We start from the raw sequence: 144,179 nt of genomic DNA, 5'->3' as shown, positions 1-144,179 counted from the left end.
CTTCCTTTGCTCAAGAACACAATCAAGAGACTTCCTAACTAAACAAAATTACACAGAAAATTGTTTAAGGTTGAACACTTGATATACAATCAGAGGTGCTCACAATACAAATCAGATACAGACTCAATGGACTTAAGAATTTCTAAGATATGACTATAAGACACAGAAATTCTAAGTGAATGCAGAACAATTTCAGCAGAGGTTTGGCACTTGTAAAAAATGTTGTGAGTCTTTCGTTCAACGTTCTTGCATTACCAAAACTCTAAGTCTTCACTCCTTTATATAGAGGTGTGAAAGAGACGTTGTGAAATTGCCAGCACACCAAAGAGTCGTTGTTGAAGCTTGATCTTTCACCAATGATATATTGCCTGATTTGGTTGTTGTCCTATGAAGAACAAATTTGAAATCCATTCCTTATCCAAAGGAACATATATGCAGGCAAAACCGTATTCTGGAGCTGTTTTCTTGTCTTGTAGCGTGGACACAAAACAGAGTAGTGGAGAACGTGGTTGTACAATTCGTACAAAGTACAATGTCAACGCTTTCGTCCAAATTGCAAGCACAAGCCTTCAAACACCTTTGAAATGACCGTTGCAAAATTCCACTAATCCTTTGTTTGTGTTTTCGATTCCAATAGACAGCTTTTGCATTGATAATTCTTCAATTCTTGAATCTTTTGCAAATCCAGTTGATATTCAGCTTCTGGTGAAATAGCTTCTGATGAGGCAGCTTCTGATGATGCAGCTTCTGATGATATGACTTCTGCAGCTTCTGATGATGCAGCTTCTGATGATATGACTTCTGGACTTCTTGTCTTCAGGAGCACTATTCTTACTTCAGAAGCGTCTTAACTTCAGGAGCACTATTCTTACTTCAGAAGCGACTTAACTTCAGGAGCGCTTTTTCTCTTCAGTAACAAGTTGCCTTCAGGAGCGTCCAAGCTTCAAATTTTTTGTTGTTTCCTTTGCTCTTTATTTGCTCATTCAGAACCAATGATGATGTAACTTTATAATTATGGTCCTGTACACTTGAACAAATATTAGCTAGTCCAATTTACAATTTTTAATACCTTGTTATCATCAAAACTCTTTAAGGTTCATTGTTAAACACATTTTGTTCCAACAATCTCCCCCTTTTTGATGATGACAAACAAAAGTATTTAAAATTGTTCAATTGTTGTTAATCTAATTAACAAGTTGACTTTGGGGTTCTGAGGTTTGTAAGCTCAGAGTCTGAGGTTTGTAAGCTCAAACTCCCCCTGAGTCTGATAGTCTTTAAGGTGAGGTTTGTAAGCTCCCCCTAAGTTCTATCCAGGTTAATTAAATTCATTTTTCGCACAATAAAAATATCAGAGCTTTAAAAAAAATTGAATCATTGAAAGAATTAACTTATAGATAAGAAGAATGGTTCAATTAATTTTACTTGAAATTTGATACTTCTTCGTTCGTTCATAGCTTATACCAATAAGGTAAAAAAAATGATAGAAGTTTTTCAAAAATTTCAAATGCCATTAATGTTAATGGGGCTCAGAGCCTTTAAATACTTGTCACATATACTCCCCCTTTTGTCATTATCAAAAAAATGAGATAAAAATAAGCATAAAAGACAAAAAGATTTGAGGAAAAAAAAAAACTCAAACATGAGAGAGTATACTAAGAAATTAACTAAATAAATCAGACCAAAGTATATGAACATGAATATCCAATTATCAGAAGCAGCTAAGCATTCAGAAGCATAGAAAAATTAAACAAGATGGTTTCAGAAGCAAGGACTAAAAATTTAAAACACACAACAAACAAAAGATAACACTAAGGTGTGCAACTAATGGTTGGTTTGTTGTTGTTTCTTCATCTTCTCCATTTCTTCAGTTTTTGTCTTCAACAGTTCTTCAAGGTATTGTTGCCTCTGGAGAAGAGCCTGTTCCCTTTCCTTAGCCTCTTGCTGCTGCTGTGCCATCTGTTTCTTCAGAAGCTTACACAACCTTGCTTCTCTGGTCAAGTAGTCCTTTTCTGAGAAGAAAGGCTGGTTTGCCAGGAGCAGTGTAGAACTTCTTACTCTGAGATTCTGCTTCAGATGCTCCATTAAATTCCTGACAGAAGCTTCATTGCTTCTGATGCACTTAGCCTTTACATTTTCAATAAGCTCAGCTGCCCGGTTCTGAAGAGATGCCCAGGAGTCTTCATATGCGTTGGTGAGATCAATTGACCTTCTTTGATCCACCAGATTATGCATTTGACTAAGGATTGTGAGAAGCTCAGCATTAATATATCCAGATTCCAGGATGTTTGTGGGTGGTTGTTCAAGGGTTTCAAGATCAGAATCACTGATTTCCAGGTCTTGAACAGGGTTAGGAACTGGAATGGTAAAGTGTGTTTGTGTGTTTGAAGATGAAGGCTGGTCAGAAGCAATGTGTGTGGTAGAGGTTGAGGCTTGAACATTGACTTGAGAGTTGTCAACATCCATGGGAGTTGGTTCTGGGGAGTGTTCAATTTCAGTTGGTGGTTGTTGTGGTGAAGTTGATGTTTGAGTGTTGAGTTGGGGGTCAATGGTAGCTATTGGTGATTGTGGGGGTGTTGTGGGTTTATGTGGTTCAGGTGTGTGTTGATGGGGGTTTTCTGAAACAACATTTTCAGAAGCAGCTGCTTCTGGAGTTGTTTCAGAGGCCTTTTCTGAGGTAAACTCAACATTTTCTGGAGGAATCATGTTGAGAGGTTGAATGTTAAGGGGTTGAGGGTTAAGGCGAAAGATAGTATCAATGACTCTTTCTCTCTGCTCAGCCAGTTCAGCCAACTTCTCATTAATTATGTGACCAACTGGTTCATAAGTAGTTGACTGAGAGGGCTTTTTGTTGATTTTGGTTGATGTTGACTGGCTTTTTAATGGTTTTTGAAAAAGTTGAGCTAAGGGTATATCATCATCAGAATCATCAGAATCTGATAATGATGTGGATGCGGAATCTGATGATATATTAATTACCTTCTCTGGTTCAGGATCAGAATCCTCTTTAGCAGACTCACTGGTCATCAGCAACAGTTGCTTGGCTTCTGAAACTACAGACTCTTGTAGCTCAGCAGCAATTTCCAAGACTTTTTCAGCTGCTGCCTTCTTCCCTTGTAACTCCTTTAACTCCAAATCAGAAGCAGCTTGAGCTGTCAAAGTGATATGAGGAAAATCCTTTGTCCTCCTCAAAGCTGGCTTCCTCTTCCTCTTTGGTATAGCTGGTTGTATAGGGGCAATACCAGAAGTTAGGACTGCACAGGAGTTGTTGTCTTCAGCTACCTCTTCAATTGATGGTATTGCAGAACCACCAATCTTAAGCTTGACAGAAGCAGGTCTTGCCTTCTTAGCAGATTCTTCAACCTTCAGATACTCTTCTTTAGTCATTTTCCTCTTAACACTTCTGCTTTTTGCCAGAGGCACAGTACCACCATACATTTCCTCAGGTACCTCATCCAACCTGATGACCTCTTTGGTTGCCACATAGTGTTCCTTGATGTACCTCATCTGTACTTCAATAGGATCCTGTTTGCAGATGGGTGGAAAATCCCTCATAAGATCAGACATGACATGGGATTCACTTAGATCAGTCTTAAGTTTGGTGACCTTGCTGATCAGCTTCATATTCTTGAGAGTTTGAGCATTTATGAATGCTCCAGTTTTTGTATCCAGCATCTGATCTGTGTAGCCTTGAGCTCTGCTTAAACTGTCCAAGACACCTCCTTGATAGAATATCTCTGATAAGAGTCTTCCATAAGGAACCCAGGGCCTTGGTTTATCCTGCAGCTGACTCTGTTTCAGACACTCTACCAAGTACTTGAACATGTATTTGGGCACATTCACCTTTTCCTTCTTGATGAGGTGCTGTAGAAAGACCTTCTGAGCCAAATTTGGTTTCTCATTATCACCACACGGAAACAAATCTTCATTCTGAATCTTCAGAAGCATCTTGGTTTCCATGTTTAATTCAGCATATTTCTTCTCCTTTTCAGAATTGTATATAACCAAGTTAGCTCTTTCCTTCCAAATGCGTTGTTCAGCAGCACTTGAAAGATCAATTCCAGAGTAATATCCAGACGCTTCAACCTTAAGAACAGCTTCTATCTGCCATTGAGTAATTCTTACTGGAATACCGCAAATACTTGATCTGATTTCATCCTCACAAACGGCGCAAGACCCATTTCTTCTCTTGTTTTCCCTTCTAATTCAGGATACATTAACACCATCTGACTTTCCTCAGCTAGGGATGCTGCTCTGTTGTAAAATTTTGCTCTTACCCAGAAGTTTCTAACCAGAGCTTCGTATGTTGGTCCATTCAACATTTTGAAGTAATGCATGAGTCCTTGCTCTTTAAAGTAGCTTCTGATCCAACACTTATGAAAACCCAGAGAATCAAAATCCACTGGATTCTCTATCTGAACTTGTAAATCCCATTCTTCCAATTTCATGCTTCTTCCTCTGTAATCATATCCAGGGACCATTCGTGAAGTAGATACTGAATCTTCTCGTTGCGAACTTGATGATGCCATTTGATGATTGACGAAGATTTGAAGAAGATGAAGATTTTAGGGTTCTAAGGTTGAGAGAATGCGCTTACTTCGCAAGAGGTTTGAGAGCAAATGTGTTTGTTGTGAGTGAGTAGTGTGTGAATTGTCAAAGTGTTAAAAGTAAAACGATTGCAATTCAAAAGAGACAAACAAACATAACATTAATGACAAAATTAGGGGCGCGTGAAAAGTACTTTCAAAGCTATTAAATCATCATTGCCCTTTTAGTTATACACCAACACATACAGGCCACGTAGGAAGTTCACAGAGTAACTACCAAGTTAGTGGGCCAGAAGTTACTTTTTAAAAGGTAACTTCCAACGTTTCCACTAATTCAACTATTCAGAAGCAACAAATCCAGCTTCTGGACTTCAGATGCTGACGTCATCATCAGAAGCGAGTTTTCCTCAGAACCTCAATAAAGAGCTTCTGATGGACTACCGCTTCTGAACTAACTTCAGAACCTAAAACCCTATTCAGGAGCAAGCAAGCATTTAATCAGATACAAAGTGCATGTTCAAATTTTTCTTTATAAAATCAAATCTTTCAACAGTTAAAGGCTTAGTAAATATATCAGCCCATTGATTTTCAGTATCAATGAATTGTATATCTAACATTCCTTTTTGAACATAATCTTTGATAAAATGGTGTTTGATTTCAATGTGCTTAGCTCTTGAATGCAAAATTGGATTTTTAGACAAACAAATAGCAGCAGTATTATCACAATAAATGGGAATACTGTTAGCAGTTATCTGATAATCTTCCAACTGATGTTTCATCCAAAGTAGTTGTGTACAACAACTTGCAGCTGAAATGTATTCTGCTTCTGCTGTAGACATAGCAATAGTTGTTTGTCTTTTGCTAGCCCAGGATATAAGATTATCACCCAGAAATTGACAATTGCCACTGGTTGATTTTCTTTCAATCCTATCACCAGCATAATCAGCGTCACAGAATCCAATTAGCTTATAATCTAAGGATTTCCTATAAAGGAGTCCAAGATTAGTTGTTCCTTTCAAATACCTGAAGATTCTCTTGACAGCAGTCATATGAGATTCTCTAGGATCTGATTGGAATCTTGCACACAAGCATACACTGAATAAAATATCTGGCCTAGATGCAGTGAGGTATAACAAAGAACCAATCATACCTCTATACAGCTTCTGATCTACTTTAGCTCCTTCAACTTCTTTGCTTAAGTTGCACGTAGGGTGCATTGGAGTGTTCATCACTTTACAATCTTCAAGTTTGAACTTCTTCAGAAGCTCCTTTGTGTACTTTGATTGATGAACATAGACTCCATCTTTGCATTGATTGATTTGAATGCCAAGGAAGAACTTCAGCTCTCCCATCATGCTCATTTCAAATTCATCCTGCATTAACTCAGAAAATTCCTTGCAAAGAGATGCATTAGTAGAACCAAATATTATATCATCAACATATATTTGCACAACAAGAATATCTTTCCCAAGGGTCCTTCTGAAGAGTGTAGTATCAACCTGTCCTCTTTTAAAATCATTTTTGATTAAGAAATTACTTAGTCTATCATACCAAGCTCTGGGAGCTTGTTTCAAGCCATATAGTGATTTCTTCAGTTTAAAAACATGGTCAGGATATTTAATATCCTCAAATCCAGGAGGTTGCTTGACATACATTTCTTCTTCTATGACACCATTTAGAAATGCACTCTTGACATCCATTTGATATAATATTATGCCATGATTAACTGCATAGGAAAGAAGTAACCTGATTGCTTCCAATCTTGCAACTGGAGCAAACGTTTCAGTGTAATCAATGCCTTCTTGTTGACTATACCCTTGTGCAACAAGCCTGGCTTTGTTTCTTGTTACTTCACCTTGCTCATTCAGCTTGTTTCTGAATACCCATTTTGTTCCAATAATGTTCTTGTGCTGGGGTTTGGGTACCAGATCCCACACATCATTTCTTTGAAATTGATTCAACTCTTCTTGCATAGCTAGGATCCATCCATCATCTGAAAGTGCTTCATCAACTGTTGTAGGTTCAATCATTGAGATTAATCCAATCATTGACTCTTCTTGTCTGAAATGTGATCTTGTTCTTCTTGGACTATCTTTGTTTCCAATGATTAGCTCCTCAGGATGTGAAGACTTGTGTTTGAATGTGTTTCTGGGAGGATCTTCTTGATGTGAGCCATCTTGTGCTTCATCAGAAGCAGTTTCATCTTGCGCTTCTGATGTGGGTTCAGCTTCTGGACTATCTTCAGACTCAGCTATCTGCTCAGGTTCTGGAGTAGCTTCAGGAACCTGTATCTCTGCAAAACTTTCACCTTGCTTTGAAGTTTTATCTTCAAGCTCCTTGTCATCAAATTTAACGTGCATAGATTCTTCAACACAGAGTGTTTCTGAATTATACACTCTGTATGCCTTTGACCTTTCAGAGTAACCTAAAAAGATTCCTCTTTGGGCCTTGGCATCAAATTTCTTTAGGTAGAGCTTGTTGTTCAGAATGTAACATGTACATCCAAATTGATGAAAGTAAGAGATATTGGGTTTTCTTCCTTTAAAGAGTTCATATGCTGTTTTCTCCAAAATAGGTCTAATATAGATCCTGTTTTGAACATAGCATGCTGTATTCACTGCTTCTGCCCAAAAATGTTTTGGTAAATTGTTTTCATGAATCATGGTTCTGGCCATTTCTTGTAAAGTTCTATTCTTTCTCTCTACAACCCCATTTTGTTGTGGTGTTCTAGGAGAAGAGAATTCATGGAAAATTCCATGTTTTTCACAAAAAGCTTCAAATGGCTCATTTTCAAATTCTCCACCATGATCACTTCTGATTTTCAAAATTTTTGATTCTTTTTCAGATTGAATTTGAGTGCAGAATCTACTGAATACATCACACGCAACATCTTTACTCTTTATGAATTTCACCCAAGTCCATCTGCTGTAATCATCAACAATGACTAATCCATATCTACTTCCATATAAGGATGCAGTACTCACTGGTCCAAATAAATCAATATGGAGTAATTCTAAAGGTCTTGAGGTTGAAACAATGTCTTTGGTTTTAAAAGATGATTTCACAATTTTCCCTCTCTGACATGCACCACAGAGTGCATCTGAATGATAGTCAATGTCTGGTAGCCCTTTCACAAGTTGTAACTTACTAAGCTTAGAGATTAACCTCCAGTTAGCATGTCCCAACCTTCTGTGCCACATCCATTTCTTATCATTCACTGATAGTAGGCAAATCACCTTCTGATCAGCCAGTTCAGAAAAATTGATTTTATAGACATTGTCAACTCTCTTTCCCTTGAACACAATGGATTTGTCTTCCTTGTTGATTACTGTACAGTTGGGTTTTTCAAAAAGCACATCATAACCATTATCACAAAATTGACTAATGCTCAAAAGGTTATGTTCAAGACCATCTACCAACCATACATTATTAATTGAGGTAGAGGAATTACCAATAGTTCCTGTACCTATGATCTTGCCTGACTGGTTGCCTCCAAATTTCACATTTCCTCCCTCTTTCATTGTTAGGCTGAGGAACATGGACTTGTCTCCTGTCATGTGTCTTGAGCAACCGCTGTCTAGGTACCATGATCTTTGCTTTGGCACTGCTCTTAGACATACCTGCATCATTGACATTTTTAGTTTTAGGTACCCATTGTTCTATGGGTCCTGGAAGGTTAGTACTTAAGGCTTTACTCTTCACTTCTTGTACCTTGTGCTGTGAGTTGGGTTGCTTCTGATTAACCATCACCTTAGGTTTTGGTACTTCAGAAGCAGTAACTGTCTTCTTCTGAAACTTAGACTTCAGAACCCCAGATTTTAGTTTCACCAGACTCTGAGGAATAGGTTCTGATCTTTTCAGGATCCTAACCTTTGAAGTCTTGGAGTCAGATTTGATCATAGCCTTTGACTTAGAGTTCTTTGGCTTTGAATTAATCTTAGCCTTAGAACTAGAAGCTTCAGGTTCTGATTGAACAACAGTTTCCAACTCAGCCCCTTCTGGTACAAAGAATGTTTTCAGACCTTCCTTGATGCATTCACAACAAGACTTTAGATTGGTTTTCTCAAGTTTCACCTCTGGAAAACCAATTCCTCTGCCATTGTTCTTGTAAATGCTATAAATCATAGAAGCTACTCTGCTTCTGTCAATGCCAGATATAATGAAATCTTCAAGAGCAATTTCATGATTACTTAAAGGTTTTTCATTACACTTTTCTTGTAGCTTCTGACATAAGAACCTGAGCTGATCTTCATATGTTTTACACATGAAGTCAAAGCCCCTAAGTCCTTGTTCAGAAGCTTTCAGATCCAATAGAGTTGATTTTTGCTGTTGTACCAAATCAGCATATTTTTCTTTTAAATCCTTCAACTCATTGGTTCTTACTTCAAAATGTGTAAGAAGTTCTTTAAGTGACTCAACAAGTTCATCTCTGGGAATTTTGGAATATACCTCGTTTTCATCTTCTGAGTCTGAATCTGATCCAGCTTCTGAAGTTGCTGTTGCTACCAACCCAACAGCTACCTTTGCATCTTCATCAGCTTCCTCTTTATCAGATCCAGATTCACTACCCAAATCATCCCAGGTTGCCATTAAACTCTGCTTAATCTGCTTCTTGAATTTGCTTGGTTTGAATGTAGACCTCTTTGACTTGTCCTTTGACTTTTCTCTTTGAAGATCAGGGCATTCAGCAATGAAGTGTCCCGGCTTCTTACAGTTGAAGCATCCCTTCTGATCTTCTTTCCTTGAGCTTCTGGAGTTACCCCTTTTGGCGAGAAACTTTCTGTTCTTCTTGGCCAGATATTGAAGTCTGTTTGAGAGCATGGCCATTTCAGCAGCATCTGGTTCAGAATCTGAACTTGACTGTTCTTCCTCTTCAGATTCAACCACTCTGAGAGCTTTTGATGACTTGCCTTTGGATGGAAGAGCTATTGATTTACTCTTCTTAGTAGACTCATGTTCATTAAGACTTAACTCATGAACTTTGAGAGAACTAACAAGATCTTCGACACTTAAAGTGTTTAAATCTTTAGCTTCCTCAATGGCAGTCACCTTCGGTCTCCATTTGGCAGGTAAGCTTCTGAGAATCTTGCTTACATGATCAGAAGCAACATAGCTCTTCTTTAGAATCTGTAGCCCAGAAACTAAGGTTTGAAACCTTGAGTACATCTCCTCAATAGTTTCATCATCCTTCATCTTGAATAACTCATACTGATGTACAAGCAGAAGAGCCTTTGCTTCTTTGACCTTCTTGCTCCCTTCATAATTTGAACAGAGAGAAGCAAACATAGCTTTAGCAGTGGATTTGTCACTCATTTTCATGTACTCTGCTTTGGGTATGGCAGTGACAAGAGCTCCTCTGATAATATGATGCTTCTTGTAGAGTTTCCTCAGTTCTGGAGTATGTTTCTTTCTATCCACAGCAGCTCCTTCTTCATCAAGGACTAAATCACCAACACCATCTTCCAGAATATCCCATAATTCTTCATCTAGGCTCATGATGTAACTGTAAAAATTGGTCTTCCACCAAGAGAACTCTTCAGCATCTCCATTGAACTTTGGAACTTTTCCAACACTGGTTTTCTTACTATCACTATAATCATGTGAGTCATTTTTATAGCTAGTATCACCAGAACCATTAGGAGGAGGAGTAGTCATGTTTTTCTCAGATCTTTGACTGTTGCACGGTTAAGTGTTACACAACAGACCAAGGCTCTAGATACCAATTGAAGGTGAGAAAAACACAAGAAGGGGGGTTGAATTGTGTTTTGAAAAATTCTTCGTTTCTCCTAAACAACTGAATACACTGATCAGAAGCTAAGTGAGACAGCTTCTGAAGTGATGATCAGAATCTAAATGCAGCGGAATAAAACAGAGAGAGAGAAGAAAAATGACACAAAGCAATTATACTGGTTCCTTCCACAATCCGGAAGTAGTCCAGTCCCCCTTGCACTTCCAAGGAGATTTCACTAAGAGTAATATCTGATTACAATTGCTCAAGCACACAAGCAAGAGACTTCCTTTGCTCAAGCACACAAGCAAGAGACTTCCTTTGCTCAAGAACACAATCAAGAGACTTCCTAACTAAACAAAATTACACAGAAAATTGTTTAAGGTTGAACACTTGATATACAATCAGAGGTGCTCACAATACAAATCAGATACAGACTCAATGGACTTAAGAATTTCTAAGATATGACTATAAGACACAGAAATTCTAAGTGAATGCAGAACATTTCAGCAGAGGTTTGGCACTTGTAAAAAATGTTGTGAGTCTTTCGTTCAGCGTTCTTGCATTACCAAAACTCTAAGTCTTCACTCCTTTATATAGAGGTGTGAAAGAGACGTTGTGAAATTGCCAGCACACCAAAGAGTCGTTGTTGAAGCTTGATCTTTCACCAATGATATATTGCCTGATTTGGTTGTTGTCCTATGAAGAACAAATTTTAAATCCATTCCTTATCCAAAGGAACATATATGCAGGCGAAACCGTATTCTGGAGCTGTTTTCTTGTCTTGTAGCGTGGACACAAAACAGAGTAGTGGAGAACGTGGTTGTACAATTCGTACAAAGTACAATGTCAACGCTTTCGTCCAAATTGCAAGCACAAGCCTTCAAACACCTTTGAAATGACCGTTGCAAAATTCCACTAATCCTTTGTCTGTGTTTTCGATTCCAATAGACAGCTTTTGCATTGATAATTCTTCAATTCTTGAATCTTTTGCAAATCCAGTTGATATTCAGCTTCTGGTGAAATAGCTTCTGATGAGGCAGCTTCTGATGATGCAGCTTCTGATGATATGACTTCTGCAGCTTCTGATGATGCAGCTTCTGATGATATGACTTCTGGACTTCTTGTCTTCAGGAGCACTATTCTTACTTCAGAAGCGTCTTAACTTCAGGAGCACTATTCTTACTTCAGAAGCGACTTAACTTCAGGATCGCTTTTTCTCTTCAGTAACAAGTTGCCTTCAGGAGCGTCCAAGCTTCAAATTTTTTGTTGTTTCCTTTGCTCTTTATTTGCTCATTCAGAACCAATGATGATGTAACTTTATAATTATGGTCCTGTACACTTGAACAAATATTAGCTAGTCCAATTTACAATTTTTAATACCTTGTTATCATCAAAACTCTTTAAGGTTCATTGTTAAACACATTTTGTTCCAACATAAGGGTCCTGAAATTATAATTTAAACGCAAAAGACCCAAAGCTCTGATACCAATTGAAGTAAAAATAGTGTTCACAACACATGCAACGGAATAAAGTTTGGATCTATTTTGCTCTTAAATTATAAAATTATAAATTAGATGCTAAAAAAGTACCTTTGTATCAATTCTTGAAGCATGAAAAATTCTTCAATGATATGAAGACTCTACGTGTATCCACACCGAGACCAATTCTTACTCTCAACCTTTGAGTAGTGGAACAAGAAAACTAGAGCATATTTTGTTTTGTATTTTGTTGTGTTGTGTGTTGTGATCAAATCACGTAAGGTCTATTTATAAGTCACACACATTCTCATCAAATAGGAGGTATTAACTAAACTTAATAACCTTTTAATTTCATATGGTCAATGATGATAAAAAGCAATTAACATATCTTAATGTTAATTTACTAGAAAAACCGTTTCTTCTCATGATGATGATTGACCAATATGATATCACATAATCATATAATTATATGTAATCTATATAATATAAATTTAGGACCTATTTCATGTCCCTTTATGGAAATAATTTTTCTTCTCTTATCTTCTTGACATATTTTGCTACAATTCAATCTTTTAGAATTTCCTAAACTCACGACACGTGGCACTCTAATGTTGTTTTATTCTTATACATTATTTTTGGAATTATTATAACTTTCACTATTAATTTTTGTAATTCATTTTTGGTATCATATGCATCAATTATATTATATTATATTATTGTGTTATATTATTTGTATTATAATGTAATGCAATATATAAATTCTCTAAAAAAGAAATTAATAATAATTTTTTAATGGAAAATATTGTTGTAACATTGACCGATTTATACACTATTTAAACTATTTTTTTTTTGGAGAGAAACCGATTAAATTTAAGACTGTCGTTGTATATTTTATAACTTATATCAAGTAGCCATGTTATTAACAAAAAACAAAAAAAAACATGCATTATTTTTTTTTATGTTTTTTAAATGTTTTATAACTTATATCAACGAGCCATATTATTAAATATATATATATATATATATATATATATATATATATATATATATATATATATATATATATATATATATGATTTTTTTGCTCACAATGAATTTGACATTTAATGCTGTTAATTTTATTTTTATTTGAGTTTTATAAAATTATTCTAATTTCATGTGTTGCTATTCATGGAATATTAAATATATAATATATCTGAACTATTATTTTAATTGAATTTTTTCTTTCCACACACATATACACACGAATCTATTTATATCTAAATTATTTTGTGTTTGAAATTAAAAGTAACAAAACCAAATGATACACTTCATTATATTTTGTATTTTCGTTCTTAAAAAATTGCATATGTCGTATTTTTGTTAAGAAAATAAAGGAGTTTATATATTTTGTAATATTATTATAAAAATGGGTCAAACTTAAATGTCACTATAATGTGAAAACAATAATGAAAACAAACTATTAATAAGAATTATTTTTTTAATGAAACATTTAGTGAGAAAATATTCACTATTATCACTGATCAAAATTTTAATTGTTTATGCTTGGAGCATTACATATATTACAATAATAAAAAAACACATAATCGGAAGAAAAAAATGGCCTCTATTTTTATGATATTTTTAAATGATTATGTTAAATATATATGTCAAAATCACCTGAAACTTAGCATAGGAGATTTCATAAAAAAAAAACTTAGAATAGGACACTTTTTTTATGATACGCTTTTAATGACTATTAAAATAATTTATGGACATTAAAATTGATTCATGACCAGTTAATTTTGTAAATGAATACCCTATATAGAACAATTGTTTTTTAAGAATGTTAAAAAAAATAATGGTTATTATACCAAATTACAGTGTGAAACAAGTCTATAAATTAGAAATTTGGATTGGCATAATTTCACATCACAATTCACAACTCTTATCCACCGTTTTTTTCCTATGTCACTCTTTCTTTTTCTTTCTATTTTGTTTAGTTTTTTATTCTTTGTTCTTCATTTTTTTTTACATTGATATCAATGCTACAAGATTTATATTTCTTTTATGTTGTGATATCAATGCTACAAGATTTATATTTTCTTTATGTTGTGATTTTGATGATTCAAATGTTCACACAAAGATTGTTTAGTTTTTTTATTCTTTTTTCTTCATATTTTTTTCATTGATGTCAATGTTTCAAGAGTAATATTTCCTTCATGCTGCGATTTTGATGAATCAAACGTTCACAACATAAAAATAGTTTCTTCGTCTCTCCTATAAAAAATAGTTCCTTCATGCTGCGATTTTGATGAATCAAACGTTCCTGTGACTTATTTTATTCTTCCTTATGTTTTTATGACATTGTTTATGCTTTTTTGTTTTCTTTATTATTCTGTTTAAATTTATGGATGGTTCATAAATGAATACTATATATTATTTTTTTTACTTTTGTGGTTCTGATGCATACAAGTGATTTGAATCAATAAATCACGAACAAGTACAAAAAATAAGAATATTGAGATATTATTTTATAGATGAAACCAATTATATGGTGGTTGAGTTCAAGACAACATATTCTTCACACGAGGGCATAGAGGAAAAAATTAGATGATATTATGACAAACTTTGAGATTCCAAAAAAAAAATAGTCGTTCTTAGAAAAGAATCTAGATAAATTTTCTACTATGATGAGTCACTTTTTATGTCTCTTATACAAAGAAGAATTGTATAATTTTTTGTTATAATTTATATGTAATCGGACTGAAAAATGGAACAAATGAGTATTATATTGATGAAATTAGTTAATAAATTAATTATCATTTTAATGCTTTTTACTACAATTAGTTTATAATGGAGTTTATCATTTTCTCCATTTTTTAAAGTCGGTTTAGTCAAAATAAAAAATAAACATCATGCACACACACACTATCAAATGGCAACACCCAAGTTTCAATTCCAAACCAGCAATCTCATATCCTCTTTTCTTCGGTAAATTGTATATTCGTTTATTGCTTACAAATTTTAGTATTTAATTTGTTATGATTTTATTTAAATAATTTCTTTAAAAAATTATTTTTCATTATGTAGTTGACAAAGAAAGCTATGTCCAGTTGTTTACTGGACGATAATCAATAGTAATAATTTTTTTTTGTTGAGGGAGGTAATAATCTTAATTGACATATTTAATTTATCCATCACAACACCATATATGTTGTAATGTAAATGGTAATTAATAAAAATAATAAAAAAAATATTAACTGATTTATATAGTTACAGCTCATTTAGTTATTTTCACAAAAGAGTAGAGAGAAAACTCTTTTTTCGAGAAAAATTTAAGAATGCAATGAAATAAACCTTTGACCAAATAATTAAGGAGTTTATATTTTAAGTTTATAAATTATGAAAATTCGAGACATTATTATTTTTTAATTAAGACAAATATCTCTAAGGATCAACAATATTTTGAATGTAATTAATTTGGTATAAACTTTCTAAATAAGTGATCGCATTGTAATATCTGAAATAAACATTGTAATATTTTGAATGAAATTAATTTGGTACAAACTTTCTAAATTGGCTATCTTTTTTTATCTTTGTTTCACGACATTTGACTCCAAAGACTTGGGAGAAATAAAATAGTTCAAGTGATTGTTATTAGTTGTTGTGTATGCATATAGCAAGGGATCATGACTTCCGCGTGAATACGATATAAAAAATTGTTAGGAAGTACCTCTAAATAACATTTAAATAAGCATAAAAAAATCCTATTTTGTTCTTTCAAAAATTAAACACACACTTTAATTGTATTAATTATAAATGATTTGTTGAAACTTTGACATGCTACAATCAGGGCTATCTTAAAAAAGAAATTCACTGAGTTCTTTAAATCATTTGAGAATATAAAACAAGTTTTCCGTTTTCCATAGTCAGTCACCTTTAAATGACTTTTAAACCATCATAAAAAAATCCTCTTTATTTTTTAAAAAATAAAACCCATGAATTAATTGCATTAAAGGTAAACAAATTGTAGAAATTTGAAATGCTTCAATCAAGTCAATCACAAAAAACAAATTCAAGGAATATTTTAAATCAAGCAATAATAAATAGGAATATTATAAAATTGGATATTTAAAGGTTTTGAGTTTTTTTTTTGGTACAAAAAGGTTTTGAGTTTTAATATGAAAAATAATACATAATAAAAGAGAGTACAAGACACACTAACTCATATTATACCAAGCAAACAATTCTTTTTCCTAAAAAATAAAATAAAAATATACCTGTTTTTCTCCTGAATTTTTTTTCTTTTAGTAAAAGTGGGATGGGCACTTTCAATATGTCATTGTTTTTTAATGAACTGAATAAAGTTCCATTGATGAGGGAATAAGATATATCAATGTAAATGACCACTAACATAGGAAATAGAATCATTCAATTCATTTGTCGTCTAATTAAAAAAAATCATTCAAAAAAAAATTAAATTTAAGCAAATATAATTTTATGATCGTTATGGGTATGAAAAAAAATAATTATCGATGAGGAGACCTATTTCAAAATAAGCAAACATGTTTTTGTATCCACGCCTACATGTGCTCACATGATGGGTCGGTTTTCATTGTAATCTATTACTTGATGCAACCAAGTTTCATTAGGGTGGATTAACAAATAATTGCACATAACTTTTTAACAAATATCTTGTGTGTGTGTGTGTGTGGGGTTAAAGGGTGCAATATTGCACATGTTAAAGTATCGAAAAGCAGCAACTATTTATTGAAAAACAACAATTATTTATTAAAAAATTACATATTAATAGAAAATACACAAGTTCCAAATCAACCATACTACTTTAAACTTCTTAACATGTGCAAATTTGCACATGATAGAAAAACTCTTTAATTAAATATTATAAAAATTTCAAGACTTGGACTATGGCATGGACCAAGTATATAATAGTGTGAACATTAGGTCAGTGCCTAGAAGAAACGTATGTGTTGTATAACTCAAGTACAATGTTAAATGAGCAAAGGTGGATACATCGATGCCTGAATGAAGTAAAAAATAAGGAAGGGTCCCACACCTTTGTGAACAAGTGTGGGTAAAGAAGTTAGTTCATGAGAGTATGATCTGTTTTTGAACATGGAATAAAGGCACCCTTACTTGAACATCTATGGAAATCAATGACGTTATGACTAGGAGGAAGATTAATTTTATGTGCCAACAAGAAATTAAGTGGGTGGGTGAAAAGGTGAAAGAATTAGATTGTAATATCCCGCTTATCAGTAACGGAATATTACCCATCAGACGCGTCAGAGGACAAATGTTCATGGAAAGTAAGGGTAATGGAAATGTCCATAAATGGCATAAGTCAGGTATGAGCTAGATATCAGAGATTAAGTGTTACAGAACGTCAAGTACGACGGAAGATGTTTTTATGAAATATCAGTCAAGCAGGGGTTTATGTATCAGTGTCAGGTTAAGCGCGACCAAGATGAAGGGCATTTAAGTAATCTCGCACAAGGGAGTATATAAGTGATTTTGGGGTGGAAACCTCATAATTTCTTCTTCTTTCTCTCTCTAGGTTTTGAGAAGAGAATTCTCTCCTCCTTCTCTCTAACCCACGCCCTCTCTCTCCACTCTAAATCATCCAAACTTCTTCCTAGTGTGATCAAGCATGGTTTTGGGTGGCTTAGCAAGCAAGGAACTAGTGGAGGAAAGATTAAAGCATGGTTTTTGGATGAAAGCTAAGGATCAAGATTGAAGCAAAAGCTAGGGTTTGAGCTTGGATCTTGAAGGAAAGCAAGAAAACATGATTAGGTGAGTTCCATAGATAGTTTACCTACCTTTGTTTGTGTAAATTCATGTTAGAAAGGATTGATTTATGTTTATGAGGGATTTAGAACCCTAATGTTCTTTTGAGCAATTCTTGTTGATTCCATGTTAGTTTGCCATGAAATATGTTATTTAAAGTCAATATATGTTGCTGGATGATTATGGAGCATTGCAGGATCAAACTGGACAAGTTTTGGGTCAAAACTGGAAATTTTGTACCTCAGACCCGAAGAGCCACGCTATTAGCGAAATCTACGCTAATAGCGAAATTTTCAGGATGAGCCACGCCCCAGCTGAGCTATTAGCGCAGCTCTCTGGACTTGGCCAACTTGCTTTGGCCTGTTGGCCCAGTTCAGGGTCCGTGGTGCATTCCGAAGCTTTTCTTTCAACGTTTTACAACTTTATAACCCCAAAACAACATCTAGGCAATGCACATAACATCAAACGATTCTTGAAATGAAAATCATGGCAATCTTAACATGAATGGCAAGAGTGATTCAAGAGAGATTAGCCGAATTACTTGAGTAGCAAATAACTAGGCATGGGATGAAAGTAGAGCCTTGACATAGCTTGTCAAGAACTAGAATAGTTAGTAAAGAATAGAATGCTAGGCATGAGTAGTATGCTTGATTAGATGCGAAGTGATATAGAGTATTCTCTTCGTATAGAAACTAGAGTGCCATACGAGTGTGGCCAGACGTGAATTGATTAGACATCTCTTCACATAGCAAGTTAAGCAAGCATATAGTTTACCTCTAGTCGGATCGTATAGGCATCCGAGGTAAAAGAGATAGCTAGCATAGATTTATTACTCATGCATTTATAGACCAAGACTTTAAAGTTAAGGTGCCATGTCTCTTGTGTCCACACTAGGTTGGCTCAAGGGGTTTCCATTAGGTGAAACAGGGTTAGCCGTAAGGAACCCGCATGTCACTTAGTAAGAAAGATGTAGTGGTCGTGTCTCTTGTATCCACACTAGGTTGGTGCAAGGGGTTTCCATTAGGTGAAACAGGGTTAGCCGTAAGGATCCCGCACGTCACTGTAGGAGTGCCGTTGGTTATACCTTAGATAGGTTTCCATCGGATAGATAGGGATTGCGCTCGGGGTTACTCCACTCGGGGCTTTCCGTAAAATGAACTCAGATAATGCTTGTTTGTTAAACGCTAACTTATGAATGAATCTTACTGTGCATATTATTAGATATATTATGTTATGTCATAGAGCCTTGACGTAGATCGTCAAGAAATAGTAGAGCCTTGACGTAGATCATCAAGAATAGTAGAACATAGACGTAGATCGTCAAAACTAGTATGATAGCAAGATAAGATACGTTGTTAGAAACATCGTATTTTGCATTAGAGCAAATAGAGAAAGATATGCCGATGACGATCTTAGGTTTCCCCTAATCGTCCGGTTTAGAACCGTGTCATGATTATCTTAGAATTAGGCCTCGATACGTAAAGCGTATTCTTGGCATTGCGGTTTTAGATTCCCCTTGACCGCCATGACACGTATAGGAAGTGAAGCCTATAACAGTGAGATAAGACTATGACGGCCCTAGTATGCACGACCGTCTAAGTATGCAAGTCCCCACACACGTATAATCAACCGGCAGGTTGTATTTTAGACACGTAGTGACCGTAGGTTTCCCCTGAGGTTGCCTATAGCCTAGGATTTAGGGGAACTCACTGAGACATTATGTCTCATCCCAATCCTTATTTGTTTCAGATAAACAGGTTGGATGGCAAGCTAGTAGCCGAATGGATATATCAGCAAGTGTTCGTTCGTACCCGCTGCAGGATGATATGGATATGCAAGGATACATTTATCATATTTTAGAAAAGTCGAGTTACTTTATTATTGTACGAACGCACATTGTTGTATTAGATATTCATTGTGAGTTTTTATGTTGTAAATTTTTAATGTATCCAGTACTAAATAAACGCACATGCTAGACTTTCTAGATACGTCTAGTATGGGTGTTACATTTGGTATCAGAGCAGGTCGATTCAGATCGTGCCTTGGGTCATTAAGTTACAACAAAGGTAGTGGGACCATTGGGTTCCGGGTAATTGTTCTAGTTGTTGTTGTTAGTTGAGCCTGATCAACTCAATTTAGCATTCGACGATTAGAATGGATGCCTGAGAGCTGGATAGGACCCTGGAGGAACGAAGTATGTGATGAAGATGCACCGGAAAGTGTGAACTCGGAAGTAAGAGCTCGGAATGAGTACTAGTAAGAGGTTGATCGTGCCAGTAGGTGGCCGGTGAACTAAGCAAGTAGAAGTATGAATCCTCCGGGAATGTAAGGCAATGTTGAGAAGGGTCGTTCCGATAGTATTGGGTAAGTTGTTAATGATACTTCATATACCCGTAAGTGAAGAATACAGAAATATCTTAGTAGGACCTGAAGCTTCAGTAAGGGTCGTGGTTAGAACGAAATTGTATTCCAGAAAGTAAGCACAAGGCTCCAAGATAGAGAGCAGTCGACGTAGGTTGACGGGATTAATAGACTCTCAGGATTAGCGTTATGTTATTGAGATTATGGACTTGAATGTTCAAAGTGAACAAGGTTCTAGTGTTCAGGAAGCTACGTTAAGCTGTAATGCAGAGAAGTAAGCTACTCGTAGTAGAAAAGGATTCAATGAAAGTTTTATGTTATCAGGAATGAAGCATCAGTTTCTAAAGTGCCGAGAATTGTATCCAATTAGGTTGATGCTTGCCATGCATATGTAGTAGAATATATTTTAGATGTCGGGAATGACTGATGTGCATTGAATTACTTGAGAAATAAAAATTTATGCAAAGTATGTTTTGAAAAATTGAGCTGAAGAAACTTATCAATAGCGAACCTGGAGCGAAATTTTTCAGTTCGTCTCTAGGGAATGCAGTGACTATTGGAGAGTTGTCTTCACCATAATTTATGCAATGAGAAATTGTTTTTTTTTTGATATTGAGTGACGAATGCATATCACCCCCTAAAGTTTTCAAAAGGGAAAAAGGCATGGGCAACCATCAACGAAAATCGATCCGATTTAACGTGACTTTGGAAGTTAATGTGTCAAGAAATAAGAATGAGTTTGGACCAAGAGTTTAGAGGCACCAGTATCTAGAATGGAAGTCACAGATATGAAATCATGAAGAAAGAAGTTAAATGGTGCAAAGTCATATGAAATCACGAGGATTTTGGATTTCGCAGAGTTAAGAGTACCCCTCGAATCGATGTTTTGCTTGATGAACTTGCGAAGGCTCGTTAGGATGCTAAGTTGTAAAGTTTACATGATTTTAGAAAGACATACGCATATGGGTGATTGAAGTTGACATTTTTGAAATTCAAAATGAAATTTTGTAGATACCGGTTTGTTACGACTCGCGTATTTTGGGCTAAACTCACTAGGACTAAGATTTGATGACACATACGTGTTGTCAACTCGTCCTGGGATTTTAGAGTAACGACTGGGACCTAGATTCAGTATATGTTTTATATATAGTTGTAAATCATCAACGTCAATGACCCGTGTGCTAATTTACAAAATTTTATTAGAAAGAAAAAGTAACGAGCAAGCATAGGAAGGATTGAGCAAAACATAGTATGCGAGATACGAAGCTACAATGTTAGATGCATAAGGAAGTATGTCCGAATGCAAGATTAGTCTACCATGGGAGGTTGTAAGAGCGTTTCATGGAATATTAGTTATGTAATTGCAAAGATGTGGTCCTTGAGTTAAGTTGCTCAGGAATAAGAATAAGTATGACATTGATATGTCCAGAGGTAAGTTTCCTTGAGATTCAATCTTACCAGCAAAGAGTAGAACGAGGTTGCAGAGTAGCGTGCAACATAGAAGTATCGAGCCGAGTTCAAGCAGATATTAATGTAATAATAGAAGAAGAATAAAGTCACTCGTCTCAACGGATCAGAGTATTGGTTGAAGCCAACCGGTGGGAATCAGAGTAGCGCAACGGAAGTTAATTACTTAAGTTGCGAACAGTAGCCATGGAACATGGAATTTTGTAGTAAGAATCTTTGTGAAAAATGTTCGAGATAGAAATACCATTTCAGTGAGAAGTATTATGTGGGAAGCGAGGAGTTCTCGTTATGTTAAGTAAGTATAGATGCTTATGCAGCCAATAATGATTAAAGTAAAAGTTTAAAGAAAGCATCTTCACTCAGGTAAGATGAGAAAGACTAGAGTTAACACAGATGAATTAATCGAGTTGCCTTTTTGGTGATGTCGAATTCGTAGAAGAGCTGTTGGTTAGTCAGAAAGAGTATGTGCTATGTTAATGGAGTACGATTTATGAGTTATGCCTGACGAAGTACATACCCTCTTATACCATACTTGTTAAATGATAACGATACTTTCTAGAATGGTGCCAAGCCATGATTTTATAACTTTTAAAGATAAGATTGGTATTGAGGAACTTGGGAACGATGTTTATTTTAAAAACATGAAATTTCACATTGTTAAAACTGATGAGATACGTCGTAAGCGAGTAAGCTCACTTAAGACGTACAGACTTCAGGACCAGCTTGTTAGAGACAAGTGTGAAGGAGAGTCATAAAACTTTTTTTTTTCAGATATAGAGACTCGTCCTGTGGTTCTGCAGTACTAGTATAGACTCAGTTTTAAAATGATATTTTTCTAGTCATGTATTTATTCGTTCCAAGAACCTATGTACCAAAGTTTAGAAACTCTTATAAGCAAAAGCTAGAATGAGTATCGTTATTAACTAACAAGCAATGGCGCTAGAAAGTATGCCAATACTAGAAGATAAAGTTTTATGAATGAATGACAATGCCCATGTGATACTCATGTCATACGGGATGCACGGATTTGTGCTTGGAGTGTCCAATGCAAGTGCAAATGGACTTAGTAGAAAATTTCAAGAGCATGTGAACCACCAGACAGGTTAATAGATTGTCAAATGAATCAGTGTAGTTGATTTCACTTCTTCATGCCAAGCTAGACAAGTTACCCATGAATTGCAGTACAGGGAGGTTATGAAAGATAGAAAGATTTCTTAAGACTCTGAAAAGAGATAATAAATCTGCCGAATCATCAAGATGAGTAACAAAGTAAGAGGCAAAAGTCGCAAGGTGCGGGAAGAAAGATTATGTATGCATGATAAGATGTGTTAGATACAAGTAAGCACTGCAGGGCAAACCTGGATATCAGTAGAACTCCAGTTTAAAGGCAAATCCTGAGTGATTCAGATATAGAAAAGTTACTTAGATGCAGAGTTCATGCTAAGCAGAGAAGGAATAGATCCGAGACAAGCAATCCTCATATAACAAAAGTTAGTTTTAATCACTATGTTCTCAGACAGTTCTGTGATTTTGATAAAGATAGTAAGATTGAAGAGACCATATTCAATCATATGCAGAATAAATAAGAGGAAGAGTTACATGTATTGATAAGGAAAGTATGCTTCGAAACTTTTCAGAATGAGTTTGATCAGATATTGTATGACTAAAGCCAAAGAAGGCAGGATTTAGATGCAATCATTGATAGATGATCTTTAAATTTCGAGGACGAAATTTCTTTAAGGGGGGTAGAGTGTAATATCCCGCTTATCAGTAACGGAATATTACCCATCAGACACGTCAGAGGACAAATGTTCATGGAAAGTAAGGGTAATGGAAATGTCTATAAATGGCATAAGTCAGGTATGAGCTAGATATCAGAGATTAAGTGTTACAGAACGTCAAGTACGACGGAAGATGTTTTTATGAAATATCAGTCAAGCAGGGGTTTATGTATCAGTGTCAGGTTAAGCGCGACCAAGATGAAGGGCATTTAAGTAATCTCGCACAAGGGAGTATATAAGTGATTTTGGGGTGGAAACCTCATAATTTCTTCTTCTTTCTCTCTCTAGGTTTTGAGAAGAGAATTCTCTCCTCCTTCTCTCTAACCCACGCCCTCTCTCTCCACTCTAAATCATCCAAACTTCTTCCTAGTGTGATCAAGCATGGTTTTGGGTGGCTTAGCAAGCAAGGAACTAGTGGAGGAAAGATTAAAGCATGGTTTTTGGATGAAAGCTAAGGATCAAGATTGAAGCAAAAGCTAGGGTTTGAGCTTGGATCTTGAAGGAAAGCTAGAAAACATGATTAGGTGAGTTCCATAGATAGTTTACCTACCTTTGGTTGTGTAAATTCATGTTAGAAAGGATTGATTTATGTTTATGAGGGATTTAGAACCCTAATGTTCTTTTGAGCAATTCTTGTTGATTCCATGTTAGTTTGCCATGAAATATGTTATTTAAAGTCAATGTATGTTGCTGGATGATTATGGTGCATTGCAGGATCAAACTGGACAAGTTTTGGGTCAAAACTGGAAATTTTGTACCTCAGACCCGAAGAGCCACGCTATTAGCGAAATCTACGCTAATAGCGAAATTTTCAGGATGAGCCACGCCCCAGCTGAGCTATTAGCGCAGCTCTCTGGACTTGGCCAACTTGCTTTGGCCTGTTGGCCTAGTTCAGGGTCCGTGGTGCATTCCGAAGCTTTTCTTTCAACGTCTTACAACTTTATAACCCCAAAACAACATCTAGGCAATGCACATAACATCAAACGATTCTTGAAATGAAAATCATAGCAATATTAACATGAATGGCAAGAGTGATTCAAGAGAGATTAGCCGAATTACTCGGGTAGCAAAGAACTAGGCATGGGATGAAAGTAGAGCCTTGACATAGCTTGTCAAGAACTAGAATAGTTAGTAAAGAATAGAATGCTAGGCATGAGTAGTATGCTTGATTAGATGCGAAGTGATATAGAGTATTCTCTTCGTATAGAAACTAGAGTGCCATACGAGTGTGGCCAGACGTGAATTGATTAGACATCTCTTCATATAGCAAGTTAAGCAAGCATATAGTTTACCTCTAGTCGGATCGTATAGGCATCCGAGGTAAAAGAGATAGCTAGCATAGATTTATTACTCATGCATTTATAGACCAAGACTTTAAAGTTAAGGTGCCATGTCTCTTGTGTCCACACTAGGTTGGCTCAAGGGGTTTCTATTAGGTGAAACAGGGTTAGCCGTAAGGAACCCGCATGTCACTTAGTAAGAAAGATGTAGTGGTCGTGTCTCTTGTATCCACACTAGGTTGGTGCAAGGGGTTTCCATTAGGTGAAACAGGGTTAGCCGTAAGGATCCCGCACGTCACTGCAGGAGTGTCGTTGGTTATACCTTAGATAGGTTTCCATCGGATAGATAGGGATTGCGCTCGGGGTTACTCCACTCGGGGCTTTCCGTAAAATGAACTCAGATAATGCTTGTTTGTTAAACGCTAACTTATGAATGAATCTGACTGTGCATATTATTAGATATATTATGTTATGTCATAGAGCCTTGACGTAGATCGTCAAGAATAGTAGAACATAGACGTAGATCGTCAAACTAGTATGATAGCAAGATAAGATACGTTGTTAGAAACATCGTATTTAGCATTAGAGCAAATAGAGAAAGATATGCCGATGACGATCTTAGGTTTCCCCTAATCGTCCGGTTTAGAACCGTGTCATGATTATGTTAGAATTAGGCCTCGATACATAGAGCGTATTCTTGGCATTGCGGTTTTAGATTCCCCTTGACCGCCATGACATGTATAGGAAGTGAAGCTTATAACAGTGAGATAAGACTATGACAGCCCTAGTATGCACGACCGTCTAAGTATGCAAGTTCCCCCCACACGTATAATCAACTGGCTGGTTGTATTTTAGACACGTGGTGACCGTAGGTTTCCCCTGAGGTTGCCTATAGCCAAGGATTTAGGGGAACTCACTGAGACATTATGTCTCATCCCAATCCTTATTTGTTTCAGATAAACAGGTTGGATGGCAAGCTAGTAGCCGAATGGATATATCAGCAAGTGTTCGTTCGTACCCGCTGCAGGATGATATGGATATGCAAGGATACATTTATCATATTTTAGAAAAGTCGAGTTACTTTATTATTGTACGAACGCACATTGTTGTATTAGATATTCATTGTGAGTTTTTATGTTGTAAATTTTTAATGTATCCAGTACTAAATAAACACACATGCTAGACTTTCTAGATACGTCTAGTATGGGTGTTACATAGATAGTTCAGTATTTAAGCATTGTTAAACTGGAATAGTTAGATCGAGAAATGGTGTAGGCATTATTGAGGATAAGAATGAAAAAAAGATATTGTGAATGTAAAGAGGATAGGAGATTGGATTGTAGCCCACAAATTTGTAGTTTAACAAGACATCTTTAATTTATTTTTTTGAAAGGAAATAAGACATCTTTAATGTTATTAGTGTTTACTCACCTTAGGTAGGTTTGGAAGAATATCCAAAAGTAAAATTTTGAAAGGATTTGAAAGGCTTAATTCAAGATATACCACAATAAGAATATTTTTTCTAGGAGGGGATCTAAATGAGCATGTAAGGAGTGTTTGATAATTTTGAAGGCGTGAATGAGGGTATAGCCTTGGGGAGAAAAATGCATTCGGTAAATCCATCCTAGATTTTGTGTTGTCGTTTAATCTTACTTTAGGAAAAGAAAAGGGAATATCATTACATACAAGAGTGAGATATCATGTTCTCAGATAGATTTATTTCTTATTGGGAATTCTGACATAAATATTTGTTTGGACTTAAAGTTTTACCTGGAGAGAGTTTGACTATCCAACATATAATATTGGTTATGGATGTAAGGGTTAAGAGAAGAGCGATGATAAGATGTCATGATTGGGATACAAGGATCAAGTGGTGGCATTTAAAGGATGAAAAACATAGTTTTTCCTACAAAAGATTTTAAAGGAAGGTTGTGCAAAACTACATAGAAGCGAAAATAATATGTGGAACAAGATGACATACGAGATTAGCAAAGCAGCAAAAGAGACATTAGGAGAATTAATAGATTTTGAACCTAGCTGGGAGCAAAGAATCTTGGTGGAACCAAAATGTTCAAATTAAAGTGAGAATCAAAAGAGAATGTTTTAAAGTGTGACATAGGTGCAAAAGTACATATTTAGGAAAATTATAAGAGAGCTAAGAAAGGGACCGATAAGGCATTGAACACAGTAAGATCACAAGCTTTTGATGAGTTATACCAATTCTTACATGCCAATGAGGGGGAAAATTTTATATATTCTTGCTAAGGGACAAAAAAGTAGGAAAAAGATATATGGATCAAGTGAAGTTTATTAAAACGGAAGAGAGTAAATTTATTGTTCAGGAAAGAGATATGAAGGGTAAATGGAAGTAGTATTTTCAAAACTTATTTAATGAAGGTTATGAGATATATATTACCATGAACATGATAGACATTAGAAAGGAGGATAGAAACTACTATCTTAATATATAATACTAAGGTTCACAATGCATGCTCATTGTGAAGCCCTAAACCTAAACCTAATCCTGCCATTTTTGAGTTAAAAAAAATTTCTGAAATTAATCTCTGCAGGGAGTTGAACTCACAACCCATAGCTTCCATCCAATCACTTTAACCACTTGACCAGTAGCTGTTTTGGTGTTATAATTTTGCTTCCACTACTACATATGTCATGTTGCCCTAACCCTAATTTAATTTCGGTTCCACTTTAATCCATTTAATTTAATTCTAATTTTTGAACTTCATTCTGCAGTTGCGGTTACAAAGGCTATGATTGAAATGTACACAGCCACAGTCCTTTGGTTTTCTCCATTCTGCAATGAATGCCTTGCGGTTACAATCATTTGAGGAGTTTTGCTCTCCTTTATAAACAGCATATCAGGATTTGTCTTTCCACCATTGCACAGGCATGACTTTCCACCATAACGACGTGGCGATGCTCTCTTACAACATGTTGATTGGTATGTATGCGCAAACTTTTCTTAAAAATATGATGCTTTCCCTATACAGTTTCCTTATTTTTGCGGTTTGAAGATGATGTTTGGTGTGTCGTTTTTTGCAGCACCGCTTGATCCCAACCCAGTGACCGAAATCGATATGATGATCAACGAGCTACGCCTTAAGTATAGGACATACATGGTTGAAGTTGACGTTGAATATGTGTGTGGTTTTGTTGTGGTCTGTTCTCCTTCCATCTGTTATTCTTTTTTAAAACACTGACAATGTTATTTGTTTCAACAGGGTGCTGTTCTGTTGCCGATGATGTTTTCCCGTGATTTTGGAGACCAGATCCAACAATATGCTACTCTGGTGGATCCAAAACACAATCAGTTTGAAGTGCTGGTTGAAAGGAATAACCAGGGGATTTATTTAACAAAGGGCTGGCACGCTATCCGTGATTTCTACAAAGTGCAGTTTGGTGCTTGGGTTACAATTGTGTTTATGGGAAATGGAAGGTTTGGTATTAGAATCAAGAACATGTTTGGTAAGAGAATTCGTTGCCCAACCTTTAACCCACCGATGAATTTTAGGGTTCATCGCAATGCTGTTCCGGTCACCCTTGATTGGTTTGTTCCAAGGCCATTCATGCATGACGAGGTGAACTTTCAACTCAAGTATGAGAAGAAGCTTGCTGTTGCTGATGTTGAAAGTGGATTTTTGGTACATGTTAGCTATCATCGTGTTAAAACAATTACAAGTATTTGTTGTGTGTTTTGTGAATAAGGCTGAGACATTTTTTTATGTTTTTTCAGGAACTTGCTGATATTGGTTTTGCTCAAATGGCTTTGGATAGAGAAACTTCGATAATAGATGTGGTGGACGAAAATGGCAACATATGAAACTGCACCCTTAGTTTTTCGATGGATCCTGCTCCAAACTTCAAGATTGGAGGTGGTTGGGAGCTTATGGTCAAGGCTAGAAGGTTCACAGAGGGTGCACGTGTGGTGATTGATGCTCCTGCAATTGGCCTGAATTTAACCCTCTACTTCTGTGTGATTCGTCGTTGAGTCTAAGACATTTTGTACTAAACTTTGATGTAATTTTCCATTGTGATGTTTCTGTTCTTTCCATTTTCTGTTTTCATGAATAAGATAATGCAATCCTTATATGGATGAGTTTTTTGCATTGCATCAAGAGTTTTTGTTATATTTTTTTTCTGTTTTCTTTGTGCCAATGAAGCTATGTATTAATATATCTATTATGACAATTGTGAGAACAATTTATTGACAGAGCTGCATTGCTGCATAACTCTATTTGATTTGTCAAATTGTTGCTCAACCAGTATGTATATACACATAAACAAAATATGCTCCTATAGTGTCCATTAGGTTAAACACGGTTGGTAATGGTCCATAACTCTATCATTTTATTGTATACATAACATAATTGTATTTGATCATCATTCCATTGTAAGCTTGAAAGTATTTGATCATCATATACCGATGCATGTTCTGCACGTAATGTAAGAGCTATTTGTAAAGATAAAGTACAAGAAATTGAAAGATATATAGTAAATCCTACTATCATTATACAAAAATCATGCCTTCTCCAAAAAAAAAAAAATTAAAGAAGGGTAACATTGCAATCTAACACTAATAATATAAATCCTGTTACGTGTGGTCTGTATAACCCTTAAATGAATTGGCTTTAACTTTTTTTTTCTTTTGGTTCAATAATTGGCTTAAACTTACCATGAAATACATGGTATGATGATTGTGACCGTTTCCTTTCTATTGCAGATGCTATATAAGATAATGCAATCCTTATATGGATGAGTTTTTTGCATTTCTCCAAGAGTTTTTGTTATATTCTTTTCTGTTTTCTTTGTGCCAATGAAGCTATGAATTAATATGCCTCTTATGAGAATTGTGAGAACAATTTAGTGATCTATTGTCTGCTTAATTTATTTGTTAACAGAGCTGCATTCTTGCATTACAGAATAAAGGTTGTGTTACTAAAATTAACCCATAGCATAGGCGCTTTTGTTTATAGTGGCATGCATATAATAAAAGCTGGTATTTTTAACCTTATGGATTCTTGAATTCATGGAACATAGACTATTACTACCAGGGCCTATGAATTTTAATTATAGTCGATATCTAGGAAATATTTGACACATTATTGCTATAGAGTGTACACCAAAAAAATTATTGCTACTTTAAAGCATATAGTTATTTAAGCACTAGACAGATTTTTCAGCATTGCATTGACACACAAATTTTAATAAAATCAAGCAGAAGAGTCTTCTTCCCCTTAAAAAATGATTGTTTTTAGTTAAAAAAATTATTTCTTCTATGTGATGTAAAAGTGGATTTTGAAAGTTTGATAAAAGTGGATTTTAGTTGATGAAAGTTTGTTTTTGGTGTTTAACAAAAAAATTAGTATAGACAAAATGATAGTGCATGGATGATGGATAGGGCTGGAAAAATTTGCCCTAGCATTATATATTGTCTTCCGTTAAAAAAATGTTGGTTTTTAATTAAAAAAATTATTTCTTCCATTTGATATAAAAGTGGATTTTGAAAGTTTAGTAAAAGTGGATTTTTGTTGATGAAAGTTTATTTTTGGTGTTTAACAAGTTTTTTTTTAATATTGTTTATAAAATTTGGGTGATCATTCATATATTGGTTTCAAGAAAGAAAAAAAACTCCTTATTGTATGTATTGATTGAAGACCGTTATTTTGTGTGAGTTGGAATATGATTGATTGAGACTTTGGCAGTTATTTTGATGGAATATCAATTGCTATAACTACTGTTAATTCTAATTATTGGGACTTTTCACTCTCAATTTTCATGGAATATCTAATTATGGAGACTTTTATGCTTGATTGAGGAAAACTGTTTTTCATTCATGCCAAAGCTGTGCCCAACAGTTAAAAAAAACTGATATTGCAAGTGACTCTTAGGTTGAGTAGTGAGATTTTAATGAGATACCACAAAGTCTGGTGTATATATAGATCATGGATCATCACTCTATTATTCACTAAACATTGAAATCAAAGTTCTAGGTGAAACTCTTCCTTCGTGTGCTTGCTACTACCATGGCTCCACTCATCACTCCTGTTGCCGCCATTGTTGCTGGAAAGATCAACATCAAACTTCGAGTTCGTGTTGTTCATGTTTGGACCGTGTCTGAGTTCAACAATCCAAATGAGGATAACTCTATTCATATGCTATTGCTTGATGACAAGGTTGGTTTTTTGAAATTATATAATGTGGTCTTATATTTTGAAAATTATATTTGGCTCAGGTTGTTTTATATTTCACCTTTGTTTAACTTATAAAAACAGCTTGGAAAGATACAAGTATCTGCTAAAAAACATTTGGTGCCAAAGATAAGGTCAAATGTGGAAGAGGGATCTGCATATGACATTGAGAATGTTTTGGTGACTAAAAACGATCCTAAGTATCAGGTTACCCAACATAGGTTCAAGCTAACCCTTATAGACAGGACAAAGTTCTTTAAAATTGATGCAAGTACCATTCCTTTAAATCATTTTGATTTTATGCCTTTCAATGAAATATTGGAACCAGAGAGGGAGGAAAAAACTGTCGGTGAGTGTCTAGATTTGGAGTAATATATTGAGCATAATGTTATTTTCGTTTGTGTTTGCGTATGTTTTTTATATCGTAAGCATTTTACTGTAAATCCATTATGCGTAGATGTGATTGGACAAGTCATTGAGAGAGATGAATTGAAAGAGAAGGATGTTAATGGCCGTAGGAGTAAGCTATTGGATCTTACCTTGCAGGATTCTGAGTATGTGGTTTAAAAAATTCTCCAAGTTTTATGTTTTCAAATTTTGTTCAGTTATATTAACCAAGTGATATGTGTGTTTCAGAAGTAGGAGAGTTCATTGCACTCTATGGGCTGACTATGCTGAGAGGATGAATTCATTCCTGGCAGCTCATGATCCATCATCGCCTGTTGTGGTTTTGATCCAACAAGGCAAGCTAAAAAAATACCAAGGGGTCATGGGCGTTTCCAATGCTTTTTTTGGAACTAAACTACTGCTGGATGGTGACTTGCATGAAGCTATTGAATTCAAATCTAAGTAATATAATTTTAATTTGTCGAATTTTGTTTTTTCAGTTTTTGAAGTTATTACTGGGCTTTTGACTTCTAACTGATTTCTGCCCTTGGTTGCTAATCAGAATTGATGGTGGAGATGTGCAAGTGTCCCAATGCATAAGTCAGAATACAGCTTCAACAGTTGTCTCTTTGGTTGATGATATGCTTCAGACTAAGCGAATGACAATTGAGGACTTAATAGAGGCAACTGAGGTGTGTTATGTAACATTGTATGAATTGAAGTTAGATTTGTTAAATGCACCATTTCATCTTTTTTATTGTTTCAGCAATGCCAAGGGATTGTTCTCGCTACAATTTGTGAGATCGAATCAGAATACAGTTGGTATTACCAGGCATGTACAAAGTGCGCAGGGAAGGTGAGGACTGTTGCAGGTCGTTTATATTGTGGAAAGTGTAACACTGGAAGGAATGCAGTGCCAAGGTAATTGAAATCACGAAAGAACCAATTGTCTATAAATATGATTATCAGTTCGTGCTCAATTGTTTGTGATGTGGTTTGTCAATTAATTTGTCAAATGTTACATATTCTGAAATAGGTTCAAATTGCATGTTCAAGTCATGGATAACACTGGATCAACAAGCTTTATACTGTTTGATTTTCATATTTTATCCATAACAACAGAGAGAGGTGTGATCACTAAGATGTACTTTCAAGGTTTGATACTTACTATTAAAATTTGCTTTTAGGATTGACACATATGCAATTTGTATGACCCGTGCGGCAGCACGGGTGCAAGGACTAGTTATCATCAGATTCAAGAGCACAAGGTAAAAGAAGTGTTGAAATGGGAAAACACCCAATACCACATTTGATATCAAACGAACCTCTCCATAAGGTAATCAGTCAATTTTAAACTAGGGTAATGATTATAGTGAATAAAAGTTCAAAAATATCTCAAAAGTAGGGATAATATTTAGAGACTTGCATGTTACATATCAATACATTTCTACATTTGATACGGGTTCGAAGTGAGTATCTATATCTCTATTATCCGCACCATATCCGTATTTTGAAATTGGGGAAAATCCAAAGCCAGTCAAAGGAGAAAACCCGTCAAATCGAGATGAGTTCAGTCGGGTATCCGCGTGTACAGGTTTTATTGCCATGCCTAAGTTTCACAAGCCAATCATAATAGGAACATGAGCTACCATGGATCCTATCAAAAACCATTTTAAAAAAGGTGAATTTGACAGCAGTAAATATAAGTTTTTTTTGTTTGAAATGTCAATGTAAAATATTCTTGGTGCAAATATCATTATGTTGGAGAGATTGAAACAATTGTCCTTTATTTTAATGATCGACAAATGTTAGTAATTAGTTGTTAGATTAATCTTTACTCTTTCGTTTCAGTTTGTCCACAGTATCTCAGACTTCTTATTCCTTAACTCAAACCATTTGAACTATTCAACCCCTTGAAACAATTTATTAGTTAGGATAAAGATACTAATTTAGAAGAAAATATAGTTGTAAACTACATATAATTTATATTTGTAAAAGCAAATATCTTAATAAAACTATATAATATTTTTTTACAAAAATTACACAAAATTACGAGTTATATTTTTTTGTAAAAAAAACTTTACAATTTATACCAAATTTACTTTAAATTTATACTGATTTATATATCAAATAACTTAAATATTCACTAACTTTGTGTAGATTAATATTCAATTATATATATATATATATATATATATATATATATATATATAGTTAAACTTAAATAAATAAGTAAATTGTTCGAGTAAAAGTAAATAAAATAAGTACGTTAATTTCTGTTGCATTGCATATATTCTCTTACTATCATTTTTAGTTTTTATGACAAAGGCAGAAATGAAAATAGGCATATTTCAAGACATAATGATTTTTTTTTTTAACGCTAGAACATGTTGTAATTGTCATTGATGAGAATTAGAACAAATGGCGTGTCATTATGCAACTTTAAAAGGAAAAGTTGCACTTAAAATGCATTAAGAGGTAACATTAAACTTCAAAGTAAAAACATGTCTCCACTGAGATACGCTTTTTTAGTGTTGTCTCCATTGCACTTCTCTTTGCGTACTCCTTTGTTGTTGTTTTTGAAGCAACACAGGTCAAAATTGCTTGGAATTCTGTGATGACGAGTTTAGCATCAGGGTGCAAATGACATGGACATGGCAATTATTTTTATAAAAGTTTCTTAGACAAATAATTTATTTCAAATGGTTCTGAGATCAGTTATCTTTCTTTTTCTCAAAATGAAAAGCTTATGCAAAGGAAGTGGAGAGAAACTACTCATGTTATTGTTGAAGATGTGAAGAAAAACAATACTTCACTAATAAAAAAATAGGGATAAGGGTGATACATTTAAAGACTATTACACATTAAGAAATTTAGCACATTCCAACCTTGATGACAATGTTGTTTTCGAGGGGTGTGTCTTTAAGGATATAGTAAAGGCTGATTAGAGTAGTTTAAGTAGTTAAGAGGTACTTTTTTAGGATATAGTAAAGAACAAACTAAGAGTTACTAACTCTACGATACCATTCAGCATTTTTCATATTTTTTCGGCTGATATGTTTAAATATAAAGGATTCTCATGTAAAGCTAATATTTTTTCTTTCTCTTCAACGTGCACACATATGCATGCAAGGGTGTTAATATTAATTTCGTGACTTTACATTTAATATGAAGATCTGCATATCGGTGACGATGACTTGAAGAACCTGTGTTTGATTGAAATTGAAATGCTGCTTCAGGAAAACAGACAGTCGCTTACTGATTTCAAATCTATGCCCAGGCCAAACGCAGCAGACATGCCAACTTTCACAAACAAGCTTATCGTTGTTGTGCTAAATTACAACAAAGATGAACTGGAAAAGACACACGTTGATATGTTACTGATGCAGACTGATGAACAAAGATGTGTGCATGACAAAATCATGTTGTCCGAAAAGGAACGAGGCAGGATATTGTTGATGCCTCAATCAGTTCATCAAAGATATGGGCTTATTGTAATGTGTTGACACTTACTGTTAATATGAGATTGGGTGCATCTTCGGTACCTGCAGAGCAGGAAGAAATTGTTAATTTTGGCAATTGGAGACGACAACGACGCTTCGGATGAGAATGGTGAAATGAAGGTAGAAATTCCTGAAGATTTTCTCATATCGGACACAACAAATCCGTTGATGTCACTTATAGACTTTGTGTATCCCGATTTGAATGATAACTTTGGTGACCCGCTATTTTTCCAAGAAAGGAGAATACTCGCACCACGCTTGATTTAGTTGAGCTTGTTAACGAATATATGATGTCACTGATTTCAGATGAAGAGAAAAAGTATTTAAGCTCTGATTCTGTTTGTCGATTGGGTGAAAATTCTGATGTCCAAAGCGAGTGGTTCACAACAGAATTTCTTAATGGTAATAAGAGCTCTTGAATTCCAAATCACCGGTTGAAACTAAGGGTGGGATGTCCAGTTATGCTGATGAGAAACATCGATCAAGCCAATGGACTGTGTAACTGTACGAGGCTGACAGTTGCACATCTAGGGAAGAGCACAATAGTTGCTACCGTAAATACAGGAAAAGGGCAGGTACCAGGGTATTCATTCCCAGGATGAATCTTATTCCGAGTGATCCAGGACTACCCTTCAAATTCAGGCGCAAACAATTTCCATTGATGCTTTGTTTTGCAATGACAATAAATAAAAGTCAGGGTCAATCTTTATCTCGAGTGAGTTTATCTTCCTAAGTCCGTGTTCACGCATGGACAACTGTATGTCGCTGTCTCTCGAGTTACTTTTAGAAAAGGTTTGAAGTTGCTCATCTTGGATGAATATAATAATGTTTGCAAGGAGACCACAAATGTTGTGTATCGTGAAGTTTTTCAAAAAGTATGATCATTGGTCATGTTTTAGAATTGTTGTTGCTATAATTTAAAAAACAAAAGTTGCGTATTGTTTGGAAGTCGTTTTTTTTAATTTCTTTATAAGGCGCACTGGTCATTACAAGACATGCAATTTCTATATAAGCAGATCCTTCTGCCATTGACTTTTAATTGATGCACTTTTCAAGTATAACAATACGCGGAACGTTTTTTTTTTACATCGTTGTTACCCTAAAATACAATATTTACATTAGACCATTGATTTTGTAAAAAATAAAAACAAATAACAATCGGCGTTTCTGTAGCCCAAACTATAATTATACACACCCATAAAAAATTTAACGTTTGCATTCACAGACTAGGTGTATACATCTGACACTGACTATTATATAAAAAAATACAAATTTTTTAGTTTTTATGATTAATAAAATACATTATGTCAACAAAGAATAATATACAGTACGTTGACGTATTTTTGCAAAAATATTACATATGCTAAGTTTAACAATTAGTACCTCTTATACTACAAATAATTAGTATAAGTATAAATCCAAATACTTTAATCGTTATGTGCAATGTTTAGATATTTCAAAATATATACAAAATTATGATATTTTTTTTTCCAAATCAAATTTAAATTATAACCACACTTATAACTTTAATATAACATAATATAAAATCTATACATTTGATCAAAAAAGTTTTTTATTTCCCGTGCTTGGCACGGGTCACTATACTAGTTATATATATATATATATATATATATATATATATATATATATATATATATATATATATATATATATATATATATATATATATATATATATATATATATATATATATATATATATATATATATATATATATATATATATATATATATATATATATATATATATATATATAAGGTCGTTCAGTTGTTTCCATATATATACATATATGATCAACCATTGACTCTTATCAATTTCTATATATAAATATACATAATCATTTGATAATATGTGACGTACACTAACATTTACTTATTTAATTTAATTTTTATTTATTTCAAAAATAAATAATTATAATATGCTCACTAACATTTACTTATTTAATTTAATTTTTATTTATTTCAAAAATAAATAATTATAATATGCTCAAATTATTTATATATATATATATATATATATATATATATATATATATATATATTATTTGTATTCTTTGTACTAGCAAAAATACAATAATATTCCACTTAGAAAATTTATATTTTTGATTAATTAAATTCTTCAATTTAATCATCAAATAATAAAATAATTCTTTAGCAAGAACTAGAACACTCGTTTGTGTGTGACCTTGTTGGTTCAATACTAAACTGGTAATAGATTAATCAAATTAATATATTAATCAAGGTAGGCGTCTAGTAACTCTCCTTAACGTCCAGATAGTATGAAGTATTATTTTACTTTCAAGAACCAGTTAGAATAATATAATATTTTTCTTCCGTCGTTACAACTCTTGTTAACTCTAGAGCATGGTACAATTGTCAAACTGTAATAAGTTAACATACATGACTTAAGAAACTCATATCTTCTTTCATTCAATTTCCCTGGCCAGGGTTTTAATTTTTTATCATAGAGTTCAAACTCATTACCAAGAGTTGACGAATTCCATCTTGATTAGTCATTAATTATACAAGTATTTAATCGTATCCAATATCCTTTCAACTAGCACCCTAAGGTATTAGGTGTTCAGAATCAAAATACAATAAATAACATGTTAATTACCATGACAATCTCAGGTCAAAGAAAATCATTATATTTTTTCTTGAGAATTTTTCTATTGACATTTTAAGGTAATATCGACCATTAGAAATTCTCAGTCGAGTCAGTTCAATGATCACATCACTATATGTATCATCTATATATGTAATTTAATAAATGAGACTTATTAATCTTTATCCAATAAAGACTATCACATGTATATTGATCTATCCGAATTATTGATGTCCTACTCACAATAATCATACGATCAAGAACAATTTAGATTAAAAATAATAAAAGACTTGTTTCTCATTATCATAATCTATCATGATAACAAGTCTATAGTTTTAATCAAGGACATTATCAAATTAACTATTTCACTAAACAGTAAACAAGATAATGAATATTTATTAAGTCTAAAATTGGTTACATAATTGATTGGATCTTGGGCATCTCCAACAAAAACTTGAGTCAAGAAACTAACTCTCAATCTCGAATAAAAAACAATGGGTTCACAAGACTCTAGAAACAAATCAACCTAATAGGACAAGAGAAACTCGGAGATATATTCATATAGAATCATGATACTTTGCTATTAAAACGTTCCTCTATAGAGTGCCCCCTTCCTCCAATGCCATTTGGCAAAAAGAGAAACATCCGTCTTGCCCCCCACCCCAACACACACACACACAAAAGAAATTCCGTTGAATTTGAACTAAATCCTTCCAAACATTCCATGACATCCTAAAAAAATAAGAAAGGTATAATTTTGGAATAGACGCCAACACTGAATTTATTAAAACCACTCATCCCCATACTGATAAATCTATTTGTCTAATAATTAAGCATGCTCCTAACCCCAAACAATTTACTTTTACTGAATTAAGATGCATCCTTTCATCTTTTAGTTTCTATATATTTTTAATTCTGTAGACATCGCTTTATACTTCAATCGGTTATTCTTATAAGATGAATAACCAAAAAATATCAAAACAAATGCAATCATCAAATATTATAACTTTTTGAATATTTTTTCAATTATACCCTTATAGAAAATTACGAAACATTAAATACATCTACTAATACTAAAAATACACACATTTAATGAGAGATAGAAAAATCTCTTAATCAATAACTAAACCTTAAAATTTGTACATTTTTCTTATGAATAGGAATAATTTTTTTTTTGTTGAGAATTTTTTGATATTAAGGGCCAGAGACAATAGTTATTTTTGTTTCTATAATTTGTGCAATATCTAAATTTTTATTGAACTATATTCGAATTTCACAAAGAAGTTGATTAGAGATAAAAATAATCATTCTCTCAGCCAAAATCGACAAATAGGTGATAAAATATTATTAGCGTTTTCTCCCGACCAAGGAAATGATAGGCGAAGCCGAACTGTGGATAGCCGTTTATTTTTTAAAAGTCTAGCGATTAATACATGAGTCTAAGAAAACAGCAAAATAAATTGTGCGGACAAACGAGTACTGAACTATCAGTTTTTACGCTAGTGGCTAATTATAATTGTATTGTATGAATAGAATGTGTTGGAGGGTGTGAACCTAGTAATTCTAAAGAAAAAAAAATATTATGTCATCATAGAAATTATTTATTTGGGCCAGTTTCGTGTCTTTTTTCAAGCCCGAACAATTAGGTTTAGGGTTTTGTGTTGCATGAAGCCCTATATATAATAAAGTAGATCAATGTCAGCAGTCAGAACATGTCTGTGTTGATTAAGAGTCGGCGGTCAGAAGTTTCTGACTTTCATCATCAGACCCCTTTTTATCGGTAACTCTCACCCCTCACCTGATTATTATGCGTGTTTCATGCTATAAATCTTGTTGAATTTTCCACGCACTGATTTTCCTTATAGTATCGTACTTGAATACTATACTATGGAGTTTTTATTGTTTTTCCCGTTATTTATTTGCAGTGAGAATGTAATACATGCTCTGGAAGAAGTTGTGCAATGATGGAATAGCAGATTTTGAAGGATCTAATCTTTTTGGTGCTTTCATTTCCAATCAAAAGAAACAGGCAAGTACTATACTATGCCTTTGTCTCAAAGAGAATCTGTTTTATAATTTTATTCATGTTTCAAGTTGATTCATGGTTTACACTTTTCTATTCAGTTTATGGTTCTTTTATTGACCTGCCCTCAGATGTAGTTTACTGGAAAAAAATGTGATGTTAACATGAGTTGAAATTAGGAGTGGCAATTTGTTCCACCAAATTCATGTCCATCTATTTAGACTAAATTCAGTATTGGGATTTGTTACATAAAATCTATTTAGACTAAATTTATGAAGAAAAAAAAATAAATAATAACCATGACATGATGTTCATAAAATTGATTTGTCCAGATTTAGAATAGACTTTAATTTAATTAATTTAATATTTGTGTATTGATTACAATTAATTGAAATTGTTAGTGTCATGTCACGTGCATTCTCATTATTAAAACAAGAGTCTATATTATGATCGTTCTCCATGTCCACTAAAGAACCTTAATTTCATTGTGTCATCATTTACCCAAAAGACCATGACCGTTTAGCCTAAGATTTTCTTTGTGTGGTAAGAATCGTCATAATTGATGTTCGACACTATAAGAATCCCCAATGGAATTTTCAGATGCACCAATACCAAATCATTGCAAATCTATCTCTTTGAACAACTACAACTTTCTTCAGCTTCCCATTTCAATGTCCAAAACTTTAATTTGAGCTCATGTTCGTGTCAACATTACATAAATGTTTCTTGCAAAAGGCAAAAGTAGAAGGAAATTATGTTACATCTACAACCAGCAATAGTTGTAGATGTAAGCATAATTTCCTTCTAGTTTTGCCTTCTACAAGAAACATTTGTGCAATGTTGACACGAACATGAGCTCAAACAAGAAGGAAATTATTGTTGGTTGTAGATGTAAGCATAATTTCCTTCTTGTTTGAGCTCATGTTTGTGTCACATTGCACAAATGTTTCTTGCAAAAGGCAAAACTAGAAGGAAATCATGTTACATCTATAACCAGCAATAGTTGTACCTCAACAAATTGTACACAATTTGTTGAGGTACAACTATTGCTGGTTGTAGATGTAAGCATAATTTCCTTCTTGTTTGAGCTCATGTTTGTGTCAACATTGCACAAATATTTCTTGCAAAAGGCAAAACTAGAAGGAAATCATGTTGCATCTATAACCAGCAATAGTTGTACCTCAACAAATTGCACACAATTTGTTGAGGTACAACTATTGCTGGTTGTAGATGTAAGCATAATTTCCTTCTTGTTTGAGCTCATGTTCGTGTCAACATTGCACAAATGTTTCTTGCAGAAGGCGAAACTAGAAGGAGTTTATGCTTACATCTACAACCAGCAATAGTTAGTAAGAACTTTAACATGGTTTTCTATTTTTCTTGAGAAATGTATATATTGTTACGAATTGCTAGGCTCATACACTGTCTTCCCTTGGATTAGATATACGCTTGACATTGTCGGTCCTCGTTTCCATTCTTAGTAGCAGGTTCTTCAAATATTGTTCCATTGCTGAAGAGTGTCTCATATGGAACAAATATCTCAAATGGAATAAAATATTTTATTGTTTTCATATCCATTGAACAACGGACAAGACCTTTGAATGAAGTGGATATTAAAATATATGTATAACCTGATTGATATTGAGGATCGACAACATCAAGTGTATATCAAGTTCAAGGGAAAGAAGCATATAAGACTAGCAATTGGTAATGATGTTTACTGTTGTGTGCATTTTCTAAGAAAAAAGGAAAATATGTTACTCCTCGAAATTTGTAGAGGTACAATTGTTGTTGGTTCTAGATGTAAACATCGCAATTCCATTACTAGATTCACATTTGCAAGAAACATCTGTGCAATGCTAACACAAACAAGTGCTCAAATTTTAAACTTTCATGCATCAAAATGGAAAGCTGGAGAAACTTGAAATGGTTCAAAGAGTTGGATTTGAAATGATTTGGTGTTGGAACATACTGAAACTAAATTGGATATCAATACAGTGTCATTTTGTGTTAATTGCAAAATTTAACATCAGTAGTAAAAACTTGAGACTAAAAAGACATGCAGTTGGCATATAGTCTATACAATGCAAATATATGATTTCCAACTAGGCTTTTTTTTTACCTAATCAAATAATATTTGTCTTAATTTATCTTTGTTATACAGTTTCTCAGTTTGGCCAATGCATTTGTTTTGTATCCTTATGATAAGATATAAAGTTTTTACACTGCATAAATCAGCTCATGATTTTATTGATTTAAAAGATGTTGTCTAGATAATTCAAATAATAGAATTTACTGATCTATGAAGAATTTACTGCTAAGTCTAAATTCATATCATATTATAATTTTTTTCTGTATGAAGAATTATTATATATAATCATTGAATGATGTTGTTGATGTTCAATTGTTTTAACTTTGTAGGTTGGCTTATGTCATGTATCTTCATTATTCGTAGCATTTAGACTTCCAAATCCTTGTATCTTAGTCGCAAATTTGGTTTAGAAAGTCTTTTTAGTGTGTTGCTTATCTCCTGGGTGGCTGATCTCTAGGGTGCTGGATCTTAAATTTTAACTAAAAATGTTCATACAATTAGTGTGATGAAAACGGGAATCCTTAGAGTACTTCAACTGGGTGTATGTCTTCTGATAATATTATCTCTCTTTGGTAAGTTTCAGAAGACATGCACCTAATTGAACTAGCTTTGAGGCTTCCTAATTTAGTCGCAAAAAGTATATGAACATTAATTAAAGTTGTAGATCCAGTTGCAAAACCCTAGAGACCAGCCAATACACTAGAAAGACCTTCTAGACCAATTCTGCGACTAAGAACTCAAGGAGTTGGAGGTACATATGATACATAATTGAAAGTGCATGATTATGAGTCAACCTACAATGTTCAATAAAATGAACATCAAAAACGACATTCATTGATTATATATATAATCTTGTATAAAGAAAAATCATCAATGATCATATGATTTCAATTTAGACTTAGTACACTTTAAACCTTTGATAGATTAGTAAATTCTATAATTTCATTTATCTAGATAATTATCTTTTCAATCAAATTATGATTCCAGAAAATTCTGATTTGTATATTGTTTTACTTGATTTTACTAGTAATTTTTCCTATTTACATGACTTTTCTTCAGGCCGATCCTTCTACTCAAGTTTTACGATCAAGAAAGTTGGATACATGTAGATACTATAGGAATGAAATAAAAATCTTTTTCACTCTTTGAAGTGAGTAAAATCCATATTACTGCTAAAAAATCGAAGCAAGAAGGTTTTGTTTCGTCGAATTCTAGATATTTTGAAACAGTAATATTTAAAACGAAACATTTGCCACAAGTACTAGAAACAAAAAACACAACATTTAATAAAAACAATTCTTAGCAGAACAATATATCTTATAATACCACATTAAAAAATTTCAATTGACATTACAAGTCAATGATCATGAAAATACATATTGTTCTGCCAAGAAAGTTTTTGTTACACGGTGTTTCTTTGTTTCTTGTACTTGCAGTAAATGTTGATCTTTCGCTTCAAAAATTACCTATTGAGAAACTCTAGAATCCGACAGGCCAAAACTTTGTTTTTTGAATTGCATGCACATGAAGTGAAGGTTTTCTTGTTGTGTTGCATGATAATATCATGAAGGATTCGCATACAATGACTTAATTTTCTTGCTTGATCCTCTATATCAGTAGTAATCTTACTTTTACTCGGTTCATAGAGTCAAAAATATTTTCTGTTTCACATGTATGATATCTACATGTCCAATTCTCTTGAGCTTAAAACTTGAGTAGAAAGATCAGCCTGATGAAATTTAATATAAATAGGAAAAGTTAGTTGTAAAATCAAGAAAGACAATATACAAACAAGAGTTTGCTAGAATCATAATTTGATTCCAAAATTTCACATACCTGAAGCACTCTACAAAACTTTTGTTAAAAAGCATGGACTGCAAAGTAATAGTTTATTTTTTTTCCTAAAAATGATGCTGCAATAAAAAATTAAAACATCATTATTGCTAATTAATGGAAAATGAATGAAAATAGCAACCCAAAAATAAAATTACTTGCAAGTTAGTGGTTAATTTCATCTCATTTACTTTTATATCTTGAATACACAAATGTTATGTTAGTTTTCATGGAAAGGAGGAGTTGATAAAATTTTGGGAACAAAATGTTTTTGAAGAAAACCTAATGTTTTTGAATTAAAACTAATGGAAAGGACCAAAATGTGTAATGGAGAGAAGTTAAGGGACCAAAATAAATCGAATTTTAATTAAGGGACCAAAGCGATACTACCTAAATATTTAAGGGACCAAAAACGCAATTTAGCCTAATAAGTAATACCTAAAATACTCTTAAATACTACTTAAACTAAAGCTTACTAAGCCTTAATTAAGTTTGTTTAGAAAAGTTTCCAGGACCATGGAAGCAATATAGAAAAACTACTTAAACCATTTCAATTTGTAAAGATTATTTTTGTCATTCTTTAACCGTATTCGGAGGTAGGTATTTTTATTTGCACAAGCTGAGATCAAAAGCTTCTAGAGAAGTTGGTCATTTTTTGCAATACGGGACTATTTAACGCACCCCATCGCGCCTTGTTCTAGACATCTGAAGCATGAATATAAATGATTGATGACCCAATGGATATTAAAGGAGGCTTTAATATCATATTAGAAATCGTGGTTGGTCCTATAGAATTCTACAAACCGGTTTGTGTTGTGATCATTAGTCTGATGTGGACTATGTAACAATTATACTTTTCTTTGAATTGTTTTAGGGCAGATCAGGATAGAATTGTGGACGGCATGTGTCAAAAGTTGCAATGTTTAGTGGAACATGTTATTTGGTATGTTAATTATCCTAGTGGTTGTTTCCCTGCTATCTCTAGCATTGTTTATTAATGGAGAAAAAAATACGGGTCTATTAACTTCAATATATATATATATAGTGCAAAAAAATGATTGTGATGAGTTTAAGAACGTTTAAGTTTTACAACATAAAAAAATTGATTGTAATGAGTTTAAGAACATTCATGTTTTAAAATACGTGTCTTAACAATTTGAGGATTAGAAAGACGTGCACCTTAAAAATGTTTTGTTATGTATATATAGGTTTATCTCCTAATAACTCAAGGATTAAAAAGATGTACACCCCTGTTAACTCAAATTCAATTTAGTTCAATTTTTTATTTTAACTTTTTAATTGGAATATTCAAATTAACTCAAAGATTAAAATAGAGAAAAAAGTGGTGGTCTGTCGTTTAGATCCGGACTAAACGGTCAAGATCTGTTGGTGAGGACCATTATTGTAAGATCCATATTTTTGAAAGTAAATACATATATTTAATAATATTATGTTTCCACATCTATTTTTAATAAAAATAAATAATACTTTCAATGATGAATTTTAATCGTCGCTCAAATATTTTAGCATTTTTGTTGCGTTAGTAACCCGTGGTGAAATTCTAGAAAATTTTCTGAAACACAATTTTCAAGCTCTTCAATAGACAACAATTTGATCGCGCGTAAATTTATAAACGAACCTCGTTTACTATGAAATTATTTATGATATATCATGCTGTTAAATTAATTTCCTCGTCGAAAATGTTTTATCGGCAAAAATAATTTCGAACATTTTTATCGATATCACGTATCATTGTCGATTGCGATCATTTGCGTTTAAAATTAAGTGACATGATATTAATTAGAGCAGAAAAGGGTAACTAAGTGTAATATCCCGCTTACTAGTTTCACTGTGTTTTACTTGTTAACTCGTCTTGTACGCGTTTAAGATAGAAGGGTATTTATGTACTTACACATGAGGGGTATATAAGCATGTCTAGTCTTGGAATTCTCACTAAAAACTCTTAAAGGCAGATTTTCTCCCTCCTCTCTCTAGGGTTGTCGCACCCATCCTTTCCTCCATCACTCATCCTTTTGATTCTTGGTTCTCTTGATTGATCATTGGCCTTAGCTTGTGTGAAGATTTCAACAAGGAGAACTTACCTTAACCTTCTCAAGCATTAGGTCAGTTGAGAACAAGGTTTTCTGGTGCTGAATAACATGAGAGAATAGCTCTCAGCCTTTTGTATTTATAATAAGAATATGTACAAAGTAAATCCCATGATCATAGGGAGTAAATCTGTCCTAATTATATAAGAGATATTTACAAGGAAATAAATATAATATAAATAAGGAGATAATATATCAGTCAATGATACCATTATTACGCATATCTCAACACTCCCCCTCAAGCTGGAGCATACAAATCATATGCATCAAGCTTGTCACATATGAAGTAGCAATTTCACCGGACATAATTTTCTCACGAATAAAATGACAATCGATCTCAATATGCTTAGATCGCTCATGAAAGACTGGATTAGAGGCAATGTGTAGGGCTGCTTGATTGTCACAGATGATATTCATAGTGCCTATTTTGCTGAAGTGAAGCTCTTGGAAAAGATGCTTGAGCCATATGAGCTCACATGTAGTAAGTGCCATAGCTCTATATTCTGCCTCTGCGCTTGATCTAGCAATGACATTTTGCTTCTTACTTTTCCATGAAATCAAATTGCCTCCAATGAGAACACAATATCCAGATGTGGACCTTCTGTCAGACGGACTTCCATCCCAATTTGCGTCTGTATACGCAACAATATCTGAATGACCTCTGTCTGCATAAACAAGACCTTTTCCAGGGGCTCTCTTGATATATCTTAGAATTCTAACCACATCATCCTAATGAATATCACAAGGGGAATTCAAGAATTGACTAACAACACTGACTGCATATGAAATATCAGGTCTTGTCATGGTCAAATAATTCAGCTTCACAACTAACCTTCTGTACCTTCCTGGATCTGAAAAGGTCTCCCCTTGATCAGGTAGCAGCTTGACATTTGGGTCCATAGGAGTATCAATCGGCCTGCAATCAAGCATACCTGTTTCTTCCAAGATATCTAGAGCATACTTTCTCTGGGAAATAGAAACTCCTGCCTTAGATTGAGCCACCTCAATACCGAGAAAATAACGCAACCGACCTAGATCTTTAACCTAAAAGTGTTGGACTAGATGTTGTTTAAGTCCTGCAATCCCATCATGATCATCACCTGTTATAACAATATCATCAACATACACGACCAAATAGATATATTTGTTGGATTAGCATTTATAAAACACAGAGTGGTCGGCTTCACTTCGAATCATGCCATATTGTTGAACAACATTACTGAATCTCCCAAACCATGCTCGAGCGGATTGTTTGAGACCATACAAGGCCTTATGAAGACGACAAACATACCCACGATACTCCCCCTGAGCAACAAAACCAGGAGGTTGCTCCAGATATACTTCTTCCTCTAAATCTCCATGAAGAAATGCATTTTTTATATCCAACTGATATAATGGCCAATGTCGCATGGCAGCCATAGAAAGAAAGAGGCGAACAGAAGCCATTTTAGCCACAGGAGAGAAGGTATCACTATAATCTAGGCCTAACACCTGAGTGTATCCTTTAGCCACAAAACGAGCTTTCAATCATTCAATCCTCCCATCTGGACCAACTTTAACAATATAAACCCAACGACATCCAACAATAGATTTTATAGAAGGAGGAGGCACAAGAGTCCATGTCTGATTAGATTCCAAGGCTGTCATCTCAACAATCATAGCCTGTCGCCAACCTGGATGTGAAAGAGCTTCCTGTGGAGACTTAGGAATAGTGACAGAAGAACGAAAAGATATAAAAGTGTAGTGTGTAGGCGATAAACGATGATGACTTAGGAAATTATAAATGGGATGAGGATTACGGGTGGAATGTGTACCTTTACGTAAAGTAATAGGAAGGTCATCTAACAATGTCGGCGGATCTGAAGCAGAAGATGAGATTGGGGCAGGAGATGAGTCACTTGGACTTTCTATAGATTGTGGATCGGTAGGAGGGAGACGTGGACGACGCTAATAAATTTGCAGTGGAGGAGGTGGAGGTGGAGGTGGAGGAGGACTAGGGAGTTCCGTAGAAGAGGATGGAGTTGACTGATCAATGACAGGCGTGGGTGGAATTACTGGGTTAAGGAAAGGAATTGGTAATACTTGAGAGATAGACTCAGACTCAATGGAAGACGCAAAGAAAGGTGTATCCTCAAAGAATGCGACATCAGCAGACATGTAGAAGCGATGTATGGAGGGACAATAGCACCGATATCCTTTTTGAACTCTTGCATAGCCTAGAAAGACACATTTAATTGCACGAGCACACAATTTATCTAAACCTGGAGTAAGATCATGAACAAAGCAAGTGGATCCAAAAACCCGAGGAGCAATACGAAACAAAGGTTCACCAGGGAACAATATGGAATGGGGAACCTTGTTTTGGATTGCCGATGATGGCATTCTATTAATCAAGTATCCTGCAGTGAGGACATCATCACCTCAAAATTTCAAAGGAACATTGGCATTAATAAGTAAGGTACGTGCTGTTTCAATTATATGACGTTTTTATGTTCAGCAATGCCATTTTGTTGTGGGGTATGCGGACAAGATGACTGATGTATCACTCCGTTTTCAGACATAAAAGAATTAAAAGATGTTGAAAAATACTCTTTTGCATTATCACTGCGCAAAATGCGAATAGAACAACCAAACTGATTTTGAATTTCCTTAAAGAAATTTTGAAATACACTTAATAGTTCTGATCTATCCTTATGTAGGAAGATCCATGTACATCTAGAAAACTCGTCAATAAAAGTAACAAAATATCTATGTCCTACGACGGAAGTGACTCGACTTGGTCCCCATACATCAGAATGAACGACATGAAAAGGAGAGCGGGCTTGTGACTGAGTACTGCTTGGGAAGGAAGACCGGACATGTTTCCCAAGCTGACAGGATTCACAAACCAATGACTGCAACTGAGACAAATTAGGAACCATAACTCTGAGCTTTTTGAGACTTGGATGACCTAAATGACGATGAAGAAGACTTGGAGACTCTGTAGTAAAGTCCATGTGACTCATAGCCTGTACCAATCATCTACTTCGTACTCCGATCCTGTATAACAAAAGAATCAGAAATGAAAGTTATAGAGCAATTAAGACTCTTAGTTAAACGGCTAACAGAAATCAGATTGAATGGACAGTTGGAAACAAAAAGAACATTGTCAATATTTAAAGATGGGAGAAGAGTGGCTTGACCGACACCACTTGCTTTAGCTTTAGAGCCGTCTGCAACAGTGATATGATGTGGGATTTTAGGTTGGGTTATTTTTGATAAAAAAGTTAGATTACCAGCCACAATGATCAGAAGCTCCAGAGTCCAAAATCCAAGGGCCAACAGATGATGATTGGGAGAGACAGATTGTAGAATTACCAGTGTGAGCAACTGTTGCCGATAATGAGGCCTGTGAATCCTTAAACTACAAGTATGACTTGTACTCCTATGACATTGTTTTTGGAGTTTCCATTATCAATAGACTAAGCCACATTCACCGATTTTTCTGGGAAGCCAATAATGGAGTAACACTAATCTTCATAATGACCAAAATGTTTACAATAAGTACATTGAGGACGACCACCACCACGACCTCCTCGGCCTCCCCTACGACCATGGCCGCGTCCTCCACGACCTACAAGATTTGAAACAAAAGCAGAAGATTCCAAGTAAGTTTGAGACCCGTTCCCCCCCGATCCTTTCGGACCAGGAAGACGTGTGAGGCGCCTGATGAGATCCTCTGCCGAGGGAATATCTGATGCAGAAAGAATGTTGCTCCTAACTGACTCATACTTTTCATGAAGACCATGAAGGACATAAACGATGCAAACATTATCCAATTTCTCAAGCATCTTCTTTGGGTCGTTGTCGGTCACAAGGAGCTTAAACTCAGTTACAGCTGATTGAGCTTTGTTATCTGCAGGGTGGCTAGATTATGAATCACACCATAAAGACGTTGGATATCATTAGAATAGACATTCTTAGCTAACAAGTGGTGTACGAGCGATAATGGACCAACAAGGAGGGCTCAATCGTTTGCCACAAAAGAGAGACTAATTGACAATCAGCTTGCTCCCATTCATCACGCAGATCTTTTTCAATTTCAGAGGATTGCTTAGTGAGGTGATTTGCGAGCTTCTGTCCAAGAAACCACATGTTAACAGTAGCTGACCAATTGAGATAATTATCACCATTTAGTTTCTCCGACGTTATAGAGGGATTTCCGGAGAAAACATAGGGCTCAAGACTCTTAACAGAGGATCCAGCCTTATCTGGTGTTGAAGTCATCTTTGACAGCACTTGGGTGTAAGTGGGACGAAGGACAGATTCAGAACAGTGCAAAAAACTGTTCACAGATCACCAAAAAACAGCGAAAAAGTGGAACCTACCGACCAAACTGAGCCAAAGAAGGATTTAATATCAGAGGCGGTGTGATACCTAGGGCCGGCGGTATAGATCAACCGACGGGACAACTAGGTTTGTAACTTGATGGCTAGGGTTTTAAGATTTTAGATTTTTGCTCTCCGGCCCACAGATCGTGAGCTCTGATATCAAGTTGAGAACAAGGTTTTCTGGTGCTGAATAACATGAGAGATTAGCTCTCAGCCTTTTGTATTTATAATAAGAATATGTACAAAGTAAATCCCATTATCATAGGGAGTAAATCTGTCCTAATTATATAAGAGATATTTACAAGGAAATAAAGATAATATAAATAAGGAGATAATATATCAGTCAATGATACTATTATTATGCATATCTCAACAAGGTCATTCTTGAATTGAAGCTTGCATGTTAGGGTTTTGGCTAGGAGTTGTTAGTTTCTTGGTGCAGCTTGGATTTGTTGTGAGTTCTCCAGATAGAACTCTTCTCCTATGGGTTATGCTTTAGCTTGTACTTGAGAAATGTTAGTTTTATGCATGATTCAATCTTAGTACCCATGCCAAATTCTTGTTGTTTTTATGTTAAAATTGCCATGCATGTTGATTCCTACTGTTATATGAATTGCTGGATGTGTACTGTGCATTGCAGGATTGAAAATTGATGAGTTTGGGGTCAAAAATGTAAATATGCACTACAAACCAGAAGAAACTCGCTATTAGCGAAATATTTCGCTAATAGCGAATTCTTTCCAGAGCCATTTCGCCAATGGTAAAGTAAGGGATTGTACTCAGGGTTACTCCACCCGATACGCTCCGTAAAATCAACTCAGATAATTGTTTGATACACCAGTATATGCTATGTTTATGATAAGAAATGACATGTTATGAAATGATGCAAGTTTAGCTACAAGAGACAACGATCTAGGTTGCACGATCGTCTTAGGTATGCATGAGTTCACACATGTATAATCAACCAATCGGTTGTGTTGTAGGTATGTGGTAGCCGTAGGTTTCTCTGAGGTTACCTTTAGCCTAGGACTTAGGTAGAACTCAGTGAGATATTATGTCTCATCCCATTCCTTCATTTGTTCAGGTTCACAGGTTTCTTTAGGCAAAGGTAAGGAGAAGGCTTCAGATTGATCGTGCTTTGTTGAATTTAGCTCTTATGTTCCTTAGTCGATGTTATCTTATATATATATATATATATATATATATATATATATATATATATATATATATATATATATATATATATGTATGTATATGTGTATGTGTGTGTGTGTGTTGTAATGAACCTTGTCGTACTTGTTTCATTCAACTGGCCATGTATAAATAATGTAATATATGACTTGAGACGACTTATGTATCTGAATCTCAACTTATGTTGTTTCCGTATTGTATAATTAATGTATCCAGTATCAGTTATAACGCACATGTTGAATACACTTTTAATATGGGCGTTACACTAAGATGATCTTTTGTGAGAAAATATCTACTTTCATCTTCTTATCCTCGCACATTAACCACACACACTTACATATTCCAATTCTTTAATAAATATATGTATATGTATCCAAACCAAAGTAGCTCATTCACACTTCCTCTCATTCTCTCACTTCATCTTCTCTCTTCTTTCTCGTTGCTCTCTCTTCTCTCTTCTTTATTCTTCCTTTGTTATTTCTTTCTAGTTTCTCTCTATCGTTCTTTCCACTTCTACGAAATTTTTGCACCTATATATATATACTTATATATACACCAACAGAGACATAACCAAACTAAAAAACTCAAGGTTAGTTTGGTCATATTTGTACTTTTTCATATATTTTCTTTTTATCTTTCCCTTCCACAAGGTTTAGCCAGTGAGATGTTGGTTTGCACATGAGGAGTAATTCCATGAAGTTTCGCAACTGCTAGTCATGCTCTTCCTTCTTTTTGGGATCTGAATATGATATCTTGATAAGACTTGGGTGCTTTCAAGGACTTTTCCTTTCTTTCAAAATCTTCCTTCTCTTTTTCGTCCGGACAGAGTCTTTGTGTGTTTCAAATATCGTGGCATGTTTTATCTCTTTCTCTCTTGGGTTAGTTCGTTCAGAGTGTCTCTTCTTTTGTTGAAGCTTCTAACGACCGGTGATTTTTCCTATTTAGAACAACTTATATCTTATTCCCTGTTCTTCAGCTCTTAGAGTCAAGTCTCTTGTTTCAACTTTGATTAGGGCTCTAGCTGTTGTAAAAAACTGTCTCCCAATAAGTAATGGACATTTTCGATTTTCTTTCATATGGAGGACTACACCTAGGTAGTTTTAGTTGTATCATCTACTAGGGTTAGTGTTATGTTTGATGGCTTCATGTTAACCTTTTCGAGTTTATTGAATATTGACAATGGCATCAAATTCACTTTTGATACTAGATCACATACAATATATTTAAAGGTTATTTCTTTAATGGAACACAGGATGGTAAAGAGTCCAAACTCCTTCCTTTTCTTAGGTATATCGTTTCTAACATTTGAACTACAAGTTTGAGTGAGAATTACTACTAAAGGTTAATTGTATTGGCTTTTTCTAAGTGTTTTCTCTGGTCACAGTCTGAATGAGCGCAGTCTGAGTCAGGTACACAAATTTGAGGAGTGCTCAGAATCTAGTCGCAGTGGAATAAGGTAAACACAAATATAATTGAGAAAGAGAGAAGACAGACACAAAGTAATTATACTGGTGGTTCCTCTTACAATCCGAGAGTAGTCCAGTCCCCTTGCACTTCCAAGGGATTTCCACTATAATCACAAATGATTACAAATTGCTCAATGACAAAACCAAGAGACTTCCAAATGCTCAATCACAACTGAAAGAGACTTCTAAAAGATTACAAATAAAAGATTTAGTAATTTAGTGTTTTCTTCATTGGATATATGTATATTTTGTACATGTGAATGAGAGTTTTCATATGTGGAATTTACACTAACTTCTCCATACTTATTTCTCCAAAAACTCTTGTTCTACCTTATTATGCAAGTTTCTTTGGCTAAACATCCACTTTAATTTTGCTTTTTTAATGGTATATACATGGGAAAAAAACGAGACAAAAAATCTCATTGTATGTATAAAGGTAAGGTATCAGATACAAGGAACTGAAAAGACCTACCCAACAACCACCAAAGAAAATAGAGAAAGAACACCCCTCAACCCACTACCTAGAAGAGAGCAGGGCCTGGAGCACCCCCAATCACATATCAAATCCATCTCTTCCTACACTCCGTACGTACCCTGCTAGCTCCAGCACAAAAGAGGCTCCACCTTCCACCCATAATGGAAAAAATGTTGAGGAGTGTATTTGACAAAGAACCACTTCCAGGATTGGAACTGGATTCTCTCAACCAGATGCTCATCCGTAAGAAGTCTTCCAGAAAAAATTAAATCATTCCGAGTTTTCTGAGTAGCCCACACAAAAAACCACTTCGGTTTCTTGTTTTGTAAACATTCTTGCCACACCAAAATCAGATATTTTGGGGTTCACATTTTGATCAAGGAAAATATTACTAGCCTTCAAATCTGTGTGGATAATTCCGAGCCTTGATATTTGTGAGATATAGTAAACCTTGAGAAATTCCTTATTATATGCTTAAACGTTTGTTCCAATCTACAAACTTGCTTTTAGTGGAATCTTCCCAAGCTAAATAAAAAATAAAATACAATGTCATGAGAAAAAGTACTCTAATACATATTCAATAAAATAAATAGAGGATCTATTAAACAAAACAGATAACATATTGATATTATTAACTTTTAGTTCTCTATATAAAGAAACTTAGATTACTATTCTAAATTTTAATTATCTTTTTGCAGCTGAAATAAGGATCTATTTGAAAAACAACATATATCATTATCTTGGTGGAACTTATGAAGGGAGAGTGGTTAAATCATTCTTCACACATATAGACGTACACACACATCTCAATACAGAACTTTAAGAGACTATATCAATAAATATTTCTCACCAAATAAAAAGAACTCCAAGCTTTTGTTGGGTATATATTCATAGATAAAAAATCTCTCTTGTTCATGGAGGCAATGACCAATTAGCTGGACCAAATTTGTATGCCGAAGCTTACAAATGAGTGATAGTTCATTTCTACATCAGTAACTTCTTGTGAAGAAGTTTTTGAAAGTTTCTTCACAACTACTTGCCCTCAATGTAGAATTCCTTGCAGTGAATATAAAAACATTATTAAAAATCCAATGACTACATAATCTCAACTGTTTCATCATGCAGTTAATTTACCTCAACAAAACTAAAATAATGCTCACCTTAAAAACAGGTCCAAAGCCACCGTCCTAACTTGTTTCCAGAAGAAAATCCGTTGGTAGTCTTCTAGATCATCACTATCAGAGTATCGCATAGAACCTTCAAGATCTTCAATCTCAATCTGCATTCTAATTCTTTCCTTATCTGTTTATATGAAAGCAAAAACTGAATTATTATGTGATATTGTTATAATAGTATTAAATTATGTATACCAATATTCAGATCATCGCTTTCTAGATCATCACTATCAAAGTATCAACTTGTTGTTACTGTTACTTTCCTTGGATTCTGTAATTTCTGTATATGATGTGTATCAATATTCAGATCACACGACTTTTTTCTTTTTATAGTGTTACAATAAATACATTGAATGTCTAATAGAAGTTGTTTACTCTAGGAGTATTAACAAGAAATATAGGAAGTTATTTCAATTCAATGAATTACTTGTTTTGCACATCCAATTCCTATTCAATTGCTCTACTACTGGTAAGGTTGGAACTAGGTTGGGCAAGGTTAGAGTTTGCAAGGCTTGAATCTAGCCTACATTAAAAATGTTAGGTCTGAGTCTAGCCTATTATTAATCACTAGACAACGATGAATTTGGCTTGAAGAAATTATCATTTGTTATTTTTTTAAATAAAGGAAATCATCAGTTGTTCACTATTTGTTTTGATGTGCACCACCAAAACAACATATCTATGGTGGTGACAAAGAGATATAAGAGGAGGAGGACAAAATTGTAATTCTGTGGTAAAAAATAGATGGCAAAATAGTTATTTTAGGCAATTAAGGTTGGAAATAGGGTTTGCACACTATTCTCCATTTTACAATAGAAAGATATATAGATATATAGATAGAAAGATAGGTTTGGTGGTCTTGCTTTTTGAAAACCACTTCCTACCTTGTTTTTTAAACAACCAATATTATTAAAAAAGCAAACCCAAATCCGTTCAAGAAGAGCAAGGCATGATCACAAAAGAAAGCACTGCAAAACACAGCAAAAAACAGAAGCAAAACACAAACACGAAAGCCGCCTAACCGAGCAAAAAACCAAAGGAAAAGCACCATAGACCATTCCCACAATAACTACTCGAAAAAGCAACAGGAGGCAGCAACAGGACCAAACCATAATGTATCCATAAAACACTCCAGTACAACGGAAGAGAAGCCAAAAGCTAGCACAAAACATGTTCCATACAAACAACTAAAATCCTAATTTTCTATATTTTCTGAAAGCCTACACCACTCAACCCCCATAGATTTTTTAGCAATATGCTAACAAACTAATAGGTTAATAAATATTCAGTTTTATATTTACATCTAACATTAACTTTGACAAAATCTTTTAAAAAAATAAAAAAATAACTTTGTGAAAATCTAACTTTATATTACAATCTATTTAAATTCTATTTTAAAAATAATAATTAATGTACGCCAGTCAGTATGTTTATGATTTAACTTAAATTACAAAATTTAATTTTATAATATAGTAATACAAACATTATTTATTTTTTCTAAAGTACGTCAGTTTGGAAGACCTAAATAGTGTTTTTGGATGGCCTATAACCTTGCCTATTTAAGAAAGAGTCCGATCTATCTTTGACTTGGAGTAGACTAGAACATAGGACATAGACAATGTTGATCGACCTGATCTATCCACTAGAAGAAATCTTGCATTTTTCCAGGGGCGAAAGCCCTGGCAAAATGCAGAAAGCCCTGGCAAATGGACGTTTGCCAGGAGTTTTGCCAGGAGTAGAATACCCAGCAAATCCGCTCATCGCAAATGACCCTGCCAGGGCTTTAGCTCCTAGCAAATGCGCTCCTGGCACAGGCCCTGGCACAACCCCTGGCAAAATGTGTCTGGAAGAACACAGGCTTTTCTGACGCATTCTGGTCAATGCAGACTGTGTCCCCTCACGTCAGTCCTTTTCAGAAACATGTCAGGCGCTTTGCCAGGGGTTAACCCCTGGCAAATTGTGTACGACTTTTCAAAAAAAACGTTTTTTATTCGTTAAAAAAAATAAAAATATTAAAATTTAATAATTAAAATAATTTTAAAAAAGAATTTAAATTTTCTTTTCGAAAATTAATTAAATTTAATTATTAAAATATTTAAAATAAACGTTTTTAAATTGTTTTTTTATTTCTATTTTAAAAGGTTATCAACAAACTACTTATCTAATATTACGATTTAATCCATATTATTGCAAGTAAAACAAGGGTCTAACGTTCATGAATTAAATTTAGAAATAATAGTAACATAGAACAAACTAATCAAATGATCATCATGTTTAGGATAATATTAAGATGACATGTTTAGTTTAGGATATCAGAATAAAAAAATTATCATGGGAAATACTACAACAGAACAGAACATAACAAATCGAATAATGAACTAATAACAACAAAGTATGAAAGCTAAAACAATGAAATTACCTGATTGGCAAGCCCCCAAAACAGGAGAGAAATCACAACACTCCCCCACAATTCAGCCATGACATAGAACAAACAGAAACTCCAAATTCTCATAATTGAAAGCAGACCAAGAAACTGCGGTCCAAGGATACTAAGAAGGTTATCAGTAAATGCTTGAGGGTGAATATAGTTGCTAAGAGGATACAAAACAAACCCAAAAGCCCCAAAGAAAGCAATAAAAGGAACAATAACAAAATAAAAAAGGGCCTGTTTTGAAAAAACATTAGATAACTTTGTGTACAATAACATTAAACCAATAGCCATAGGAAGATTCACCCATGTTTTCAAAAAAGGTATAATCTCGGCACTACTTCCTCTAGCAGTCACAACAACATCTTTTGTATCTCTTAGAATTGTGTAATTGAACAAGATACAAAAAAACATCATCCCAAGTGGTATAATCTTCTTGAGTGTGATAACTTCAACACCTAAAAACTTTGGTTTCTCAGTTTCTGATTCATCAAAAACTGCTTCACCATCACCACCACCAGAACCAACACCAACATAAGCTGCTTCAGCTTTGCATATGAACAAACTTTTGTCTTTTTTATCAAAGACATTAGCTTTTAAGGTAGAACTATTGAGATTAACCAACCCATTATTAGTTAGAGAAAACCCTCCAATGATTTTGGGATTTGGTGAGAAAAATCTGTGCTTTAAGCCATTTGATGGGTTTAAGAACCTGGGTTTAAAAACAAGATTCTATCAAATTAAACATGTATCTGAAATATAGTTCCATGTAAAAGACTCTCAAATTAAAGTAAAGGCAGACTTCAAAAGTTGAGAAAGACAATTAGGCAGGGTACGTGAGAAACAACTTACAACACCACAGAAGGAAGAAAGGCTCACAATGAAACTTGTGCGGTTGAGACAATTTCCGGCGCGGTGGTCATCGATGAAAGTTCTACGATCATGAAATAATTTGAGGGGTTTTGTTGTTGACATCATGGGGAAGAAGAATATTAATTTAGTTTTTCGAAATGAGACCCATGGTGGCCGGAAATGGGGAAAGAAGGTGGTGGTTAGTGTTTTTGAAATATCACCGATCTAAAAATAAAAGAGTGGTTTTGGAAGAGGAAGATCGGTGGGTTTCAATGGTGGTGGTGGTGTGGCCATACGATGTTGGACGGTGGTGCTACAACCCTTTGGAGGTGGTGGAACGATGGTGTTGTGGGAGGAGAAGAAAACTCTCTCTCTCTCTCTCTCTCTCTCTCTCTCTCTGTGTGTGTGCATGAAAGTGAAAGTGGGAGAAGAAAAGAGAGAAATTAAAACAAATTTGATCGGTGGGTTTTGTCATGTGCAAGCAAAAATTAGAAATACAAACTATTCACGTAGCCTTTGCAGGCTTTCCTGACAAATTTGCAGGCTTTGCAATTTGCCAGGGGTTTTTGGTGGCACAACCCCTGGCAAAGTGTTGTACCGTCCTGCTTTTTCTGACTACACAAAAATCTTTTCTGTTCCATACATTTTGCCACGACTTTTGTGAGGGGTTGCCCCTGGCAACTTTGCCATGAGTTTTCCCTGGCATAGCTCCTGGCAAATTTGCCAGGAGTTCTTGCTCCTGGCATTGTTCCCTGGCAATATGCAAAATTTCTTGTAGTGATCATCACCCCAACAATTTGCTAGTCAAGCAACTCGTCGGTCAGTTAATTAACCTAACGGCCATAATATATGTTATGGGTGTACTGAACCAAGGACCATATAGAACTCAATCTCATAAAGGTCTGATTCCTTTGTCTACTCAAGGATGGGTGTAAAAAGAATCAAGTATTAAGTGAATTAGCTTATTCTGTAAATTAGTTTACTTTATGCCATTTTACTCCTTTAGCTATACAGATTTTTGTATTTAAATTTGGGTTTGTGCTTCATTTGCAATCAACTAACATTTTAACAAACTACCTTCTTCTCTTGAAAACTCTTATCCTCTAATAAGAATGCCACAATCTCTCCTTTATATCGGATTATATTCTAAATCATTAGAATATCTACTAGTGACACTTAGATTTTACCGGTTAGATCCTAGAATCCATTTTTCCGTCTCAATAAAATAGAATAGATAACTTGCACTGTGCATTGGTTGTAGCAGATCTGAATTCTCTTTAGCTATGAAATTGTGAGATAACATCAAAACATTTTTCCCATTAAATGAAGTTGGGAAATGAATTAAATAATGTGACAACATTGAATTAGGAGTAGTTAGTAGTAATGGATGAATTAAATCTAAATATTTCTTCTAAAATTGTTTTATACAGTCAACTTAGGACTTGGTATTCCCTAACACACTATATTTTTCAATGTATTGACTATCCTCTATAATTGCAATGTAGGATTTACTAGTTAGGGACACACATACCTTTGTCACTTGCCTAGTAAAGTATCCAATACAGTCCATAAAGTTAATTCTTCATTGGAGTTTTGTATGAGAAGTACTCTCCATTCTCTTTATACCTTTAAACAAATTTGCTTTAAAGAATGCTATATTATTGGGATTATTGAAAAAAGTCCGATTTTTTATCATATTTGTTATATTGTTAGTAATAGATAAATATAGTTTGTTATTTAAAAAAAAATAAAAAGAGATAAACAAAGTTTGTCACTATTAAATATTCATAAACATCTATATATGTAATTTTATCAAAATCAAAATTCATAAAAAATATTAGTTATAATTTTAAAAAAAACAATTAGGAAGAATATTTGCAACAACTTTTTTGGTTCCAAATAGTTGTCGAAGAGGCTTAAGAACTTTTATGTATAAGATATAAGATATTTTTTTTTAAAAAAAAAATTAGGATGAAAATTTCTAGCTTTTTTGGCTCCAATAAGTTGTCTAAGAAACATAATAACTTTCAGGTGGGGTTTAGTATGGGAAAGGAAACTTCTTTCCCATGATGGGAAAGTTTAACAACAGCCATAGATTTAATAGTTTTTTATGTGGACGGATTAGATTTGTTACCTGATAAGGGCTGAAACTTTTTGGTGGTTACTGTGTAACAAAAAAGCTGACCCCACCAAATAATTAAATAACAATTTTTCATTTGTTTGATTAATAAAAAATAATAAAAACTAACAAATCCTGGTTGAATGGAGGAGAAAAAATTAATTCGTCTTATTCATCTTCAACCAAGAGATTCGTCATTTTAAAAAAACACAAAACTCAAATTCCATTCATCCATTTATCTTATTCTTTTATTAAAAAAACTCAAAAATCATTAATTCGTCTTCACCATCTTTTTCGAAATATAGATTCTTAAAAAACTCAACAATTCATCTTTATTATCTTTTTTCACATTCATAGATCAATGGGTGCTTATGAAAGTGTAGATCTGAGAATAAATCAAAATTAAATTTGTTTCAACTAGTTTGTACCATCATTTTTTTTCCTGCAACTCATCAATTTGTAGATCTATATAGATCTGTTGCAACTATTTTCCACAAAGTGATGGAATTCCCTTCAGCCAAATCGAGAAAGAAGTTTTTTTTTTTTAAGATTAGATCAAATGAAGAGGATGAATGAACATCATCGGTTGTTATTGAAAGATGATGGATCTACAAACTGGTTGTGGCGGACAAAATATATTGTAATCTGATTGTGTTGTTTATGACATTCTTTTTGTTGTTGTGAATATGAAGCGCTACACATGCAATTTCTGGGTTAGATACCATGAATTGCCCACCGACAGGAATTGAAAGTGCAGAACTCAGAAAACACTTGAAGCACAGTTTCATGAACTTGAGAAGAAGAAGAAGTGATTTTTTTTCCTGGGTTTTGTTATGTTTTATAAACAATGGATTTATTTTAATGCTTCAGATCAATTACAAAGGACGTACGGTACTAATTACTAAAGGTGGGTGAGGTGCAATATGCGCTGTTGTGATAAAATGCAGTAATGACAACATTAAAAAATTAAACTCAGTTTTTTTTTTTTTTTTATATATAACAAGTTGCAACAGACAGGTGTCCAGAAAAAGGAAACTTTCCCATGGTGGGAAAGAATTTTCCATTCCCAGGCTAAATGCCACCTAACTTTCATATACTCCATCCGTTCCTTTTTAAGTGTCATTTTGGAATATTAACACCAAATTAGCGAAGTTTATTTTTGAACATTTTCTTCCTATTATACCCTCTCATAAGAACTTTCATGTAACCCCTCCGGTTCTTTTTAAGCGTATATTAGTATGGAAATTCCTGTTTTTCTGCATTATGTCTCTCATTACAAACAATTGTCAATTTTCTAAATATTGTGCACGTCTATTTACTTATTTTAAGTCAATTTTCAATGTTTTTTCCCCTCCTTCTGCCTTTTGAACATTCATAAAGTCTTTTATAATTTTTCACTCAGATTTGTTCTTTTACTTTGCACTTGACATTTTTAACAATTACTACTAATCTTATTTACAAAATTTTAACTCTTCATGAAACCATTATTATAGGTAACAATTTTTTAAATTATTTTTGAAGATAATAAGAAACAAACTTTGTTTTAAAAAAAAAAACAAACAAACTTTAATTTTCCAAATATAAAACTTTTGTTGGAGGGTGTTAATCTAGCAATTCTAAAGAATTTTTTTTTATTTATTTGGGCCAGTTTCGTGTCTTTTTTCAAGCCCGAACAATTAGGTTTAGGGTTTTGTGTTGCATGAAGCCCTATATATAATAAAGTAGATCAATGTCAGCAGTCAGAACATGTCTGTGTTGATTAAGAGTCGGCGGTCAGAAGTTTCTGACTTTCATCATCAGACCCCTTTTTATCGGTAACTCTCACCCCTCACCTGATTATTATGCGTGTTTCATGCTATAAATCTTGTTGAATTTTCCACGCACTGATTTTATACTATATAATATGGAGTTTTATTGTTTTTCCTGTAATTTATTTGTAGTGAGGAGAATGTATACATGATCTGAAAGAAGTTGCGCAATGATGGTATATAGCAGATTTTGAAGGATCTAATCTTTCATGCTATAAATCCTATTGAATTTTCCACGCTCTGATTTTATATATGCTATGGAAGAAGTTGTGCAATGATGGAATAGAAGATTTTGAAGGATCTAATCTTTCCGTTGCTTTCATTTCCAATCAAAATAAACAGGCAAGTACTATACTATGCCTTTGTCTCAGAGAGAATCTGTTTGATAATGTGATGCTTTCCTTTCATTGTTTTTGCATTTTTCCCCTTGTAATGTGATGTTGGCCTGTGTTCAGTTCAGAGAAATGTTTTAAAATTCATTGTACTCCGTCTCAGATTGATATTGAAATTTTGTCTCTGATTTATCTTCACATCTATTTTCCATGGCAAATTCGTCTTGGAATCTTTTTCTCATTATTCATGCTGCTGAGACGATTAATTTCAATTTCTGAATAGATAATTATTGAAATTTTACATGCTATTTTAATTTAGTTATTATCAGAATCAAAACTCCGAGACCCTTGTGGGTCTTATATAATTTCTACTTTGAACTCACCAGATTTATTTGTGTTTTCATTTCAGATTATCTTCATAGAAACCTTCATAGAAACATATGCAGTGATGTAATCATGATGGAGAGGAATCACTATAAGAAAATCTTGGGTGATAAGATTTGGCCTTAAGAAGATTAGTTATTGGTATGCCTTATGCCTTTGTTTAAGTTTTGTACGCGTTCCTTGATTTTGCAATATGTGTGTAATGTTCATATAATTTGAATTGTCAAGATTTAGAATCCGATTTTATTCCCCACTTATTCACCTTAAGGGGTGATTTTCTTCTAATCGGCTACATGACCTAGAAATAAATAAATTTGATTTAGTTAAATATATTTGCATTAATAACAATTAATTAAAACTCATAGTGTCATCTCATGCACATCTCCTTAACAAAACAAGAGTCAATATTATGATCATTAACCTAAGATGTTCATCGAGAAGCCTTAATTTCATTGTGATCAATACTGGAAAGCATGACCGTTTCACCTAAGATCTTCTTTGCGAAGAAAGAATCATCATTATTGCGAAGAAAGAATCATCATTATTGACAACCAATACCATATAGATATGGACTTTTTGGATTTGCGAAGAAAGAATCATTGCAAATTTGGCTCTCGAACCACTGCAACTTTCTTCAGCTTTCCTATTGAATGTACGGATTTTTAATTTGAGCTCTTGTTCATGTTAGCGTTGCACAACTGTTTCTTGCCATTGAAAAAGCTAGAAGGGAGTGATGCTTACATGCATTTATAACTGTGTATAAGATTACATGCTTTTCTTTTTTCTTGAGAAATGTGCACAACTGTAAATACCATTACCAGTTGTGCGTATTTCTTAAGAAAAAAAGAAAACATGTTAAAGTTCTTACTCCAATTTTTGAAGTTACAGTTGGTGTTGGTTCTAGATGTAGGCATCATAATTCCTTTACCAGATTTGCATTTTTTCAAGAAACATCCGTGCGATGTTGACACAAACATGAGCTCAAATTCAAACTAACTTCCGTATGTTGAAAAGGAAAGCTGAAGAAAGTTTCAATGGTTCAATATGTTCCAAGAAACTTCTGTACATTCGAGATCGATACAGTCTCATTCAATGATGCTGATGATTCGTTCTTCACAAAGAAAATCATTGGCGAAAGAAGAGAACACCAATTCTGATCTAAAATGTCTTATTTGTACTCTGTGCAATGAGCTAATGACAGTTCTGATCTGTGAGTCATTAGGTTTTGTGGAATCAAATGTCATTTCATGTTAACTGCAAAATTTGACATCAATATTAAAAACTTGAGAGTAAAAAGGCTGGCGGTTTGCATATCGTTTATACAGTGCAAATTTATAAGTAATGATTTCCAATTGGCCTAATTTTTTCACCTAATCAAATAATATTTGTCTTGTTAATATTGTTTCTTAGCTTGGCCAATAGACCATATTATCATGATTTTATTTTTTGTATGCATCATCATTATATACACCACAATCAATTTAGCCTATGAAAACCAAGAATATACACGTGTTTGTTTTATAAAAAAAGTGAACCAACCCTTAATTCTGCACTTGGTGGAATACAAAGAGGGGTAGTGATTGTACTTAAGCATAATAAACTGTTCGTGGAATTCGTGGATTACATTTCGTAGGAACCAGCATTTTCCCATTATATAGTCATTGAACAATGTTGTTGATCTTCATAATTTGTATTATCCAGACTCCTAGGGTTCTTAGGCACATAACTGTTTTTAGTGTGTTGGATGGTCTATGGGTTACTGGAACTGGATCTGCAATTTTAACTAAGCACAATTACTGTGGCTAAAATTGGAAGTTCTAGAGTAGTTCAATCTGGTGCTTGTCTTCTGAGAGTATTATCTCTATTTAAGTTTCTATTATCATTGTGCTGTTGTATTTGCATCTACATTTATCCGTGATGAATACCATGAATAGAATTAGTGTTCTTGAAATGCCTTTGTTAGTAAACCTACAAAGTTATGTATGATCCTTCACGATCACTAATTTAATGCAGGCTGGCATAAGCCATTTAGGAACACTAATTTTGTTCAACGAGTATTCAACACATGATGGACCGATGGTGATGAAGGTAGATGCAAATGAAACAACAAAATGATAATAGATTCTTACCAAAGAGAGATAATATTATCATAAATCATGCACCCAATTGAACTTCTCCGTGGCTTCCCATTTTAGTGACAATAATTTTATGAACATTTTTAGTTAAAGTTGTTGATCCAGTTCCAGTAATTTACGGACCATCCAACACACTAGGAACCCGAGGAGTTGGAGGTCTTGATGCTAACTGTAAACCTTTGATAGATCGTAAACCTTTGATAGATGAGTAAATTCTATTATTTCACTTATCTAAGCAGTTTCTATTAAACCTATAAAATCACGAATTTCTTTCTGCAGTGTTAAACATTCAAATCTTAACTTAGAGATACAAAATTAAGGTTATCCATTGATTGGGCAAGCTCATAAACTATTTTACTTATTCTGAACAACAAACAAGACAAATATTATTTATTTGATTAGGTGACAACAATAACACAAGTTAGAAATCATGATTAATAAATTTGGATCTGATAAAGTATATGCCAGCCACCAATTTTTGTCTCAAGTTTTTACCATCAATATTTTCAGTTAACATTAAATGACAGTTCTGATCTATGAAACAATAGGTTATGTTAACACGTACTTTATTATATCTGCATGAATATCTGACTCAGAATTTGTTTGATAATCTTGTTTCTTTTCATGTCGTGCCCTTAACCATGATTTCTTGACAAAGCTTGATGGGGTTGGAAAGGGAATAATTCTATATGTCTGGTACTATACAAGTTGAGTATGAATAACAATTTTTTTTACAATGTTTGGCATGTGGAAAATAACCTATGTTTACCTTTTACAGTATTTGAATGAGTTGAGGCTCTTACTAACTAGTTAGTTAACTTTTATGTAGCTAATCTAAATTAATTTAATAGCCTTTTATTAATAAATAAATAAAATCAAAGAATATATTTGATAAGCACAAAGTTTTATATTTATCTGAGTATGAATAACAATTTTTTTTACAATGTTTGGCATGTGGAAAATAACCTATGTTTACCTTTTACAGTATTTGAATGAGTTGAGGCTCTTACTAACTAGTTAGTTAACTTTTATGTAGCTAATCTAAATTAATTTAATAGCCTTTTATTAATAAATAAATAAAATCAAAGAATATATTTGATAAGCACAAAGTTTTATATTTATCTAATGGCAAAGATGCTAAGAATGTATTTGTTAAAAAAACTAGCATAGAAACATTGAATTGTAATTTTAAACATAAATTTCTATTTTTTTTTATTTTAACAAATACGTTAAGGGCGCATGTTAGAAAATCTCTTACTTTAAACTCGTCACTATTAGAGAATTCAACTAACCATGTATTTTTGACATCATTAATCTCTTACATTAAAATACTTTAAAGTAAGAGATTAATGATGTCAAAAATACATGGTTAGTTGAATTCTCTCATAGTGACAACTCATATAATTTAAAGTAAGAGATTTTGTAACTGCGCCCTTAGCGTATTTGTTAAAATTTAAAAACAAAATTAGAAATTTAATGTTGAAAATTACAATTCATTGTTTCTATGCTAGTTTTTTAACAAATACGTTCTTAGCATCTCTGCCATTAGATAAATATAAAACTTAGCGCTTATCATATATATTCTTTGATTTTATTATTTATTAAGAAAAGGCGATTAAATTAATTTAGATTAGCTACATAAAGGTTATCAAACCATTTTACTCATTTTGTGATTTTACTTATATGGATCATTTTCTTCTTGTAATTGGCACTACAAATAAATCAAGGAGGTGACTACCCCACTAGTTTAGGACTTAGATTCAAGTCTTCGTATGTGTCTGAAACATGATGTAGGTATCTTTGGCCAGTTCCTCTGAGAAATGACAATGAGTTTTAAATTTTTAGAATGTTGCCTAAGGTTGAAGCCATAAAAACTAACTTACTGACATTTGTCTATACAAGAAAAAAATAAATGTGATGAAATTAAATAACCTCTAACTTAGTGGTAATTTTGTTTGTCGATGGTATGTTCATTGGTTCTCCAATAATTAACGTTAGAAATAATATTTTGTTATTTTCTTATTGTAGCTTCAATTTCAGAAGAAAAAAAAAAGGCTATTACACGCATTATGTTCAGCTTTGTAAATTTTCCAATCAAATTATTAATCTAGAAAACTCTGATCTGTATATTGTTTTTTCTTGATTTTACTAGTACTTTTTCCTATTTATATGAAATTTCTTCAGGCTGATGCTTTTTCTAAAGCTTTAAGCTCAAGAGAATAGGATTACACGTGGATACCAGATCACTGCTGATATATGAAAAACTGAGAAAGAAAAGAACATAACGATATGCAAGGCTTGATAAAGATTATCTAGAAATCCAACAAGCAACATTCACAAACTATTGGCAGAAGAATAAGTATTTTAAAGATCATCGAGGTGCCATTCCAATTGGAGGTTCACGAGGCAATATTATATTATAAATCAACTGTTGGTTGTTAAAGGTTGATTTATAACTCGGCGTTGCGAATTTTCAACTGACATTACAAGTGCTGATCATGAAAATACATATTGTTCTGCCAAGAAAGTTGTTGTAAATGGTGAATGTTGAAAATACATATTGTTCGCTTCAAATATTAGTACCTGAGAAACTCTATAATTCGACAAGCCATAACTTTGTTTCTTGAATTGCACATCAGTATATAATGACAGATAGTAGTAATAATATTCTTTGGATGGAATTGTAAATAATGACATTTTTTTCTTTCTTGATCCTCTATATCTTGTTGTGTGCGTCTTGTTTTATCTTTTGTTATTTGTTTAAAATTTGTTTCATTCTCTCCTTCCAATCTCTCTGTTTTTTTTATGGTAGTATATGTTTCCTTCAAATTAATTAATGTGATTAATTAGCTATTATTTAAAGATCAAGAGCATCCAGAGTAGAACATTTTATTGTACCAAAAAAAAAAAGTAGAACATTTTATTTTTGGGTTTAAGTGAGTCTCATATATACATCAATACTTTAAATTGGATCGATCATCGGCTGGTAAAGTCATGATTTAACGGTTTAATAGTCAAAACAATGAGCCATTGGTTGAAATCACATGAATGAATTGAATAAAACTGTTATAACAGGACGCGAGAATAATGACAATAACAGTAAAAGACAGAAAGAAACAAACGACACAAGTGCAGACTAATCCACGAGCAAACCCACTAAAAGGAATTCACTGCAATCGATAATTCAGATTACAGATATTGAATCGTAGAGGTAACACTAACTATAGAAAAACCCACTAACTTTTGGTACAAGAAATACTAACACACAAGACTTTTATTTATATGACCAAGTCTAGAATATTTTTTCATATTATCCGATGTGGGACATTTTCCCAACACTAATTAAAGGCATATTTCAACAAAAATCATCTAACTTTTTGCTCAAAAAAAAAAAACCATCTAACTTTGCCACATACTCCAATCTCTAATAAATTTGTAACCGAATTAAATCAGATTGAACTAAATGACTATTGTCTAAAATATTCTAAAAAACACTCATCACACTTATAAAACATCGATGTACACATCAATGATTTTGTAATTTTTTTAATATCATGTATTTAATGAGCATCAAATTTCTCAAATCCAACAACACCTTAAGAATGAGTCAGGATCCGTTGACACCAGGTGTCAACGGATAGTTTGACACCAAATCTCAACCGTACATCTTTTCTAATCAATGGTTAATAATAGTTTTTGAAATTAACTCATGTAAGTATTACATAAAGAATCCTTTTCTGGTATTCTTTTTTCATCTTCATATGGTTAATTCCTTTTCCATGCCATACTTTTTAATTTTTTTGAGATTAAGCCTGCGCTACTTAACTTAGCAACAAAACCAATTTTTCGGATGTCCCTCTGAGGATCCAAACCTCCATATCGCTACTTTTCTATGACTTAGTGGCACTTTAAAAGCGGATGGAGTGACACAAGAATTGTTATGCATGTCACTAATATCGAAATCTGAAATCAAATTTAATAAAAATTTAATGCTATCCAAAAGGATAACACCCTTCAAGACTAATATCGAATAAGTGGGTTTTGCCTCCGTGAAGCGCATGGACTATACTAATAAGTTGCGGTGCAGTAATCCAATTTACCTAAGTGTTATTCTTTTGGGTTTAACTTAACTAAATTTATTTTAATAAGATTAGAATAAATTTGAAGCAATAATTGGGAAATATCTATATGATAGATTTGAGTAAGAGTTACTCGGCCAATTGATTTGAAAGTTGTATATGATACAATTGGAAATGTTCTTACCTAAATCACTCAGTTTTGGGAACAGCCCCCGTTGACTCAAAATAAGGATTTCAACCCACTAGAAAATCTTCCAACGGGATTTTCCGTATCAAATGTTTGAAGGTCATTCGATTTGAGTAAAATAGTGGGAACGTATTTAATTAAAGGCCAAATTAAATATGTTATTTTCATGATACTTATTTTGTATATTTTAAAATTGTAGATGGCAATTAACGTATCAAACAACATTTTGCGATCACTCATTGAGAAAGAAAAATTGTTTGAAACAAACTTTTTAGACTGGCACCGTAACATGAGGATTGTCCTCACCCATGAGAAAAAGTTGTAAGTGCTTGATGAACCCATTCCTGAGGCACACCACCTGCTGGAGCTATTTTGGCTCAGAGAAATGCCTATAATAGGCATGTCAATGATTTCGTGGAAGTCTCTTGCATCATGCTAGCAACCATGACTCCCAAGGTGCAAAAACAGCACGAGGGTATAACTGCGTTCGATATGATCGGACACCTAAGGACTTTTTATGAAGAGTAGGCTAGGCATGAAAGGTTCGATGTCTCTAAGGCCCTTTTCTCAACCAAGTTGTTGGAAGGAAGTCTCGTAGGACCTCACGTACTCAAAATGATTGCGTGTGTTGAGAGCCTAGCTCGATTGGGTTTACCCTTTGAGCGGGAACTTGTTGTTGATCTTAGCTTGTAATCATTGCCAGAAAGCTTCAGTCAATTTGTCCAGAACTTTGTCATGAATGACATGGACAAAACTCTTCCACAACATGCAACTATGTTAAGAACTGCTGAAAAGAATATGAAGGGAAAAGGAAAGACTATTTTGATGGTTAACAATGGAAAGTTCAAAAAGCACCATAAGAAGCCTAATAAGTCTAAGGGAAATTGCAAAGGCAAAGATGTTGCCAATCCATCAACCAAAGCTTTGAAGCCTACTAGATGCGTGGCTAAGGAGAGCAAATGCTTCTATTGCAATAAGATAGGGCATTGGAAGCGTAACTGCCCAAAGTATCTGGAGGACAAGAAGAATGGTATTGTTGCCACTACTTCTTTAGGTATTTTTGTTATAGAAATTAATATGTCTACTTCTACATCATGGGTATTACTAATGATGTGCAGGGGCTTAGAATGAGTATAGCATTGGCGAAAGGCGAGGTTTATCTTAGAGTTGGAAATGGAGCAAAGGTAGTTGCTTTGGATGTTGTAACTTATGTATTGACCTTACCTAGTGGTCTTTTAATTAAATAAAAAACTTCTATTATGTACCTGCCATTAGCAAGAATATTATTTCAATTTCTTGTTTGGACAAGTCTGGTTTTTGTTTTACAATATAGGACAAATGTTGTTTAATTTATCTGTATAATATTCTTTATGCTAATGCGATTATGATTAATGGACTTCATATCCTTGATCTCGATATGCCTATCTATAACATTGATTCTAAAAGGATGAAACCTAATGAGTTGAATCTGACTTACCTTTGGCTTTGATGTTTAGGCCATATAAACGAGAATCGCATTTCCAAACTCCATAAAAATGGAATTTTGGACTCTTTTGATTTTGAATCAAACGAGACATGTCGATCTTGTTTATAAGGAAAGACGACAAAGACCTCATTTACTGGTTAAGGTGAAAGGACTGGTGATCTTTTAGGTCTCATACATATTGATGTGTGTGGATCCTTAAACATACCTGCTAGATGAGGTTTTCATCACTTCATTACATTCACTGATGACTTTAGTATATTTGGATATGTGTATCTAATGAAACATAAATCTGAATCATTTACTTTATTCGAGGAATTTCAAAATAAAGTAGAAATCCAACTTGGCAAGAAAATCAAAATGCTTCGATCTGATTGAGGTCGAGAGTATTTGAGCTTAGAGTTTGTCAATCATCAAAAATAGTCCAGGATCTTATCCCAACTCACACCTCCTGGAATGCCACAATGGAATCATGTTTATGAAAGGAGAAATTGAACCTTCTCAGACATGGTCCGATCAATGATGAGTCATGTTGAACTTCCAAATTCCTTATGGGGATACGCCTTATTAACTTTAGCTTATACACTTAACTGAGTTCCATCCTAAGTGGTAGAAAAGACACCATATGAGATATGGAATGGTCGAAAACCCAATGTGGGACATTTAAAGACTTGGGGTTGTGAAGCTTATGTAAAACGACTAATGTCTACAAAGCTTGAACAAAGATCTGACAAATGTTTCTTTGTGGGATATCCTAAAGAAACTAGAGGATACTACTTTTACAAACCTTTTGAGGGCACAATTGTTGTCGACAAAAATGGAGTCTTCCTTGAAAAGGATTTTGTCTCCAAAAGAATCAGTGGGAGAAAAGTAGATATTGAAGAAGTTCAAGACCCACAAAGTAATGATATACCGATTGAGGAACATGAACATGATACACAAACTGTTGTGACAGAAAATCCTATTCCAATAATACAAGAACCATGTAGGTCTAGCGGAATACGACAAGAACCCGAAATATATTGGTTTCTTATATCAAAAGAGGGTGATGTATTGCTCAAGGACCAAGATGAGTCTGTGACTTACACAAAGACCATTCCTGGTCCTGAATCTTAGAAGTGGCTTGAAGCCATGAAATCTGAAATGTATTCCATGTACAAAAATCAAGTTTGGAACTTGGTTGAAGCACCTGAAGGAATTAATCCCATAGGATGCAAGTGGGCTTTCAAAAAGAAAATTGATATGGACGGAAAGGTTAATACCTACAAAGCGCGGCTGGTTGCTAAAGGCTTCAAAAAAAATTATGGTGTACACTATGATGAAACCTTTTCACCAATTGCAATGATTAAATCCATTCAGATCATACTTGCTATCGTTGCATACCATGATTATGAAATCTGGCAAATGGATGTCAAGACTGCTTTCCTTAATGGAAATCTTCTTGAGGATGTGTACATGACACAACCTAAAGGATTTGGCGATCCTAAAGCAACCAAGAAAGTATGCAAATTCCTACCGTCAATCTATGGATTGAAGCAAGCTTCCAGAAGTTGGAACCTTCGTGTTGATGAAACTGTACAAAAGTATGGATTCATTAAAAATGAAGATGAACCTTGTGTTTACAAGAAGGTTAGTGGGAGCATAGTCACATTTCTGGTTTTATATATGGATGACATATTGTTTTTCGGAAATGACATCCCTAGACTACAAGAAATCAAAACTTGGCTAGGGAAATGCTTTTCTATGAAAGAGTTAGGTGAAGCATCCTATATATTAGCAATCAGGATCTATAGAGATAAATCACAAAGAATGCTTGGCTTAAGTCTGGGTACATATATAGACAAATTCCTGAGATATTTCAATATGCATGATTCCAAGAAAGGATTCATACCTATGTCGTTAGGTATAATTATATCAAAGACTCAACCCCCTTCGACTAAAGACGAAAGGGATCGAATGCATGATATTCCATATGTTTTAGCAATTGGGTCTATCATGTATGCTATGTTATGTACTCGAACAGATGCCTCGTATGCTTTAAGTGTTACGAGCAGGTACCAGTCTAATCCTGGCAACAATCATTGGATTGCTGTCAAGAGCATCCTTAAGTACTTGAGAAGAACTAAGAATATTTTCGTGATCTATGGAGGTCAAGAAGAGCTCTCTGTAATTGGTTACACTGATGCTAGTTTTCATTCAGATCATGATGATTGCAAATCGCAATCTGGATATAATTTTTGCTTAAATGGTGGTGTTGTGAGCTGGAAGAGTTCAAAGCAAGAGACAATCGCTGATTCTACAACAGAAGCCCAGTATATTGTTATAACTAATTTTGCAAAAGAAGCTGTTTAAATCAAGAAATTCATCGTTGATCTTGGAATAGTTCCAAGTATTGTGGATCCCATTGAATTACTATGTGATAAAAATGGAGCAATTGCACAAGCTAAAGAACCTAGATCTCACCAAAGATCCAAACACATAGTAAGGCGCTATCACCTTATTCGAGAAATCATCGAAAGAGGAGATGTTAAAATATGCAGAGTACCAACATCAGACAATGTTGCTGATCCACTTACTATAGCTCTTGCCCATCAAAAGCATGATGGCCATACTAGATCTATGGGTATTAGGTTTATGCCTGGTTGGCTCTAGTGCTAGTGGGAGATTGTTGGTGTAATTCCTAGAGGCCAATAGTTTATGTTAAACTTATCTCATGCATCATGACAATTATTATTGAATAATATATGGCACTCTTTATTATATTTGTAGTAATGTTAATAAAGTCCCTATAATAGATAGTTTATGTAATGATATATGAAGTGTGACTTAATCATGAGATTTCATTAACTTAAAGAACGTTATTCTTAAATATATCTGTAGACTGATGACCACATCTCATGGGTCGAGATTATTATGTATGTAGACTGATGACCACATCTCATGGGTCATAGATATGAGATATTAAGTCTATACATAGGTATAAATATTAGGAGTAGTATTTATTCTGGATTAACCCACGGTGAGAATACTACATAGTATGTTATGAAATTGTTAGAAGATATTCTTACAATGATAATAGTGTATATCACTCTTAGACCTGAAACCACTATGATCCCTAGATGTGGACTCAAGTGCTTTGTTGTCATTCTAACGTTGTCTGTAAAAAGTTAAACATTACGTTGGTTAATGGGTACTTGTTGAGTCATGTTGAGGGACATTAGTGTCCTAGATGAGATTTGTCCCTCCTTATAACAGGAGATATATCTTTATGCCTCTTAATGAAATACGACTGTAAAGTTGCATGGCCATGCCGAATTAAGTCAATATGTGATATTGGACCTATTCGTTATTCAGTATATTATGGGATCAAGAAATATAAATATTGATCTATACAAGGGTGACAAAATCTATGCCTTGTGATCAATATAGATATTAGGACAAAGGAGTAATTATACACATGAATATTGTCATGGAAAAGGTTTTGTCAAATCACTTGACATTCTTGTCCCTTGGGTAGCAATGATGTGGTGCTAGATACCGCTCATTGTTAATAGTATTAAATATTAAATTTAATATTATTGACAACGTGACTAGAACCTATAGGGTCACACACAAAAGAACGGTCAAAAGAGAAATACAAGTATGACTTATATAATGGGTGTGTTTAGTAAATAACACTAATTAGTTAGTAAAAATACTAATCTCATTATTGGGTTATAGAAGCCCAATAGTGACTTCTGACTTGCAGAGCACACTAGGAGTTCTATAAATAGTAATCTAGAACTGAAGTCTTTGTTACACGTTTTTAAGAAAACCCTAGTTCCCTGAAACTTCTGATTCCATGGCTAGCACCGAGACTTGGAGAAGTACCGTTCGTGTGGACTTGATAGGGGCTTTGCTGCTTGCTTAGTTGTGATCGTGATTCCAGATTCCACGCTTCGAGGTAACAGTCGAATCACTGATTCATGTCAAATTCGTAATGATCCACGGAAAGAAAATCGAAATTTTTATTCCGTTGTTTATTCTGTAATTCGATTTTCCTTCGCAAACACCATCATCCAAGCATGTACACTACTCACATATGATCACAATAGCATATGCATATAAGCCTCATAGGTCAATTCCTATAAATTCCAAAGTTTCATTGAGTTCGTCTCATTTCATCATTTTTCAAAAGAATTCCATTTTCAAAGCAAAACCAAATTAAAGTTCATGAATACCATCCAAAACATTTTTATAAATCATGATTATAGTAAACAACTTTAACATTACCCTTTTCTCTTAAGAAAAAGGAGTTTCGAAAAATTATGCGTTCTTGAGCATTTTTCAAAAAGTTTGATCCGATTGATAAAACCAAGTTCAATCTAATTCATTCGATGTTTCCAAAGGTTTAGAAAGAATGACAACAGTCAAATGCAAAAAAAAAAAAAAAAATCAGTTTGAAACAGTCTGGATCGACCCCGAGTACACGGAAGAACCCAAAACAAGGGTGTTGTACTCAATGTTCCGCAAATCGAGAGTTAACACTCCGAGTTTACCGATTTTACGTTTTTAGGTACCAAAATTGTGTTAACTCGGAGGTAAACTCGGGAACCCACTCTATTTTACCTCTAAAACCCCAATTTTGATCTCCTTTGACTCAAATTCGTTCCCCAAACTTGTTCATCAGTTATCATACAATTGAAGGAAATCGAAAACAATACAAACATGGAATCAAAACCTCAATTCTCATGAAAATCTTCATTATGTTCATTTTTCACTAAAACCAACAATTTTCTCATTTTTCATTCAAACTTCATAAACAATCACACCAACTCAAACCCGATCAACATACAAACACAAGTAAACATTAATGAAGTAAATTTAAACATGTTTCAACATTAATCACCCATCATTTCATGATTTACACCCAAATAAGCAAAACCAAAACAGCTTATCAAAAGCAACTATGAAATTTAAGCACATAACATCACAAATTCATGAAGTTTATCATACCCACAAATTCACTTGAATTAGGATTACGAATTTCATCATTCAAAAATCACAAAAGTCACAATTAACATAAAAGCACTTAAACCCATAATTGAAAATAAGAAATTATAGTTTCATTATGAAAAGGAAACCATGCCCCTTACCTCTAGCTTCAAATATCATAGACATGGCTTCAATATGGCTTCAATCTCTCTCTAGCTTCCTCTTCTTTCCTCTTGATCCACTTTTCCTCTCTACCACTTATGTTTTTGTGAAATTAAATAATAAGTGGCTTAACCTAATTTCTCATAAGATTTATGCTTATATACCACCTTCTAATTGGGATAGGTTTCTAATTGTGATAATAGGCTCAACACCCTTACTAACTAATTAATTCTCAGGAGTTACTACTCACTTAAACCGTTAAAACATCGAATAATTGCCATCTCTAAATAATTACCCCAACTCACTATTAACTTAGTAAAAAGACTAATTAAAGAGTAATTTACCCTCACTAGCCAGATGACCAAAATACCCCTTAGTCTAAAATGACTAAAATACCCTTCTAGGACAAAAATCCGCTAATCCCGAAGAAAATACACACAGAGACAAATAATCACACACAAACACATATAAACGCACATAATAAATAAATAAAATAATTCTAGCGAAAAACAGGCTGTTACAACTTGCACTAGTTAGACTCTTAAAATAAAGTAGTCTTTTCAGTGCTCCTACTCAACTCATACAATTTCCACATTTAATATGTGTTAACTTTTATATAAAATGTTGAAGAAAATGATCTTATGGTACTTTTAATTTATCAATAAATTTGTTGTCACCTCTACTAGTGTTATTGATATAACTAATTTATTTTTTTAATTCATCACTATTTCTCTTTTGAATTGTGTCCCCTATCTATTACGAAAGGCAAAAATGTAATAAATTTGTTGTCTAGGGTTATTGATATAACTATATATTTTTTTAATTCATAACTGTTATTTCTCTTTTGAATTGTATCCCCTATCTACTACGAAAAGCTAAAATGTAGTGTGTGTGTGTCTATATATATATATATATATATATATATATATATATATATGTATGTATGTATGTATATATAAGGTAATTATGTGACACATTGACATATTTATATCGACATATTGATGATCATCTAAAATTTTATGTGAGATCTTTATTAAGGTCAAATGGTCAATTGAGTGAGTTATTGAGGATAAACATGACATATTGATTAGAGACATTTTATATTAAATTTCAATTTAATAAATGGCTTCTAGAAACTACGAAGTGTTAAAAACTATTTAATTGACGCGAACAAAGCATGACAATTTTATTTATAAGAGATCAAAAAAAATTATTACAATGCAAACAAGGAGAAATATGGATTTGGTTCACATGTTTGTTTATGCTTTCATCATCTTTCTTTCTATATCTCTTCCTCCAAGTATGTTATTTTCCACATCATTATGTATTTTTCAAGTTTTTCGTTACACAATATTATATCAACTTTTAGTAACATTCTTTTTTCATTATTTGACAATTTAGGTGGCATTAAATGCAAAACTGAAGCTGATTGTCCACAACAATTAGATTACATCGTTGAATGCCTTTTTGGTACTTGTTACTTTTATAAAAAATAATGTTAAAAAATAATGTTACCTCTAAGTATATTAAAATAATTATTTTACTCTAAGTATATAGTTTTATTTGTATGTAATAATGTTCATAACAATGTTTCTACTTTTATAATTTACTTTAAATTTGTTTATATTCTATGGATGAAACATGTTGTTGTTGTTGTTTTTATTATTATTGTAATAATATTTTTTTTAAGAGAATTATAATACTTATATTGTAGAAACATATCTTCTTCCAAAAAAAATTAAAGAAACATATCTATTATATGTCCTCATTCGGTCTTTTGCAAATTAGCGATAATTAGTCCTCGTGAGTTTCACTCAGTTGCTAGGGACAATGCATAATATATGTGTAACATCCAGCTCGTCAGCTAATGGGATAATACCAGTCAAACATGTTAGAGGACCAAGGTTCATGGGAAGTGAGTATGATGGAGAATATTTATCAAACAATAATACTCAAGCATGGGTTTAAGTATCTGTGTTAGACTAAACGCGATTGAGCCGCAAGGGTTATTTAAGGCCACAAGAGCCATTTTTCTTCATTATTCATTTCACTTTCTCTCTCTAGGTTTTGAGAGAAAGAGTTTCTCTCCTCCTTCTCTCTAACCCACGCCCTCCCCTTCTTCTCTTAATCATCCAAACTTCCTCCTATTAATGATCAAGCATGAATTATGGTGGCTTAGCAAGCAAGAAACATATGGAGGAAAGGATTAAAACGTGGTTTGGTTGAAAGGTTAAGGATCAAGAAATAATCAAAAGCTAGGGTTTGAGCTTGGAACTTGAAGGAATTACAAGAAACATGTTAAGGTGAGTTCTATAGATAGTTTCCTACCTTTGGGATGTGTAAATTCTTGAGAGAATATATGGATTTATGTTCATTAGAGGTTTAGAACCCTAATGTCCCTTTGGCCAATTCTTGTTGATTAGATGTTAAATTGCCATGAAATATGTTTATAAATGTCTCTATATGTTGCTGGATGTTTATGGTGCATTGCAAGATCGAATTGGACGAGTTTTGGGTCAAAATTGCAAAATTTGCACCATAGACCCGAAGAAACTCGCTATTAGCGAAATAATTTCGCTAATAGCGAAATTACCCAGATGAAAGTCGTTATTAGCTAAAATTTCGCTAATAGCGAAATTTCCAGAACCTGCCTAGAAAAAAGTTAGCTAATAGCGAAAGTCTCTGCCTTGGCCAACTTCCTTTTGGCTTGTTGGCCCATTTTAGGGTCGGTGGTGCAATCTGAAGCCTTTCTTTCATCGATATACAACTTTATAACCCCAAAACATCATCTAATCCATGCACATAACATCAAACGATTCTTGGAATGAAAATCATGGCAAAATTAACATATGCCTCAAGAATGGCAAAAGAGAGTTTAAGCTGAATTACTCGGGTAGCGATGAACTAAGAAAGGGAAAGAAAGTAGAGCCTCGACATAGCTTGTCGTGAACTAGCATGCTATGCATGAGTTCTATATATGTTAAGATGCGAAGAGATTAATGTATTCTCTTCGTATGAGAATAGGAATGACCATGCAAGCATGATAAGCCGTGAATAGATAAGTTAATTCTTTCACTATGAATGAGATGTCTATGTAGGTAGTTTACCGCCAAACGGGTAGTTCACAGACCCGTGGTAAACAAGCAAGTATGTAGTTTACCATTAAATGGATCGATTAAGGATCCGAGGTAAAAGAGAAAGCATGTATAGGTTTAACCTGTCATGAATGATCAAAAACGTCGCAGCGGATAATTAGCATACATCTCCAAATAACCATGTCATAAGCATCAAAAATACATCGTCAAATAAATCCCCAATCTCAACATATAAGTAAAAATCTCGACAACATAGTCAACACCAAAATAAAAGAAAGACCAACATCCTAAATTAGAGCTCTATACTAAAACCCTAAAAGCGGTAGAAAAGGTAGCTCCAAAGCTAGCCTCTAACAACTCACCAAGCAAAGATAAGCTAATAATGCATGCCGTCTACACCATATTTAAATATAGTGAGGTGGGTCAACCAAACGACCATTGGGGCGTTAGTCCACAATTCATAATAAGCATAATCAAACATAAGCATTCATGAATTTCATGCATAACACACATATATACCCATCCCTCCTAGAATACTAACATCACATGAATATTATCCCCATTCCAAACATATCATGCTATCACAATTCTATCATAGCATAGCAAGCATATTCAATCTCTAATCAAGTCATCAACATAAACTCATCATTTAAATCACATAAACTCTTGCCTAATCAACTCAACAATACAGTTCATCATTTTCAAAGCATAGGCGAAGGAATCATCATTATAAATGAATCACCAAATCATATATATATATATACACACACACACAATTCTCACCTCATTACTATTATCAAAATAATTATCATCAAATAGACTCGCAAAGTGTATACGCACAAGCAAGTAAGACATACAATTAGATCCTAGTTCAATTATTCACAACCATCAACAAAATCCACCAATGCACGTGTACACCAATTCACATAATCACCACATTCACCAAATTTCACCAAGTATACGATTCAACAAATTAACAAAACCTACCATGCACATATTCACAAAACACATATACACCGATTCACATAACCACATAAGACTCGACTCATAAACATCAACAATGCATGTATGTTCTAGACTCATCTAGATGCATGTGGTACCATTGGATTTCAGAGATAATTTTACCGTTTTGAATCCACACCCACGTAAGAGTACACCTCCACTTATGTATCTCACCTATATAAAAGTACACCTCGTTTTACATTCTCATATGAATGAATATGACTATGATGCATGGACATACAAGTAAGACTCGACAATGCGCCTAACACCAACGACATAATCACCGAGCAATGTAAAAGTACACCTCCAATTACATTTCTTCATAAATCAACACCGTATGCACTATCCAGTTTTATAATCCACACAACCAACAAGTCATAATTCAAACAAGAGTCATTAACATAATCGTCATCAAATTCAACATCATTAGCATAGTCATCAAATGTCAACACTTTCAAAGAAAGTCAACACCTTGACCAAAAAGTCCACATTAAGGAATTTAACACAACAACATCAAATCACCCTCATTTCATTCTACTCTAATCATATAAACACGATTACAAGACATTCCTTAAGTTATCATACCATTAGGACACAATTCGACAAAGTCGGTCTATTGTTCACAACTTTAAAATAATTTTAGAAAATTCAACCAAAACTAAGCAAACATGTTCAGTTGCCTCAACAAAGCATATGCACTACTCACATATGTTCATAGTAGCTTAGGCATATGAGTATCCTAGGACAATTCCAACAAATCACAAAATCACGCCAAGTTTGTCTCATTTTCATAATATTGCAAAACCAATTCATTATCAAAAGAAACTAAGTTTGAATCATCATTCCATGGGTTACATACTCTTTAACATCCTAACTAAACTCCGAGTACTCAAGTTTTGAAGTTTCGAATCAAAGCATAAGTTTTGGGTTGACTTAGAAATAATTATGCTGAATTTTCGTAAAATTTTACCAAGACCTACTTGGAGTATTTTCATTGTAACTTTAAATTTAAAAATAATTTTTAAGTCAAACAAAATCCATTGGAAAGATAACACATTTATCTAAAACATTCATGTTTACACCAAAGGCCAATTCAAAGCAACAAAGGATGAAAAATGCACAAAAACGCAAAAACCAAAATTCCGACAGCATGCAACAGCAAATGACACGCATGGTCCGTGCCTGTAAGGCGCACGGTCGTGCTCGTCAGAAAACACAAATTTTTCGATTTTTGTCGTTTCACCATTTCGCGCGTAAAATTCAAACTGTTAACCTATTTTTGATGCCGTTTTCGCCTACGCGCTCCTAACACTTAGCTCTATCATATTCTAGAAAAGAATTCAAGTTTCAACTATCCCAAAATAGTTTTCCAGAACCTCACATAATCACTTATTTTCAAAAACGCTTAAACATCGATTTGTCAAACAAAAATCTCGTTTTCTCCCAAACGACTCGACTAACATAACCTTAACATAAAAACAAAAATTCTACAAGGTTAAACTCATTCAACAACATCATAATTTCAGTCAACATCTTCCTTAATCAAAATTTCAGTCAACAACTTCCTTAATCAAAAGTTGATTTTAGTCCCTCACACATGAAGCTTAACACAACTTCATAATTCAAACCACAACTTCACAAATTGGAACACCCACGGCATAATTCCACAACAACAACATCTCATAACAACCACAACATCATTTGGACATAGATTCATCAACAATTAACAGAACAACACCATTTCACACCAATTTGAGCAAAAATCAACAAAGTTTCATATAACCACAATTCAAACTTGTAAAATCAACAACAACAACAACAACAACAACAACAACAACATGTTTAACATCAATTTCACATACCCAAAATTAGTGTCAAAGTATGAACATGAAATTCATCATTTAAATCCACAAAAAGCACAATTCATAAAATAAGCACTTATGGAATGAAGTAGAAAAAGTGATTATAACTTAAATTATGAGTGAGTACCATCCCCCTTGTAACAGCCCGATTTTTGCTAGATTTAATTTAATTATTTTTAATATGTGTTTATATGTACTCATATGTGATTGATTGCCTCTGTGTGTATTTTTGGTCGGGAGTTGTAGAATTCGGTGTTAGAAGGGTATTTTAGTCATTTTGGACTCAAGGGTATTTTGATCATTTTGTGAGTAGGGGTAATTTAGTAATTTTGATGAGTAATATTTTTAGTGCTTAGCGAGAGCCGTTATTATTTTACTAAGTACTATAGAGTTGTAGTAAATTGTTTTATTAACCGGTAAGTGACCGTTAATATTATATTTTACCGTTAAGTGGATAGAAACATTTTGAATTAGATTAGTAAATGGGTTATTATTATATTTTACCGTTATTATTATCATTTTACACATTCATATTCCTCTCAAGGATGCAAATCATACATTCAAGATTACCGTAAAGTGGATAGAAACATTTTACTAAGGATAGAATCATTTTACCGGTGACTGTGGGAACCTTTGGATAGGGCACAATCATGTTCCTCTGACGGTTTGCTTGTTCGCGTTGCGCCTTCTCCGCAACTGCCTACCAACCAGAGACAACCTTGCGGGAAGGAGGAATTCACGAAGAGCATATGTTGTGTTCGGCTGGCTGTGGTTTCGATGAGATAACCGACGATTTGTTTCTAGGTTGCGCTACATTGAGCAGCGTGTGGCCTCTTGTTTGGCAATGGCTACATATTTCTTCAGTCAACTCATGCGTGCCCCGTGACCATTTTTTATCATTTTTGTCACATAACGAAAATCGACCGCGAGTAGAGATGTAAGAGGAAGATAGAAGATACAACTCTATAAAAATGGCTGACACAGAGATAAATTATAGATGGTGAATGAAGGAAGGAAAACAAGTCTATCTTAAAATTTACTTGTGGCTATAAATAACCTATATTTTTTGGTGCAATGTGCTGTACGTAGGCATACAAAGACTGCAACGCATCTACCATTGCATGTGGCTGGACCTACTTTATTGGTATAAAACAAAATAAAAATAATAAGTTAATTAAAAAGAAAAAAGTTGTGGTACCTATCATGTTCCTAGTTTTTTTCTTAAGTAAACAAATAAAATAATACCACTAAAAACTTTATTGTTTCCTGTTCTTTCCTCTGTTACGGAACTTCAAAGCGAGAATGAAAGAATCAAGGAGGGAGAAGCAACAGTAGAAATATAACTGAGAACGTTGCTGGAACATATATGCAGCAAACCTCATCAACCCACCCGTCGAAACCGATAAACCGCAAAACCGACAACCGACCAACCTGTAGCTCAAAATGGTCGGAGATGGTTCCACTATTTAGCTCTTCTGGTATTCACCGCGTGGAAGGTTTTTGTTCCGAACCCGACCGAAACCGACCGCTGCTCACCCCGACCTATTATTACGTAATTTTTTTTCAAAGGAGTTTAATTATGTAATTTATTTATATCTTTCTATACTTGTGCTTTATTAGCACTTCCTTTCCTCCTACTTTTCTTTAAAAAAAAAATACAATATTGATTACTATACAAGAAATGACCACTTACAAAAAAAAAAAATCAAAAACAAATAATGTATCAACCTTTTATTGCGTCCATAAATATTTCCATTGTATCTCTTCATAACCGTGTCTATTCATCGCGTCCATAAATTTCATAAAGAGGAAGCGGGAATGCTTAATTCATAACCCCTCGCATAAATCCGACCCGAGAAGCCAAAGAGAATACAGTGTTTGAAAAACATGTCTAAGTCTCACTAAAACAAAACATACGTCTTCTGACATTATCACACCAGAGCTCGACTCCCATTGGACTAACTTTAACCTCTTCAATGAAGCCAATAAGATCATTTAAAACATCATTTTTCCATGTAGAAAGTATATGACGTCAAAAAACCTCCATTTCCACTCCCCTATATCTTAAATTGTTGATTCATTTTGCACCAAGACCAAAACAAATTTTGAAAAAGAAGATTGATACGAGTGGATCAAATCCACAAGTCCCACCAAACCAAGAAGGAACTCCGATTCCCACATTTTTTTGAAAAGGATCTCTTTGAACCAATGTCCTTGAAAGCCATTCACCGCCCAAAGGCCATATAAATCTTGCCATCATAAAGAACAATAGTTCATTCTAATAGGACAAGAGAGACTCAGATATTCCTACAAAAGCACCATACTTTTCAATTGGTACATTCCTCTAAAGAGAGTCCTTATCAGAAAGCAAACCTATAACACCACTTGGCCTAAAGAGAAATATTGAAAAATCACAAATCTTTGATTCCTATGCCACCCCCATGTGAGAATCCAGTTGAATTTTAGTCAAATCCCATGATGAATCTGTGGACGTTTATTTTAATATCTCTGCAATTCAAACGCTTACGATTGTGCCTAAAGATGAGTTATTGTCCTAAATTCATACTTAGATTCGATTATATTAGAAACTAAGCAATTCAATGCTACTTTGTTCCAACGAAAATGGAAGCAAAAGCTTTGGAGTAAAGTGAGCATATCTTTAGGCAAACCAAACTCACCAAACGAACTAACGATCTTCATCCAAATTGATGATGAAAACAGACAAATAGTAAATAAATGGTTTACATCTTCAATTTAGCACAAACAAATACTACTAGGAGGTAGCGCAACACCGAACACCCTGTATTAAATAGATTGAATCTCGTAGGAAGGAAATTATCATAGTACCTGTAGTCAAGTAAATGAATAAAAGACAATACTTGCCTTGTTTAGAACCAGGAGTATTGATGTCCTATCCAATGAAAACTAAAACAAATGTATCGAAAATAGTGAAAAACCACAAATGAAAAAAATCTGAATTTTTTTAAATAGATTGGTTTTTGGTTTGTATGGTAAAAAATTATCGAATTTAGCTCAAACCAAAAATATTATGAACTTGTATATTCTATGATGAATCTTGCCTTTAATTACGTAGATTTTTTTCAAAGGAGTTTAATTATGTAATTTCTTTATCTTTTTGTAGACTTGTGCTTTATTAGCTTTTTATTTTCTTCCTTTTTTTTTTTGAAAAAACATTATTAATTTCTATACAAGTGAAGAACATTTAAAAAAAACTCAAAAAAACAAATAATGTATCAACTTTTATTGTGTCCATAACTATTTCCTTTTTATCTCTTCATTACCTCGATGTCTTTTCATGCAAACTTTGTTGGAACAAAATAAGTTTAACAATGCATATTAAGTTTTGATCATAACAAGGTAATATTTGTTCAAATATGCAGGACCATGGACTAAAATTTACTATCTTAATAAAAGTATTGGTTTTGAAAGAACAAACTGAAGAGCAAGGATTTTCATGAGAAGCTGTGTTGAAATTCAGAATCTGAAGCAGTCAAACTCTGAAGGACATCCAGACTCTAGAAGCAGTCAGACTCTGAAGATGTTTCCGACTCTAGAAGGTCAGGATCTGGACAAGCTAAAGGACAAAGGATCTGAAGCTTTGAAGATCAAGCCTGAATTATTTTTAAGATCACGGACAATGGTTCTGAAGATATCAGAAGCTCAATGAATGTCACTTTCCGTGAAGGTACAAAGAAGGACAATCTTGTACGACCACTACTCCACTACCTCCAACATTCCCATGTGCATTGTACGAAGCCACAGTTGTGTCTCCATTGGAAAAGAACGGTTAATTCCATATCAAGGAAAGGATTTAAATTCATTCCTTCATAAGACATTACCAAATCAAGCAACAAATCAATGTTGAATGATCAAGCTTCTCAATTGACTCTTTGATGCACTGACACTCTTCAACGTCTCTTTTCTACCTCTATATAAAGGACCGAAGACTTGAAGAATAAACAAGACTCGGCAAGCTTTTACAAGTGCCAAAACTCTGTCAAATTTACTACGCATCAAAGACTTAATATTTATTATAAACTTTCATATCTTAGAAATTCTTAAGTGTAGAGTCTGAACTGTTATGTATTTGTGAACACCTCCGATTGTATATCAAGTGTTCAACCATACAATTATTTCTTTATAATCTTTGTTTGTTAGAACTCTCTTGCTTGTATGCTTGAGCATAGGAAGTCTCTTGGTTGTGTGCTTGAGCAATTGTAATCTTGTGTGATTATAGTGAAAAATCTATTTTATATCAACAACAGTTAACTCTGAACATTGCTTCAGGTTCTGAACTCTATCAGAAGCTGAACTTTGGACTTAGTTTAAAACAAGAAATAGGTAGCACAGTTCAACCCCCCTTCTGTGTTTTTCTCACCTTCAAACTCCATCCCCTCCCCTCCATTGCTTTGATTCTCTTCTGCAATTTCTACTTATTAATCTTTTTCAAAACATCATCTTTTTATGAAATTTCATAAAGAAAATATATTTTCTTATATAATATAATCAAAACCCGATTCAATCCAACTAAAAAAGGGATCATATTTGATTTTAAAATCAAACTGATTGGATGCATAACTAACAAAACCAAAGAGATTGGATCAGATATATAGTTTTTCCTCCCAAAATCAAACAAATCCTATCCATGAACTCCCCTAATAAACCCAAAGTAACCACAAAGAAATTTGTATTACTCTTGAGGGGGCCAATCTATGCCAAATATTTCATAACCCCTCGCATAAATCCGACCCGAGAATCCAAGGAGAATAGAGTGTTTGAAAAACATGTCTAAGTATCATTAACACAAAATATACCTCTGTCGACATTATCACACCACCGTTCGTCTTCCATTGGACAAATGCTTTAAAAGTTATTTTTATTTGTAATTTTTTTTTTGAGGGATTTTATTTGTATAATTTGCGAAATATCTAAATTGTTATTAAATTATATTGAAATTACCCAAAGAAACTCTTCAGCTGAACCGAGGGAAGGTTAGGCGAAGGCTATTTTAGCTGAACGTCCGATTCTTTCTTAAGTCTATTATTGACCAATAGTTGGGTCCAAAAAAATAACAATATAAAAAAAAGTGGACAAGCGACGGATATGAGAACGTCCTTTTGCACGTTAGTGGCTAATTATTTTTGTTGGTGAAAATACTATTTTTTTGTTGAAAATTAGTGGCTAATTATTAATGTAGTGTGTTAAAAGAACGTGTTGGAGGGTATGACCTTAGCATTTCTGAAGAAAAAAAAAATGATGTCCTGATAGAAAGAATTATTTGGGCCAGTTTTCAAGGGTTAGGTTTAGGGTTTTGCGTTGAAAGTCCTATATATAAAGTAGATAAGCATCAGCAGTCAGCAGGCAGCTGTCTGTTGATTAAAAGTCGGCTGTCAGAAGTCTCTCACTTTCATCATCAGATCCCTTTTCATCGGTAAGAATCACCACTCACCTGTAGTAACGTTTTTACGTTCTGATTATTATACGTGTTTCATGCTATAAATTTTATCGAATTTTCCACACTAATTTTCCTATATCATTGTACTTATATACTATAATATGGAGTTTTTATTGTTTTTCCCGTTATTATTTGTAGTGAGATTTGAGAAGTTATGCAATGATGGAAGAGTAGATTTTGATGGATCTGATCATTTTGGTGCTTTCATTTTGGTACTATATACTATACTTTTGTCTCAGAGAGAATCTGTTTGATAATTTTATTGCATTATTTCACTGGTATTGCATTTTTTTTTCCCTTGTAATGTTATATTGGCTTGTGTTTAGTTCACAGAAATGTTTTAAAACTCAAACCAAATTGGATGGTTCGGTTGAACCATGAACCATAAACTGACACTGTTTGCCGTTCGGTTATTTTAGGAGTCTGATAACCTTTTGTCAAGATTTAAAGCAATTGAACCATAACTCGAAAATCTAATCATTTTGAAGTCTTGTTTGTTTTTTAAATATTGTACTAATTACATATATTTATGTCTCAACTATATATTTCGAGTTATCTATTTTAACTTTGTATATCCCATTTGTCTTAACATTTGTATATCCCACTAGAAATTCTATCTGCGGATAATTTAAAATTACAAAGTGGCTTTTAACTACTGATAGTATTTTTTTAATAGATTATTAAATATATTTCCGTTGTTTTATATGGGACTTGGTTTTTTCTCAAAAGTATCTTTGCTTTTCCTTCATCATTCTTCATCAATTTTCAACTCTATTTGCGATTGATCTTCGTTTGGTTCCACTTGTGTGTCTCCAAGCTTATGCCATTGTGATTGCTTTGTCAAATTTCCGTCATTGATCTCCGTCTTAGATCGATGTTGAAAGTTTGTCTCCGATTTTTCTTCACATTTATATTCCTAGATAAATTCGTCTTGGAATCTTTATCTCAAGGTTCATGGTGCTGAGACGATTAATTACAATTTGTCAATAGGTAACCGCTGAAATTTTACATGTTATTTTAATTTAATTATTATAAGAATGAAAATCTGAACATCTTCTGAGTCTTCTATAATTTCTACTTTGAACCCACCAGATTCTTCTGAGTCTTCTATAATTTCTACTTTGAACCCACCAGATTCATCTATGTTTTCATTTCAGATTATCTTCGTAGAAAGATATGCAATGATGTAATCATAAATGAGAGGAAACACTAAAAGAAAATCTTGGGTGATAGATTTGGCCATGAGATGAATCACTAAAGGAAAATTTTGGGTTTTAGATTTGGAACCTGAGTTATTGGTATGCCTTATGCCCTTCTTTAAGTCTTAAACACGTTTTTTGTTTTTGCAATATGTGGGTAATGCTCATATAATTTGAATTGTCAAGATTTTGAATTGAATTTTATTTTCTCAGGGAGTTTAGCTCATTAGGGATATTGCAATATGCGGGGCTGAGGTTTGAACCCAGTATTCCCCACTTATTCACCTTAAGGGGTGAATTTCTTCTAATCACTAGGCTAAATGAGTCAAAAGTACAAAAAATTTGATTTAATTAAATATATTTGCATTAATTACAATTAATTGAAATTCTTAGTGTCATGTTATTCGCATTTCATCAACAAAACAAGAGTCAATATTACGATCATTAACCATTGAATAGCCTTAATTTCATTGTGATCATTAACGAAAAGCATGACCGACTCGCCTCAGTTCTTCCTTGCGAAGAAATAATCATCATTATTGAAGACCGACACTGTATAGATCTCCTATGAAATTTTTGGATTTACCAACATCAAATCATTGCAAATCTGGCTCTTTGAACTTCTGCAAATTTTTTCAGCTTTCGTTTTGAATGTACAGAATTTTAATTTGAACTCTTGTTCGTTTGAGCGTTGAACAAATGTTTCTTGCAAAAAAATAAAAAAAATAAAAAAACTAGAAGGGATTGATACTTACATGCATTTAAAACCAACAACAGTTGTACCTCCACAAATTGTAGTAAGATCTTTAACATGCTTTTCTTTTTCCTTGAGAAATGCGCACAACTGTATACATTATTGCTATTGTTAGTCGCATACACTATCTTCGCTTGAATTCGATATACGCTTGACATTGTTGATACCCCGTACCATCCTTACTATCATGTTCTACAAATATTTTAATAAACCATTTTTTTCCTGAATTAAAGGTCTGAATATTGTTCCATTGTTGATCAATATCTCGGATTGAAATAAAAAAATTATTTTAATATCCATTTCATGAATGGATCAATAACAAGTCCTTTCATTCAAATTGATATTAAAATTTCTAAATTATAGGTCTGAATATTGTTCCATTGTTGAACAATATCTCAGATGGAACAACTGATGGTATTAAAATATTTGTAGAACATGATACTACAGATGGTATTGAGGGTAAACAATGTCAAGCGTATATCGAAGCCAAAGAGAAAAAGTGTATGAAACTAGAAATTAGTAATGATAAATACTGTTGTGTGCATTTCTTAAGAAAAGGAAAAAATGTTAAAATTCTTACTTCAATTTTTGGAGGTACAATTATTGATGGTTCTAGATGTAGGCATCATTATTCCCTTACCAGATTTGCATTTTTTTGCAAGAGCAATGCTAAAACAAACAGTAGCTCAAATTCAAACTTTCGTATGTTGAAAAGGAGAGCTGGAGAAAGTTTCAATGGTTCAAAGAATCATATTTGCAATGATTTGGCTTTGATACTTTCAGACAGTACATTGGAGATTGATATAGTGTCAGTCGTCGTTTTGATTATTCTTTCTACGCAAAGAACATCATTGGCGAAATAAGAGAACAACAATTTTGATCTTATATGTTTTATTTGTACTTTGTGGAATGAGCTAACGACAGTTTTGATCTGTTAGCCATTAGGTTTTATGGAATCAAATGTCATTTCATGTTAGCTTGTCATTTCATGTTAGCTTCAAAATTTGACATCAATATTAAAAACTTGTGAGTGAAAAGGCTGGCGCTTTGCGCGGATATGGAGAGGGTACGGATATCATTTTTATCCAACGAGGTGGGCACATATATGATACTATCTAATGTATATCCATTTACGTCCCTATGTATTAATTAATCTTCACTTTTATAGATCTCAGTTAATAATAAAAAAGCTAGAAAAAGGGTAGATGGGCTTATTCTCTTGACTAAGAATTTCATAAAGTGTACCTGCATAACGTCAAGTAGCTTCCTCTTTTTACGTGACAACAAAAGTTTACCCATCTCAGCACCATCATCGGTATTAGCTTGAACATTATTGGTTGATTCACCAGTTTGAATAACTGCGGTAAATGTTTCCTTTTCACCCTTTAGTTCTTTCTTCAACTCCTCACGGAATCGCTGCTCCTGATTCATCAGCTGCAAAACAGCCATTGAAATAGAATTACTATACATATCAATAGAATGATACCCTCCACTCATTTAACAATCCTGATGCACCGTTCTTAATATTGAGTACCTCTGATTACCCATATGATAGGAGATGATATGTTGAGCTCATGGCCAGTGACAGTGCTTATAATTAGAGTCAAAGGGAGTAAGTCTTATCTGTCATGGAGATTTTAGTGTAAATCCCTTTAAAATAAATAAAGCCCAACTGCGTAGATAATTAGGGACAGAGGGAGTAACTCTTATCGGTCTGATAGTATGTCAGTATGTTATGTCACATATGATGTATTGTAATGAAATAAGATACGATATCAAATCTACTGGATTTGCATATAAATAAATAATATTCAGTTCAATTACTTGGTGTTGTTGCCTATGCCATGTCATCAATCATACGTAAACCTGAGGGAACAGATAAGACGAATCTATACATACGTTCTACATATGCCTGTATTTCCGTATGTGATGCCTCTTTTATCATTAGGATTCCTCCACCGCACCTGTTGCCTTTCGTTTACTATGACGAAGGAGCATATGTTCCGAAGTATGCAAAGACCCTTAAACACTTGCAAGCAACTGCCATAAAGGAAGTCCTTCCACCTCCAGGTGTTGAAAAAGATCTGGAAGATCCTCAAAATCTTCTGGCTGAGGGTATTATTGATCGTGCAGCTGCAAATGAAGCAGCTGAGAAAAAGCAGAAGGTAAATTACCATGTCATCTTCTTTCAGGTATTATTAAACATTTGTTTCTTTTGAAGTTGAGACACTTACTGGCTAGTTGGTTGACTAGTTTATGAAACCATTTTAACGGGACGACTTTGAACGGGATGACAATGAGTTTTAAGAATGAAATTAAATAACCACTAACTTAATAGTAATTTTGTTTGTGGTGGTTATGTTCATTAGTTCTCCAATAATTAACAAAAGTTAGAAATATTGCTCTGTTAGTTTCTTATTCTAGCTTCAATTTCAGAAGAAAAAAGAAGCTATTACTTTGTAGTCCATGCAATTTGCTAAATGTTTTGTAGAGATTCAACTTTTTAAAATTTTTTAATCAAATTATGATCCTAGAAAACTCTGATTTGTATACTGTTTTTCTTGATATTACTAGTATTTTTTTTCCTATTTATATGAAATTTCTTCATGTTGATCCTTCTACTCAAGCTTTAAGCTCAAGAGAATTGGATACATATATAGATACCATACGAATGTAACGGAAATCTTTTTTCACTCTTTGAACTGAGTAAAATCTAGACTACTGCCGATATATGAAAGAAAAGCACATAACGATATATGAAAGGCCTTAGAAGCACCTGATGTGCAATCTTAGGAACAAAGTTTTGGTGCGTCGAATTCTAGATATTCTCAAATGATAATATTTGAAACGAAACTATCACCATTTACCGCAAGTACTAGAAACATAGAATCATTGTTTAATAAAAAAATTCTTGGCAGAACAGAACAATATGTATTTTAAAGATCATCGAGTTGCATTCCAGTTGGAAAATCACAACGTGATATTATAAATCAACTATTGAATGTTAAAGGTTGATTTATATATAGTACCACATTGAAAAATTTCAATTAACATTACATGTCGGTGATCTTGAAAATACGTATTGTTCTGGCAAGAAAGTTGTTGTAATATGTTTCTGTTTCTAGTACTTGCGGTAAATTGTGATATGTCGCTTCAAATATTACCACATGAAAAACTCTAGAATTCGAAGGCCAAAACGCTGTTGCTTGTATTGCACATCAGGTGATAGTTCTTTGTTGTTCTTCATGATAATCTTTGGAAGGATTTACATATAATGACGTCCTTCAAATATTATCAGCTGTAATCTTTCTTTATCTCAAATCATAGAATGAAAAGATATCTTCCATTTCACTCGTATGTGTCCAATTCTCTTGAGCTTAAAACTTGAGTAGAAGGATCAGCCTGAAGAAATTTTATATAAATAGGAAAGGTTAGTATTAAACTCAAGAAAGACAATATACAAACAAGAATTTTCTAGAATAATAATTTGATTTGAAAATTTCACAAACCAGAAGTTGTTTACAACTTTTGGTAAATTGCGTGGACTTCAAAATAATAGTTTTTTTTCCCTGAAATGACGCTACAATAAAAAAGTAAAACATCATTATTGCTACTTATTGGAACATTAATAAACATAACAACCAGAAAATAAAATTACTAGTAAGTTAGTGGTTAATTTCATCTCATTTACTTTTATTTCTTGGATAGACAAATGTTGTTATGTTAGTTTTCATGGAAAGGAGGAGTTGATGAAATTTTGTGAACAATTTTTGTAATTAGCCTTCACTAAACATGTTTTTTTGCATCTGTTAATAAAACATGGTTGGAAACTAGAAATTTTTTTTGGGGATGTTGGAGACATTGCAGATATAAAAAATGTATGCAATGATCATCAGCCTAAAGAGAAAGTAAGAATGTATGATCAAGAAAGAAAGAACATCAGTGAAATGACCAATAGTAGAAATGTTATGTCAGGAAAATTTTATATATCAAGAACTAAATACTTCTCCAAACTCATCAAGAACAATATTACGAAGCATGATAGAGAACTTACGAGACCAAAAAAATTGATATTGCAAATAAGCCAGGTATACATTAGGAAAGAGGCAGGAAATTCAAAATTCATAACATGGAAGCCTTATAGAAAACATACTTAAACTATTTCATATTTCAATTTGTAGAGAAGATTATTTTTATCTTTCTTTAACCGTATGAGGAGGTAGGTATTTTTATTTGCACAAGCTGTGATCAAAAGCTTTCATATAAGTAGTTCATTTTTTGCTATGTGGGACTATTTAACACTCCCTCACGCACTGTTATGAATATCTGGCACACTCCCTCACACCCTGTTATGAATATCTAGGATGTGGATATAAATGATAGATGGCACAATGGATCTTGAAGGAGTATCTAATACCATATTAGAAATCGTGGTTGGTCTTATACAACCCTACAAAATCGGTTTGTGTGGTGATGATTAGCCCTACTTTTAAACATATTGTGAGGCCATCTTTTATCCGATGTGGACTATTTAACAATTATAATTTTCCTTGAATTGTTTTAGTGCAGATAAGGGTTATAATTGTGGACGTCATGTGTCAAAAATTGCAATGATTACCGGTGAATGTTCTTTGGTCTGTTAATAATCTAAGTGGTTGTTTCCCCTGATATCTCTAGCAGTTAGGTGTAGGATCCATGCTGTTTAATAGTTTTTTTTTTCTTTGTTTACATTTTTTATATATGGATGTTTACATTTTATGTATATGGATGGTTTTTGGCTTGTTTTGGTGTCTTCTCCGACCGATCAAGGATTGATTTGTGGTGGAATTCGAATTATTGCGGAAATTTGGCTTAGTTGTGGTGATGAGAAGGTGAGGTGTTGTTGTTAGAGGTTGCAATAGGTGTGATGAGTTTTTCGGAGTGGTTTTGGTGTGAGTAGCAGACGATAGGTTTTTGGATTTTGTTTATGTGGTCATTCATTCATGATGGAGAGTATGGTTATGGCTCAGCTTCTGGTTTATGTTAGTTTTTTCGGGTTTCATTTGGTTTTGGTTTTGATTTGGTTTTGGAAGCCTTTTTTTATTATGTATGTGTTTGGTATGGCGGTGGTGAGAATTGATTTTGATAGAATTGAGTTTGAGAGAATTGATTTTAGTTAAAAGCGAGTTTGATATGAATTGATTTATGTTTGGATGCACTTACTTAAAAGTGATTCTTGTGAGTTGATGTTATTTGGATAGTTTGAATCAAAATTGATTTTGAATGTGTAATGACCAAATTATCCTTTTAATGTTATTAAAAATAAACATCACATTTTCATTTTAGATAATTATTTGAACTTATCATATTTGAACTTTTATTGCTTCACAAATTCATTTTAAAATAATTAATTTATAAGAGTTATTTTTAATATTATTTTTTTCAATTGAGTGATTTTTAATATAATATAAGAATCAAAGGGTTCCTTAAAAAAAATAGAGGGTGTAAAAAAAATTCAGCGTATGTGGAAAAACACAATAGTGACCATCTCTCCATGATCCAATTCTTGCAAGATGTCCTCAAGCTTATAGAGGGGAAAGACAAATTTGTGTGATTGTGGGTTTTGTAAGGAGTGGTGGATCTGGGTGATGTGAAGAAGAAGAATATAACTGTTTTTGTGTACTTGCGTAGGAAATTGGAGAAGAGGTTAAGGGTAATTATGTAAATTATATTTGTTACTGAAAATTATTGAGTAGAATCAATTATGCTTTGTCACAAAAGCTCGGATTTGTAGCTTTGAAGGGACTCGCGTTTGGAACAACAACCACGTTTTTGAAAATCAATTTTGCAGCTATCCAAAACATCAAAGAAATAGTTGAAACCGCGTTTGAGTGTCAGACTCGCGTTTGGAGGCCCTCAAACACGGAACCAAACAGGCACTATGTCTTACTGGCCCTGTTCGTCTTGTGCAGAGAATTTGTTATTAATAAATTTTTCCGTTCAATAAAAATTAAGTTTGAGTGCATGTAATGTGAACCGTGAGTTAAAACACACTTAAATCTGTAGGAAAGAAGAGCTTGAGAGTAAGTTTGGACTTTATTCTGGTCTACTGATTCATATTTTTAATGTGCAATTCTTATTCACAAATAAATTCTAATTAGACTGATCATGGACATAGTCAAGACAATTCGAATGTGGTTCTTATTATGAAGCAGCTGATTCAACAATCAGGTCACATTAAGTTTATCCAATTTTTTCGTCTTTGCTATGTTCTCTCTCAACCTAGGATGGCAATGGGTACCCAATAGATAGGGCACTATAGTACCCTTCCCCATACCCACGTTTGTAAAAAATGCCCGTACTCGAGTCCGTACCCTCGTGGGTAAAATATTTAGTGTCCTTCCCCATACCCTATGGGCACCTAAGTGCCCATACCCATACCCATTACCCACACTTTAATTATAAAAAGACAATAAAAAACATTGTAACACCCACGTCGTGGCTTTCGATATCCCGCTAGGTGGATACGAAAGGTTCCCGACCTAAGGGGAACGGTTTAAGCCGCAAGGGACCCCCACGGCAATAGTAGGAACCGAAACACATCGGAATGAGAGGGATCCGGAGGCCGTGTAGGTATGGGACTACATGGTTGAAGGAAGGCTTATAAGAATTGTTAGGTACTACCCATATCAACAAGATGCATCTTTTTTTCGGGAGCTCAATCCATAGGAACTCCACAGTTAAGCGTGCTTGGCTTGGAGTAGTACTAGGATGGGTGACCTACCGGGAAGTTTCCCGGTAAGCATGTGAGTGAGGACAAAGCATGCTGAAAAGACTCGTGTTGGTTTGTGGGGTCAGTCGGCAATCCTGTAGGCAGTCGGGGATGTTACACTTGGTATCAGAGCAGACCTCTCCCAGTACGGTGTGGTTCGGGGACGAACCAGGCGGAAGCTGGTGGGCATGTAACACCCACGTCGTGGCTTTCGATATCCCGCTAGGTGGATACGAAAGGTTCCCGACCTAAGGGGAACGGTTTAAGCCGCAAGGGACCCCCACGGCAATAGTAGGAACCGAAACACGTCGTAATGAGAGGGATCCGGAGGCCGTGTAGGTATGGGACTACATGGTTGAAGGAAGGCTTATAAGAATTGTTAGGTACTACCCATATCAACAAGATGCATCTTCTTTTCGGGAGCTCAATCCATAGGAACTCCACAGTTAAGCGTGCTTGGCTTGGAGTAGTACTAGGATGGGTGACCTACCGGGAAGTTTCCCGGTAAGCATGTGAGTGAGGACAAAGCATGCTGAAAAGACTCGTGTTGGTTTGTGGGGTCAGTCGGCAATCCTGTAGGCAGTCTGGGATGTTACAAACATCATAATTGAAATAAAACTATGATCCAATTTTTTTTAAGCAACTCAAAAAATAATAGAAATCGTAGTATTTAGCCAAATAAAAAACATGCAAAATATTCCTCGAAAGTTAAAATAAAAACATTCAAAATACATATAAAAAAGTGCATGCTAAAATAAACATCAAATTGATTTAAATCATAAATTTGTAGCTTGTGAGCTTACGAAGGCAAGTATGAAACGATTACTGTATTAGTTTTTAGGTTTAGGTTTATACTTAAACAACTAAATAAATTAAGTAAATGTACACGAAAAATAAAAAAATATTTATTATATTATATAAATATGTATATGCGGGTTGCGGGGATGGGTAGTATAGTGCCCTTACCCGCACCCATACCCATCTAAATTTGCTGGTAATTACCCAGACCCAAGCCCATACCTATAAAAGCGGGGTTTTACCCTACCCATTGTGGGTATTTTTTGCGGGTACCCATCGGGTCTGGGTCCAATTGTTATCCCTAGTCTCAACCAATCTTTAATTTTTTTCACCATGTCGCGATTGAGGCTTTCTCGAAAACAAAAAAGTTGTCACCAATGATTTTTAGGAAATTTTATCCTATACCCCTACATACATACTTTCACCCCTGCAATTCTTCAAAAATTCCAATTTTATCCTTTTAGTCACCTAAGCTTTTAAGCATTAATTTTTCACCCTCCCTTTCAGCATTTCTCAAAGTATGAGTTCACCCCACATTTTCCAGTAAAAACAATTCCGATTTGTATTTTGTTTTCTTCCAGAAATCAAGATAATAAACGTACTTTTCCGAATTCAACAAATTGATGTAACACTCATGTTTATGTTTCCAAATTGCTTCCATAAAACTATTTTTTAACACTTTAAACCTTTCCGAATTCATCAAATGGTTTCCCTGTAACAAATTGCTTCCATAAAAAATTAAATAAAAAAAAATACACTAGATTCAATCGTAAAAATAATGTCAACAAAGAAACAATTAAAGGGTATACCATTTTGGTAAAGATAGTAGATTCAATCCCATCCCAAAGATTGGGATGTATGCAAGCAATCACCTGGAATGCTTTGCATCCATTTTCCGGATTCAATCGAGCAGAGAATCAAGCAATGGTAAAGGATTTCAGAAGTTATAATTTTCTATAATCGAGCAGTTCTAATTTTCCAAATTCAAGTAGTTTTAAACCTTTTCCGGGAAATAGAACGATGCAAGGAACAAAATCCAGAAAAATCAGTGTCAAATCCTTAAAACTTCAATCAATGATTCAGGGACAAAATCAATCGATTGTGATAAAAGAAACACAAAATCGATTGATTCCAGGAACAAGAAAGGATTTCCGGTAATGCATTTGTTTTGTTGAGAACTAAGTGAAAGTGATTGATGTTTTTTATCTTATATAAAAGGATAATTTAGGTAGTTTGGGTCAAATGTTGGGGTCAAAGAATAAACGTAGGGGTGTGGGGTAAAACTTCCTGATTTTTAAAACAGAGAAAATTTTGAAAAACCCCTTTAAAAATGGTACTTAAAACTAGACTTTAGGTTACTGACAATCCTGCTCAGCCGAACAGTGTTATTCATGGTCATGCCATTGAGTGGAGGTATTGGCATATGTATCTGTGATGATCAGGGTGAGTTTGTTATGGCTAAGACGGAATGTTTCTCTCCTCTTTGTGATGTTGATTTCGGCGAGGTTGTTGGGCTTCACACGGTGCTACAATGGATGGCTAATCTTCTATGACCATGTTGATTTTGTTTTGGATTCCAAGTATGTTGTTGAACGTTTTAATTCAAACATTGTTGATAGTAGTGAAGTAGGGTTGTATTATTCAGGCTTGTAGGCAGTTGTTTGGTTGTAATTTTCAGAACTCTCATGTCAAGTTCAATAGGAGGCAAGTCAATGGGGTCGCTCATGAATTAAACAAGGTAGCCCCATCTCATGCTAGCTCCCACATTTGTGATGATGTACCGTCATGCATCTGAGATTTGATAGCTATTGAAAGGCAATGAATTTCTTCCCAAAAAAAAAAAAACTAGACTTTAGGCTGTGGAGTTGATTAAACGTACAAAGTGTATTAGCTGTTAGACTTTAGGTTCTGAACTTTATATTAAGTTATTGGATTTATAAGAAACCTTAACTGTCTTTGTTTTTATTTTGTAATAACATGATATTACGAAAGGTTACGAGAGAATATCTATAAAACATAATGGACTACTAACATGGTAATATTAAGACTCAATAACTTAAGTCCAATACTTTATTATCTAATATCAGTACCCTACAAAACCCGTTAAGAAACGGTTACCTCTAATTAATTATAAAAAATATTTGTTAACTTCAAAATATTTATTTTCTCCTTTTTATTAAATAAGAATAAAAATTAATGTTTAAATTAAAATATTGTGTTTTTATGGAGATAAAATATTGTGCTTGATTTAATTGGGTAAAATATATGATGAGTGCAAACAATTGTGATGAGTTTAAGAACGTTCAAGTTTTAAAACATGTGTCCTAACAAATCGAGGGTTAGAATGACGTGCATCTTAAAAATGATTTGTTTTGTAAATATGGGTTTGAGGACAATCAAGTTGTACAATTTATGTCTTAACAATTTAAGGATTTTTTTTTTTTGAACAAGCCAAAATGAGATTATATTAACAAACAAAGGGTTTGCTCCCTAGCACAAGGCGTGCGAAGAGAAGCAAAACAAAGTTACATCAAAAAGTCCCGAATAGTACTATTATAAATGAAAAATAAACATCACCCAATCCCCAAACAAGCAAGGATATTCTGCCACCACATATGATAACCAAAGGGAAAGCATACATTTTTGGCTTTCAACCACCGAAGAGAATACATCTTCACCTTTTCCACCAACTGGAAGGTCGTATTTGTTTTGTTAACAAACAGTCGATGGTTCCTTTCAGTCCAAAGAACCCAAATACAACACAACCAAACCAAATGTAAGAATGACCACCGAGGAGTATATGCACCTGAAGAATGAACAAACTGATAAAAATGATTTGTAACCTGTTGGGGATCCACTGAATACACACCAATCCAGGATTTAATATGCTGCCAAATATCTCCAAAAATAGTACAATGAATTATTAAATGATCTATGCTTTCATGTTGACCACATCCTGAGACACATAATTGATTGTCATTATTAATAATATCGCGCCGCACCAAATTATCCTTTGTCGGCGATCTATTACGCAAGTGACGCCAAGCGCATATAGACACTTTCAAAGGAACACTCTTATTTATCTGGAACCTATCCCATGATGGTGGTCTTTCTTTTAAGGAGGCCTATGAGTATCATTGCAAGGTGGGTCCAAATCTCTCTTGGGCAAAAACAATCTGGAATTCAGCTATTCCTCCATCTAAATCCACAATGATCTGGAGAACCTTACATCATAAGCTTCCAACAGACGATAACCTCATGAAGAGAGGATGGCAAGGTCCTTCAATGTGCGGTATATGTAGCAAGAATCAAGAAACTACATCACATCTCTTTATAGAGTGCAGCTTTACTAAAACTATATGGAACTGGTTGGGTTCTATTATCAAAGTGAATTGCAATTTTACATCAATTAAAGAAGCAATTCAAATTTGTCAGAGAAATTGGTCTAAGCTTTGCAAAATTGTGGTTCTTGCTGTTGTGATCAATACGGTTAACACCATTTGGTTTTGCAGGAATCAACAAAGATTGAACAACAAGAAGATTATAGTGAGATTGGCTATCAATCTCATTATTTCCGCTACGGCTTTATCAGGTAACAACTCAAAATGTGCTGCAAATTCATCCATCTCTGATTTTGTGCTTCTAAATGCATTCTCAGTCAAAATCAACTACGGAAACGCACCAACAATCAAAGAAGTAATTTGGCAGCCTCCAGTTTTTGCTTGGATCAAATGTAACATTGATGCAGCAGCTTTAGGCAATCTGAGGCCTGCTTCTTGTGGAGGTATTTATAGAGATAATAGGGGTGAATCTCTGGGTGCTTTTGCATATAATTTGGGTGCCACAAACTCTCTTAATGCTGAACTTAATGGAGCAATGTACACTATTGAATTAGCAGCTCATAAAGGTTGGGATTATTTATGGGTGGAAACTGATTCCAAACTGGTAACTATGGCTTTCAAGAACAAACAAATTGTGCCTTGCCATCTCAGAAACAGATAGGAGAATTGTATTCATTTGGTCTCCTCTATGTCATTTTTTTTTTACTCATATATATAGGGAAGGAAACCATTGTGCTGATCAACTTGCAAACATTGTGCTTGCTTTGAATTCTTCATTTTGGTGGGACGATTTACCACCTCAAATTAGGGAAGCTTATACTAGAAATAAGTTAGGCTTACCTTATTTTAGGTTTTCTTGATTATGTTTTCTATTTCTGGAGGGTTTTGGTTGTTTTGTCCCCCCTCTTTTCCTTTGTATTTTCTCTTTTTTAATATATTTCAGGGGCTTGCATTATTGGCAAGTCTCTTTTGCTTAGAAAAAAAAAGGTGCATCCGCAATGACATCGTGACTGTGTATCTCCAGCCTCATAAGCATTTCATAAACACCACGAACTGTATAGCCAACTCCAGTGTCTGGTCGCCACTTTCAGACCTCCGGCTCAGATTCCTGCAAGATAGTGTTAGAAAGCAAGTTCCTAATCTCCACCACTAGATCCTAATCTCCCAGCCTAAGGTATGCATTTCGCCTACCGTTAGATCTTTGTGCATCGATTAGTCATACAACTTCCTAAATTTCTCCCTAAACGTGACTAGTAGAACCTTAATAATAAAAATAGGTCTGCACAAAAAAAAAAAGGAAAATAAGAGCCAAGGAATCAAAAAAAAATTGGTCTCTTCAAAAATGAAAAAAAAAATGTATAAAATAAATAATCAGTTCTACTACTACTCATGTTGTTTTAACAGAGAGATTGAAGGTGAGTAGTACTTTAATGTTTAGGGATCCGTAGTGTATCTAACTCCAATTCTTTTGATTAACCTACTTCCCAAATATATCCCACCTTAACCTAAGCCACGCTTTAACCTTAAAAGACCTCTAAAGTGTGTGTGATTATATGACTTTGAATGTCTGTTTAGAATTTCTTCAAGTTCATAGGAAAATGCATCAACATGTCGATTTGAGCGGGCAAATGCCATGACCAGCCCAACTGGCTTTGAGAATTGGTGAGGAAGAGAATAGGAATTAGAGTATGGTTGAAAGCATGAACTATCTTCTCTAAGTCTGCCCCGCTTGAGTGAAATTGGTAAGTTAGTCAACGCCGGAAGTGGGACGAATGAGGATCCGAGCACCCTCTCGTAAAGGTAGGTCATTTTTAAATGTGTGCAAATTCTAACTTTTGTCAATTTTGTTACTTGAGGACAAGCAACATATTAAGTTTGGGGTTGTGATAATTCTTCAATAGATAGTATTTTTACAGTCACTTTTCATGTAGTTTTAAGTTATGTTGAATCATTTCAGAGTGCTTTTAAAGTCAAACTGAGCAAAAAAGAGGATTGTGAAAATATTCAGTTGTATTGGTTATTTTGTTTCTAATTGTCTCCAACTAAACAAATTCTTGGAGTTTTTGTTCTCTATTTTTGATAGGTTGAATAGATAAAGTGAACTTACACTCGAGAAGTTACCAAGGATTAATTCATGCAAGGAATGAATATTGAAGTCACAAAATACACTTCAACACAGGGCAATATGCAGCTGGTTTCATTCTCATTTGTCAACATGATGTGGTTGCCGCATGTCATTGGTTCATTGGTTTCTTGGGCTCTTTAATTGGTTAGCTTGTGTCAATATTCCTTTAGCTCTTTTGTTTGTCACGTGGTTCCACCACAACATGAAGAATTAGAAAGTAACGTGACATTGGGCTTGGAATGGAAAAACAAAGATATATAAGCCAACGCGTAAGAAGTTACGAGGAGGAAAAAAAACGCCAAGAGGAGAAAAGAGGGTTACGACACAAGGGTTACGGCTGCACTATTGGGAGACCAATTGGAGGGTGATTCAACTGGCGTTGACCATCAATCAACTGTAATTTTATGTGTAATTCTCAATTCTCTTTTAGCTTTTGACAAACATCATGAGTAGCTGGATTCTCAACTGTTAGGGATGAGATTATCTAGATGACAACTTCTGTCATATGACTTTATTTTGATTATTGATGAAGTTTATTGAATCATTTTTCTTATCTCTGTTCTTAATGCTTTTATTGCTTGGCCGCCTTTAAATTGATTTACGGTTTATATTGTGAAACGGAAGTTGAATTTATAAACGATTTGAGATAAGAAATTCTTGCCTTTGTAATCAAGGAATAGATGCAAACCCTTGAAACCAAAACCAATAGGAGTTCTTGTTCAATCATGCTTAATTCTAATCTTAAATTCACTAAGGAATTAGGGGTTATTTTAGGATTAATGATTCTGTCACTAAGGAATTAGGGTAAGAATATATTAGAGAATTTGGTAATGATTCCATAAGTCGATTCAATAGACATATTCAAGTTGATAACTCAAGATAGTCATCTAGTGAAACTCATCCCTGACAATCTTATTATTATAAAGTTCAAGTTAATTTTACTTTTCTTAATTTTCATTATTGCAATCAAACAAATTCAGTACCTTTTTGTTCAATTAAGTCACAAATATTATTCAACAGTATAACGCGATCCTCGAGTTCGACACTCGGTCTTACCGTTTTAATTTTACTACTTGCACGATTTCGTACACTTGCGAAAATCTCTATCAAGTTTTTGGCGCCGTTGCCGGGGATTGCTAAATCACTGTTGAATTTATTTTTTGCTTAATTGAAATTTTTTGCTCTGCAATAAAATTTTTGTTTTTATTTTATTTTTATTTGTTAAGTTTTCTAATGTCGAGTTCGAGTGATTTTTTTTCTTCTCCGTTGAGATAATTAACCACCGCATAGTATGGAAGAATTTGATGATTATCTTCTTCTACAACTTTCGGACGAAACTGAAACTTGTCTTCTATCTGCACAATGTCGTATATTGGAGGGGCAGATCATGAGAGATACATTTGAAAAGGACCTCCTTCGGTTTTTACCTCATAGATTTCATTTTTGTATAGAAGGGCATAAGAGTGACACTTTTGATTGTTATATCCCACCACCAGAAAGTGAAGATCTATTGGTTTTGGAAGCACAAGATGAGTTTCTCATGGAAAAAATTAATTGGGAGCAAATGCTACCTATTCAAATTCTTCCCAGCGAATCATATGACATGAATTTTCACATCAAAAATGTTTTAATTGAATTCATGAATAATAATCAAGGTTCAATTGAAAGATTTGAGAGTCAAGGTGAAAGGTTATTTGACCAAGTGGTTGAGTTTGAGAAGCTCAAGATTGTAGAAAAATTTTGCGTTGTGGAAAAGAAAGAAGATCAGGGGGAATCGATAAACAATAAGGATGATCTTGTTGGTAAGGATACTCAAAAGTCCCAACTTTGGGGAGATTTAGATGTCCAACCAAATATTCCTCAACAAAACATTTCTCCAATTTTTTTTAGCAACAAGGCAGGAAAAAAGGAAGAGATTGATGAAGTCCTAGATGCCATTTATGCCTTGTTCATGGTTGTCCACTTGAAAAGGATATGGAAGCAACATCATCTATTTTTCAAGTTCATGGAGTTCTTACCCAACAAAAGGAAGAAGAAGGATGATGTGTTCTTTGTATCATATATGCCACCTTAACAGTGGCTGACGCGTCAAGCTAATGACGTTAAAAAAAGCGCTTTGTGGGAGGCAACCCACGTCAGTAAGCAGTTTTCTAGTTTTTTTTTTCTCTTTCTGCTTTTTAATGTTCTCAAATAAAAAAATTATTATCACATAACCACTTACTGGTTGCTACTCGTAGCATTGATTGTTGAGTTTGCAAGAATATTCTAACCTTTCCATTTCAAAAAAAAATAATAATAATAATTGTTTTTGTCTCAGAGAATTATTCTGACCGCCAAGGCAGAGGGCTAGCTTACTGACAAAGTTCAAGAGCATAATGGTTATGGGGCTTGCAGCAGAAGATATTCATCAGAATCACCATCTCTTTTCTATAGCATAACCAGTGAGTATTTGAGCCAAACATTTTCCACTTTGTACTATAATTCTTTCATATGTGAGTATCCATGTTTGAATGTTATTTTTCTGGAGCTTGCACTAGTTCCCTACAGACTATTGGTTGTATTTTCATACACACGAGGCACTTGTTTGGTACTCTGAGCCTTTTCAAGCCACCCTTATTATTATGATTACCCTTTGCTAACCCCTTTGAGCCTTCATGCAAAATTTTATTTGTTGTTTTGGTGACAAACCATGTCACAAGTTTTGAACCCACTATATTATATCTGTTTAATTTCTTTTGGAGTTAGACAGATACATAGGTACTTGGTATTGGCTTGAAACTAAGTTTGGGGTTGCTGTTGGAACTAGCAACATTTTAAGTTTGGGGTGGGGTACTAGTAGAACCTTGGTAAAACAAAAAAAAAACAAAAAAAATGAAAGAAAATTGGTAGACTTAATAATAAAAATAGGTCTGCACAAAAAAAAAAGAGCCAAGGAATCAAAAAAAATTGGTCTCTTCAAAAATGAAAAAAAAAATGTATAAAATAAATAAGCAGTTCTACTAGTACTCATGTTGTTTTAACAGAGAGATTGAAGGTGAGTAGTACTTTAATGTTTAGGGATCTGTAGTGTATCTAACTCCAATTCTTTTGATTAACCTACTTCCCAAATATATCCCACCTTAACCTAAGCCACGCTATAACCTTAAAAGACCTCTAAAGTGTGTGTGATTATATGACTTTGAATGTCTGTTTAGAATTTCTTCAAGTTCATAGGAAAATGCATCAACATGTCGATTTGAGAGGGCAAATGCCATGACCAGCCCAACTGGCTTTGAGAATTGGTGAGGAAGAGAATAGGAATTAGAGTATGGTTGAAAGCATGAACTATCTTCTCTAAGTCTGCCCCGCTTGAGTGAAATTGGTAAGTTAGTCAACGCCGGAAGTGGGACGAATGAGGATCCGGGCACCCTCTCGTAAAGGTATGTCATTTTTAAATGTGTGCAAATTCTAACTTTTGTCAATTTTGTTACTAGAGGACAAGCAACATATTAAGTTTGGGGTTGTGATAATTCTTCAATAGATAGTATTTTTATAGTCACTTTTCATGTAGTTTTAAGTTAAGTTGAATCATTTCAGAGTGCTTTTAAAGTCAAACTGAGCAAAAAAGAGGATTGTGAAAATATTCAGTTGTATTGGTTATTTTGTTTCTAATTGTCTCCAACTAAGCAAATTCTTGGAGTTTTTGTTCTCTATTTTTGATAGGTTGAATAGATAAAGTGAACTTACACTCGAGAAGTTACCAAAGGATTAATTCATGCAAGGAATGAATATTGAAGTCACAAAATACACTTCAACACAGGGCAATATGCAGCTGGTTTCATTCTCATTTGTCAATATGATGTGGTTGCCGCATGTCATTGGTTCATTGGTTTCTTTGGCTCTTTAATTGGTTAGCTTGTGTCAATATTCCTTTAGCTCTTTTGTTTGTCACGTGGTTCCACCACAACATGAAGAATTAGAAAGTCACGTGACATTGGGCTTGGAATGGAAAAACAAAGATATATAAGCCAACGCGTAAGAAGTTACGAGGAGGAAAAAAAACGCAAAGAGGAGAAAAGAGGGTTACGACACAAGGGTTACGGCTGCACTATTGGGAGACCAATTGGAGGATGATTCAACTGGCGTTGATCATCAATCAACTGTAATTTTATGTGTAATTCTCAATTCTCTTTTATCTTTTGACAAACATCATGAGTAGCTATATTCTCAATTGTTAGGGATGAGATTATCTAGATGACAACTTCTGTCATATGACTTTATTTTGATTATTGATGAAGTTTATTGAATCATTTTTCTTATCTCTGTTCTTAATGCTTTTATTGCTTGGCCGCCTTTAAATTGATTTACGATTTATATTGTGAAACGGAAGTTGAATTTATAAACGCTTTGAGATAAGAAATTCTTGCCTTTGTAATCTAGGAATAGATGCAAACCCTTGAAACCAATAAGAGTTCTTGTTCAATCATGCTTAATTCTAATCTTAAATTCACTAAGAAATTAGGGGTTATTTTAGGATTAATGATTCTGTCACTAAGGAATTAGGGCAAGAATATATTAGAGAATTCGGTAATGATTCCATAAGTCGATTCAATAGATATATTCAAGTTGATAACTCAAGATAGTCATCTAGTGAAACTCATCCCTAACAATCTTATTATTATAAAGTTCAAGTTAATTTTACTTTGCTTAATTTTCATTATTGCAATCAAACAAATTCAGTACCTTTTTGTTCAATTAAGTCACAAATATTATTCAACAGTATAACGCGATCCTCGAGTTCGACACTCGGTCTTACCGTTTTAATTTTACTACTTGCACGATTTCGTACACTTGCGAAAATCTCTATCACCCACCCCAGAAAAAATTAATTAAAATAGACTCAATGGAAGAGATTATACCTGTGGGAGCTCTAAAAAAGGAAAGGGCGTAGACAGACAGTGAAGACAAGACAGATTTAAGGAGAATCAAGCGGCCCCCAAAAGACAAATTTCTACTTTTCCACTCAGACAGTCTAAATTTTAAACGGTTGATTACCGGAGTCCAAAAGTTCAAACGTCTAGGTTCACCCCCAATAGGAAGGCCAAGATACATGAAAGGCATGCGACCAATTTTGCAAGATAAAATAGATGCAGCTTCTACCAACCAAGAATCTTCAATATTAATACCAAACAAACTACTCTTGTGATAATTTACCTTCAAACCTGACATATTTTCAAAAAGAACCAAATTGCTCTCAATGCTCGGACATTCGCCCAACTCTTAACACCTATCAGAAGAGTGTCATCCGCGAATTGCAGGTGAGATAACACAGTTGGATTATGCGTCCCCACCGAATAACCAGTAATAAGCACTACTACAAAAATGGGCTTATATAGCGCTTTTTTTTTGCTTTAGATAGCGCTTTTGAAGCGCTACTGTAAATGGCGCTGGTAAAAGTTATATAGCGCTTTTTTTTATGTACAAAGCGCTAGCTAAAGCATGGTTTATATAGCGCTTTATGTCAAAAAGCGCTAGCTAAGAATCTCCTTAGATAGCGCTTTCTATAAGAAAACGCCATCTAAGACAGGTTTAAAGACAGCGTTTTTGTTTTAAAAGCGCTATGTAACAATATGTTTAGATAACGCTTTATAAAGGAAAAAAAGCGCTAGGAGAAGCATTTATTTTATTTTATTTTATTGTCAATTTTTTTTTCTTTGGAGATAGCGTTTTTTATTAATTTAAAGTAAAATATATATAAAGTCAGAAATTTAAAGGGAAATATATATAATTTTGGCACGTTATAATTGGAACTATTATTTATCAAATAAAACTTAATCATATCATAAAAAATGTATGTATATATATAGCATAAAAGTCAGAAATGTATAGCGTCTAATATGGTAACATAAATATCTCTAGGAGTTACAACTAATTAGTTAACATAAAGATCAAAATCTTCTATGGTATCATTCAGTCTTCATCTATCTTGATCTTCTCAACATTTTTATCCAAAAAAAGCAGACAAATCATCATTCATTTCCAAATTTCGTTCACTCTCCTCTACCTGAATATATACCAGAAAACACCATTAAACAATAACACTATATTATATTAAAGATAAATTCAAAGTACTACTGATCATGTGTACAAATTAAAGCAAGATTATAAATTAAAACAACTATCACTTCTATAGCAAATATATTTAGAAACATGAAACCCACCTTATCATAAAAATATCATATAACTTTTAGGGTGAGCATGAACTGACACCATTCTTCTTGGATTTCTCTTAGTTTATCTTTTGAGTATGTCACGCACTTGAAATCATCAATGTACTGCATATATTATAACAAAAAATAACCATGTTACTTAATAAACTTAATTATATACAAATATTATACTTTAATATACAAATAACATACCAACTTTGGAATCTCGTTTAGTTTTGAAATGAGAATCTCTTTCATAAACCTCATCACAAAGAACCCGCAATCTATACCATTTTCTTGGCGAGGACACTACAAAAAATAAAATAAGTTTGCATCAATCAAATTATTTATATTATTCATACACTAATTTTTTAAGGTTGTTATGTTATATTATTAAACCTGTACTCGGACCCATGATATGTTGTTAAATTTATTCTTTGATACTTGAGCGTTCCTTGCAGAGCGAAATACCAGTAGAACTCTACAAAATATAAATGTAAACTTAGATTACATACAACTAACCATATATATTTAGTTTTCATATACATCAATATATAAATTTATTTTATATATACTTACGTGTCAAACATATACTTCATTTTTGGGTAATTCATATAGTCATTGAGTAATGGATCCAAATAATATATGATTTCCGATATGGGATCAATGACAACTAACAACCAATGTGCACTACACAAATGTCAAAGTTAATTAGAAAATATTTTATAAACAATGGTAACTAGTTAGGAAAAAATTATAAAAAACAAAGTTTCAAGGAAAATCTTACATAGGCTTATGTATATAAAATGGTAGAATAAATAACTTGCGCTCATCTTTATATTTCAAGAATTCCTTAACCATGTATGCTTTGACCAATTCTTGTTCTGCTTAAATTAACACCAATGATATTCGATGGGGGGATAAGAAGGAGTATCTCCTTGCGAAATCAGTGTCGCGCACAAATTTTTCATACAAGTACCTAGAATGAAAATATAATATTAGATACTATTAAATGTTATACAAATAAAATAATTTGTTCAGTCAATTTAAAGTTATTCGAAGTACCTGATATATACGCAGACAACAGAGACACCTATTTCTGTACTTTCGAAAAACTCATACATTTGTTCTTTGGTAATGTTTTCATGATACTGTTCTTCACCAAAAATACTTTCCTCCATAGTTATCTGACGCGTATCTGTGTTTTCCATCATTTGCACTGCCACCAGTGATTTAAGAGCAAACACCCACGATGGACGACAATAATTTGTAGAGTAAGGCTTTTGATGTTTGGTTTTTGCAATATCTTGTTTTGGTTTTGTGATTCGAATATTGCTATGTCCACCCTTATTAGTGACATCTTTCAACTTTTGTGCTTTCAACCTTTGTGCTTGAAGCATATTTATTGGCTTATCCTTCATGATTTTAGTGCCTTCATGCAATTTTTGTGTTTGAATCTAAAATATTAATTGTATAGTTAATTTAGTTAATGATTAATAAATGATGGAATAGTAAAATGAACATTTCTTGTGTATATCAATATACCTGTTTTTTTGATGTGGTCGACTCGTCACCCCTCCTAATCCCGTCATTACCATTGCCTTTATATGTTGCAGGAATCTATATGAAATTGATTCAGTCAGTGATCAATTTTTTTTTGAATAACTTCTTAGAAGTACAAATTCTGCCCTCGTTTCAAAGAATCACTAACTATTGTTTCTCTTCAAAGATCAATCATATACTTATCAGAACAAACTATAAATGAGACTAGTTACTATAACTAAAATTCTTTTTGAAACCTGCTAGGAGAAATAAATCTGTTTCAAGTAGATAACATTACACCTTATAATTGATGTATCTAATTTCATGATACTATCTTCATCTTTCTTTTTCATCCAACCATAGTCCCTGACTCACTTTCTATTACAGTTTTTGTATATGTCTCACCCTTGTTTAAAACACCACCCAAATTTAAAATAAACAATGTATATATTGAAATTTATAGTAACTGTTAAAACCGACAGAGTGTTGGGCATATGGAGAAAGAATAATAAAAATTCCACTATGACTCTGTCACATTCTTTGCTGTATAATTTCCCTTTTTTGGTCCAGATATTTTTTTACATCAATGGGGTCTACCCTAACCTCCACGACTATGAATTTATTTGGTGTATGCATTGCGTAATAATATTTGATATGATTTGTAAGGTCTCTTTAACATGATAGTTAATAAACATTTCACATGAAGTTCATTAACTAACCAACGGAGCTACATGCATCTAATAGATAAGTTAATTGACGAACTTATATTGGACAATGAATAAGTTAATTGATAGATAACGAATTTATATGCTTCTCTCACAGAATATCCTCTTACTAATTGTCTAATTTTCCCTAACCAATTTCCCATCTCTATAAACCCAACACAAACGCTTAATAAAATATAAGATCAAAATATATTTGTCTGCTATTTATTCCAACCACTCAGTAGCTAGTATGAAAGGATTATCCAGACCAAACTTTGACCTTATTGTATGCAAGTTAATTAGAAGACTATCCCTAAACTGACTCCGTCAATTAAATGTCACCATACATAACAATATAAGTATCTCAGATCACAGCAGAAGTAGAAACTTATCATATCACATATCGATCACATTTAACATACATAGAAAGCAAGAGAAATTTATTTTACCTCAAGATTAAGGGAAATGAGGTTTCTTTGCCATGCCACATATGTTCCTATTGCATCTCCAACCAACCTTATATCAGCATCATCATCAGGTATGGGCAACTCTGCATCCTTTTCAAAAGCAATATCAATTGATACTTTCAAATAGCCAACAGGGAGTGGCTTATGGTGAAGTTTATCTCCCAAGATGTTGTGTACCATTCCCTTAGCGACTATGCGATAAGTAGGAGACCGCAGGTACAGTGAACAAGGTGATATACCCTAAACCAATAATCAACATAAATGTAACACCCATACTAGACGTATCTAGAAAGTCTAGCATGTGTATTAGTTTAGTACTGGATACATTAAAAATTTACAACATAAAAACTTCGAATGAATATAGTATACAACAAATGCGTTCGTACAATAAGATTATAACTCAACTTTTCTAAAATATAATAAAGACATCCTTGAATATCCATATCCTGCTGCAGCTGATACGAACGAACACTTGCTGAAACATCCATCCGGCTACTAGCATGCTAATCCATCCTGATATCTGAAACAAATAAGGATTGGGATGAGACATAATGTCTCAGTGAGTTCCACCTAACCCTAGGCTATAGGCAACCACGGGGAAAACCTACGGTCACCACGTGTCTACATTACAACCTGCCGGTTGATTATACGTGTGTGGGGACTTGCTTTCTTAGACGGGGGTGCTTGCTAGGGCCGTCTTTATATTCTTAACTTGTTATAGGCATCTCTGCTATACGTGTCATGGCGGTAAAGGGGAAACTAAAACCGCATTGCCAAGAGTACCCTCTAAGTATCAAGGCTATCTTACTACTTTCACGACACGACATCTAAACTGGACGATTAGGGAATACCTAAGGTCGTCACCGGTATATCTTTGTTTACTTGCTTCTACTCTCTCCCTATGTTGCATCTACAACATATCTTAACTTATCACAAAGTGATCCTTGCTATCTTACTACTTCTTGACGACCTACGCCAAGTCTTTACTTGTTCTTGACAATCTACGTCAAGGCTCTATGACATAACATATAAATGTATAATAAATATGCAAAGTCAGCTTCTTTAATTATGTTAGCGTGTAACAAACAATTATCTTGAATTCATTTTATGGATTAGTCCCGAGTGGAGTAACCCCGGAAGTTAATCCCTTACTACCGGTGAAATGCTTAGCAAGAGCGCACCGGACTCCCTTAGTGAACGTGCGGGTCCCTTACGGCTTACCCCATTCCCCTTGGAGAACCTTTTGTACCCAACCTTGGAAGGAATACAAAAGACACGACACCTTAACTTAGTGAAATGCGGCTCCCTTGCGGCTTAACCATTCCCCTTGGGGAACCCCTTGAATCCAGCCTTGGAAGGATTACAAGAGACATAACACTCTTTCTTTCTTATAAGTCTTAAGTCTTATGCATGAAAATTAACTTGAACATGCTAACTCTTTTACCTCGGATCCCTAAACGATCCCACTAGAGGTAACTATATGCTTGCTTAACTTACTTTGTGAATGGATATAAAATCGATTCACGTCTTGCCATACTCGTATGGCACTTGCTTCTAGGCAAAGATAATAATCTTTACTACCTCGCATCTTATCAAGCATATCTCTAATGCATAGCGTTCTATTCTTTACTAACTATTCTAGTTCTCGATATCTATACCGAGGCTCTAGTTCTTCCCTTTCCTTAAGGATTATCTTGCTACCCGAATCAAACATCATACTCTCGCTTACCATGCCTTACCATACTTGTCAATTACTTGTTTCATTTATAAGAAAGTCTCCTTTTAAAACTTGAACAATTTGGATCTTGGTTTGAGGGGTTTATTTCTCTTAAAAAGACTGCACAAGGAAAGCCGCTCGCGAAACGCCGAAACGACCTGAGGCGAGCAAAACAATGGGGTTCCCCACTGTGTAGCTCGCCTAGGCGAGTAAAATGGCGTGGGAGGCGAGCTCCTACTCGCCATGGCGAGTTGGGGGCGAGTAAACCCCCCTGTTCGGCCCTATAGCTCGCCTCGCGAGCCATTTGCTCGCCGTGGCGAGCTATGACAGTCCTGCAACCTCAAAATTGATATTTTTGACTTAAAAACCTCAAACCAAGCATCTCCAAGTGCTATGTGACCCTTAGGATCATTAGAAACTTATAAAAACAGTCATGGAACAAGTGTACACAAGTATAGCAAGCATGGTAAGAAAAGGGGCAACTAACTTATACTTTTAAAACCCTAAATTACATATTATCTTTGCAAGATAAATACACAATCCCAAAGGGTGGGAAACTAACTAAGGAACTCACATAATCAATTCTTGAAGCATCACCAAGCTCCTAGCTCAATATGCCAAAAACCCTAGCTCTTGGTCTCTTGCTTCCTTTGCCCAAACCACTCAAACTTGTTGTTCTTTCTTGCAACCTAAACATCTTGATCCATAACCATGAAAAACCATACTTGATTCATCTTTGACCTTACCAAGCATCAAACCCTAACTATTTATTCCAAAATAAATTCCAACTTCCATTCCAATCCATTGTTGTCTCTTGCTTGGTTTACCAACTCCATAAAGCATGCTCAAGAATCTATAGCCATAGCTTCTTAACAAAACCCAAACACTAGATTTTGAATCTTTTCTTGAAAGGAGAAGTAGAGAAAGATCAAACAAAATCCAAGGCTTCTTAAGCTCAAAAGATCATGAGGAAACCTAAATTAGAAGCCTGCCATGAAAGGAAGAAGCTTTGGAAAGGATTGGTAGAGAAAAGAGAGGAAGAGGGCGTGTGAGATGAGAGGGAAGGAGAAGAAAATCTTTGCCACATCTAGAGAGAGAAAGAATGAGTGAAATGAGATATTTTTGGGGCCAATCCAAATAAATATCTCCTTTGGTGCGTAATTACCATAATACCCTTGCCTTAAACGTGTTTGGTGCAACACTGATACTTTATCCGTATTAAACTGACATAGCGTAATGAATATTCCCCATACTTATTTTCCTTAAATTTAAATCCTCTGGCACGATAGACTGGTAATATTCCGATACTGACAAGCGGGATATTACATTCTACCCCCCTTAAAAAAATTTCGTCCTCGAAATTTAGAAATCACCTACCAATCATCGCAACTGCGACCTACCTTCTCTAACTTTAATTACATAAGGTCTGATTATACTCACTTCACAGAGTTCGAAGCATGCTTTCCCCATCAAAATACTTAACTCATTCTCTTTCTTTATTCGCATAATGGATATGATCTTCTCAATCTTAATATCTTTCTCAAAATCAAAGAACTATCTCAGAACATTGTGTTTGAAACACACTTTTTGCTACTTGTGAACTGGTTGTATTAATTTCCATATCTCAAATACTTAGCATAATTACTCATGTAAGTAACTTCTCATTAACTAGAACACTCAGGATTTGCCCTGCAGTGCTTTCTTACATCTGAAACATCTTATCATGCATACATCTTACTATGCATACATAATCTTTCTTACCGCATCTTGCGATTTATATCTCTTACTTATGTTACTTATCTTGATGATTATACAAATCTCTTAATTAACTCTTTCAAACTCTTCAAAAACCTTTCTAACTTGACATGAAGAAGCGAAATCCATTACGTCGATCCACCTGACAACTTATTAACCAGTTATTGTGATTCACTTTCTCGTAAAACTTTCCACCAAGTCCATTTGCACTTGCATTGATTACTTTAGTACAAAACCGTGCATCCCGTATGATATTGGTATCGCACGAACATTGCCATCTCCGCTTTAAAACTTTATCTTCATAATACTTGCTTACTTCCGAATACCGCTTCTTGTTAGTTAATAACGATACCCATTCAAGCACTTCAATTTTAAAATTTCTAAACTTTGGTACATAGATTCTTGGAACGAATTTACTTGAATAAATAAAATCTCATTTTGAAACCAAATTTGTAATGGTACCTCAGAACCACATGACGAGTCTCTAAATTTTTATTAAAAAGGTTTTACAACTCGCCCCAAACTTGTCTATATCAAGTTGGTCCTGAAGTCCTTACGTCTTAAGTGAGCTTTCTCGCTCACGGCGCAACTCATCGGTTTCCTCAATGTTTAAAAACATGTTTTTAAAACAATTTCGTTCCCAAGTTCCTTGATACCAATCTTAACTTTAAGAAAGTTATACTCATAGCTTGACACTATTCTAACAAGTATCGTTATCATTTAACAAGTTTGATATAGGAGGGTATGTACTTCATCATATAAATCTCATGAACCTTATTCCAATATTATAGCATATGCTCTTCTACGCTTTCGACATCATCGATTGGGCAATCCGACTATTTCATCTGTGGTAACTCTAGTCTTCTTTGTCTTGCTTAAGTGAAGATACATTTCTTATACTTTTAGCTTAATCACCACTGACCGTATAAGCATCAATACTTACGTGTTACATCGAGAATTCCTCGTTCATCTCATAGTACTTCTCACTAAATCCTCATTATTATCTCAAACATTTTTCGTGAAGATTCTTACTACCAAAGTACCATGGTCACCGTCCACAACTTTACCGATTAATTCCACGGCGCTACTCTGATTCCCACCGGTTGGCTTCAACCACTACTCTAGTCCATTGAAACGAGTGGACTTCACACTCCTTCTATCATTTCAGTAATATCTTCTTGAACTCTTCTCAAAACTTTCTATGTTGCAACCAACACTGCAACCTTGCTCTACCTTTTGCTCGTAAGATTGAATCTCAAGGTAGACTTTTCTCTTGACATATAAATGCCCCACTTACACACTTATTCTCGAGAAATCTCAACTCATAGAGTACATCTTTGTTACTACATACTTACTACTTCCATGATTGACTCATCTTGCACTCGATCATCCCTTCCTTATGCGTCTAACCTTGTACCTTCGTATTCTTGCATGTCATGTTTTGCTCGATCATACCATTGCTTGCTAATTTTTCCTTTAAAGAAAACTTTGTAAATTAGCACATGGGTTATTGACGTTGATGGTTTTCCACTATACACATTTATAAAATATACTGAACCTATGCCCGAGTTGTTACTCTAAATCCACAGGACGAGTTGACAACACATATGTGCCATCATATCTTAGTCCTAGTGGGTTTAGTATACCCTACGCGAGTCGTAACAACCGGTACCTGCAAAATTTTCTTTTGAATTTTCAAAATCTCAACTTCAATCACCCATACACATATATCTTTCTAAAATCATGTAACCTCCTTATGCAACAACATAACGAGTCTTAGCAAGTTAATCAAGCAAAACATAGATTCGAGGAATACGTCATCATTCCACAAAATCCAAGAACCTTGTAATGTCTCGTAACTTTGAACCACTTTAACTTCTTTCTTCAAGTCTTCACATCCGTGGATTCCATTCTAAATACCGAACCTCTGAACTCTTAGTCTAAGCTCCTTCTCGACCCTTGACACAATAACTCTAAAGCCACCTTAACCGTATCGATTTTCGTTAATAGTTGCACATGCCTTTTCCTTTGAAAATCTTAGGATGTGATATGCATTCATTACTTGATGTCTTAAAGGTTTTCATTGCCTTAAAGATTGTGAAGATAACTCTCCAATAATTACTGCAAATCCTAGAGACGAACTAACGGTTTACGGAAAACTGGGAATTTCGCCTCAGGTTTGCTATTGGCGAGTTTCTTCTGTTCAATTTCCTTATAAATATACTTTGCATGAAAATTCTTATTTCTCAAGTAGTCCAATGCATATCATTCATTCCTATCATCGTAAAATATTCCACAATATATATGCACGGCAACCATCAACCTATTTCAATACAGTTCTCGACTCGTCGGAAATCAATGCCTTAGTCCTGATGACATAAACTTTCGCTTAAACCCTTAACTTCTTCTACTATGAGTAACTTGCCTCGCTATATTGCGACTTAACGCACTTCCAGAACACTAGAACCTTGTCCACTCTGAGCTTACAAGTCCATAACCTCATTCACATAACGTTATCCCTGAGAGCCTACTAATTCCGCCAGCCTACACCAGCTTCTTTCTAACTTGTAGCCCTACGCTGACGTTCTGGAACACAAATCCTTCCTATACAATAAATCTGTTCCAACAACAAATCTTACTGAAGCTTCAGATCACACTTAGACATTTCCAAACTCTTTACTCACGGGTATACGATGTATCTACAACATCTTAACCACCGCTGTCGGAACGTCCCTTATTAACATTACCTTACATTCCCGAAGAATTCACCTGTCTACTACTTAGTTCACCGGCCACCTATTGGCACAATCAAACTTCTTACTAATACTCCTTCCGAGTTCTTATTTTCCAATGCATCTTCATCACATACTTCGTTCCTCCAGGGTCCTATTCAGCTCTCAGGCATCCATTCTAATCGTCAAATGCTAAATTGAGTTGATCAGGCTCAACTAACATCAACAACTAGAACATTTACCCGGAACCCAATGGTCCCACTACTTTTGTTGTAACTTAATGACCCAAGGCACGGTCTGAATCGACCTGCTCTGATACCAAATGTAACACCCATACTAGACGTATCTAGAAAGTCTAGCATGTGTATTAGTTTAGTACTGGATACATTAAAAATTTACAACATAAAAACTTCGAATGAATATAGTATACAACAAATGCGTTCGTACAATAAGATTATAACTCAACTTTTCTAAAATATAATAAAGACATCCTTGAATATCCATATCCTGCTGCAGCTGATACGAACGAACACTTGCTGAAACATCCATCCGGCTACTAGCATGCTAATCCATCCTGATATCTGAAACAAATAAGGATTGGGATGAGACATAATGTCTCAGTGAGTTCCACCTAACCCTAGGCTATAGGCAACCACGGGGAAAACCTACGGTCACCACGTGTCTACATTACAACCTGCCGGTTGATTATACGTGTGTGGGGACTTGCTTTCTTAGACGGCGGTGCTTGCTAGGGCCGTCTTTATATTCTTAACTTGTTATAGGCATCTCTGCTATATGTGTCATGGCGGTAAAGGGGAAACTAAAACCGCATTGCCAAGAGTACCCTCTAAGTATCAAGGCTATCTTACTACTTTCACGACACGACATCTAAACCGGACGATTAGGGAATACCTAAGGTCGTCACCGGTATATCTTTGTTTACTTGCTTCTACTCTCTCCCTATGTTGCATCTACAACATATCTTAACTTATCACAAAGTGATCCTTGCTATCTTACTACTTCTTGATGACCTACGCCAAGTCTTTACTTGTTCTTGACAATCTACGTCAAGGCTCTATGACATAACATATAAATGTATAATAAATATGCAAAGTCAGCTTCTTTAATTATGTTAGCGTGTAACAAACAATTATCTTGAATTCATTTTATGGATTAGTCCCGAGTGGAGTAACCCCGGAAGTTAATCCCTTACTACCGGTGAAATGCTTAGCAAGAGCGCACCGGACTCCCTTAGTGAACGTGCGGGTCCCTTACGGCTTACCCCATTCCCCTTGGAGAACCTTTTGTACCCAACCTTGGAAGGAATACAAAAGACACGACACCTTAACTTAGTGAAATGCGGCTCCCTTGCGGCTTAACCATTCCCCTTGGGGAACCCCTTGAATCCAGCCTTGGAAGGATTACAAGAGACATAACACTCTTTCTTTCTTATAAGTCTTAAGTCTTATGCATGAAAATTAACTTGAACATGCTAACTCTTTTACCTCGGATCCCTAGACGATCCCACTAGAGGTAACTATATGCTTGCTTAACTTACTTTGTGAATGGATATAAAATCGATTCACGTCTTGCCATACTCGTATGGCACTTGCTTCTAGGCAAAGATAATAATCTTTATTACCTCGCATCTTATCAAGCATATCTCTAATGCATAGCGTTCTATTCTTTACTAACTATTCTAGTTCTCGATATCTATACCGAGGCTCTAGTTCTTCCCTTTCCTTAAGGATTATCTTGCTACCCGAATCAAACATCATACTCTCGCTTACCATGCCTTACCATACTTGTCAATTACTTGTTTCATTTATAAGAAAGTCTCCTTTTAAAACTTGAACAATTTGGATCTTGGTTTGAGGGGTTTATTTCTCTTAAAAAGACTGCACAAGGAAAGCCGCTCGCGAAACGCCGAAACGACCTGAGGCGAGCAAAACAATGGGTTTCCCCACTGTGTAGCTCGCCTAGGCGAGTAAAATGGTGTGGGAGGCGAGCTCCTACTCGCCATGGCGAGTTGGGGGCGAGTAAACCCCCCTGTTCGGCCCTATAGCTCGCCTCGCGAGCCATTTGCTCGCCGTGGCGAGCTATGACAGTCCTGCAACCTCAAAATTGATATTTTTGACTTAAAAACCTCAAACCAAGCATCTCCAAGTGCTATGTGACCCTTAGGATCATTAGAAACTTATAAAAACAGTCATGGAACAAGTGTACACAAGTATAGCAAGCATGGTAAGAAAAGGGGCAACTAACTTATACTTTTAAAACCCTAAATTACATATTATCTTTGCAAGATAAATACACAATCCCAAAGGGTGGGAAACTAACTAAGGAACTCACATAATCAATTCTTGAAGCATCACCAAGCTCCTAGCTCAATATGCCAAAAACCCTAGCTCTTGGTCTCTTGCTTCCTTTGCCCAAACCACTCAAACTTGTTGTTCTTTCTTGCAACCTAAACATCTTGATCCATAACCATGAAAAACCATACTTGATTCATCTTTGACCTTACCAAGCATCAAACCCTAACTATTTATTCCAAAATAAATTCCAACTTCCATTCCAATCCATTGTTGTCTCTTGCTTGGTTTACCAACTCCATAAAGCATGCTCAAGAATCTATAGCCATAGCTTCTTAACAAAACCCAAACACTAGATTTTGAATCTTTTCTTGAAAGGAGAAGTAGAGAAAGATCAAACAAAATCCAAGGCTTCTTAAGCTCAAAAGATCATGAGGAAACCTAAATTAGAAGCTTGCCATGAAAGGAAGAAGCTTTGGAAAGGATTGGTAGAGAAAAGAGAGGAAGAGGGCGTGTGAGATGAGAGGGAAGGAGAAGAAAATCTTTGCCACATCTAGAGAGAGAAAGAATGAGTGAAATGAGATATTTTTGGGGCCAATCCAAATAAATATCTCCTTTGGTGCGTAATTACCATAATACCCTTGCCTTAAACGTGTTTGGTGCAACACTGATACTTTATCCGTATTAAACTGACATAGCGTAATGAATATTCCCCATACTTATTTTCCTTAAATTTAAATCCTCTGGCACGATAGACTGGTAATATTCCGATACTGACAAGCGGGATATTACAATAAAGCCATCAACAAAAATAATTAGCAAATTACTAAATGAAATATATACAAGTAATTAAATACCTCGGGAATGTTCTTCAAGTCATCAACATTGGAACTATCTTTGTCACTAAGGATATGCATATCCTGTTGACTTGCGGTATCTTTTCCCCTTTCCTTTTTCAATTGTTCAACTTCAGATGATAGGTTTTGAATAATGGCCATTAATTCTCTAGTACTGGGATTTTTTTCACTTCTCTTTCGACCTTTGTTAAGAATTGTTTGAGTTACCCCTAACCCCATACCCCTTACACGACCAGAATACTCACAGACATTTAATGCTTTGCTAAGTATGTCCCTACAGCTAGAAGTTTCAGAAGATTGAGATAGAGTCACCTGAAATAATATATGGTAGTACGGAAAAAATAAGATCGTCATAAAAAATTTCACAAATTTTATATGAAGTAACAATAGATTTTCAAAATCAAATTAAATAGAAATAATACTTACACATTCTTCATACACTTTCTGAACACTTTCATCAACTGTTCCATCCTTCCTCACACGCCCTTCCCTCCACCTTAAACATTTATCAATGTCTTTTTCTTTAGATTTAGTCTCTGCTAGCTACAAAGTGATAAAAAATGCATACCAATTAGAAGTATTGTTACAATCTAATACATCATGATATGGTTTTTGATTATATATACTCACTATTTTTTGTGTTAAGCGTGCATATCCCATACGCCCCCTGCGGTATGGGTATTGGGGGTTTAACGCTCTCTTTCTATTTTTTACACTCAATTCCTGTACAAACAAGTAGCATTATCAAAACATGGTATTCAATTATATAAATTATATAATATCATAAAAAACACTTGTCAATAAAATTATTCTAACTTTGAATTCAGGAGTATTCCGTTTAGCTACAAAAGTATCCCATTCCTCCGGAGATATCAGGCTTTCGTAAAGTGTTGGACGATCAGCTTCTATAAAATTTCCATCAGCATCTCTAAGATACTTTGTTGTTAAATAAGATCAAAAACATCTATGTAATTTTCCAGCTAGTTGAAGTACATATGTCTTCCGTGATTCATCAACATTAAGGAAATAACTCTACAAAATAAAAAAATAAAAGACAAATGTATAAGTAAAAACATTTATATGCAGTCAAACATCAACTACTATTTGATACCTGTATATCCTTGAAAACAAACTCTTTATGGGGATCCATTGATTTGTCTTTGGGGTTCCAATGATTGCAAGTGATTGGAATGTGTCTACGAACATTGGCACCAACAAAACTTGCAAACGATGCAGAGTAATCCCCAATTGGTTGATTACGTTCATTCCATAACACCTAATAATTTCATAAAACAATTGTAGGCATGTCTAGAAGAAATAAACCACATATAATTTAATTTCAAACAAATTGTTGAACAACCTCAAATTTGACTCCTTTATCTCTTGCGCGGATGACATTCTTCATAAGGGTTATCCCACGCGTGATCTCACGCTCAATAGAGTTGTTTCCCTCATTAATATGGGAGTCACTTTCCTCATTGTCAGGATCATAGTCCATGTCTTCATCAGAATACTCCATTGATCTACAATAAGAAAATAGAAAAAATTACATAAATACGTTCATGGTTTAATGAACATTCATAATAGAAATACATTCATAATCATGGTTTAATGAACATTCATACCAGAAATATGTTCTTCAAACAAAAGTAGAAAATAGAAGAAAGGGTGGGCATACTTTAATCAGATAAAATAATCATTAAGAAACAATGAATACAGTGAATTTTATTACACAAAGAAGCTACTATGAAGAGTATATATAAAGAAATATTATCTTCCCATCAACAAATGTAGAACTTAAGAGTTTTTAGATCTCTTTCTTTTTTTTGTGGCAATACGTTTTTTTTTTTGGCTTGACTACATGGAATGATGGATCGACGAAAATTCCCTCAGCGTGATCATCTCTAACATACAAATCATCATCTATAGTAGGACCAGTTTCAGGTGATCGTGGTTTTGGTAAGAAAGGATCATCCTCAATGTCCTCATCATCTTGATTTGTATTGTTATCATCTCTAACTTTGTTGGACAAAAGTACCATGGACCATTTTACATTAGCGGGATCAGTGACATAGAACACTTGTTTAGCTTGTGACGCTAAAATGAAAGGCTCATCTTCGTACCCCACTCTATTAAGATCCACCTTCAAAAAACCTGGCTCATCATTCTGAACACCATTTTTATTATCAACCCACATACACCCAAATACAGGAACTCGAAACATTGTGTAATCCAACTCCCAAATGCAGTTGATAACCCCAAAATATGATAGATTTGTGTATGCTGGGTTTGTCTCCTCGGTACTTGAGATGTGCATCGTTTCAGCTACTAGGGTGACACCACTATTTTGCATAGTGCTTTTATCATCTTGTTCTTTGGTATAAAATGTGTAGCCGTTAATTGCATATCCAGTGTAAGAATAGACATGTGAATTTGGACCACGTGTTAACCATGTCAATCGTTCTGAAACTGAACCAGGATCTTCAGACAACTTTGAATAAATATGATTTTTAAACCATGTTACAAAAATTCGATTGTGTTCCCGTGCTATCCAATTTTCACTTCTATTTGGATTCAAAGTATTCAGTACATCCTTGTGTTTTTTAACATATGGCTCAACCTCATCATCATTGTGCAAAACATACAATTGTACTTGCTCTAATTTAGTCTTTGATATCGTCACTAGTTTTTTTCCAACTAACCTTTTTCCAGTTATTCTTTCTGACGTATGAGACGTATTAGGAAGTCCAATGGATTCAACGTTGGACAAATATTCAGTGCATAATTCAATAGCTTCTTCAACGACGTACCGTTCAACAATACAACCCTCTGGCCGACTTCGATTTTTCACATAGCCTTTTAATATTTTCATATAACGCTCAGTAGGATACATCCATCTCATATAAGCCGGTCCACACATTTGTGTTTCTTTCACCAGATGAACAGTTAGATGAACCATAATGTCAAAAAATGAGGGTGGGAAATACATCTCAAGCTCACACAAAGTAACACTAATTTCTCTTTGCAATGTTTGTAAGCTATCTGGATTGATCACTTTACTACAAATCGCCCTGAAGAAAAAACAAAGTTTAGTGATTGCACTTCTAACGTTTTCAGGCAAAATGGAACGTATAGCTATTGGTAACAAGTGTTCCATCAAAACATGGCAATCATGAGACTTCAAACCCCTTATCTTGAGGTCATTCATAGATACCAAATTACTAATGTTTGATGAGTACCCTTCTGGAACTTTAACTTCATGAAGAAACTGACACAATACTTTTTTCTCCTTTCTTGATAAAGTATGAGCCGCAGGTGGTAAAAATGTGCGCTTTCCATCTTCCACTGGTGCCAATTCAGTTCTAATTCCCATATCGATTAAGTCCAACCTCGCATTAATGCTATCCTTTGACTTTCCAAGTACATTTAGTAGCGTACCAATAATGCTATCAAATACGTTTTTTTCAATATGCATCGCATCAAGGAAATGTCTTACATACAATGACTTCCAATATGGGAGTTCAAAGAAAATTGACTTCTTCTTCCACCCGCTTTTAACAAGATCTTTTGCAAAAGGTTTGCCAAATTTATTGCTCATATCCTTCACCTTTTCAAATAGTTGATCACCCGTCAATGCAACTGGAGCTACACCTTTTTCTGGTTTTCCATTGAATGCTTTTCTCCACCCACGGTAGCGATGCTTAGAATGCAAGAATCTACGATGACCGAGAAAGATATTCTTCTGACAATTATGCAACCGCAGCGTATCAGTGTTCTCTTCACAAATAGGACACGCTTTCTGACCTTTAACACTATATCCTGATAGATTGCCATATGCTGGGAAGTCATTAATGGTGCCAAACAACATCGCCCTCAAATTGAAGTTTTCTTTCTTATATCTATCATAAACCTCCACTCCTGTCTCCCACAAATGCTTCAAATCATCAATTAAAGGGTCCAAGTACACGTCTATATCATTCCCTGGTTGATTAGGCCCAGAAATTAACATAGTCAACATCATGAACTTACGCTTCATACATAGCCATGGAGGCAAGTTATAAATCACCAAAATCACACGCCATACGGTGTTTGGGATACTTTGAAAACCATGTGGGTTCATTCCATCAGTAGACAGTGCCAAACGTAGATTTCTTGCCTCTTTCCCAAAATCAGGATAATCATGATCAATTTTAGCCCACTGTGGCGAATCTGCAGGGTGTCGAAACTTCCCATCTCTAATTCTATCATATTTGTGCCATGTCAAATGTTTTGCATCAACTTCACTACTAAACATGCGCCTGAATCTCGGTATTATAGGAAGATACCATACGACTTTCGCTGGAATAAATTGTTTCTTATATCGAGAGACATTACATTTAGGACACTCATTTAATGATGCATATTCATTTCGAAACAAAATGCAATCGTTAGGACAAGCGTGAATCCTTTCATAACTCATGCCAATCGAGCACAACATTTTTTTGGCTTCGTAGTTTCTATCGGGAAGAACATTATCCTCTGGCAGCATATCTTTCAGAAGGGTTAACAAGTCTGTGAAGCTTTTATCAGACCATCCATTTATCGCTTTTATGTTGTACAACTTCAATACTGCAGACATTCTTGTGAATTTGATGCAACCATCATATAACGGTTTCTCTGAATCACTAACCAATCTCTCAAACATTTTAGGACAGTCCCGAAGATCTTCTTCAACTACATCTACCATTTCATCAACTCGATCATAGTCAAATGTATTTATGTCAAATTCATTTGATTCAGATGTCTCATTATTCTGCAAATCAACGTCGTTGTTACTCATCTCACCATGCATTGTCCAACAAGTGTAGCTTCGATCAATTCCGTTCGCCAGTAAATGATTTCGCAACACATCCCCATTAACCCTTCCTCCATAACAACAATCTAAGCAAGGACATATGATTCGACCGCGGTCTGTGGCATGTTTCACGGCAAACTTAACAAACTCTTCTACTCCATTTTCATATTCCTTTGAAAATCGGTCGGCAAACATCCATTTTTTATCCATTGTTTCTTAAAGTTAAGTTAAGAAACAATTGATTTTTCTATCTACAAAAGGGTTACAAAACTATTACGCCTACAATATCAACATCTTCTGCCATATATAACAGCACATGAATATATTCTACATGTTGTCACAATTCATGTAATTAATTAAGTAAAATAACCAAAGCACAACACTAAAACCATATACAATTCAAACTTGTTAATATTACTTTTAAATCAATATGAAAATAGAACAAAATATAACGCAAATTCCCCTCAAATTCAATAACTTTCAAACGCACAATATAAGAATTTCAAGTCTAAGCAGCGCGCATGGCACATAACAACCAAGGTCGGTTTAAACCAGTACTTCAGAAAAAGTAATTCCTAGCTAGCTTTGACATGAAACAACATATATTAAACAAGTAATTCTATAACACACAAAATTATTACAAAAATTTATAAATTCAGAAGTTGTGACAAAAAAGAATAAAAACCCATAACAAAAAGAGAGAAATTACATGAGAAACTACAAAAAGAGAGAGATACATGGAGAGATTACAGGAGAAAGAGAAAGAGCCGTCAGGGAGAGAGCTGTGAGGGAGAGAGCCGTGAGAGAGAGAGCTATGAGGGAGAGAGCCGTGAGAGAGAACCTACAGAGAGAGAGGTTGATGTTAGAGGAGTGAGAGTCAAACTAAGTCAATCAACAAGATATAAATATGAATTAACAGGGTGACACAACAGTTATTAAATTATGTAAGGAAAACATAACCATCCAAATATATTAACTAAAACAACAAAGTCAAAAAATCAAATGCAGAAAAGAAAAAAAAAACATTCATCTTCAACACATAAGTCAACAAAATTCGTACCTAGAGATAGCAACAATTTATCATTCTAAATAATTGATGCAATAATTAAAATTTTAAACTTCAAAGTCCATACATATGTTCAAATAACAAGAAAAGTATCTTGAACAAGCCTTTTTTTAGTATGTATTTGTTATATGAAATGAGATATTTAAACTCACATTTTTTGCTGTTTTTTGTATTTTTATTGACATTGAAGATTGAAACTATTAAATGGCTGATCTGTGAAAATGAGAAATAATCTGTGATAATGTGTTCATATGCAGAAACTTCCCCAAAATCCACTAACTTGTGAGCACAGTTACTTATTCTCTATAGATGTCAGTGACCTTTAATATCATAGAAGTAAAGAGACCATTATTCCATTTGTTTGTAATTTGCCAATGGACAACTTGGACTTACCGAAGAAGAGTTACACTCCAATCAGAACTGACGCCACCCTTTCTTATAGCTTATGAACAAGTGTTTATTTAACTCTTAGTTCCATTTTGTAGAATTTATTCCCAGTTTATTTAGCTTATCTTACAACTTAAGGACTTGTATAAGTGTATGAGAGAACTTGCAAAAGAAGTTCATGAAATCATCCATATGATATTTTCAACTATTTTTAATAAACTTCCTTAGATAGCTTATGAATACATCTTACAACTTATATCAAAACAGTTTAATCATATTTTTCATTTTGTCATAAAATAACTTATAGATAAGTGCTTATCTGATGAACACTTTTTCAATAAGCATTTGATTCATTTGTTTGCATAAACGTATAGATGATTAGACACACATGAATGCAGACACAGACTTAAACCAAACATTTAGTTTAGTTTGCTTTTTGACTCACCAAATCTGTTACATTAGGTTGAACTTCTAAAGAATAAACTTGGATTCGACGAAGCTTTTAACCATAAGGAAGAATTATACTTGGATGCAGCTCTAAGACGGTGAGTTTTATGTACAAGATATTATAAAGTTTTGAATGGTTGGCCATTGTCTCAGGAAATTTATATGATTTAAGTAGCTTCTTTCAAAATTAAACTTCCTTATACAAGCACTTCTGAGTTCTAATCGGGACCTGTTTGGATAAGTTGTATTCATATAATCTATATTGTTTTGAAGTTATCCAGAAGATCTTAGGAAATAAGCAGTAGATTTGGATGGAGGTTTGACATTCTCCCACCCTCATTATTTGGACATGCAATTTGTTTTAAGGGTCGAAATTCAACAGTTTTGTATCTCTCAACTAGAGAGATTTCCTGAGTTGAACTTAAACAGAGGGATTTGTTAATGTTCCAGTAGTGTTTGGTTGGTTGACTAGTTGAACATGAACAAGAGGGATACATCCAAAAGGTGCATAATGGGTTTAATTAACCTATGTTAAAACCTCCATAAGTATTGTGATAAAATCAGATTAACAAAATTAACAAATAAAAACAAAAAAAAGCTCCAATTTTGAGTTACTTAGGTCATTCTATTTGAAATTCTCTAGACGAATTTAAAGAAAAGAGATTCAATAGATTCAAAGAGACCAGAAATCTAAAAGCTATAAGCATAAACACAACAGCTAGTAATCGAAAAATTTATACAAAAAAGAACAAAACCACAGTGGAATGAGCATACTTGAGGAGAGTACGAAGATGAAGAGAGAAGAGTACGAAAATGGAATTAGATTCGCGGATTATACGAATTGGGGCTAGGGTTCATCCGAATTGGGGCTAGGTTTACTGCTAAATGTTACGAATAAAACAATAATCAGAAGAATTGAGCAACAAAATAGAACACTCCAAAACTCAAACAGAATTCAAAGCAATAATGCCATCCTAATTAGTGATAGTATAAACATGAAGCAGAAGGATGAAACTGAAGCAATCCAGATATATTAACACCAAATTCTTTATCCAAAAGAACATGGCAATTTTAAAATTACCAATATTCAAACGGTGAACTATTCCACTAGTCCTGCAGTCAGCCTATTCAATCAAACACACCAAAAGAATACAAATATTTTTAATAATTAAGTACTGTGAACTATATTCCAAATCCACACTCCCTAATCAATGTCAAAAAATTCAGTACCTATTCAATGTGAAACACAAACACTTGGATTTCAAAAAATCACAAATCCACTCCCTAACAAATCCACCAATCCACTCTAGAACAATTTCAAACGAAGCTGCTAATTTGAACCTCTAAGAAAAGCATTGAAATAGCTTTTCTTGAGACTTATTAGCTATTACAAGTTTTATAAAACATATCTTTTGAATAAAAATTGGCTTTTGTATAAAAAAAGCAGAAGGACCCTTAGTCAAATTAGGTTCTCCTTAATATCTTTGCATGCATTAAAAATAAAGAATTGATTATGTGATCCTAAATTGGGTAAGAAGAGGATTCATCCTAAATTGTTAGTATTACAGAACCAAGCTTTCATCCCATTATTTTTGGTTATGTATGATAGTGAATGAGAACAAAATAGATCAAAATTGTGATTCACAATAGTGAAAAAGCATGGAAGAAGTATTGCGATGAAATTCAAGCGAAATTGAAAACGGAAAGCGCAAAAAATGCGAACGGAAGAAGAATTTGAGAAGTTACCTGTCCGCGAAAGAGGAAAAGGGATTTCAATCTGCAATTGTGAAGTTGGACGATGAAGTTAGATTGATCCGCGACTGTGAAGTTCAATCTGCAACGGTGAAGATAGTGAAGATTAACGATGGTGAAGATGAAGTGGTGAAGCACAACAATGAAAGATGAAGCTTGATTGGGGAAGATTAACGATTCTAATATTTTATTATTTCCTTTTATGGAATAGTAGGATTTAGTGGGATCTGGAAATTTTAATTTGTTTTTTTAGTTTGGATTTGTTTTTTAGAAAAAGTTTGGATTTGTTTTTTTGAAAAGTTTGGATTTAGTTTGTTATATATTTGATTTGTTTTTTAAGTTTGGATTTGTTTTTTAGAAAAAAGTTTGAATTTGTTTTTTTTGAAAAAGTTTGGATTTAATTTGTTATATATATATATGATAAAAATATTTAAAAAAAAAGGTGAGCTTTGTTACTGCAATCCATTTTTCATAAAAATTCAAAAAGAAAATTGAAATATGCTATGCAGGGGATCGAACAGGGGACCTGTTAGTTAATGCACATTAAATCACTTAATAAAATGGCGCTTTTTTTAATCTATAAGGGCTATCTTTCTCAAGCATACAGTAGCACTTTTTTTAATTTATAAGCGCTATTTAAGGTTGATTTATATATAGCGCTTTTCATAAAAAGCGCCATATACGATTAATCATGTTTTTTATTTAAATATCTATTATTTTTATTTAACCTATACCGACGCTTTCAATACAAAGCGCTATATATACTTAAAAGGATAGATGGTGCTTTTTCAAAAAAGCGCTAGCTAAGATCTCCGTATTTTAATTTATAGTGCTTTAGTGTTAAAAGCGCTATTTATGAGGCGATATATTTTCCCAATTTTGTAGTAGTGAAGATTCACATTCACCGCAGCCGTCATCAAAATATTCAATCCTTCAGCTGCTAGTAAAAATAGAAAAGGAGAAAGCGGGTCACCTTGACGCACACCCCTTTTGAATTGGAACTCTTCCGTTGGACACCCATTTACCAGCGCCGAAGCAGTTACAGTAGAGACACACTCCTTCATCCACTTACGCCACAAAGTTGGAAAATTCATTCTACCCATAACATCATCCAGATATCCCCATTCTACTGAGTCGTATGTTTCTTCAAAATCAACTTTAAGCATTAATATCTCTTTTTTCATCTTTCGGGCTTCATCTACGGCCTCATTGGCAATTAGGATACCATCTAGAATTTGCCTATCCTTCACAAAGGCTGACTGAGATTCAGAAACGACCTTTCCCATCACCTGCCTCAAACGATTAGCCAACAACTTAGCCAAAATTTTATACAAGCAACCAATCAAAGCAATGGGTCAAAAATCATGCAAACGCTGAGGGTTGTTTATCTTAGGAATGAGAGCAATGAAAGTACTGTTTATTCCTTTAGAAAGGCGACCGTTGCGATGGAATTTTGAAACAAACCGCATAATGTCACTCCTCAGCTCTGGCCAAAAATCTTTGATAAATCCCAAAGGAATACCATCTGGCCCCAGACTCTTGTAACTGTCAAAATCCCAAATAGCCTTCTTCACCTCATTTTCGAGAAACGAGCTTGTCAAGATAGTTCCATCAGTTGCAGATAACCACCTAAAAAGTAAGTCATCCACCCTTGGCCTATTAATATTTTGCGCAAGAAATTGAGACTAGAAGTGACCAAACACTACTTCCCTGACTTCTGCAACTCCTTCTACCATATGAGCACCCACTATAATAGATGAAATGGCATTACGGCGTCGTCAACCCGACATGATAGCATGAAAGTATCTAGAATTTGCGTCTCCTTCCCAAGCCATAACAACCTCGATTGTTGCCACAAAATACTAACATTAGCCATGGATAAAGAGTGGAGCTCAGCTGATATATCATGCAACTCACTGACATCCTCCTCTGATAACACATTCTCTTCTCCCCTAGCCTCCAAAATACCCATCTTATTTTTTAAAGAATGAATCTTGCATGGTAAATCATGCGAGTGAGTCAGATGCCAATCTTTAAGAGCTGACTTAATCCATTTCAGTTTTTCTTTTAAGACAAAGCCTCCCCAACCCTCCAAATTGAATGACTGTAATTTAGAACGAACAAACTGGTGGTATCCTGGAACATCATACCAACATTTCAACATCCTCACCGGCTTTGGCCCCCAATTATGATTATCAACCGACAAAACCAAAGGACAATGGTCGGATAAGCCACGTAGACAAGTAACTTACAAACAATTCGGCCATCTAGCACACCACTCCTCAGACAATAAAAAACGGTCTATACGACTCATGGAATTCCCATCCCCTTATACCACGTGTAGCCTCGGTCTTGCAAAGGGAGATCTACCAAGACATTTTTATCAATAAAATCATTAAAAGGGCCACAATCACTGGATTGGATCGCAACCCCCCTCGACCTTCTTTCTTCTAAACCCCGAACCGCATTAAAGTCACCACATCAACAAATAATTTTCCCCACAAGCCGTTGAAGGTGCTCGGATAAAGAGTTCCATAACAATTGTTTCGCCCCATTATCACAAGGAGCGTAGATATTAAATACATAAAATTCATCATTGGAATCAATAAACCAACCATGGATGAGTAACGCATGCTCAATACTAACCGACGACCAAACCTCCACCAAAGAAGTGTCCCATATAGTTAACAAACCCCCGGACGCCCCTTCAGATGGTCGAAAGAAATAAGAATGAGAAACAAAACCCCACAAGGACATACATAAAGCTTCATCAATTACTGACAACTTCGTTTCTTGCAGACAAACAATGGAAGGATTCTTTTCAGATAATAATTTACGAACTTCCGGTCTTTTTAAAATCCCTCCCAACCCCCTAACATTCCATGAAAGAATCTTCATAACAACTCCTTACTCCCATAAATCCAACCGCTCCCCCACAACATTCATTGTGCGCCTCTTCCACTAGTCTTTCTACCCTCTTTGTTTTCTGTTTTCGACCTCGTGACAACAACCTGAATTGATTAGATTTGTCGTCGAATAATTTTACCCCCAAAGCCTTACCAAAACAATTCACATCTTTCTTTACCTCCTCCTCCTTACCTCGCAAAGCAACCCAATTCTTCCAATCATTATTAACAGATGTTGAAGAAGAAGAATCTGAGACAAGTGCCCCTTTAGAAATAGCTTCAGACAAAATTTCTGGTTTTCTAACCCCTCTGCGTCTATGTACCTTCTTCATCAGAATTTTGAGGACTTGCTTACGATCCTTATCTGGAGGTCTTGCAATTTTCTAAATATTGTGTGCAGAATGTTTCAGTTTACTACCTCTTTTCAATTTATTTTTCAAGGTACGATCCACCACTTTTCTGGATAGACTTTCCTGAGAATTCAATTGTTGCTTAGAAACTTGTTTGGAAGACGACACCACCCCCGCCTCATCATGAACATGATCTTTAAGCCATTCAAGACTCCAAGGCCCTGAATTAACAGAACGAGTAGCTAACGGAGGACAAGATAATTGTCTTTTAGGTCGGTCATCTCTTTCTTTCTTTTCACAAGGTACCTGTGTGTCTACCTTCAAAACCAAACCTTTAGGAACATGCTTAATATCACTATCCTCATCCTTATCGCACTTGACCACTACCTTTAAATCATTAGAAATACTCGGCTGCGTTGAAGCACCTACCACAATACAATCAGATTCAACCTGTAACACAGGAACATTTTCTGGTACAATTTTGTCAACCTGTTCTTTACCATCAGACTGAACCTTAGGAATACAATTAATATGAAGCTCATTATCATTACCAACCCAATCATTAGCAAAGTTGTTAACAAGGTCAGCCACTTGATCACGCATTTTCGGCACCTCACTATCAAAATTATTATCAAGCATAGACATCTTTGAATCAACATCTTCATCTTCCAACAGACACGCATCCTCACCAATTGCAAATCCCCATTCCTCAATTATTTTTAATTCCATCAACTTCCCATCAATAAGGATTCGCTCCACAAAATTAATAACATCCAAAGATGAGGTTGACAATAATACTCGAGCATAGTCAAACCTATCCTTAGCAACTGTACCATTATCCAACCTTAAAAATCTACCACCATCAACAACAGACAACTTAAAAAAATCCGCATTCCAAGCATGAATAGGAATACCATAAATACGGAAAACTCCCCTTTCAAATTTCACAATGTCTTTATTCCAACGAACTGGTTTAGAAAAAAATAAATTGAAATTTTTTTGTACATCTTCTATCACCTTCATGACATCTGAGTTCGATACACACTAAATATGCACTCTATCGGCGCCTAATGGAATAATATCCAAATCCTCAAAACCTGCATCAGCTATGCATGTCTGAATTACTGGAATGGCTTCACCATTTCAGACAGTTGCAATCGCACCTTTCAGTGCCCACGATAAATCATCAAAATTTGATCGATAAGTCCGAACAAACTTTTGAACAGACCTACTGACATCCTGTCCAACATTAACATCACCAAATTGCACCTTTGCCATACTCCCGTAAACCGGTATGTTGTTCCTCACACCTACCTCCCACGCCCCCTTACTACCATCTACGCCAACCTCACCTAGTTCATCCCTCGCCTTCGCCTTACCCAATCTCACAGCCTCCCTACCCTCTTCATGTCCCACAAGCTCACTTTTTTCTCCCTCTACACCTGAATTTTTTTCCTCACCCAACATCACTACCTTCCTCTCCTTCCTCTTACCCGTGACACCCTCTCCCCTATTCTCCTTCACACTCTCACCCAATGGCTTACGATCAAAGCGTGCAACCTTTGCCCAAACACGAAAATGTCCCACAGTTACATTATTCAAGGCTTTTAATAATTTATCCGAATCTCTAACATTTGCATATCTGACAAAACCGTAAATATGGCCCTGCTTGTTTCTCTTTCTCGACAAGAATAAATTATCTAGGATGCCACAAACTTCTAAAGCTTCTCTAAAGCAGAAATATGGAACCATGTCTGGCACATTGGTAAAATAAAAGGTAAAATACCGTTGTTGTACAAGGATATTAGAGCAAGCTTCAGTTTTGGTTGGAATTGCACCAGAAGAGTGTGCAACACCTACTGCATTTTGAGCTGAAAACGCACCTGCAGCATTCACTTTTCCTACTTCTGGATTTTCAGACCCTGTCACAACCCTATTCCAATATCCAATTCGATCCCATACACTTGTACGTACCTCCTGTTTCTGTCCCGCAATCAAACCAGTACCATGCTCACCATTCTTAGGGTTTCTGAAATCATATGAATTGACTGTACATTTCTGCCATGTGAAATCCCTAAACCTAGACTGTTGATGTTTCCCAATTTCAGAACCTCCTTGCCGCTCGAACCACCTGTCCTCGAACCACCTGTCCTTGCCGCTCGAACCACCTGTCCATCCTATCCTCGAACCACCTGTCCTTGCGCTTTCCTCTCCCGCACTCTCACCACAGTCCAATCATCCCCATTCCCCCCATATTTGTCCTGTTCTCCGGCGATAATGAATGCCATTGTGATTGTTCGTGGCGGTGCCTCGAAAAATCACCTCTCTTGGTCTCTCTGACGCTCCCTCTCATCTCTCTTTTGTTAACAATTTAAGGATTAAAAAGATGTACATCCAAATAATGCAAAGATGTTATGAATAATAAAATTAGTGGATGTCCATCCTTAATTTTCCACCTTGCTTTAACCCCCATTATTAGTGAATGTATGGTTAGTGGTCCTTAATTGTTTTGATCATTCGCTTGTTCATTTGTATCCTATAAATAGGACCTATATTGTAATGTAAAAAATTATACATTTGTGAAGAGAGTAAAACAAAAGCTTTCTACTAGGGGTGTTCGCGGTGCGGTTTGGATCGGTTTTGAGGCAAAATGTCAACCGATCCAAAATAAAAATCACATGCGGTTCGGTTCGGTTTGGATGAGTATTCTAAAATAATCCGAACCGAACTGATCCAAATATATGCGGTTTAATTTGGATCGGTTTTTGGATGTAAAAAATGCAAAATATATTTTTTTATTTACTCTTTTTTGAAGAATATAATTTTTTTTATTAATATTAATATTACACAAACACGGTAAAATAATAGGTTTGATGCAAAATATATTAAAAAAATAAAATTATAGTATGAAAATTATCGATTATTTTTGAAACATATGAAGTAATAATAATATAGATTAAATTAGTGCAATGTATAAGATTAAAATTTAACAAACAACATAATAATGCAATCTATAATACTAATAAAAGAATAAATAAGTATTAATATTTATTTTTGCGGTTCGGTTCGGTTTAGTTCGGTTTTGAAAAAGTGATCCGAAATCCGATCCGATCTTAGCGGTTTTTACAAAACAACATCCAAACGCATCCAAATATATTCGGTTTTTTGCGGTTTTCGGTTTTTTTGGATCGGTTTGCGGTTTTATTTTGGATCGGTTTGGATTTGAACACCCCTACTTTCTACTACCAAAAAAAAAAAAAAAAAAAGCTTTCATCTTCTCTATCTTTAATAATCTTCTTTATTGTTATTTAGTTTATTTTATAACAAAAGATGCAATTTTATTCGATTTTTTTTTTATACTTTTTAATTGGAAGATTCAAATTAACTCAAAGATTAAAATATTTTGAACTTGTAGATGCTATGAGAAATCTTACCTTGTGTAAAAAAATATATGAATCTTTACCTTTAATTACGTAAAGTTTTTTGAAAGGAGTTTAATTATAATTTCTTATCTTTTTCTATACTTGTGCTTTATTAGCATTTATTTATTCTCTTTTTTAACAAAAAAAAAAAATCATTATTTTCTATACAAGAAAATGCCACTTACAAAAAAAAAACTCAAAAAACACATAATAATCAAATTTTATTGTGTCCATAACTATTTCCATTGTATCTCTTTATTACCTCAATTTCTTTTTATGAAAACTCCATTCCGTCCCCTCCATAGTTTAGGTTCTCTTCTGCAATTTCTACTTATTAATCTTTTTCGAAACTTCATATTTTTAAGAAATTTCAAAAAGAAAATATATTCTCTTAAAATAATAAAAAATGGATCGGATTGGAACATATTTGATTTCAAAGCCAACTTGGATGAATAAATAAAACAAACCAAAGAGATTGGATCGAATGGTTTTTTCTCCGAAAACCAAACAAATCTAATATGTGAACACCTCTAACAAACACGAACTAATTGCCAGGAAAATATTATTACTCTTGAAGGGGCCACACTTTGCCAAATATTTCATAAACCGTCACATAAATCTAATCAGTTTGAGGAAATGAATAAAAATCGTTTCTAGCTCTCCAAATCTCCACCACGTATCCGTTTTCCAATCGAACAACATCCCTCTCAAACCACTTTCTTTAGGATAAAGGATGCAAAATCTTTGGAGTAAGGCGGGTATATATTTAGGCAAACCAAACACTCACCAAACGAACTAACAATCTTGAATCAAATTGATGATGCAAAGAGACAAATAGTAAATAAATGGTTATCATCTTCTTCAATCCCGCACAAAAAGCACAACTCGGAGGTAGCCCAACACTGAACACCCCCTATTAAATAGATTGAATCTCATATGAAGGCGAATCTCATTGTACTTATAGTCAAGTAACCAACATTGGTGAATAAACGAGTACAATACTTTTGCCTGTTTAGAATCAGAGGTGTTCATGTCCACTCCAATGAAAACCACAACAAATGTATCGAAAACACTGAAAATCCACAAATAGAAAGAAAAAAAAAATTAAATAGATTGGTTTTTGGTTCGTATAGTAAAAACTTATCCAATCTAACCCAAACTAAAAATATTATGAATTTGTATATTCTATGATGAATTTTGCCTTTAATTACATAAATTTTTCAAAGGAGTTTAATTATGTAATTTCTTTTTCTTTTATACAAATTTAAGTTCTTATATTTGTTTTTTTTATAATGTTATATAAATTCATCTTTTTCTCTTTCCACATTAAATATGTTGTTGATATTAGCTAAATAGGTATGAAGATTTCCTCATTTGCCAAATGAGATATAAAAATATCCACTTAAGAACACGTATGTTGCATATCTTCTCTAAAATCTCCAACAAATATTAGAGTATCAATTCTTTTCAAACAAATTTTTTTTTTTTGAAGAAGTATTTTCATACAACTTGATATCATAAAAACTCAAAATTAGAGGTTATTGTTCTTCAAATCATTTTAAGTTCAACATACAAGGAGCGGCAAAAGTTATTATGCATAAGGAGATCCTTATGCACCATGCATAATTGCTTTCTACACCCAACATAATTGCTTTCTACACACCAAGTGAAAAGAATTATTTGGGTCCAATATAAAATCTATTTATTTGTGGGCCTAATAAAGCCCCATATTATAATTTTTTTCTTAACAATTTATTTATGCAAAATAGCTTATTCGAAATAGTTTATTTATGCAAAACAACTTATTAGAATGATTTTTTAAAAACCGCTTATTCAAAACAACTTATTTATGCAAAACAGCTTATTCCGATTAATTTTAAAAACCAACTTATTCAAAATAGCTTATTTATGCAAAACAGCTTATTCGAAACAACTTATTAGGATCACTTTTTTTAAATCCGCTTATTCAAAACAGCTTATTTGTTCAAAACAACTTATTCAAAACAGCTTATTTATACAAAACAGCTTATTCCGATTTCATTTTAAAAAACAGCTTATTCAAAACAACTTATTTATGCAAAACAACATATTTATGCAAAACAACTTATTCAAAACAGCTTATTTATGCAAAACAGCTTATTCGAAACAACTTATTTATACAAAATAGCTTATTTGTGCACAACAACTTATTCAAAACAACTTATTTATAAAAAATAGCTTATTTGTGCAAAACAACTTATTCAAAACAGCTTATTTATACAAAACAACTTATTCCGATTTCATTTTAAAAAAACAACTTATTCAAAACAACTTATTTATGCAAAACAACATATTTATGCAAAACAACTTATTCAAAACATCTTATTTATGCAAAACAGCTTATTTGAAACAAACTTATTTATACAAAAGAGCTTATTTGTGCAAAACAGCTTATTCAAAACAACTTATTTATACAAAACAGCTTATTTGTGCAAAACAGCTTATTCAAAACAACTTATTTATACAAAACAGCTTATTCCGATTAATTTTAATAACCAACTTATTCAAAATAGCTTATTTATGCAAAACAGCTTATTCGAAACAACTTATTAGGATCACTTTTTTTAAAACCGCTTATTCAAAACAACTTATTTATGCAAAACAGCTTATTTGTTCAAAACAGCTTATTCAAAACAGCTTATTCCGATTTCATTTTAAAAAACAACTTATTCAAAACAACTTATTTATGCAAAACAACATATTTATGCAAAACAACTTATTCAAAACAGCTTATTTATGCAAAACAGCTTATTCGAAACAACTTATTTATACAAAAGAGCTTATTTGTGCAAAACAGCTTATTCAAAACAACTTATTTATACAAAACAGCTTATTTGTGCAAAACAGCTTATTCAAAACAACTTATTTATACAAAACAGCTTATTCCGATTAATTTTAATAACCAACTTATTCAAAATAGCTTATTTATGCAAAACAGCTTATTCGAAACAACTTATTAGGATCACTTTTTTTAAAACCGCTTATTCAAAACAACTTATTTATGCAAAACAGCTTATTTGTTCAAAACAGCTTATTCAAAACAGCTTATTCCGATTTCATTTTAAAAAACAACTTATTCAAAACAACTTATTTATGCAAAACAACATATTTATGCAAAACAACTTATTCAAAACAGCTTATTTATGCAAAACAGCTTATTCGAAACAACTTATTTATACAAAAGAGCTTATTTGTGCAAAACAGCTTATTCAAAACAACTTATTTATACAAAACAGCTTATTTGTGCAAAACAGCTTATTCAAAACAACTTATTTATACAAAACAGCTTATTCCGATTAATTTTAATAACCAACTTATTCAAAATAGCTTATTTATGCAAAACAGCTTATTCGAAACAACTTATTAGGATCACTTTTTTTAAAACCGCTTATTCAAAACAACTTATTTATGCAAAACAGCTTATTTGTTCAAAATAGCTTATTCAAAACAGCTTATTCCGATTTCATTTTAAAAAACAACTTATTCAAAACAACTTATTTATGCAAAACAACATATTTATGCAAAACAACTTATTTAAAACAGCTTATTTATGCAAAACAGCTTATTCGAAACAACTTATTTATACAAAATAGCTTATTTGTGCAAAACAACTTATTCAAAACAACTTATTTATACAAAACAGCTTATTTGTGCAAAACAACTTATTCAAAACAGCTTATTTATACAAAACAACTTATTCCGATTTCATTTTAAAAAACAACTTATTCAAAACAACTTATTTATGCAAAACAACATATGTATGCAAAACAACTTATTCAAAACAGCTTATTTATGCAAAACAGCTTATTCGAAACAACTTATTTATACAAAAGAGCTTATTTGTGCAAAACAGCTTATTCAAAACAACTTATTTATACAAAACAGCTTATTTGTGCAAAACAGCTTATTCCAATTTCATTTTAAAAACAACTTATTCAAAACAACTTATTTATGCAAAACAACATATTTATGCAAAACAACTTATTCAAAACAGTTTATTTATGCTAAACAGCTTATTCGAAACAACTTATTTATACAAAACAACGTATTTGTGCAAAATAGCTTATTCAAAACAGCTTATTTATACAAAACTGCTTATTCGAAACAACTTATTTATACAAAATAGCTTATTTGTGCAAAACAGCTTATTCAAAATAACTTATTTATACAAAACAACTTATTTGTGCAAAACAGCTATTTTGCACAAAATAAGCTATTTTGCACAAAATAAGCTATTTTGCACAAACAACTTATTCGATTCCTAGGTCGCCGATCCCAAACGGAATTGTATATCATCCCTATTCTTCTGAGGTATGTGTGTATTGTAATTCGTGACAAGTTTGCGTGATTGTGAATTTGTAGAGATTTCAATTTTGAATTGCGGAACGCTATGGTGAAATCGTGTAGATTTATAATTATGAAGACGTGGTTACTGATTGCAAATCTCACAAGGTTGTTGTTAAAGGAGAAAAAGCGGATCCATTGAAGGTTCTTGAAAGAGTTCAGAGGAAGAGTCATAGACAAGTTGGGCTTCTTTCTTCGATCCCAAAACCACCTTCAGAACAAGAGAAAAAAATTGAAGAGAAAGGGAAACCTAAGCCAGAGGAAGAAAAGAAAGCTGGAGAGGTTAATTAATTATTTTTTTTCTTTTTAAATTTATCTGAATCTGTGATGGATCATTTTTATCATTTTTATTTTATTATATGGTGCAGCCTAAGGTTATGATAGTGATTCTGAAAGTTCACATGTATTGTGAAGCTTGTTCACAAGAAATCAAGAGACGCGTTGAGAAAATCAAAGGTATGTTACTGTGTTCTATTTTGATTGAAATTCATATTTTCTTCACTTTTATTTCATTCACTTGTTTTGGTTCAATTCTCAGGTCCCATCCTTTCAGGAATTTGTCAACTGTTACTACCGATGATTTTGTGTTTGAATTCGAATCTTGCTATGATTTTCAATTTTGGTTACATATAGATGATGGGTTTGATTGGTTTGGTGATGAAGTTTGCTGGAGATTTTCAAGTTCCTTTGCATTCTTGATTTTTGGAAGAAAAAGGACGACGTTGATTGTGAAAGGACGACGTTGAAGAGGAGGAGAATTGGGAGTAATGAGTTGGAGGGGTTAGGGATTGATTTGAATTTGGGAAAATTGATGATGGACTTGGTTTGAGAAATTGTCGAAATCAAATTGAGAATTTTTCTGAGAATTGTGATTCTGTTGCTAAGAATTCAAAGTTGGTGCCTGAATCTGATGGTTTTGAAAATGTTCTGTTATGGTTAGAAAATTCCATATGTTTTTTATTTTTGATTGTGATATGCACCATGTTGGATCAAAGAAAACCATTAAGTACATCTAATGGTTTTGGAGTACAACTCACATAAACCATTTCCACATCAAAATGGTTTTGGAGTACAACTCACAGAAACCATACCCATAGCAAAACCATTAAACAATTAGTTTGATTTCGTGTAAAACACTATCAAAACCATTAAACCACACTTATGGTTTCAGTAATAGTTTTTATTTAAAATCATTTGTCAATAATAATTTTCACTATTCTTTTATTTTATTTAGCATTTGACAATTATTTTTCTTTCACATACAAGTCTATTAAAACCATTAAAGCGCGATTATATTTAGACAAAGTCAGAAATTCGTTTTACAACGTAAGAAATAAAAGAGAGATGACGAGGCTTTACAAAAAAGTGGTTACTTATTGATTAATTCACATTAGGTTATAAGTGTGTACTATTAAGTGGTTACTTAATAATGATTTAAATGTTTATCACAATTTTTTTATTACAAAACCATTTTCACTGGAATTGGGAAATGATTCGATGTGAAATCTGTTGGTATAAGTTGGAATTCGGATTTGATGAATTATTGAGAATGTTGTGATGAATTGTGTTGTTTATGATCAATCCGGTTCGGATCTGGTGTTAGCATTACTCATGGAAACCATTTTCACTGCAAAATGGTTTTGGAGTCTAACTCACGGAAACCATTTTCACTGCAAAATGGTTTTGGAGTACAACTCACGGAAACCATTTCCACAGCAAAATGGTTTTGAAACCAACTCACAGAAACCATAGCCATAGCAAAACCATTAGACAATTATTTTGGTTTCTCATAGAAGACTATCAGAACCATTAAACCATAATTATGGTTTCAGTAATAATTTCAGTGTATAACATCTTAATCATTATTCAAAACCATCTAACAATAATAATTTCATTAAAAATCATTACACATTTATCTTGGTTTCACATACATGATTATCAAAACCATTAAACCATAATTATGGTTTCAGTAATAATTTCAGTGTATAACATGTTAAACAACGTTCCAGTAAAGAAACTCATAATCCATACTCATTTCTCTCTCTAACTCATAAAAAGCTTATTCAAAACAGCTTATTTTGTGCAAAATAGCTGTTTTGCACAAACAAGCTGTTTTGTATAAATAAGTTGTTTTGAATAAGCTGTTTTGCACAAATAAGCTATTTTATATAAATAAGTTGTTTCGAATAAGCTATTTTGTATAAATAAGCTGTTTTGCACAAATAAGCTAATTTGTATAAATAAGTTGTTTTGAATAAGCTGTTTTGCACAAATAAGCTATTTTGTATAAATAGTTTCGAATAAGCTGTTTTGCATAAATAAGCTGTTTTGAATAAGTTGTTTTGCATAAATATGTTGTTTTGCATATATAAGTTGTTTTGAATAAGTTGTTTTTTAAAATGAAATCGGAATAAGCTGTTTTGTATAAATAAGCTGTTTTGCACAAATAAGCTGTTTTGTATAAATAAGTTGTTTTGAATAAGCTGTTTTGCACAAATAAGCTATTTTGTATAAATAAGTTGTTTCGAATAAGCTGTTTTGCATAAATAAATTGTTTTGAATAAGTTGTTTTGCGTAAATATGTTGTTTTGCATATATAAGTTGTTTTGAATAAGTTGTTTTTTAAAATGAAATCGGAATAAGCTGTTTTGTATAAATAAGCTGTTTTGCACAAATAAGCTGTTTTGTATAAATAAGTTGTTTTGATTAAGCTGTTTTGCACAAATAAGCTATTTTGTATAAATAAGTTGTTTCGAATAAGCTGTTTTGCATAAATAAGCTGTTTTGAATAAGTTGTTTTTGCATAAATATGTTGTTTTGCATAAATAAGTTGTTTTGAATAAGTTATTTTTTAAAATGAAATAGGAATAAGTTGTTTTGTATAAATAAGCTGTTTTGAATAAGCTGTTTTGCACAAATAAGTTGTTTTGTATAAATAAGTTGTTTTGAATAAGCTGTTTTGCACAAATAAGCTCTTTTGTATAAATAAGTTGTTTCGAATAAGCTGTTTTTCATAAATAAGCTGTTTTGAATAAGTTGTTTTGCATAAATATGTTGTTTTGCATATATAAGTTGTTTTGAATAAGTTGTTTTTTAAAATGAAATCGGAATAAGCTGTTTTGTATAAATAAGTTGTTTTGTATAAATAAGTTGTTTTGAATAAGCTGATTTGCACAAATAAGCTATTTTGTATAAATAAGTTGTTTCGAATAAGCTGTTTTGCATAAATAAGCTGTTTTGAATAAGTTGTTTTGCATAAATATGTTGTTTTGCATAAATAAGTTGTTTTGAATAAGTTGTTTTTTAAAATGAAATCGGAATAAGTTGTTTTGTATAAATAAGCTGTTTTGAATAAGCTGTTTTTGCACAAATAAGCTATTTTGTGTAAATAAGTTGTTTCGAATAAGCTGTTTTGCATAAATAAGCTTTTTTGAATAAGTTGTTATGCATAAATATGTTGTTTTGCATAAATAAGTTGTTTTGAATAAGTTGTTTTTTAAAATGAAATCAGAATAAGCTGTTTTGTATAAATAGGCTGTTTTGCACAAATAAGCTGTTTTGTATAAATAAGTTGTTTCGAATAAGCTGTTTTGCATAAATAAGCTGTTTTGAATAAGTTGTTTTGCATAAATATGTTGTTTTGCATAAATAAGTTGTTTTGTATAAGTTGTTTTTTAAAATGAAATCGGAATAAGCTGTTTTGTATAAACAAGCTGTTTTGCAAAAATAAGTTGTTTTGCTAAAATAAGTTGTTTTGAATAAGCGGTTTTAAAAAAAGTGATCCTAATAAGTTGTTTCGAATAAGCTGTTTTGCATAAATAAGCTGTTTTGAATAAGTTGCTTTTTAAAATGAGATCGGAATAAGCTGTTTTGCATAAATAAGTTGTTTTGAATAAGCGGTTTTTAAAAAATCATTCTAATAAGTTGTTTTGCATAAATAAACTATTTCGAATAAACTATTTTGCATAAATAAATTGTTAAGAAAAAAATTATAATATGGGGCTTTAATTTAGTGGGCTTGGTGGGAGCTTTTTTAAGTGGGCTTTGAAATTTGGGGCTCTATTGACACCTCTACTTATTTGAATTAAGCTTTCACTTGAGGTGTAGAAAGCAATTATGTTGGATGTAGAAAGCAATTATGCACGGTGCATAAGGATCTCCTTATGCACCATAACCACACCCACAAGGAGCACCCCTTTTCTCTGAAAACAAAACAACCCCAAGAGAAGTGTTTAATAAGATCTACCGCATCTTTGACTTACGTAGCCTTTGAGGAGTAGAAAAAATCATTTTTAGCTCTCCAAATCACCCACATAGCAGTTTTCCAATCAAACAACATTCCCCTCAAACCACTTCCTTTAGGAAAAGGAAGCAAAAGCTTTAGAGTAAAGCAAACATATATTTAGGGAAACAGAACCAACGATCTTGACCTAAATTGACGATGCAAAGAGACAAGTAGTAACTATGCGGTTTTCATCTTCTTCAATCCCGCACAAAAAACCAGCCCAAAATTGAACACCCCCTAATCAATAGATTGAATCTCATAGGAAGACAAATCTCAATGTACTTATAGTCAAGTAACAACTATTGTTGAATAAAAGACAATACTTGCCTTGTTTAGAACTAGAGGTGTTCATGTCCAATCTAATCTAATGGAAACGGCAACAAAAGTATCGAAAACACCAAAAAACCACAAATTGAAAAAAATCCAAATATTTGATATGGACTGGTTTTTGGTTCGTATAATGAAAACTTATCCAATCCAACCCAAACAGAAAATATTATGAACTTGTAAACTCTATGATGAATCTTGCCTTCAATAATGTAATTTTTTTCAAAGGAGTTTAATTATGTAATTTCTTTACATTTTTCTAGACTTGTGCATTATTAGCACTTATTTTCTTCCTTTTTTTCAAAATAATATTATTAATTTCTATACAAGATAAGGTCTCTCTTCATTACCTCGATGTCTTTTCGTGCAAATTTCATTCCCTTCCCTTCACAGCTTTGGTTCTCCTTTGCAATGTCTACTTATTAATATTTTTTTAAATTTTATCTTTTTATGAAATTTCATAAGAAGTCAAACGTCTTCAATTAAGGCAACAAGACCATTTAAACCATCCTTT

General features: G+C 33.9%; 4 protein-coding genes, 4 long non-coding RNA genes and 4 pseudogenes across 12 annotated transcripts; 7 read left to right on the top strand and 5 right to left on the bottom strand.

The window, feature by feature from the left end:
- Positions 1-27,200: 27,200 nt before the first annotated feature.
- On the top strand, positions 27,201-28,270 carry LOC146898913 (uncharacterized; annotated as a pseudogene).
- A 2,203-nt stretch (positions 28,271-30,473) lies between these two features.
- LOC146898912 (replication protein A 70 kDa DNA-binding subunit A-like) lies at positions 30,474-32,242 on the top strand. Its single transcript, XM_085735603.1, has 7 exons — positions 30,474-30,623; positions 30,723-30,987; positions 31,096-31,192; positions 31,275-31,487; positions 31,588-31,717; positions 31,792-31,946; positions 32,062-32,242. Exons 1-7 carry the CDS (start codon positions 30,474-30,476, stop codon positions 32,210-32,212), a joined length of 1,161 nt encoding a protein of 386 aa, XP_085591729.1. The 3' UTR covers positions 32,213-32,242.
- Positions 32,243-32,589: 347 nt separating this feature from the next.
- On the top strand, positions 32,590-35,409 carry LOC146898911 (uncharacterized; annotated as a pseudogene).
- A 20,740-nt stretch (positions 35,410-56,149) lies between these two features.
- Positions 56,150-57,289, bottom strand: LOC146898910 (plastidic ATP/ADP-transporter pseudogene; annotated as a pseudogene).
- Positions 57,290-60,960: 3,671 nt separating this feature from the next.
- LOC146898909 (uncharacterized) lies at positions 60,961-66,663 on the top strand. Of its 3 annotated transcripts, none has more exons than XR_015024163.1 (4): positions 60,961-61,099; positions 61,226-61,435; positions 61,835-61,950; positions 66,129-66,663. It is a non-coding gene; the product is annotated as an uncharacterized LOC146898909 (long non-coding RNA). The 3 variants fall into 3 exon arrangements; XR_015024164.1 differs by lacking the exon at positions 66,129-66,663 and adding an exon at positions 63,823-64,174; XR_015024162.1 differs by lacking the exon at positions 66,129-66,663 and having other exon boundaries at positions 61,835-62,137.
- Positions 65,131-75,552, bottom strand: LOC146898908 (uncharacterized). Its single transcript, XR_015024165.1, has 2 exons — positions 74,829-75,552; positions 65,131-65,755 (listed from the first exon to the last, which is right to left on the bottom strand). It is a non-coding gene; the product is annotated as an uncharacterized LOC146898908 (long non-coding RNA).
- A 223-nt stretch (positions 75,553-75,775) lies between these two features.
- LOC146898907 (uncharacterized) lies at positions 75,776-84,204 on the top strand. Of its 2 annotated transcripts, XR_015022038.1 has the most exons (3): positions 75,816-76,129; positions 76,231-77,132; positions 84,190-84,204. It is a non-coding gene; the product is annotated as an uncharacterized LOC146898907 (long non-coding RNA). The 2 variants fall into 2 exon arrangements; XR_015022037.1 differs by lacking the exon at positions 84,190-84,204 and having other exon boundaries at positions 75,776-76,129; positions 76,231-76,515.
- A 1,952-nt stretch (positions 84,205-86,156) lies between these two features.
- On the top strand, positions 86,157-92,885 carry LOC146898906 (pescadillo homolog). Its single transcript, XM_085733893.1, has 4 exons — positions 86,157-86,240; positions 86,403-86,476; positions 90,166-90,382; positions 92,581-92,885. Exons 2-4 carry the CDS (start codon positions 86,445-86,447, stop codon positions 92,617-92,619), a joined length of 288 nt encoding a protein of 95 aa, XP_085590019.1. The 5' UTR covers positions 86,157-86,240; positions 86,403-86,444; the 3' UTR covers positions 92,620-92,885.
- Positions 92,886-107,027: 14,142 nt separating this feature from the next.
- On the bottom strand, positions 107,028-120,538 carry LOC146898905 (uncharacterized; annotated as a pseudogene). Its single transcript, XR_015024161.1, has 13 exons — positions 120,323-120,538; positions 120,137-120,229; positions 119,933-120,049; positions 119,507-119,818; positions 110,116-110,373; positions 108,966-109,040; positions 108,486-108,877; positions 108,208-108,399; positions 108,000-108,110; positions 107,820-107,901; positions 107,634-107,729; positions 107,433-107,546; positions 107,028-107,275 (listed from the first exon to the last, which is right to left on the bottom strand). The product of XR_015024161.1 is annotated as an uncharacterized LOC146898905 (transcript).
- Positions 120,539-121,028: 490 nt separating this feature from the next.
- LOC146898904 (uncharacterized) lies at positions 121,029-128,164 on the bottom strand. The gene is made up of 3 exons (XM_085739285.1): positions 127,987-128,164; positions 125,078-125,181; positions 121,029-124,591 (listed from the first exon to the last, which is right to left on the bottom strand). Exon 3 carries the CDS (start codon positions 124,548-124,550, stop codon positions 121,314-121,316), a length of 3,237 nt encoding a protein of 1,078 aa, XP_085595411.1. The 5' UTR covers positions 124,551-124,591; positions 125,078-125,181; positions 127,987-128,164; the 3' UTR covers positions 121,029-121,313.
- Positions 127,219-129,278, bottom strand: LOC146898903 (uncharacterized). The gene is made up of 2 exons (XM_085736653.1): positions 128,966-129,278; positions 127,219-127,286 (listed from the first exon to the last, which is right to left on the bottom strand). The coding sequence occupies exons 1-2, from the start codon at positions 129,276-129,278 to the stop codon at positions 127,219-127,221; spliced, it is 381 nt and encodes a 126-aa protein (XP_085592779.1).
- A 10,062-nt stretch (positions 129,279-139,340) lies between these two features.
- LOC146898902 (uncharacterized) lies at positions 139,341-140,010 on the top strand. The gene is made up of 2 exons (XR_015022448.1): positions 139,341-139,509; positions 139,592-140,010. It is a non-coding gene; the product is annotated as an uncharacterized LOC146898902 (long non-coding RNA).
- The last annotated feature ends 4,169 nt before the right edge of the window (positions 140,011-144,179 follow it).

Source organism: Medicago sativa, chromosome 8 (assembly GCF_051527215.1).
Source record: "Medicago sativa cultivar Bolivia chromosome 8, Bolivia_mono, whole genome shotgun sequence".
Taxonomy (NCBI): domain Eukaryota; kingdom Viridiplantae; phylum Streptophyta; class Magnoliopsida; order Fabales; family Fabaceae; genus Medicago; species Medicago sativa.
The sequence above is the reverse complement of the archived record's forward strand: the minus strand, read 5'-3'. Positions and strand labels throughout refer to the sequence as shown.

Coding starts and splice junctions, on each gene's coding strand:
- LOC146898912 (XM_085735603.1), top strand. CDS start 30,474: ATGGCTCCACTCATCACTCCTGTTGCCGCCATTGTTGCTGGAAAGATC. Junction 30,988..31,095: donor GAGGGAGGAAAAAACTGTCG/GTGAGTGTCTAG, acceptor CATTATGCGTAG/ATGTGATTGGACAAGTCATT. Junction 31,488..31,587: donor GCTATTGAATTCAAATCTAA/GTAATATAATTT, acceptor GTTGCTAATCAG/AATTGATGGTGGAGATGTGC.
- LOC146898906 (XM_085733893.1), top strand. CDS start 86,445: ATGGATCTGATCATTTTGGTGCTTTCATTTTG. Junction 86,477..90,165: donor ATTTTGGTGCTTTCATTTTG/GTACTATATACT, acceptor TTTTATCATTAG/GATTCCTCCACCGCACCTGT. Junction 90,383..92,580: donor CAGCTGAGAAAAAGCAGAAG/GTAAATTACCAT, acceptor ATGAATATCTAG/GATGTGGATATAAATGATAG.
- LOC146898904 (XM_085739285.1), bottom strand. CDS start 124,550: ATGGATAAAAAATGGATGTTTGCCGACCGATTTTCAAAGGAATATGAA.
- LOC146898903 (XM_085736653.1), bottom strand. CDS start 129,278: ATGGGAAAGGTCGTTTCTGAATCTCAGTCAGCCTTTGTGAAGGATAGG. Junction 127,287..128,965: donor CAAAAGGGGTGTGCGTCAAG/GTGACCCGCTTT, acceptor TTTTGGATAAAG/AATTTGGTGTTAATATATCT.